The sequence below is a fragment of the Hemitrygon akajei genome, chromosome 17 (genome assembly GCF_048418815.1).
Source record: "Hemitrygon akajei chromosome 17, sHemAka1.3, whole genome shotgun sequence".
Lineage (NCBI taxonomy): Eukaryota > Metazoa > Chordata > Chondrichthyes > Myliobatiformes > Dasyatidae > Hemitrygon > Hemitrygon akajei.
The window spans coordinates 54174169-54304963 of NC_133140.1; the positions used below are offsets into that span (position 1 = coordinate 54174169).

At 38.6% G+C, this 130795-nt stretch overlaps 2 protein-coding genes across 2 annotated transcripts; both read left to right on the top strand.

Moving 5' to 3' along the window:
• The first annotated feature begins 1620 nt into the window (after positions 1 to 1620).
• LOC140740699 (dipeptidase 1-like) lies at positions 1621 to 27888 on the top strand. Its single transcript, XM_073070136.1, has 10 exons — positions 1621 to 1846; positions 7209 to 7335; positions 10996 to 11128; positions 12330 to 12480; positions 12603 to 12672; positions 19773 to 19949; positions 23384 to 23468; positions 23554 to 23629; positions 23718 to 23853; positions 26617 to 27888. Exons 1-10 carry the CDS (start codon positions 1725 to 1727, stop codon positions 26797 to 26799), a joined length of 1260 nt encoding a protein of 419 aa, XP_072926237.1. The 5' UTR covers positions 1621 to 1724; the 3' UTR covers positions 26800 to 27888.
• A 32387-nt stretch (positions 27889 to 60275) lies between these two features.
• On the top strand, positions 60276 to 118584 carry dpy19l3 (dpy-19 like C-mannosyltransferase 3). The gene is made up of 19 exons (XM_073070137.1): positions 60276 to 60429; positions 60802 to 60932; positions 63683 to 63822; positions 76722 to 76812; positions 77886 to 78007; positions 78114 to 78259; positions 79457 to 79580; positions 81585 to 81719; positions 84924 to 85055; positions 85458 to 85559; positions 89038 to 89111; positions 100647 to 100805; positions 102970 to 103095; positions 104008 to 104119; positions 106807 to 106863; positions 111305 to 111387; positions 112189 to 112321; positions 112871 to 113029; positions 116764 to 118584. The coding sequence occupies exons 2-19, from the start codon at positions 60839 to 60841 to the stop codon at positions 116932 to 116934; spliced, it is 2160 nt and encodes a 719-aa protein (XP_072926238.1). The 5' UTR covers positions 60276 to 60429; positions 60802 to 60838; the 3' UTR covers positions 116935 to 118584.
• Positions 118585 to 130795: the final 12211 nt, after the last annotated feature.

Here is a 130795-nt window from a genome sequence, read left to right on the forward strand (position 1 = left end):
GCCAGGACCTATGTAATTACATGTACATAATGCTTATGTTACTGTAAAGTTTATATTCATCTCACAGCCTGCAGACACTACAGGCATATCACCCAAACACTGATACTTAAGCAGGGCCAGATGAGATCTAATCACAAGCAGTAGCTGATTAGTAGGTCTGGAACACAACTGCAAGATTTCCATGGAAGAGACTCTACTTGCCATAATTGAGGCAGCCATTACTGAATTTGTGGCAAACAATGAAAGGAAAACCATTGAGTAAGCCTGTAATCTTATACCAAATCCTCATCTTTGCATTCCATTACCCTTCATTTTACCAATGCAATTGTATACATCTTAGTGTATCTTCTTGCTCTCGACTATCAATCCCTTCTCAGTATCACAACTATTGTATGTTTCTGCTTTTGGAAATGCTAGAACTTAAACTTCACCAGGCAATGCTCTATCAAGATGAAGGCATTTTTGAACCCATTACTATTACTTCCTAGTGCCCTAGCAATTAGCTATCAGTCAGAAAACCCAGAAAAGTACACGTGTTCAGAATTTGCATGCTGACAAAGTAGCCCTGAAATCTATCCTCCAATTAGATTGTTGATAGCATAAACCTGCTTTCTCACAAAGACTGTACCTACAGCTACTTATTCTGAAAAGGTACTGTATATTCTGGTGATTGCCTTCTGTGCCCAGAAGTACTCAAGGTGTCCTACAGGAGACCTAGGCAAATCTTGATTTAATCTCAGGATATGTGCAGAGCAGCCCACACATCAGCTGATATTTCAGCATACAGATAGTCCAGTGTAATGCAGTATGACATTAAATGTGTGCCCCTGCACAAAAGTGCTGAAGTTGCACATGGTTCAGAGTCATCCTTAATTATGATTTATAGTGGCCAGGTATGTATAGAAGGTGCAGTGGCCTGTAGCAGAATGAAAGCATAGGTTTCTTGTGGAAGATGGAAAGTCTCTGGAACTTCCCACCTCAGTGCTCTATGACTAAAAAGTTGAGTGAGATCAGTAGCAGCGAAATGAGATAGTGGATTTTTTTTTCCATTTGTGGTTCAACATGTTAATATCTGCTCTCAAGTTAATATACCTTCAAAATCACCAGAGTGTGATCAGTGTCACCCTCCACCGGAAGATATGCTGCAATGCTTGTTCTGCCTGCTGCTATCTGATGGGGAGAATAAAATGTACTGTGTTAACTTTGAATTCAGTGTAGTAATGATCTCTGGGTAGCAGTGGAAGGTGAATTGTGAGATGTTGCCAAATGGGAAGATCCCAAATAAAAATTCATAGCCACAGTCACTGACTGAGACTGTGTGATTGGAACTGATGTTGCATTCATTGGAACCAACACCCAAATGACGAAAGTAAGGATTTTTGTAGCTTCTCATAAATTGATTCTCATAAAAAGGTATGAAAATATTTTGTAAATTTTGTTTTCTATTTATATAAATAAGGAATACATCAAAATAGTATCAATATCAGAGATAAATGCTTTAAGAATGATAGCTGTGTTTTATCAATACAATTCTATAAAGGCACTGATAACAGTTGGATTTCCTGCATCAAAATAGCCTGATTTTCCATCCTTAGCAGGATGTCCCATTTAAGTCATTTTCCTGCAATTGTTTATAAGCAGTATTTTAAAATCTCGACATACTAGCAGATAGTTCAAATGGCAAGAAACACATTGTAGCTGTGAAAAGCAAGGGTGCGGCAGAGATGATATTAGAATCTTGGGAATTGTTGATATTTCTAATACAGTGTATTGTAAAGTACACAGCTATGCTTTCTTTACGTCAAAAAGCTGAGATGCTAATGAGAAGTACTCCATTGATTGATGGGTAAGTAGATTAATTATATCAAGCCTGAATATCATACTTTGCTTTACTGTTTTATTCACTACATTCAAAAAAATTCTATAATGTCTTCAAACTTGTATAAACTAATGGAAATTGTCATCTTTGGATTCAGTAAATTAATGCTACAGATCAGTATTTTTTTTCAGGCTTGTATGCGCTGAATTTTGCTGATGGTTCCACGTAGTAGTTCTGGCTATTATAGTATGCATGGGCATACTTGATACTGTACATTCACATCTCTGTACCTCAGTACAGAACACAGAGAATGTCAAATGTGGTGCGTGAGAGTTTTTGCCACTCCCTGCACCAGCCATAAATTCAAGGGTAGTTCTGTAAGGTACTGAATTGAGAGGCTAGTACAGCTTGCATCTAACACATATTAATGTTTTATTACCTTTACTGTTTCCTATAGTTGAATGTTTTAAATAAACGTTTTGTTTTAATGAAGTATTTAATGTATTTCAACTCTTTTGGAACACCTTTGACACCATATTCATTTAGACATAGTGGAAAAGGGCTTCTGACAACATGAGGTATCAAGGAACTATTGGAATGGTGCAGGGCAGGGCTTCAGCTTCTGTTAGACTCGGCCGTTCCCTGCAGTGCAGCCACTTTCTGAAATGCCTGCAATAAATTGGCCTGGAGGATGCTGGAAGCTACCTGGCTCCAAATGGCATCATGTTTGAGTTTCAAACAAAGACAGTTTAATTCCATAATGTTGGCTGAATATTCAAACATTAATCCTGTCTTTTAAAGAAAAAGAATAGCCTTACTTGGCACACGTGCATCGAAACATATAGTGAACTGTGTCGTTTACATCAAATCAGCGAGGATTGTGTTGGGGCAGTCAGTAAGTGTGACCATGTTTCCGGCAGCAACGTAACATGCTTATAATTTACTAACCTTCTTGTCTTTGGAATATGGGAGGAAAGCGGAACTCCTGGAGGAAACCCACATTCACGGGGAGACCGTAGAAACTCCTTACACAGTAGCGGGAATTGAACCCCAATCTTACAGCATTATATGAACCGCTCTGCTGCTACAACACGGTATATGTTGCTTTAAGAATTACTTTGAAACTTCGTTGCACAAGCCATCAAATTCACTCTGTAGATCAAAGCACTTGTCCAGATCAAGGAAATAAGCTATTTTCTTCCATTTCAAATATCACAGAGTGACTATGGATGGGGTGATAGCATGAATTGTCCTACATTAACAATAATGCCAATAGTTCTCAGTATCTTTGTAGTAAGATTTCTGCCTGCATATATTTGAAGTGGCCTAATCCTACCGAAATGGCCTGTTGTCGGCAGAATTGTGGCTATTGAAATGTCACAATGTTTAAAAGTATGAAGCACAGAATGTCAATACCAGTGTTTGTGCTCGATGTGAGTTTTTTTCCTCATTCTTCTCATCCCATCAACATTTTTATTTTTACTTCGTGTTTATCTAGATTTCCCGTTAAATGCATGTTCTCGGGGTTCCATTGCATTTTCCACTAGATGTTTTAATGAATAAATAGTTACTTCGCCTGATTCCTACCTCACTCTGAAATGGAAACCTCTTCTTTCCATGTTTCCTATATAATCCTTCATATTTTTAATGAGCTTTTTGCAGAGAAATGCACCACAGCCTATTGAATATTTTGAGTACAGTACTGTGCAAAAGTCTTAGGCACATGTAAGGAAGTTATATAAAGTGAAGATGTTTTCAAAAATAATGAAATGAAAAGTTTCTAAATATTTAAAAAAATTACTATAAAAAGCAGTAACAGTAAAAAAGCTAACTCAAATCAATACTTGGTGCGACCAACCTTTGCCTTTATAATTGCATCAAGAAAATCTGCTGGTAGGTTGTTCCAAGCATCTTGAAGAACTTGCCACAGTTCCTCTGCAGACTTAGGCGATCCCACTTCTGTCTCTCCAGGTAATCCCAGACAGCCTCAGTGATGTTGAGATCAGGGCTCTATGGAGGCCATACCATCTATTGCAGAACTCTTTGATCTTCTTTTCGCTGAAGAGAGTTCTTTATGTCCTTGGCCGTGCATTTGAGGTCATTGTCCTGCTGCAAAATAAAGTTGGGACCGATCAGATGCCTCCCTGATGGTTTTGTGTGAAGGATGCGAATCTGCTTGTACTTCTCAGCTGTGAAGATTCTAGTAATTCTGACCAGATCACCAACTCCATTTGTAGAAACGCAGCATCAAACCTGCAGGGAATCTGCACTGTGGTTCACTGCTGGCTGCAGACACTCAACCGTGTAGTGTTTTCCAGCTCTTCTATGAACAAACTGCCTCCTGTTTGAGCTGAAAATTTCAGTTTTCAAATTCCAGAGCACTTGCTGCCATTGTTCCACACCCAATCATTGTATTTTTGTGCAAAGGTGAGTCTCTTGGCTTTGTTTCCACTTTGGCAGAATGGCTTCTTGGCAACCAGTGCTCTAGGCTGATGAGTCAACATTTGAAATTTTTGTTCAGAGTAAATGGAATCCTCAATGTTGAGAAATACAAGCAAGTTCTCATCCATCAAGCAACATCATCAGGGAGGCATCTGATTGGTCCCAACTTCATTCTGCAGCAGGACAATGGACCCAAACACATTTCCAAGGATATAAAGAACTACCTTCAGTGAAAAGAAGGTCAAGGAGTTCTGCAACAGATGGCATGACCTCCACAAAGCCTTGATCTCAACATCATTGAGGCTACCTGGGATTATCTGGAGAGGTAGAAGAAAGAGAGACAGCCAAAGTCTGCAGAAGAACTGTGGCAAGTTCTCCAAGATGTTTGGAACAACCTACCAGAAGATTTTCTTATAAAACTGCATGATGGTATACCTAAGAGAATTGATGCAAGTTTAAAGGCAAAGGGTGGTCACATCAAATACTGATTTGATTTTTATTTTTTACTATTTATTGTTCTTTATAGTAATTTTGATTCTTTTAATGAAACTTTTCATTATGTTTGAAAGCTTTTTCACTTTAATGAATTTCTGACAAGTGTCTTTTGCACAGTACTATGGGTACAGTATAACCAATCTGATCTAATATCATTCTAGCTTGCATTTTTGCAACTTCTTTGGTGCTTGTATGTTCGTTTTTTTTAAATATAAAACAAGAACAAATCACAAAATTCCAAACAGCACCTACAAATTGTTGGAGGAACTCTACAGGCAGCATCCATGGAAAAGAGTAAACAGTCGACATTTTGGGCCAAGACCACTCATCAGGACTAGAGAAAAAAGATGAGGTCAGAGTAAGTGAGGAAGAAGTACAATGTAGTAAGTGATAGGTGAAGCCAGGAGAGTGGGAGATGTGTAGTAAAGAGCTGGGAAGTCAATTGGTGAAAGGGATAAAGGGCTGGAGAAGGGGGAATCTGATGGGAGAAGACAGAAGGCCATGGAAAAAAGGGAAGGGGAAGGAGCACCAGAGGAAGGTGATTGGCAAGCAAGTTATATTCCAAATATAGTATAACTGAGATTTATATTTGTTACTGCATAACTTATTTTCCTTTCAATTTTTTTCTGAAAATATTATTCTTATGGCATTACTAATCTGTCATTTTTTTGTGATTTGTGTACCCATTAATGCAGTTGTCTCAGATCCTGTCCTTTTTACAAAGAGTTTGTGAACTTCTGCCCAGTCAAAATATATAACTTCATACCAGTGTACACTGAAATGCATAAATGTATTTGCATATCCATGTCCATTCGGGAAGGGCCATGTGTTTCATGTGAGAGAGAAAACAGTCTGTGTAATTACTGTAATATAGGTTGTAATTTACCCATTCTTTGTTTTTTAATTTTTGGTCTCATAGAATACATAGGATTTACATACTACAATCCGGTACTTTTCAGAAAAACAGGTTGCAACTACAATAGATAGTGGTTTGTAAGAGCTGCAAAATCTGCAGGAATAGTTGGTAATGCCAAACCCAACTAACACCAAAAATGTAATTTTGGAGTTCAGAGATCCTCCATCAGAACTGGAAAAGAGTTGGCGGGGGGGGGGGGGGTGGATGAGGTGGGAGAAAATTTTCAAGTTCAGAGTGGTTGGGGAGAAATTGTAGGGTGGAGGTAACATCTCTGATAGTAAGAAGCCAAGTTGTGATAATGATGGGATGTGGCGGTTAGCACGATGCTATTTCAGCTCGGAGCATTGGAGTTCAGTTCCGGTGTACTCTGTAAGAAAATATGTACATTCGTCCCGTAAGCACTTGGGTTTCCTGTGGGTGTGCCCCAGTTTCTTCCCACAGTCCAAAGATGTACTGATTAGTTGGTCAATTGGCCATTGCAAATTGTCCTGTGAATAGGCTGTGATTGAATGTGTCGGTTGCTGGGCAGTGCAGTTTGTTGGGCCAGAAGGGTCTGTTCACACCATATCTCTAAAATAAAAATAAGCTGCTGATGAGCAATATGTTTGAAGGTGTTTGGAAAGAAAGAAAACAAACAAATCAACATGGAAAAAAACTGTAACAAGCAATCTGCTGGAGGAACTGAGTTAGCATTACAGCAGCAGTTCTAATACAATCACAGAAGGCAGGTTACCTGAAATTGTTCAATACATCATTGAGTCCAGAAGGCAGAAACATGCCTAGATGGAAGAACAGATACTGTCCCTTAAATATATGTTGGCACCTTCAGTGTATCAGGCGCATAACTCAGTCAAGGAAGTAAATGGTATCACTCCATCCTCTTCCTCACCTTCACTCTCCCTACTAACATTGTCTGACCTGCTGCTTAGTCTTCACTCTGTCTCATTAACCTACTAACCAGATGGCTTCTTCAATCCCTTATCACCATGGCAACTACAGTCTCACTCTAAAGGAGTGTCCTCTCCAACTCCAACCTTCCCCATCCCCTCCTTAACTTAAGACTACTGGAAACTGATTTGTATGGGAATTCTTTCCATGTTTCTCTTTTAATCCATAGCCTTGTACATACATCTACTGATGCCTCTGGACACATCTTCAGTGATGTTCCTGGAATCATCAGGTGTTTCAGGTCTTTCAACATCATACACCCTTCTCCAGGTGACCCAGCCAGGGCTGATCAGTCCCTAGCTTGTGTCCAGATGGCTAGCTACACATGACTCCATGGCACCCCTCTCTTGAGCCACAGCCACCTTGAGGCCCTCTCTGCCGCATCGGTGGTACTGCGGATGGCTCTCCTCTTCCTCTCTCCCTCGATGCCCAAATTGCTGAATGCTCTGCCTAACGAACGAGCTGCAAATCCCCTACAACCAACCTCCACACGTACAATGATTTTTGTCATGGCTTGTAGCTTCCTATCAACCATATGTATATAAGAATTCAGTCACTTTTTAAAAATATCAACTTTCCTTATTTCAGGCACAATGACCTGCCATGGCAGCTAAGGAAGAGAGTACACAATGATCTTTCTGCAGTTGACCTTAGGACCTGGAATGTTACTCAGACCAACATTGAAAAGCTCCGGGCTGGTTTGGTTGGTGCTCAGGTACTCTTTACCCCGTTCTCATTCTCACCTCCTGGCTCTTTTGTGCCTAATTTATGTTTATAGAGTGGGAAATTAATTACAAAATAACCTATGCCTTTAATTAGAACCGAATATTGAAACCTGGATACAGAGCTTCATTATAAATCAGGCCTTTAATTCTTAATTCTTTAGAAATTTCCTACATAGAAAAGGAAAAGTTTAAACACAAAAGATTCTGCAGATGCCGAAAATCTTGAGTAACACACACAAAATTCTGGAGGAACTCAGCAAATCAGGCAGCATATTTGGAGGGGAATAAACAGTTGGCTGAGACCCTTCATCAGGACTGGAAAGGAAAGGGAGAATTTCAGAATAAGATGGTGCGGGAGGGGAAGAAATACAGGCTGGCAGGTATTAAATTGAGAGAAGGTGGGTGGGTGGGGGAGGGGGATAGGTGGAAGAGGTAAACAGCTTAAGAAGGAATCTGATAAGAGAGGACAGTGGACCATGAGAGAGAGGGAAGGAGAGGGGCACCAGAAGAGGGTGATGGACAGGTGAGGAGAAGAGAAGAGGGCAGCCAGAGTGGGGAATGGGAAAAGAGAGAAGGGGAAAGAGGAGAAATTACCAGGTTAGATAAATTGATGTTCATGTCAGCATGTTGGAAGCTACCCAGATGGAATAAGTCCTGTTGCTTTGCCAAGCTGAGGGTGGCTTCATAGTGACCATTGAGGAGTCCATGTACTGACATGTCGGAATGGGAATGAGAAGTAGAATTAAACTGGGGGGGCCACAAGGAAATCCTACCTTTTGTGGCAGACAGAGAGAAGGTGCTTGACGAAGTGGTTCCCCTGTCTACTTTGGGTTTCCCTAATTTAGTGTTGCATGCAAAGTGTTGCCTTACCTAGAATGGATTTTTGGGACCTTGAATGATGGTAATGGAGGAAAGAGGGACAAGTGGAAAAGGGAATCGCGTAGAGAACAAACTCTACAGCAGGGGTATCAAACTCATTTTAGGTCACGGGCCAGATTGAGCAAAATGCAGCTTCATGCGGGCCGGATCAGTCGGACGCATGCGAACGCAGCTTTCGTTGCCTCCGTTTTTTCAGCCTGCTCTCATGTGTCTCAGTCTCTGCTATAACTACAAAGTGTTTCACTTTACAAATTACGTTTCTTATGAAGAAAACTGCCGAGCAAGACTGCCGAATAAACACTAAAAACCCTGAAAACCTGGTACCTGAATAAACTCAGCATTAGCCATATCATACGCCATAGGCGCTTCGATTACTGGGGCCAACTTTAATAGTAATTAGATATTATCTTGCGGGCCAAAGATAATTCCACCGCGGGCCTTGAGTTTGACATATATGCTCTACAGAAAGCGGAGGGGGGGGGGGGTGTGCGAAGGGAGACATATTTAATGGTAGGATCCCATTTAAGGTGCCAGGAATTTGTCGTTGTTGAAGTAATAATATATGTTGAAGTCCTTTGCTTCCTTTCAGAGGCTGAAAACTATGTAGATGCACAAGAAAATGACAATACGAATGAAATACCATTCCTATCCTGCTGTGAAACTTCCTACATTTTACATGAAGTCTAAAGATAGTCCCATAAAGCTATTCAAGTCAAGTCAAGTCAAATCAAGTCAAGTCCTGACGAAGGGTCTCAGCCTGAAACGTCGACAGCGCTTCTCCCTATAGATGCTGCCTGACCTGTTGCGTTCCACCAGCATTTTGTGTGTATTGCTTGAATTTCCAGCATCTGCAGATTTCCTCATGTTTGGTTTTGAAAGTCAAGTCAAGTCACTTTTATTGTCATTTTAACCATAACTGCTGGTTCAGCACATAGTAAAAATGAGACAAGATTTTTCAGGACCATGGTGTTACATGACACAGTACAAAAACTAAACTGAACTACGTAAAAAAACAACACAGAAAAAAGCTACACTAGACTACAGACCTACCTAGGACTGCATAAAGTGCACAAAACAGTGCAGGCATTACAATAAATAATAAACAAGACAATAGGGCAGTAAGGTGTCAGTCCAGGCTCTGGGTATTGAGGAGTCTTATAGCTTGGGGAAAGAAACTGTTACATAGTCCGGCTGTGAGAGCCCGAATGCTTCGGTGCTTTTTTCCAGACGGCAGGAGGAAGAAGAGTTTGTATGAGGGGTGCATGGGGTCCTTCCTAATGCTGTTTGCTTTGCGGATGCAGCGTGTAGTGTAAATGTCCATAATGGCGGGAAGAGAGACCCCAATGATCTTCTCAGCTGACCTCACTATCTGCTGCAGGGTCTAGCGATCCGCGATGGTGCAATTTCCAAACCAGGCAGTGATGCAGCTGCTCAGGATGCTCTCAATACAACCCCTGTAGAATGTGATGAGGATGGGGGGTGGGAGATGGACTTTCCTCAGCCTTCGCAGAAAGTAGAGATGCTGCTGGGCTTTCTTTGCTATGGAGCTGTGGTTGAAGGACCAGGTGAGATTCTCCGCCAGATGAACACCATGAAATTTGATGCTCTTTACGATCTCTACCGAGGAGCCGTCGATGTTCAGCGGGGAGTGGTCGCGCTGTGCTCTCCTGAAGTCAACAACCATCTCTTTTGTTTTGTTCACATTAAGAGACAGGTTGCTGGCTCTGCACCAGTCCATTAGCCGCTGCACCTCCTCTCCGTAAGCAGACTCGTCATTCTTGCTGATGAGACCCACCACGGTCGTGTCATTGGTGAACTTGATGACGTGGTTCGAGCTGTGTGTTGCAGCACAGTCGTGGGTCAGCAGAGTGAACAGCAGTGGACTGAGCACGCAACCCTGGGGGCCCCCGTGCTCGGTGTGATGGTGTTGGATGGTGTTCCAGGAATTAGCCTAATAACTGATGAAGGAGCATCAATATATTTCCAACTTATATTAGTCTAATTCCTCTTTCTTTGTGTTGGTTGTCTCGAATTTATGATCCGCTACGAATTTTCTTTCATGGTCCTGACTTTAGATGATAGAAAGGCTTTGGTGTCTGGTGGGTCACATTGCAGGATATCCAGTTTTTGACATGCTGTTGTCGTCATAATGTTTATGTGGTCAGTGATAACCTGCAGGATGTTGACGGTGAGGGCACAATGGAAGTGCCATTGAAGATGAATCAAATTACCAAGACTGATGATGAGTGGTAATGTTATCTAAGAGTTAAGTGAGTTAATTGAAAGCTCTTTCCTCTTACTTGCATGTCCACCACTTACTGCTGCAAAGTTGGGATTTTAAGGGCTATGCTGTAATTTCAAGGCACTCCGGTAGATTATATGCCTTTTACACATTATGTAAGCCAATTGCTATCCTGTTGATCATGTAGCTGAGTTTCTTTTAGTAATCAGCTCAAGCACATTTCTCTCCTGACATTTTGTGGAAATGAGATGTGGCAAATCCTCTTGTGGGACTTATAACAATGAATTATATCAAACCAGATGCTATGTAATTATGCTTAACACAGCAATTTCATCCATCAGATGTCCTTCAGCCTTATTAATGTTCCAAGAATCTAACAAAAGTAAGTTATATTGCCAGCTGTTGATTTATATATTTCTAAATGGATCGAAACATGGCTGAATAGTGGAGGATGAAGCCACCAATAATTTAGTATTTTAGATTGATTAGCTAGTTCAGTTTCATGTAGGTTTCTGTTTCATTGCATTAGTTCTGGGTTGCTTATGTGCCTTGCAATGCACAGAACAAAGATGCAGTCCGTCATACCTTGGAACAAATAGATGTCATAAAAAGGATGATAGACATGTTTCCGGAAGATTTCCAACAGGCAACAACAGCTGATGGTATGTGAACTAAAAATGCTTTTTATCCTTGGATAATCAAATTTATTTAGAGTATTTAAAAAATGATGCAATGCATCCGCTTTGCTTATAATCTGAGGAGCCTACAGGTGATGGGAAAAAATTCGACCATTAGTTGAATTGTAGAACTGTGCGAAATAATAGAAGGCAGACTGCCCACCTTTCAAATAACAATCACTTAGACTGAATCAATATTTTTCCTTGCAATATTTTTTCTTCAAGAATTTATTATTTCCATTTTGAAGGCTGCTCTTGAAATAGTACCGATCGTTCTGACAGACAAATGTCATTTAATCCTGCAGAAAAGGTTTTTGCTCTCTCTATTGTTCCTTTTCTGATCAAATTAAATTTCCACCCTTGCCACTCAAGCAAGTTATTTGATTTAATCTACTGGAGGTACCAAATATGATTTGAACCACCTCACCATTTTTTCTCTAGGTAAATTGAACCTCCCTTTTAAACACCTTCATTGCTCACACATTGCCTACTCACTGTGACCATTCAAATAAATCTATTCTATATCTTTTCCCAAGTCCTCACTTCCATCATAGAGTGTGGAGATAAGAACTGGCCATAATACTCCAGTTCCACCATACTTGAGCTAGTGTTTTGCTTACCAGTTTGTGTACCAGTTCTGTGTACAAACGTTACTAAGTCTCTCTATTCTTATGATATTAGCATGTTTATCTTCTAATTTTCCTGATAAAGTGTATCATCTCAAATTTCATTGTGTTGGCTTCCACCTGCTACCAGTCTTTATCCTCATGAACTTTATTCAGATCTTCTTTAAAAGTTTTTTGTCATCAGTAAATTCCAGTTATAACCCCCAGTCCATTGACATTTATCAAACTCAACTGAGGTGCCATGTGAGCATGGAAAACTTCACTCCTCGCCATCTTTTGGTCTGAAAAACAGCCATTCACCACGAGTCCTTATTTTCTGCCTCATAATCAATTTTGTTACTGCTGCTTTCAAATTTATTAATAAGTCTAGCAGGAGAACAAATGAAGACAGGATTTGAGATTTTGGAAAGAGAATTAAGTAAATCTTTGATCTTGATGCTGGATAAAGATGATTATATCATCAAAGAAAATGTCCATATCATATATATATATATATATATATATACAAAATCCCAAAACTTGACTATGAAATGTAACAATGTTTATTCATTTCATTGAAGAAATCAGGCAAGCATTTAATAGTAATAAAATAGCCAGCCTCATTGGCGTGGAAGGTGGACATGGAGTTGACAGCAGTCTAGCAGCTTTGAGAATGTTCTATGACCTTGGAGTACGTTACCTGACATTAACACACGTCTGTAATACACCATGGTAAGAATATGTTTAATTGAATATAAGTTATAACTATTCATAACTATGTTTCCTCTGAGATAGTAATTGTGAGAGCAGCTGATGTAAAGGTCTCATTTATTTTCACGTTCCTCATTTTGCAGGGCAGATACCAGCAGAGTGGACAGTGGCCTTGTGAAGACTGGTGTCAAAGGATTGTCTGATTTTGGAAAAGTTAGTAAATTTTATTTAAAGCTATGAAATGCTGTTTTCTTTTTTACTTCATGTACTCTGATGGTCTCTTGCATGACGATATTTGTGAGACTTTAGATCAAAGGTTATTGTTGCAATGTGCATATGCAATGGAACTTTTGTTGTGATGTACTGCATCTTATGAAGCTCTCAAACTGTTTTGAAGATTTGCCATTAAAATGTAAAGACTATCTGAGCAGCAGGAGATTTAGAATTATTTATTCATGAAAGCAATAGTTCAGTCCTTTGTATATATCAATGATGCCAGACAACTGCAGATTCATATTTTATCATTTTTGTTTAAAAAATGAAAGAAATAAATCTGACAAATATTATTCTAATTTAAATTGTAGAAATACTACTCTAAAGATGATTGTCAACATTTAAAATTAATTCTCACACAGAGGTAGCCAACAGCGATTTGTTGAAGTCAAGCAAACCTGAATAATTAATAAAGTAACATGTTAGGTTGATAAAAGTAGTACAATAAGTGTTGTATATCTGGATTTTTTAAGACATTTGATAAAGTACACCATAATAAATTAGAAAATAGGAGCACACATTTTAAAGGGTGCATAAATAGTAGGAATTAAACAAGTGGTGAATAAACGATTTTTTTGCATTTGAACCATTGTTCTTGTTATAGTAAGAAAATTGTCGTCAGCATTTTTCAATCGGGCACTCTAAAATCAGGGCTGGCAGGGTGGAGGTACGTCTCTGCCAAAGGAGGTGTAAGGTGCTCCTTCCCTCCTCTAGCCTACAGGTCAAGGTGCAGCACCTTCTTAGCCCCCTGTCAGAGTCGCATGAAGCCATGGGAGCAGGTGGTGGATGGTCATATAAGCAGTTGGTGCATATCACGAGTCCTGGTTATGTGACTACTGATGCCAGGTAGGCGATCTCTGACACGTATTGATAATGGCTCAGGTGACCCATCTTGTAATGACACAACCTAGAAGAAGGGCAGAGAAAACCAAGCTGATGAGAAACAGTGAGGAGCCAATCACAACAAAAATCACAGTCGGTGGACAAGAACTAGAGGCTGTCAAACGGTTTGAGTATTTTGGCACCATCATCAGCCAAGAAAGATCAAAGCCTGAAGCCCTTGCAAGGACAGCCCAAACAACAGTGACTCTGGCTAAACTACAACCAATCTGGAGAGACAATAACATCACTCTCAGATCCAAGTTGAAACTCCTGCATACATTTATGGTCTCCATCATCTTGTATGTATGCGAATCACAGACTTTGACAGCAGAACTGCAAAAGAAGATCCAGGCAGTAGAAACAAGAAGCTTCTGAAGGGTTCTTGGCATCTCCTATACAGACCATGTCTCAAATGATGAAGTATGAAGAACCATCACCCAGCATATGAGACACTATGAAGATCTGCTGTCCACAGAAAAGGAAAGAAAACTAAGATGGTTTGGCCATATAACAAGATCAAGTAGATTCCCAAAGATCATTCTTCAGGGAATGGTGCAGGGGAAAAGAAAAAAGGGTCAGACAGAGGAAGAAATGGACAGACGACATTGCAGAGTGGACCGGAGAGAGCTTTACTGCAACCCATGTACTCACCCACAACCGTGAGAGATACAGGGAACTGGTGCAGCACTCGCTCTGCACTGCGGCCCTGTGACCCAAGCAGATTGCAGGATCTGCAACCATTACCATAAGGCCTCATGCCACAATGTCGCCTGTTGCAGTCGTCAGGAGGGGCGACGCTGGAGGCAGTGTGGCACGGCATCTGTGTCGGATTGGGGGCAGACACCTCTAGTGTATGCTATCTGTCAATTCTTAAATTCCACTCTATCAACACCCAGGCCACTTGAGTTCTGTAATGTGGCCAATGTTGGACTTGACAGAGGCCAGTTAACAAGATATGCTGGTTAATAAAGAGTCGCTCCTTCAGCCCGGCTGCTGCTTTGAGTGAGCTTGTTTGTTATGTGCCGTGTCATATGACATGGGCAGTCACAGTCTTTACATGATCATGATTGTTCTAGGCAAATTTCTACAGAAGTGGTTTGCCATTGCCACCTTCTAGGCTGAGTCATTACAAGATGGGTCACCTGAGCCATTATCAATACATGTCAGAGACTGTCTACCTGGCATCAGTAGTCACACAACCAGGACTCGTGATATGCACCAACTGCTTATATGACCATCCACCACCTGCTCCCATAGCTTCACGTGACTCTGATCGTGGGCTAAGAAGGTGCTGCACCTTGACCTGTAGGCTAGAGGAGGGAAGGAGCACCTTACACCTCCTTTGGCAGAGACGTACATCCACCCCACCACCCCTGATTTTAGAGTGCCCGATTGAAAAATGCTGACAACAATTTTCTTACTATAACAAAAACAATGGTTCAAATGTAAAAAAAGGAGGCAGCCTTGTCAAACTCCAGCTGATGTGTGGAACCACTCTCCAACTATGCCTTGAATAAGTACCGCACTGCTAGCTTTGATGTAGAGATGCTTAATGGTTTGGATCAGCTTCTGGACTGCACCCTAACGAATGCCTTCTTGAAGCCTACGAACACATGGACAATATCCTATTGATGTTGGTTGTATTTCTCGCACAGTACTTGCTGGTTGAATATCTGTTCTGTTGTACTTCTTCCACTTCTGAATCCAGCCTGCTCATCAGTGATCATTTCTTCTGCCTGTGGTTTCAGTCTCTTCAAGATGACTTTCAACCTCACTTTGCTTGCATGGCTGATCAGACTTATGGTTCTATAATTGTGGCACCTCTGTAAGTTGCCTTTCTTGGGGAGAGTGATGATAGTGATTTTGTCCAGGGTGTTGGCCATTCCCCGGTCTGCCATATTTTGTTGCAGATTTTAGTGAGGATTTCTATCACTGTCTCTCCTCCATGTTTCTTTAGCTCAGCCAGGATGTTGTCTATTCCTGATGAGTCTTGATGAAGGGTCTTGGTCTGAAATGTGACTCCACTCTTTTCCATATTTTCTCCAGCATTTTGTGTATGTTGCTTGGATTTCCAGCATCTGCAAATTTTCTCTTATTTGTTGTCCATGCTTGCAGCTTTGCCATTCTTCAGGAATCTTATGGCTACTTCTACTTCTTCCCGCAGAATCGGAAAGTCTTCATCGTTTGACCTGAGGCCTGGTCCTCGCTATAATCAAACCATGCAGCTCGCCTGCCATCAGTCTCAGCAGTAAACCAGTGAACTGGACTTGCAGTATTCTACGTTACCAATGCCCAGCAGGGACTTGCGATCACAATTAAAACATCCAAGACAATCACTCAGTGTTAAACTGCACACTGCCTTTGCGCACCAACTCTTCACACCTTTCCGAAGCAGGCAGCAACATGGCCCGCACCAAGTCCAGCTTCTCTGCTAACAAGCAACTGGCTGACTGGGCAGACCCTGCAGTACTTGAAGTTCTTAATGTCCAGAAGTGTCTTGCGACCATAAAGAGATGTTTAAAAAGACAAGAACACCTCTGGTTGGCACTGGAAAGGCCGCTGCATCTGAGCGCGCCAGCATCTTACCGGAAAAGTAAGAATCATTTGGGTTCAGCTAAAGTGAAATGTGCACATCAGGGCACCACATGTTAAGGGGGATAAAGAGTGCACAGAGGGTTTCTAAGGACAAAGTCAGTTTATGAATGTACGTATTACCACTACTGAAATGTCTTAAGTGACTCCTTTAATTTGAGGCCATCTCCTTCATCAACCATATTTCAGATACATTAGCCAATAAACAACTCATTATATTTATTTGTTTGTTTATTTATTTAGAGATATGGCACAACTAGGCCCTTCTGGCCCTTCAAGCCATGCCACCCTGCAATCCCCGATTAACCCTAACCTAACCACATCACAATTTACAATGACCAATTAAACTACTAACTGGGACGTCTTTGGACTGTAGGAGGAACCGGGATCACTTGGAGAAACCCAAGCATTCCATAGGGAGGACGTAGATTCATTACGCAGGATGCCAGGATTGAACTCTCCGAGCTGAAATAGCATCACGCTCACCGTTCCGCTACTGTGGCACCCAATGGCAGATGTAATTGTCTCACCCCCCCGTGTGCAATCTCCTACATTGCTTTGGCAGCTAGAGCCACTGGGAAAAGCACAGAATCTGCCTTCAGGATCCACCTGATGAAATGTACTTGCCTAAATGAGTCCAGTGAACTCCAGAGGTTCTCTTGCATCAATGTACCTGTGTCTCTCAAACCCAACCTTTGCTTCCTGCTCAGCAAAGATTGGAGCAAGACCAAGAGCGAGACCACTGGAGAGGCCTGTCCAAGCCTGTTGTCACCTTGTTGTTGATATTGGCAGGTGATGCAACTGAGGACCCTAGGCGCCTAGCCAAAGAGGCATTCATGACCAAACTTAGCCCGATATTAATAATGTTCAGATTTAGCTAATGTGCAGCAAGTTGTTGTTACCTAGCAATGAATCATCTCCAATAAAAGGAAGTTTGACCAACATTGAGAAATTCCAGGACCATTTCCAATTGGCTGAATGGTTGTGCTGCCACCACTGATCGTTTAGTCCTTCTGCTACGTCACCTTCAAAGATGGTAATGGAGGAGTTTACGACATTGAATGAACATCATGATTCTGTGAATTTAATTATGTTTGATTGTTAATTAAGTAGTGTCAAATTGACCAAGCTCCCAGAGGTTAGTGAGGAGGAATGTTCAGAGTTGACAGGAAATGGTATGACTGTGTCATGCTCGTGTCAATTACCGGTGGTCAGATATTCCTGCTGATTTTGGTAGTTCTTCACAAAGTCATTTCTGAAGGCAACTAAGGGTCACTTTCTCTGCAGTAGGTCTGGAGTAAAATAAGTCAGATCATTAAGAACAGCAGATTATCTGCTCTAAAGGATATTAGTAAACAAACAATATGGTTGTTTCACAACTTGCTTTTACTCAAGGTTTTAATTACCCAGCTACTGCAATGCGATTTGAACTTGCTTCTCATGATTGTTTCTCCATTCACATAGCCTCTACCCATAGATGAGCTTCCAAATGTTTCTATATTCATATTAATATAACCATATAACCATATAACAATCACAGCATGGAAACAGGCCATTCCGGCCCTCCTAGTCCGTGCCGAACTCTTAATCTCACCTAGTCCCACCTACCCGCACTCAGCCCATAACCCTCCACTCCTTTCCTATCCATATACCTATCCAATTTTACCTTAAATGACACAACTGAACTGGCCTCTACTACTTCTACAGGAAGCTCATTCCACACAGCTATCACTCTCTGAGTAAAGAAATACCCCCTCGTGTTTCCCTTAAACTTTTGCCCCCTAACTCTCAAATCATGTCCTCTCGTTTGAATCTCCCCTACTCTCAATGGAAACAGCCTATTCACGTCAACTCTATCTATCCCTCTCAACATTTTAAATACCTCGATCAAATCCCCCCTCAACCTACTACGCTCCAATGAATAGAGACCTAACTTGTTCAACCTTTCTCTGTAACTTAAGTGCTGAAACCCAGGTAACATCCTAGTAAATCGTCTCTGCACTCTCTCTAATTTATTGATATCTTTCCTATAATTCGGTGACCAGAACTGTACACAATATTCCAAATTTGGCCTTACCAATGCCTTGTACAATTTTAACATTACATCCCAACTTCTGTACTCAATGCTCTGATTTATAAAGGCCAGCGTTCCAAAAGCCTTCTTCACCACCCTATCTACATGAGACTCCACCTTCAGGGAACTATGCACTGTTATTCCTAGATCTCTCTGTTCCACTGCATTCCTCAATGCCTTACCATTTACCCTGTATGTTCTATTTGGATTATTCCTGCCAAAATGTAGAACCTCACACTTCTCAGCATTAAACTCCATCTGCCAACGTTCAGCCCATTCTTCTAACCGGCATAAATCTCCCTGCAAGCTTTGAAAACCCACCTCATTATCCACAACACCTCCTACCTTAGTATCATCAGCATACTTACTAATCCAATTTACCACCCCATCATCCAGATCATTTATGTATATTACAAACAACATTGGGCCCAAAACAGATCCCTGAGGCACCCCGCTAGTCACCGGCCTCCATCCCGATAAATAATTATCCACCACTACTCTCTGGCATCTCCCATCTAGCCACTGTTGAATCCATTTTATTACTCCAGCATTAATACCTAACGACTGAACCTTCTTAACTAACCTTCCATGTGGAACTTTGTCAAAGGCCTTGCTGAAGTCCATATAGACTACATCCACTGCCTTACCCTCGTCAACATTCCTCGTAACTACTTCAAAAAATTCAATAAGGTTTGTCAAACATGACCTTCCACGCACAAATCCATGCTGGCTACTCCTAATCAGATCCTGTCTATCCAGATAATTATAAATACTATCTCTAAGAATACTTTCCATTAATTTACCCACCACTGATGTCAAACTGACAGGTCTATAATTGCCAGGCTTACTTCTAGAACCCTTTTTAAACAATGGAACCACATGAGCAATACGCCAATCCTCCGGCACAATCCCTGTTTCTAATGACATCTGAAAGATCTCCGTCAGAGCTCCTGCTATCTGCAGTCTTTTATGATTTGCCAATTTTAACTGAAGAAACTTTGGTCTGATTACCATCTCCCGTTCCTGCCATTCTCTTTCAAAATTTATTTCATCTGGCTGCATTGTCCCTTATTACAAGTGAACTTTTGACCAGCCGTTTTCTTTAATGGTCCTTCATCCAGTTGTCTTTGTAAATAGTTCCTCCTACACCCACATATTCAGAAATTCACAAACCATCTCTTTGATTGTCCTATCTCTAATTTCCTGTTTCATTTGCCACCAATTCCTCACACCCTCGTAATTCCATTCCTAACCTCCTCCAACTCACTATCTCCCACTCCTTACATCCTTTTTCATCAAAGTCTTAGTTTCTCTCTCTGAATCTTGTATATGACTGATGATGGTGGCCTAAGTATTAATTTACACTTCTGCAAAAGATCTTAAGATGTTTTTCCTCCATTAAATGTGATACATAAATGCAAGTAATTATTTTTCATGCTGAAAAGCGATGTAAAACTAGACATATCAAATATTTGCACTGTTTGCCTTTCAGAAAATTGTGAAAGAAATGAATCGTCTGGGAATGTTGATTGACCTGTCTCACGTCTCCAAAGATACAATGCTGGCCGCACTTGAAGTATCAGTTGCTCCTGTCATTTTCAGTCATTCCTCTGCATTTGCTCTGTGCCAAAACTACAGAAATGTCCAGGATAATGTTCTTCGTAAACTGGTATGAGTAAGCACGTGAATGTTTTAAACATGTTACCATCTAAAATAAAGAAAAAAATAAAGAACTATCTAGAAAAGATTATTTCAAATAAATAAATATCAACCATTAAAATGTAAAAATCATTCAGCAACATAATGAGTATCAAATGTCCCCATGATTCTGTTCTGCATTCAATGACTTCAGAGTTGATCTGATCTTGGGCTTCAGTTCTGATTTCCTGTCCAGTTCCCATAAACCCTTGATTCGTCATATGGTTCAGATTTCTCTGCCTTGAATATGCTTAATCTAGGTAAAGATAAACAAACGTTTACATTATTTGAGAGAAGATATTTCTCTCCACTTTAGTTTTAAATGGAAAAACCCTTAACCTAAGACCATGACCCCTACTTCTGGATTTCATCTGTGGAAACATCTTTGCAATATCTAATCTGCAGGTCCCTTAAAATCTTATGCTTCAGTGAAAATGTCTTCTATCCTTCAGAAAGAGGCTCTGTGCTCAACCTTTTTACATCCCAATCATCAATCTAATAAGCCTACAGTGCTGCGAAGTTAAATATTTCCTACGTTAATAAGGAGACCGAAACTCTGGGGGTGTTATCTCCAGAGAGTAACAAGACTTCCTTACTTTCTTACAGCATTCCGCTCTGTGATTAAAGTACAATGTTCAATTCAACTTGTACTGTAGTTACTTGCTTTACCTGCATGCAACTTCTTCTTGAGCAAACCATTTCTAATCTTCCTGACAAAGTATGCAATCTCAACTTGCATTACCACACAAGTCCATTTTTTGCGTATTTATTATATCTGTGTATATACCTGTGCAGTCTCTTTATGTTCCTCTCATGACCTTCATCTAACTTAAAGGATAAAGAGATACATCGAGTTGTGGTTATTTACGTTTTTGCATGATTGGCTTTATAAATGAAGCATTTTACTTTTGTTTTCCCATTATTTCTACTTAACTTTCCCCATAATTGTCACAGAAATATGTATTATGATAGGTTTATAAATACCCTTCTAACTGTGTGATTGATAGAACATAGACATCTACAGCACTTTACAGGTCCTTCTGCCCACAATGAGTTAATAACTCAGGGTGATTGATAAGTTCGTGGCCTGTGGTAGAAGGCGATGAGTTACTAACTTCAAACTTTCTGCATAATCACTCAAAGAGTTGACCTGCATGTGCCTGTAATGAGAGCTGTATAACTCATCTCCTTCTACCTTAGGCTATGAACTTATCAATCACCTATCTGTGGACACTTTCTGGAGGTCCAAGATCCATATGCTCCACGATCACTGGACTAAGTGTATAAATGTAGGAGGGGACTAGGTTGAAAAACAAATGTGCTAGGTTTTCTAAAATTGACTCCTTCTACCTTAGGCCACCAACTTATCAATCATTCCTCGTATGTCCTACAGAGGAAGAAAATTCTCAAATGGCAGGGTTATGCAACCGTGGCTGACAAAGGAAGTTAAGAACTGCATAGAAGTCAAGGAAAGGGCAACAGTGAGTGGGTGAATGGGAAGTTTTTAAAATCCAACAAAAGGCAACTAAAAAAGCTGTAAGAAGGGAAAAGATGAAATATGAGAGGAGACTAGCCAATAATATTAAGATGCCAAACATTTTTTCAGTTACATACAGAGTAAAAGGGAGGTGAGAGTTGATATTGGATCATTGGAAAATGACACTGCTGAGATAGAAATGTGGTCAAAGAAATGGCAGATGAACATAGTAAGTCAGGGGATCAAAGGATATGATGAGAAGGCATGTGTATGGGGTTGAGTGGGATCCAGAAGCAGACTCGATGGGCTTTGTGGCCTACTTCTGCTCCTATGTCTTATGGTCTTAATATTAAGAAAGTTAAGATCACTCCATCACATCAACCCTATTATTCTTGCACTACAGTATTCCAGAACCTGCTTCCCTATCTGCTCTTCAATGTTTCTGTTACTATTGGGGAGGGTCTATTAAAAAACACCCAGTAGAGTTATTGCCCCCTTCCTGTTTTTGACTTCCACCCACACTGACTCAGTAGACAATCCCTCCATGACTTCCTTCTTTTCTGTAGCCATGATACTATCCCTGATTAGCAATGCCATGTGCCCACATCATTTTCCTCCCTCCCTGTCCTTTTTGAAACATCTAAAGCCCAGCACACTCAGCAGCCTTTCCTGCCCGAGTCAACCAAGTCTCTGAAATGGCCACAACATCATAGTTCCGCATATTAATCCATGCTATAAGTTCATCTGAATTGTTTATGATACTCCTTGCATTAAAATAGACATACCTCAAACCAACTGGCTTGAGTGCTTCTTTGTTCTATTATCTGCCTATCCTTCCTCACAAACTCCTAACGAGCTGTCTCTTCTTGTGCACCAACCATCCAATCCTCTGCCTCTTCATTTCAGTTCCCAACCTCCTCCAAATCTAGTTTAAACCCTCCCTAATAGCATTAGCAAACCTCCCTCCCAGGATATTGGTACCCCTCCAGTTCAGGTGCAACTATCCCACTTGTACAAGTCACCCTTTTGATATTCAGTAGGTTTCAATGAGATCCTTCCTCATAATTTGAAAATCTGTTGATCAGTCTCCAGCTATACTGCAGCAAAAAAATTGTTTATATTCATGAAGCAATATGATAATAAATTGTTTCCTGCAGACCAAGAACTGCTGTGTGTTCTTGTCTGGCCACTCTTTATTCTTACTTGTTTGTATACTTATTCTTTTAGTGTAACATCTAGGTCATGAACTCTTCTCACTGCTGCCATCAGGAAGAAGGTACAGAAGCCTCAGGACTCACACTTCCAAGTTCAGGAACAGTTATTACCCCTCAACTATCAGCCTCTTGAACCAGTGGGGATAACTTCATTCAATTTCACTTGCCTCATCACTGAACTATTCCCACAACCTATGGACTTACTTTTGAGGACCCTTGATGCTTTTGATAATTATTGCTTTCTTTTTGTTTTGTATTTGCACAGTTTGTTGTCTTTTGCACATCGGTTGTTTGTCCGTCCCAATGAGTGCAGTCTTTCACTGATTCTTTCATGGTTCTTGGATTTACTGAATATGCCCACAAGAAAACAAACCTGAGGGTTGTATATGGTGACATATATGTGCTGTGATAATAAACTTACTTTGAACTTTGGACTTAAACAAGTATTTCCTTACCAGGAAGAATACTCAGACAATGTGCTTTCAGACTGGCCCAGCTTCCAGTAACATTAACCATGATTTTCCATTAGGACATAAACAAACAGCTAACCTTCATATACCTCATCACTTAGATGTTACACAAAGTATTAGGATGTTATGTTGTGCAAAGTTCTCCAAGGTGTAGTTCACACCAGGAAAAAAAAACATCTTCCACCTGGTATCCTATGGCTTTCTGTTCACATAGGTTAATTGGACCAATTGCTTTGTTTTTCAGGCAAACAATTCGGGGATTGTGATGGTGAATTTTTATCCCAACTTTATTTCCTGTAGAGAAACTGCAACATTATCCCAAGTTGCAGGTTAGTATGGCAACAAGCCATTTGAATAAAAGGCCTGTTATAATTCTGTGTGCATTCTCTAAACTTCTTGTTGTTGTAATTTTAGACCACTTTGACCATATCAGAGATGTCGCTGGTGCAGATCATGTGGGCATCGGCAGTGACTTTGATGGTTTTGAAAGGTACATAACTGGCAGTTGTTTTTGATTTCTCATCATAGCTTCTCATTCATTTGTTGAATCAATAATGCCCTTTATTTGCTTCTTAAAGGGGACCCACTGGTTTGGAAGATGTTTCAAAATTTCCTGATTTGATCGCTGAGCTTCTTTCGCGTAACTGGACTGAAAATGAAATTAAAAAGCTGCTTGGTTTAAACATTTTACGAGTCCTTAAGAAAGCTGAAGAAGTGAGTAACTTATCACAAACATTTTAACAACATTGAGCTTCATAATCACATAAGGATATACATAATCTCTAACCTCAGTAGAGAATCGAAGTATACTAAATTGTTAAATCAGTGATATATTACTATATTTACATTATTTTTACATCACACTCAAACCATAGTCTGTATGCTGCTTTACAAATAAGTGTTTACTTAAGGTCATTTATTTCTTTTTAGTGAAGTTTAGGATATTTTAAAGGGTAGTTTCCACTTATTTCACTCTGTTGAGGCCCTGGCATAGGATTTGGCATGAAAGATAGCAATTTGTTTTCAATTAGTCACAAGGATGTACGTAACAGCCTCATACTGTGGTACACTGTGATGTTCTTTTATGTCTACCTTTCCTCTGTTCTGTGCCTGCTTAAAAGTTGTAACATTGCTAACTTCTACCATTTCTTATTTAATAACATCATCAACCTTTGACATGAACCCTTGTTTGTCTCTCTATGGGTGCTGTTGGATCTGCTGATCTTACTACAGATTTCACTCATTCACTCATTGTGGAACCATTAGTAATGATCTTTCAAGAATCAATAAACTCTGGAATGGTTGCAGAAGACTGGAAAATTGCAAATGTCACTCCACTCTTCAAGAAGGGAGAGAGGCAGAAGAAAGGAAACTATAGGCAATTAGTCTTACCTCAGTGGCTGAGAAGATGTTGGAGTTGATTATTAAGGATGAGGTTGCAGGGTACTTGGAGGCACATGACAAAATAGGCTGCAGTCAGCAAATTTCACTGATGGGCCAAATGGCCTAATTCTGCTCCTATATGCTATGGTATTATGGTCTAATGAATAATAACATTCTATTAACATGCCTAATTACTTGCTGTACTCTGTAGAAGAATCTTCAAGACCATGTACTAGATCACCAAGATCTGTCTATATCTCAGAGCTCTATCTCATCTCTTACATATCGAGAAGGAAAAATGGCATCATGATGGCAGTAGTAGAAAAGGTGGAAAATGATCACTTAAGTAAAAGTTTCCCCTGATTTTTACCTGAAATTTCTTATAGAAGAACTATGCTTTACACCACATAGATTATAAACGCATGAGAGGAAATGGTAAACTAGGCCCATTTAAACATAACTCTTATCAAGGTAACTATCTCTGATTGCTTAACATTTCACAAATATTATAATACCTATATTTTAACAATAAATCATCTTATTAAAATAATTGTTCATATAAGCAACAAAAGACAAAAAAAAGTGACTACCAATTATTTTTCAGCTTCAGTCAAACTGCTTTACAACTGGGTCAACTGTTTTGACCAAAGGTTATTACAATCGATATGAGCTTTCTCTTTGCCCTTTTAGTGTGTTGATTATAAGAGAAAATTTATTTTGACTGGTATTACTTCAAGTAGTCTTGTTTATCTTCGGCTGGAAAATACCATAAAAATACAAGGTAGAGTAATGTAAATGGTACGTTTTTCAGCTAATAGCAGTGCTTAACATCAGTGGCTCAAAATTTTCTGGAATGGGGCATCTCAAGTGTGACTTGTAATTTATCTCACCCTCTAATTTGAAGCTTTTTTTTTGCAAACAAAATGATGAAGCATTGGCAAATGCTCAGCAATGCGCCAAGCGCTTCCTTAGCAAATGAGATTTAAAGATTGTGAAACAGAGCAAGTATCAACAAGAAGTGTGAATCAGAGTGGCTAAATTCAAACTCAAATCAGATACTAAAGGGAAATGAAAGGGGAATATTGGATTGAGAGGGTAGAGAAGAGAGAAATGTCAAAGCAAGGAAGTAAAATTCAGTCTTTTAAATCTCCAAAATTGACTATAACCTGAAAGAAGTGAGACATAGCCTTATGGAGCAGAGATTGATTAATAGCCATAAATAAATGACATGTTTTGAAGCATGTGGCAGGTTTTAAAGTACAGTGCAACAACAATGAAGCTCACAATGCATCTCATCTTTCTCATAGAAGTAGCAATGGAAGCTGAAAATCAGACAGTAATATGGGCAGTTTATAGGTCACAGAATATCTCCTTTGGCTGCAAGATGCTGATTGATTTCTATGTTAATAATATTACCCATGTGTTTGTGGTTAATAACAGATAAGATTTACTAGACTGTTACTTAGAATGGACAGGTTATCATATGAGGGAAGGTTGGACAGGCTATGGTTATATTCCAAGAGTGTTTAAGAGTAAGAAGTAACACACAAGTTTCTGAGGTCTTAACAGAGTGGAATGGAGAGGAAATTTGTCTTATGGGAGAATCTACAACCGTTCGTTATCTCCTTGCATCTCTTTTATGCAAAGTATTTTCTCTCAAGAGTTTATGAATATTTGAAACTTTCATCCTGTAAGAATGATGGACGCATTTATTTTGCTTTTGAACTAATATTGAAAACTTTATTTTTTTCTTTAACTGCCTGTATTTTTTTTTACTCAACCAATTTGATTTCTTACTCCTTTAATTTAGTTGCTCAAGAAAAAGTTCTGTTATTGGACTCAGTACCAACTCCATGATGAGGGGAATGATGGAAACAATAAGGGCTCTTGAACTGAAACCTGGTCTCTTTGGAAATGCTCAAAAATGAACTACAAATATTATTGTGGAAGGGGAATTAACATTACAGTATAATGATATAGTGTGATGATGCTTTTCCCCAAAAAATTTTGTCCAATTGCACTTTAGATCCTATTAAATTAAATATTATTACAATGGCATCCATGAGGTTAACTAGGTAAAATTCTGCTTTTCAGGTAAGCCAGCAGCTTCAGAAAACCAACACACCATCAAATGATGTCATTTCTCAGGATCGGGTGCAGAGTGCATGCAGAACATTTCTTGGCTATCCATCTGCAGCTCCTCCCCATCTCTGCACTCTTCATATTCTCAGCACGATCATGTTCATTGCTTCCTTAATAGTTAAACTTATTAATTAAATGTAACATTAAGAATAGATTAATAGCATTTAATGTACAGAGATCACATCTAAAGAAGTTTAATGCAATAGTAGAGTTGGGCAAAAAATAAATTTACTCTGAATATATGTCTTTGTAATTATAGACTCTAAGTGTCTGTACATTAACTAGCCAATCCATACTTTGGTGGAAAATCTCTTTAATGTCTAAAGGTATCTTTTTGAGACTGCTGTGTACACCTTGAATGAGCTTAAATCTTATAATCGGGTAGATCTTGAGGTTAGCAGCAAAATGATAACATTTATTATGCTGGGTGACTCTGGAATCCAGCAAGAGCAGCCGATAAAATGAGAACAAAAAGGAGTTTTTAAACTCTCAGTCTGTGAGATCAAAGCAAAAAATTAAGAAAATGTGCAAGTTAATTTTAAAAACATGAAATTTTAAAATATTCTGTGATTCATCTGCAAAAGTTAGTTTTTGTGGTTTAAAGGTGTTCAGTAGTGAATGAAGAATTCAAGAGTGATCTCTGCTACAGATAATGAATGAATCCTAAGTGACTCAGTTACCTAATCCAGTGTGCGAAAAAGTAGTGAGGAAAATCCTTTTTGCTAACAAAGAAAATGTATTCAAAGACACAATTTACATGATTTATTTTCTGCCACAGAAATACTGCAGAATTGTTAGAAAGTAAAAATAGTTTCTCCTAAGACATTGACTTAAAGGAGGATGAACTAGATAGGGAAGGGTCAAACTGAAAGGTCAGGTTTTGTTGTCAATCATTTTCACATATTATAAAAAGAGAGGTATGGGGCAAAGCTGGGCAACAGATAGATGAGGTTAATTTGTACAAATGGGGACCAACACCAGACTGAGTTGCATCCAGAATCAGGTTAAAGTCAATTACACGTAAATTGAATTTGCAGTTAAAAGTTGTGAAGAACATTAAAAGCAGCAGGACAAGATTCTTTATTAATATATGTAGCATTTTCTTGTCAAAACCCTATATCATATAGTTCTTTTATAATTGTAATAATCTTATTATACTATGTAATTATTCTTCATTTAATTAGTTACAGTGTTACTTAATTTCAATAAACCTTTTTAAAGTATTCTGTGTGCTACTCTACCAATTTTGGTTAGCTTTATCCCATCCAGATGGATTCAGTGCCAAACACCAGACATCAAGCATTAGGAGGAGGAGGACTACATAGAGGACGGAGGAGTTGGGCATCTCTACAAACTGTCCAGTTCAGTGCACAGCTGGAGATTAAGCAACTACAAACTCTGCAATCCCAACATCGGATTATGCGGAAATTCCACCTGTCCTAGAGCACTGACATCATTACAGGTCATCCCCAGGTTATGGCAGGATTCTGTACTTGTGAACTGTTCATAACTTGAACAGTCAGCAAGTCAGAAATGTGGCCACAAATTAAATCCGTGCTGTCAGTCTCCCAAATGCTCACTTACATGTATGTGTCTGTACATTGATGGACATACATGAACTGTGTCTGCAGGATCTGTACTATCTTTAAGAGTAGAGACAAGTTGTTATGTTGACTTTAATAAGGTGTTTCCCTGTTTTCTAGCACAGTGAAAATTCTCACTTGAAATCTTCTGAATTATTTATTCCTGCTGGTAAGTGAAGACCTCCTAGCACTTCACTGTACTTTTAGATCATATTGTGGAATAACTGACAGCATAATAACATATTTTCTTACGAAATAGAAAGAGGTCATTGAGCCCAGAGTCTCATTGGCCCAGCTGTCTTCATTACCTGCAATGAATGACCTGACAAGCTCCTTTGAACCTGTAATTTGCAAGACCTTGGGGAAGTTATTGGTGTATTTTGGCCCAATTTCTGACCATTTACTATCAAAACAGAAGGAAGTTATCACTTCAATTTATTTAGTAGAAATTTACATTTAATAATATTCTGACCAGAATGTCATTATTTAATATTCTAGCCTGGATAAACAGTATATTGTTATTCTGGCAACACACACAAAACGCTGGTGGAACGCAGCAGGCCAGGCAGCATCTATAGGGAGAAGTGCTGTCGATGGTTTGGGCCAAGACCCTTCGTCAGGACTAACTGAAAGGAAAGATAGTAAGAGATTTGAAAGTAGGAGGGGGAGGGGAAAATGCGAAATGATAGGAGAAGACCGGAGGGGGTGGGATGAAGCTAAGAGCTGGAAAGGTGATTGGCGAAAGTGATACAGAGCTGGAGAAGGGAAAGGATCACGGGACGGGAGGCCTAGGGAGAAAGAAAGGGGGAGGGAGCCCCAGAGGGAGATGGAGAACAGGCAGAATGATGGGCAGAGAGAGAAAAAAACCAACTAAATATATCAGGGATGGGGTAAGAAGGGGAGGGGCATTAACAGAAGTTAGAGAAGTCAATGTTCATGCCATCAGGTTGGAGGCTACCCAGCCGGTATATAAGGTGTTGTTCCTCCAGCCTGAGTGTGGCTTCATCTTGACAGTAGAGGAGGCCATGGATAGACATATCAGAATGGGAATGGGACATGGAATTAAAATGTGTGGCCACTGGGAGATCCTGCTTTTTCTGGTGGAAAGAGTGTAGGTGTTCAGCAGAACAGTCTCCCAGTCTGAGTCGAGTCTCACCAATATATAAAAGGCCACACCGGGAGCACCGGACGCAGTATACTACACCAGCCGACTCACAGGTGAAGTGTCGCCTCACCTGGAAGGACTGTCTGGGGCCCTGAATGGTGGTGAGGGAGGAAGTGTAAGGGCAGGTGTAGCACTTGTTCCCCTTGCAAGGATAGGTGCCAGAAGGGAGATAGGTGGGAAGGGATGGGGGGGATGAATGGGCAACGGAGTCGCTTAGGGAGCGATCCCTGCGAAAAACAGAAAGTGGGGGGAGGGAAAGATGTGCTTGGTAGTGGGATCCTGTTGGAGGTGGCGGAAGTTAACATAATCATTAATATACACAGAACAACAGCTACTGGGATTAGCATGAATGTAAAACATGCAATTTCAATCTTTTTAATATATGTATTTAAATGCAACAGCCATTCACCACCTTCATGAGCAGTAAAGATTCTGAATATTCTGTTTTGAGTTTTGGAAGATTAGGTTCGGATGGGGTGCTACTACTGAGGTATAAACTATTCTAATAAGTTACTTTTACCCAAATGTCTTTGCTGTCTGACTTATTGGCCAGATTTTCCTGAAGCAGGACATCTTGTTGCTTGCCCTGTTGATCAAGCTTGTTCATGTAATATATTTTTTTTAAATCCCCACAAGGTCACTAGAAATGTGAGCAGACATCAACAGAGTGAGAGCAACAAGGTTTCCTGATGAATTGCACATCTACATTGTATCCACTTAAATTTATCTTATTTTGAGATATAGCATGGTAACTGGACCTTCCTGCCAAACGAGCCCATACTGTCCAATACACCCATGTGACCAATTAACCTACTAACCTGTACATCTTTGGAATATGGGAAGAAACTGGAGCACCCAGAGGAAAAATCACCTGGTTTCAGACAGAACATACAAATTCCTTACAGATAGTGGTGGAATTGAACCCGTGTCTCCAGCACCGTAATGGCATTATGTTAGCCACCAGGCTATTGTGCCACCTAAAGGTGTTGATCTCACTTAATGACTGAGATAAACACATTGATATGCCAATAGTAAAGAGGGCAGGTTAAAGTGTCAAATCAGGAAAAATAGATGGGAAATAAAAGACTAGATAGTTTTTTTATTTTCTTTTTTTTTTTTGAAAATTTAAAGCAAATTTACTCAAAGTTCTGTATCTACAGATTGACAACCTGACGGATCCAAGATGCCACATTCATCTATTAGGCAACAGAAGTTGATTTTATAATTACTAACAATTATCAAGTTATTAAAAAGACACAATTATTAGGCCTAATTCCTTGTGCCAAATTTAATGAACAATAAAATGCAAGCTTCTTAAGAAAAATGCAAAGGTTAAAACCAAGAAATCTTCTTATGAAAACATTGCAGAAATCGAAGTCAATTCCCAAATCATGAAATCTCTCTTCTGTGTTATAAGTTGCTGACTGATTTGTACATTAACAACTGCAGGTGTAATTCAGACATATATTGTCTCAGCAGAATCATAATTAGCTGTTATTTTACTTTGGGAAATGCTGAAGATGCCTCAGAAAATAGGCTTTCAACATCTATAATTTGGCAAAGTAACCAGCATTTAATGAAATACTGCTAATACACTCCGATGGTTCAGCAAGTAGTGATCAGCATGAAAAGGTCAAATTTGTTAAAAGTTTTTAAAAATCTTCTATTTACTTCAAAACAATCCATTTCAGAAAATAAGAACTCTGGCCAATTTCATAGCCTGAAACTATCTGGGACAAATCTATTTTGAAATTTTCAAAATCATAGTTTCAATTTACGTCAATTCTCAAATGCCAGTATTCTGGATAATGTGTTCCATATCTCTGTTTCCTGGATTTAGTTATTTATGTGTACACAAATTTTGGAAATTTATAAAATTTTGATAATTATCTATCATGTTGCATTCATATTAATATATATACCACCAGACAAAGAAAACAAATACTTTCACATGTTGAATTAAGCACCATTTTAATGACAGTAGTATTCAGTGAGTTCTTTGATTGCTGCAAGAGAACCCTTTGTCAGTCCCAAGTAGCAAAGCAATGCACTTTCCATTGTCGACTGAATAAAAGGACTTTGATATTTTAGAGAATCCAAACCCAGTCTGAAGAATAAGCTTCGGGTTTCAAAATAGTCACGTTTATTTTCTTCATCAAAATTATGTTTTTTTTCCTTCAGTTTCATTGGCCTAAATTGAAAAAATTAGAACTAGTTTTAAACCCTAATTAAATGTTCTCCCAACCCTCTTAACTCAAGCTGATAATTTCCATAAATGGACAAGCATTGAAAGTAATACAACAATTAATCATATTTGTGATCAAAATAAGGAAGAAATATAGAATTATAAAATAGTTACAGCAAAGGAGCAGGGCATTGAGTCTGCATTGATCCTTTGTATGAGCTAACAGGCTAGTGTCATTTCCATATCTTTTCCGTGTTGGCCAGAAAGATTATTCCTCTCAGATACTTATCTAAATCTGGTTTGAATGTGTGATTTAGGTTGTGGCAGCACAATTCAGATCCTAAACACCCCCAGCACTGAAACTGTGTAATATTTGTTTCTCTTGCTATTCATTCTTTGATCCATAATTCTTACACCATCACCCACCAATATGAACAGTTTCTCATCTCATCAGATCCCCTTGTAGCCTTCTTTGTTCCAAGAAGAACAAGCCCATCTTCTCCATTCCATGCACATAACAATAATCCCTTTTCCCTAAAAGTATTTTGTTAACTCTCTTCTGCACCCCTGCTAAATCCTTTAAGTCACTTTCAGAACCAGTTGTGTCCTGTGTTTTATAAAAAGTTAAAGTCTGTCCCGAGCCTTATAGACTCATCAGGCCGGTGCTTATGCCGGTTTCCATGGAGCAACTGAGAGTACGAGACTTGCTGTGCGATTTTTTGCCTAGGGGCAACAATGTGTGGACTGTATTTTATATATGGAGATATTCATTTTAACAGCTAGCAAAACACTCAATAAGAGCTTTGATCTCCTCCAGGTTTGATCGCTTTTGCTCCCGTTGATCTCCACTCTCACAAAACATACATAGCAGGCCCATCATGGATAATGAAAGACTTTCTTGCCAGAGCTTTTCCACACTGTCCATATGTGATTTGCTTGCTAAATGACTTTTTTAAAAGTTTCCAAATATCACTCCACTTCTTCCCATTTGCAAATTATCCAGCAACTTTTGCATTGCAACAATACATGGAGGTAACACCAGTTTCTGTATTGTACATAAATATTTCTTGTAGTTGCCCATTCCTGACCTCACGAGTTTTCGGTATAGCAGTTTCTACTGTTTCATTAAGCCATTCTTTAAATGAACTAGCAGCTCTTTTGTGCTTCCTGCCCTTTGCTTCTTTGGAATTCAGCCCAGTGAATCAATCATTTCTTAAAGACAGTATAAATCAGCCAGTTTTAAAATCTACAAAGCATTGCAAATTCCACATTGTCAACACCATCCACATCAGAAACCAGAAAAGGAAATGAGATTGTGAACAATCGTGAAATGTACATAACATGCCAACGAGGGAGAGGGTGACAACCTTTTGTGCGTAGTTTAATTTCCTTTGTGCGCTAGTAGCAGAAGATGTGTATGTGCACACACGTACACAGCTTAGAGCGAACATTGCACAGAGAGCTTCAACAAAATTATGTATTTTGTTTCTTCTGTTTTATTGTCCTATGTTAAAAGATTTAGAACTAGTTTAAACCCTATTGGATTGTTTAGCATATTACATTTGGGGATTCTCCCAACCATCCTACCATAGCTGATGGTGTTGATAAATGGCATTAATATAGATGGTTGCCATGAACAGGGAAGGCCAAAGAGCCTCCTCTGCGTTCTTTAAATCTATTGATTTGTAGCAACACAAAAATTACAAAATCTAAATATCATGAGAGAATTTAAATTGCCAGATTTGAATAATTTCAGGCACAGTAAGTGAAGCTTTAACTTGGAGCCAATTCATTGAAAAATTAGCTGAAGAAATAGGCATTAGGAAAGCCAGAAATAAGAGAAAGGAAGGAATATAATTTCCAACACATGGAGCCCAGCAGTTGAAAAAAAAAAATTTGCCCATCCTGGAGGAAAAGATGGATTAAACACACACTGGCAACATTCAGTGTTATAGAGTACTTACTTGTAACCGAAGGAGTTAGATATATATAGGAATTTGTGCGCCCGTGAAGTAACTTACGAACAAAAATGAATGAATGAGTAGAATTTGGTAAAGGATGACATGCAGTCAGCAAAATTTTGGATCAATTGATGTTTACAGAGAAAAAGGGAAGTTGGCTATGTAAATGACTCTGTGTTGCACAGCTGCAAGAAAATGGGAGAGGAGGTGGTATTAGGCTGATGGGATTGCTCTGCTCAGAGCTTGCAAGGATACAATGGGTCACGTAGTTTCCCTTTGTGTTGTTATTAGTAAGAAAGCAAGTGGGTGGATAGGAAGTTGGCTAGGAAAAGTTTGGAGTGGTTTCAGTGATAGCTAAGGCAGGGCATAAAGTGTTATGGTTGAAATAAGTAGTTACTTTGATAGACACTGAGAGGACAAGAGTTCGTCTTGGGTTCAGATTAGATGCCCAATTTATCAAAGATGATGCCCAGAATGAGAGATGAAGTTGATAGTAAGCATAAGATTTTTTTAAGACCTCAGATTTAAAGATGTTTAACCAGAAATTATTACCCATCTAGGAGTGAGTGGGTGAGGAGCAAGTGATTTGAAAACTGATGCAGGGCCCTGGTAAAACTGAGTGTAATGGTTCTATTGTAGAAACTAACTCAATGCTATGGATGATATTGTCAAAAAGCATAATGTAGGTAACAAAGAGAGGTAGGGGCAGAGGAAAGATCCTCAAGAGACTGCAAGGGTGCAAAGGTAGAAAAGAAAATTAATTCTGGAAATTCGTGAGATGACATTACGGGAAGAATCAAGGGACATTTGATAGTGGAGAATAAGTGACAAGAAGGATGTGATGATGTTTACAGTCACAAAAATAGTTGTTATTTTGGTTAAAAAGTGAAATTTTACAGATGTTCAAAATGTGAAATAAAAACAAAACACAGGAAATACTCAGCAGATCAGGTGACTGCAGTGGTGAGGGAAATGGTGGCAACATTGGAAGATTGAGGGGGGATCTTATTGAAACGTATAAAATTCTAAAAGGATTGGACAGGCTAGATGCAGGAAGATTGTTTCCAATGTTGGGGAAGTCCAGAACGAGGGGTCACAGTTTAAGGATAATGGGGAAGCCTTTTAGGACCGAGATGAGGAAAAACTTCTTCACACAGAGAGTGGTGAATCCGTGGAATTCTCTGCCACGGGAAACAGTTGAGGCCGGTTCATTGGCTATATTTAAGAGGAAGTTAGATATGGCCCTTGTGGCTAAAGGGATCAGGGGGTATGGAGAGAAAGCAGGTACAGGGTTCTGAGTTGGATGATCAGCCATGATCATACTGAATGGCGGTGCATGCTCGAAGGGCCGAATGGCCTACTCCTGCACCTATTTTCTATGTTTCTATGTTTTTATTTCAGATCAAATGATCTTACAACTGAACTGAAAAAAGAAACATGCTTTAAGTTTTAAGGAAGGGAGAGCAGTGCAAATATGAAAAGGAACTTCACTGATAGATTGAAAACCAGGAAAAAAACTTGCCACTGTCTGTAAGAAAATTGTACGTTCTCCCCACGAACATGCAGGTTTCCTCCAGGAGTGGGGTTCCTCCCACATTCCACATACGTGTTGGTAGGTTGATAGGTGCCATGGGTATAGATTGGTGGCATGGGTTCATGAGGCCATAAGACCTGTTACCATGCTGTGGAGGAGGATTGGTTGTCCACCTTACCCGACGATGACAGTTAGATTTGTGAGTTTGTAGCTGGCTGCTGAGTCCAAGTTGTGAGTGACATAGATGTCCACAATAAGGATGTGAAAACTGTGCTGGATCTGCGAGTGGAGCTGCTTTCGTTCTTTGTCGGGCAGCAACCAGTACTGCTCGGCTTCTCTCCTTCAGGGTACGTGAGCAGTTCTAACCAGTCTCGTACATTCTGTTCCTGCCGTTTTGGTACAAGCCCAGCGGGTGCAATGTTAGCTTTGATGCAGTCTTTGAACCTCTTACAGGGCCTGCCTCGACTCCTCTTGCCCAGCAAAAGCTCACCATATAGTAGCTGCCTGAGGATTCAGGAACCCTTCATTCTAATGACATCCCCTGCCTACCAAGGCTGTGCTTTTACAATTATGGCCTCAACACTCACGGTGTCTGCCCTGTCAAGAACCTCTAGGCTTGTGACTCAGTCTTGCCAACAGATGCCAAAGATCAACCTCAGACTATGCATTTGGAATCCCTCTAACAGTTTGAGATGTCTTCTGTGTGCTGTCCATATCTCACATACAGCGGACTGCTGAGGATAACAGCTTCGTACAACTTCAGTTTTGTGGACAGGCGGATGTTGTGCTGGTTCTCCACACCCAGTCGCAGTCGACCAAGGCTCTAGCTGGCCTGGCAAATCCTGGTACTGATTTCTCTGTCCAGTGAGCCATCACTATGAATGACACTGCCAGGATACTTGAACACTTCCACTTTTCTAAATCTTGTTCCCTCGATAGTGATAGAGGAAGTGATAGCAGCTGATCCAGGAGCAGGTTGAAATAGGACTTGAGTCTTGCTTAGGCTGATGGTAAGACCAAAGAGATACGAGGCTTTAGCAAACTTGTTGACAATATTCTGAAGGTCAGACTCAATGTGAACCATCAGAGCACAGCCATTGACAATGGGGGCTTCAAGGGTGAGTTCTTGAATGTCTTTGTTCTGGCATTCAGATGAAGCAGGTCGAAGACTGATCCAACAAATCTGTACTTCAGGTAGACACCACAGCATTTCTCTCCTGTCAGTAGCCAGGAATTTCTGGCTCATGTAATCCTCAACTGCCTCGTTACCAACATGTCAGAAAAGAACATTGGGGTCACAGCACCATCGACATGATCTTTTCTGTTCACCAAGTCCAAGAAAAATAATTTGAGCAGAACCTACTCCTGTACATTGTCCTTGTAGATCTAACTAAAGCATTTTATACAGTAATCAGAGAGGCACTTTGGACAATCCTGTCAAAACTGGGATGTCCACGCAAACTTGCTAACCTCATCCACCTTTTTCATGACAATATGACTGGCAAGGTCCTCTCAAACAGCAACACCTCAGAACCGTTCAATATTTCAAAGAGAGTGAAGCAAAGGTAAATGCTAGCCCCCGCTGTTCAATTCCTTCACGTATGTGCTGAACCATGCAATCAAAGACCACAAATGTGGTGTCTTCCTGAAGTACGGACCATGCTGTAGCTCTAAATAAAAGCAGAAGTACACGTGTGGTCTAACAAGAGAGAATTGTTGGAAGAGGACCAAAGATAGTGGAGATATGGGTCCAGATCAATGGTTACATATGGGTTTGTGCATGATTGGAGATATCATAGTCACAGTTATGTAAGGAGTTTTAGGAATGAAAAGTCATAAGAATAGAGGTGAGGGGAAGCTGTGATGTAGGTTTAAAACACCAGATATTATCTTGAAAAGGAAATTGATGTTAATATACTGATAAGGATATAATAATTTTAAGGGAGAAAGAGAAGCGGAACAAATGAGAGAGCCAGATGTAGGTCTCATCACCAACTGGGCAAGGTGAAACATAGCCAGGTAGAAAGGCTTCAATAAGTGCTGTTACGAAGGTGGAGCAACTCTGAGGGGCCGAAGGGTACAAAGTCGCCCCCTCCTTTTTGAGAATCGCAAGATCGCTATTATTTTGGGTCTGAGACCCAGGAAATGAGAGAGATACACATCATGAGAGAGAGAGAGAGACGCAGAATACACAAGGTTTGGAATGTCTCCTGACATAAGCGGAACGGAACCACTGACTACTGCTATTGTCACTTGGAGAAGGAATTGTGTATTGAGTACTGTACTATTCATTGAAACCCCTCAGGGGACAACCAGAGTGGTCTGGTTGAGGGATTGCATCATCCCAACCTGATTGACATCTGAAACCCCATGAGTGAGGATAAAAGAGGGGTCTCGGGAACACCCCTTAGACGCACCAGGAGAAACGCTAGAGATCCAGGGACAGCGTTTTATAGCAAAAGCCGGTGAGAGCTCCTATGCGTCCTCCCTTGCCTGGGTGGCAGGCTCATCACAGAAGAACGGTTTAGCTAAAGGAGAGGTCACACTTGAACGGCCACACCAACGAGACACCGACGGACCGAAATCATACAGGAAGGTTGGAAAAACCCGTAGCGGTAACTGTTCCCATTCTCCTAATTTCTCTCTCTCTCTCTCTCTCTCCAACAATTGCAACACAGCGACAACCAAAAAGGGCGGCAGCCTGTGTGAACTGCAGCGAACTTTATATTTCCATCGGACAATTCATTATCCCCTAGACAACAATAGAGCTTATTTCTTATTGATTATCATTATACCCGCACTTTCAGGTTTAGTATTGATGACATATATTATCTGTATATTTGCATTGATATTATTTTTGTGTATTTTTACTAATAAATACTGTTAAAAATAGTATCATCAGACTTCAACTGACATCTCTATCTTTGCTGGTAAGTGACCCAGTTACGGGGTTCGTAACAGTGCCAAGACATTTCCATCCTTGAGTCAAGTTAATTAAAGACACTATGACAATAGTTCACAATTAGATTTGTTAAGACAATGGCCTTGCTTACAAATCAACACACCATGAAGCAGAATGATCCTGATTTGTTTTTGCACTGGGACCATTCTGGAGGAGGACCTGGACCTGGAGGATCTGGAGGAGGACCTGCTCCCAAAACCTACAGGTGCAATCATTTCCAAACTGTTATGGTTTTGTTTCAGAATTGTGTATCTATTGATTTTTCTCATTAGGCTAGCCATGAACAGAAGCAGATGAATATCCTACCCCAGAAGTTGATACGAAAACCCTGTAAATTATTAATTCTTCAGTAAATACACAATATAGAAATGTTCTGCTGCATGATGCAAGATCAAACTTTAAAACAGAATATAGTGTTACCTGGTCTGATTTCTTTTGCTCCCAGTTGAAAGGCTGCCTTGCTTATCAGTATTGATTTTGTCTCTCTTGTTCCTTGGGATAAAAGAAATTCTATAAATGGTTTGAAGGAATATATGAACAAACAGCATTCTTCAAAGTGGTTGTAAAATCATGACTAGTAAATCAAGCTGGCATTTAAGTACATTTAAAGCCAGTTATCTAATGTGATCAAATTGATTTCCTCACCAATTTTTCAGTTGTTCCGTAAGAAGGTCTGGAATCATTCTGTTCCATAAAAGAGAGAATTGACAGTTAATTTACTAGCAACTATAGAATCCGCCACACAGATACTGGTTATTCTGTTCAAAAGTAGTATTCAGCTCCAACAGATCCCCTTTTTCTAACACTGCCTCCTTCCTCGATTGCTCCCCTTCCTATTGAACACAGTCATGTTTTATATCCTTTTGTATTTTGAATGTTTATTTTTTTTAATGTATTTGTGTAACATTAGAAACATAGAAATCCTACAACACAGTATGGGCTCTTGGCCCAAAATGCTGTGCCAAACATGTCCCTACCTTAGAAATTACCTAGGGTTACCCATAGCCCACTATATTTCCAAGCTCCATGTACCTATCCAGGAGTCTCTTAAATGACCCTATCAAATCTGCCTCCACCACTGTCGCCAGCAGCCTATTCCACACACTCACCACTCTTTGCGTAAAAAACCTACCACTGACATCCCCTCTGTGCCTGCTTCCAAGCACCTTAAAGCTCCGCCCTCTCGTGCTAGCCATTTCAGCCCTGGGGGAAAGCCTCGACTATCCACACGATCAATGCCTCTCATTATCTTGTACACCTCTATCAAGTCACCTCTCATCCTCCGTCTCTCCAAGGAGAAAAGGCCAAGTTCACTCAACCTTTTCTCATAAGGCATGCTCCCCAATCCAGGCAACATCTTTGAAAATCTGCTCTGCACCCTTTCTATGGATTCCACATCCTTCCTATAGTGAGGCGACCGGAACTAAGCACAGTACTCCAAGTGGGGTAATATGGGGTACCAGGGTCCTTAGTAGCTGCAACATTACCTTTCAGTTCCTAAACTCAATAATTGATGAAGGCCAATGCACTGTATGCCTTCTTAACCACTGAGTCAACCTGTGCAGCAGCTTTGAGTGTCCTGTGGACTCCGACCCCAAGATCTCTCTGATCATCCACACTGCCAAGAGACTTACCACTAATGCTATATTCTGCCATCATATTTGACCTACCAAATTGAAACACCTTACACTAATCTGGATTGAACTCCACCTGCCACTTCTCAGCCCAGTTTTACATCCTATCAATGTCCCTCTGACAGCCCTCCACACTATCCATAACACCCTCAACATTGTGTAAGTATGTTCAAATCTTCATATTCCAGTGCTGATGTTTAGTACTTTACAGAAAAAAGTAGGGATTTTTATTTATTCATAGCCAAGGTGTGCATTGATTGCCCATTCCCAATTGCCAAAGTGTAATGTTAAGTCAACTTCTTTAAACTCCATAGTCAGTGTTCTGAAAGTGTCCCTACATTGTCATTAGATGTGGAGTTCCAGAATTTAGAACCAACAAAACTGAATGAATAATGATGTATTTCTACAACAGGGCAGTGTTTGATTTGGAGTGGAACTTTATTTGGTACCATTGCCACATGCGTGCTGCTGTTGGAATAATGATGTTTGTGCGCAAATGCTGCGTAAAGATTTGGCAAACGTGTGTGAGGTACTGTAGTGATTTATTTAAGACTGTATATCTTGCAGACTGCAGGGTACACACCCTGTAGTGAAGGAGGTGTTGAAAAAGGTATGAATAAGGCAGGCTATACTGCTCTGTATGATGGTTGGCTTCTTCCATATTGTAAGTGCAGCAGTCATGTTGAAAGTTTTTCATCACGTTCCTTACACACCATTTGGAAAGGTGCTGGAGAGTCAAGAAGTAAGCCACATTCTGCAGAATACCAATCCCCCTGTACAAGTGTTATACAAACCAATGATATACAAAATAGAATTATTTTTTTCTCATATTCAAACAATATCAGACCAAAAAAGGAGATTTACTAGAATGTTACCTGGGTTTCAGCACCTAAGTTACAGAGAAAGGTTGAACAAGTTAGGTCTTTATTCTTTGGAGCATAGAAGGTTGAGGGGGGACGATAGAGGTATTTAAAATTATGAGGGGGATAGATAGAGTTGACGTAGATAGGCTTTTTCCATTGAGAGTACAAACAAGAGGACATGAGTTGAGAGTTAAGGGGCAAAATATTAGGGGTAACACCAGGGGGAACTTCTTTACTCAGAGAGTGGTAGCTGTGTGGAACGAGCTTCCAGTAGAAGTGGTTGAGGCAGGTTCGATATTGTCATTTAAAGTAAAATTGGATAGGTATATGGATAGGAAAGGAATGGAGGGTTATGGGCTGAGTGCAGGTCGGTGGGACTAGGTGAGAGTAAGCGTTCGGCACGGACTAGAAGGGCCGAGATGGCCTGTTTCCGTGCTGAAATTGTTATATGGTTATATGGTTAAAAAGACAATGTATTATCAATGGACTCTGGAAAATATGGGAGTCTTGGCAAAAGACACATTTGAGGAAAATATTACTTAGAAAGCACTTATTATAAATAGCTGCACCCAAATTAAAGTTATACAGTACTGTGCAAAAAAGCCTTAGCTAGGGTACCTAGGTCTTTTGCACAATACTATAGTCATTATATATATTGCACTGTACTGCTGCCCCCAAAAAAATAACATGTGGGTGATGATAAACCTGATTCTGATTTGGCTCTCTGTGGTGGATCGAGAGTGGAGAGGGGGCAGGGAGAGTGGAATCAAGGGTGGGAAAGGGGGAAGGAGAGCGAGGGAATGGGAAGCACCCAAGAGACATTCTATAATGATCAGAAACCTATTGTTTGGAATCAAATGACCTTGCCAAAAACATTTGGCTAATAGAGAGAGAGAGAGAGAGAGAGAGTGTGTAAGGAATAATGAAGTATTACTCAATGATTTATAGATCATTCAGAAATCTGATGGCTGAGGGGAAGAAGCTCTTTCAGAATCATTGGTATGGGTCTTCCCTTGTACCTCCTCCCTGAGGATAGCAACGAGAAGAGGGGTTTTAATGATGGCTGCTGCCTTCTTGAGGCACCACCTCTTGAAGAAAGATATCTTGAAGGTGGTAATGGTTGTGACAATGATGGAACTGTCTGCAGCCTTTTGCAATGTTGCTTATTGGAACCTTCATACCAAACTGCAACGCCACTAATCAGAATGCTCTCCACTGCACATCTATAGAAATTTGCAAGTGTCTCTGGTGTGTTATGAATGTGAAGCAACTCTGAGGGGCCGAAGGGTACAAAGTCGCCCCCTCCTTTTTGAGAATCGCAAGATCGCTATTAATTTGGGTCTGGGACCCAGGAAATGAGAGAGAGACATCCAGAATACACACGGCTTGGAATGTGTCCTGGCCTCAGCGGAACGGATCCACTGATAACGGCCATTGTCTCTTGGAGACGGAATTGTGTATTGAGTACTGTACTATTCATTGAAAACCCTCAGGGGACAACCAGAGTGGTCTGGTTGAGGGATTGCATCATCCCAACCTGATTGACATCTGAGACCCCGTGAGTAAGGATAAAAGAGGGGTCTGGGGAACACCCCTTTAGACGCACCAGGAGAAATGCTGGAAATCCAGTGACAGCATTTTATAGCAAAAGCCGGTGGGGGCTTGTGTGTGTCCTCCCTTACCTGGGTGGCGGGCTCATCACGGAAGAATGGTTTAGCTAAAGGAGAGGCCACAAGTGAAAGGCCACGACAACGAGACTCCTGACGGATCGAAATCATAAAAGGAAAGTCGGCAAGTTTTTCACAAAATCTCTCTCTCTCTCCAACCATTGCAACCCAGCGGTCCCCAATGGCTGCAGCCTGCATGAACTGAGTGAACTTTATATTTCCATCGCACAATACATTATCCCCTAGACAACGATAGAGCTTATTTCTTACTGGTTATTATTATACCCGCACTTTTAGATTTAGTATTGACGACGTATATTATCTGTATATTTGCATTGATATTATTTTTGTGTATTTTTACTAATAAATACTGTTAAAAATAGTATCATCAGACTTCAACGGACCACTCCATCTTTGCTGGTAAGTGACCCAGTTACAGGGTTCGTAACAGGTGACATATCAAATCTCCTTGAACTCATAAAGTAGAGCTACTGGCATCTATTTTTCGTGACTGCTTCAATATGTTGGCCCGGCATAGATCCTCCAAGACATTGACACCCAGGAACTCAAAACTGCTCACCCTTTCCACTTCTGATGTCTCATTGGGGACTGGTGTGTGCTCTCCCAAACTCCTCTTTCCAAAGTCCACAATCAATTCCTTGGCTTTGCTGATGTTGAATGAAGGAGCATATATGCTTGAGGGACTCTTGTGTTAATTGTCAGTGAGGAGGAAATCTTATTTGTTCTGACTGTGGCTTCCAGATGAGGAAGCTGAGGATGCAGTTGCACAGTGTAAGACGTACAAGATTCAGCAAAATCAAATTTTGTCTCCTTTTTCTCTATTGAAAGAAGACATGTTCTTTACCCGACTTTTCTTTATACTTAGCTTCAACATATATGATGTGTATGCTGAGATGTAATAAAATTCCGTACTTACTGATCCATTTTGTACGAAATATGTGGTTCAACTATCTTATTAGCCGTAAGTCGACTCTTGTATTCATAATGAATGCAAGTCAAGGGCTGTAAGAGCAAGAATGACAATAAAAAGATAAACATGGTATAATGAATTTAAAATTATGCTCAAACTAATAGTCTATAGGATTACTTCATAAAAGGAAGGTTTCTCATGACGAATACAAGATTCATCAACATTAACAGGTAATTCTAAAATTCAGAATATAACCCACTGTGTACGCCACTCTAAACCAAACATTATGAAGGAGAACTTGCTACTGAAGGGGAATTTTTTTGGGATGGTACGGAAGGGACCATGTGTGGTGAACTACATATACCTGTCTGGACTGCTCCTGTGGCTCCTCCCACAGACCCCTGCATAAAGGCGATTGAGGCCTGAGCCCAGCCTCATTCTCCAGGATGTAGTGTTGTTCATTCTTCCAGTCAATAAAAGCCGATATCTCGCTTCTTCCGTCTCAGAGTGAGTTATTGATGGTGCATCACCATGGTTGACAAGAGATGTGGAAGAATAAAGCTTATTTAAGGCTTAGGAAGTAAGGATCAGACAGGGTTCTAGAGAGTTACAGGGTAGACAAGAAGGAGCTGAAGAATGGACCAAGGAGAGCTAGAACAGGCAAGTGATGGCCTTGGCGAATAGGATTCACTCCAAGGCATTTTACAATACACGTATGTGAAGAACAGGAGGACATCCAGAGTGAGGGTAGAAAAGATCAGGGATAGTAGAGGAAGCACATGCCTGGAGTTGGGGGAGGTAGGGGAGGTTCTTAATGAACACGTTGCTTCAGTACTTACCAGTGAGAGGAACATTGATAATTGTGAGAACAGAGTCAAAAACAGGTTGAAATGTTTGAACATGCCAATGTTAAGAAAAAAGACATGCTAGAACTTTTGAAAAACATTTAGGTAAGGATATCCACAGGGCCAGATGGGATATAATCCAGATTACTACAAAAGGGAAGGAAGAGATTGCTGTGCCCTAAGTGATAATCTTTGCATCTTCACTGGCACAGGAGTGGTACTATACAACTGGAGGGTGGGAAGTGTTATTCCTTTGTTCTAGAAAGGAATTGGAATAACCCTGGGAATTATAGGGCAGTGAGTCTTACTTCAGTGGTGGGCAAATTATTAGAGACATGACTTATGAGTACTTGGAGAAGTATAGTCTGATTAGGAATAGGCAGCATGGCTTTGTGAGGGACAGGTCATGCCTCACAAGCCTGAATGAAGCCTTTGAGGATGTAACAATGCACATGGATGATAGAAAAATTGCGGGTTGTGTCAGAGCGAAGGTTTAGATTGATCTTAGAGTGGGTTAAAATGTTGAAACAAGATTCTAGGCCAAAAGACCTGAACTGTGCTGTCATATTCTATCTACAGTCCAAGTTCCTTAAGAACTGTTATTGTAGCTGAACTGTAGAGCAGGTAGAGTCCACCATGCAAAAATCTAAATCTCCAGTGTAAAATTTATAATATGCAACATTTTAAATTTTTGAGTACCACTGGCAAGACTACATTTAATATCCCACTGGCTTTTGAGAAGGGAGTGAGCTTCTAGTGGAAATATACTCAGAATGTTACTTAATAAAAAAAACCAGGATTTTAGCTTAGAGACCATGAGGGAGCAGCTCTATTTCTTTTCAAGACAGAATGGGGCGTAATCTGGAGGGCGACCACATCTACAGGCAATAACGTGCCTTTGTAATTGCTTACCATTCTGTACTGCTCTATGTTTTAAATTTTTTTGCATAATGAGCTGACCTTTACATGATGCAAGTATACTGCCAATCTTTTAACTCCATTGAAAGATGCATCTTTGACATGATTATACTGTGAAGATTCTGTCCTATGCAAGTTTCAGTTGGATTGCAGAACTTAATAAAGCTATAAACCTAATTGCCAGCATGTTCTTTGTTACCTTCATCTTCAGTCATTAGTTTGAGATATAGAATTACCTAAAATGCATATTTATGAAAGGAAAAATGAATTGTGTCTAGCTAAAAAATGTTATTAAAATTTTCTGAAATTATTACTGTCAACTTGTCATGAAATTCTCAATAATTAATGGAAGTGAGATTCAATGTTTAATATATAATAGCTTTCTTAAAATAAATCAACAATATTTAAAATTAACAGTCACTAAGAATCAGTTTGAGAACTGTCTAGGAATATATTTCTTAATAAGCCATTTTATTTAAATTTTACTGTGGTGTTCGCAGCCACATTACAAACTTTAGTTGTATCTAATCCTGTGAATACACAGTACAAGCTGCGGCTAGAAATTCAGAGACTAGATGGAGCTGACCACGACAGAATTTCTAATTTGATTGTGAGTTTCCTGAAGCTGATCGGCTCCTATGGATTTTACTTTTCTTTGAAATGTTTAAAAGCCCCTCAAATTTAAAGCTCATTTTCCTGCAGATTTCTTCCACAGGAATTAATACGGAAAATACAACCTTTGGACTCCCATGATTCACATGGCTGTCAGCCCTGCAGACGTATTGCGCAAACACATCCTTCTCAATCAGACATAACCAGTTGATGGAAATAGACAGAATTGCAGGAGTTTTGTTATGAATGAACACCAAGAATAAACCAAGAATGAACCAAGAGGTGATTGTCAACATCATGACTTTCCACCACCAAATCACATCTTTTTCTTTTATATTATAGTATCTTCACTTCTACGGTAAATGTTGTGAAACAGCAATGTGGATTACTCTTCAAAGGTTCCATTTCTTTCCTAAGGACATATTGTCACAAACAACAGTATAAACCATTTACAAATGCTTACACCCATACCTTATTGAAATTCAAGTTAGTTGTGTTTTAACTTGATGATTTGCAACTTATATTTAATCAAGGGCAGACGTTGATAACAGTGAAAGGTATGGAGGATATGCATTGCTATTCAGGACCTACTTCTCACTATTAGATTGCGTAGCCAGAAACATCTCACCCCCATTGTGCTCTTCGAAAATAAAATTGGCTAAGTTAGAATAAAGTAAGGGGAGTTATCTTTAAACCCCTGACCACTCCTCCTGACTTTACCGCTAATGGTAGGTTATATTTACAGGTACTTTTAAAACTTTAAATACATCAAGAGTTAATTTTAACTTATCATGTTTAAATGAAAATCTATCTTGTACCCACATTTACTGTATCTATCTAGTATTAATCTCATTCTTCAACTCAAGTTTGTACTAAATAAAAAGTGTTGTACTGCCTATGGTGTAATCTCATGTATGAAAAATTAGTTGCAACTATCCACTTCATCACCTGCTCAATGCTTGTGCAAAGGTCTACATAGATTTTGTAAGTTTCTTGTTTGGTCCTAAAGGTAAAATGAATGTTATTCTTGACTGTAGAACAGCAATCATAGTATAGTTTTCATGTCAAATTAATCATTCCCATTTTTTTCTCTATGAGTCAACAATGTAGTTATAAACATACGTGCAAACTTACCTGAGCTAACACACTTTTTAATTCATTTCTATCCAGATATGGTGACAACATTCCCCATTTCTCTTTTATTTTTGTACTTCTGTAGATGAGCAGAGAAAAAGTTAATTACTGTATATGAATAACAAGAGTATATATAGGACCAATCAAGTGTGACAGTGGAAAAGTGTGTATGGAACCAGAGGAGATAGTAGAGGTACTTAGTGAATACTTTGCTTCAGTATTCACTATGGAAAAAAGGATCTTGGCAATTTTAGGGATGAATTACAGAGGACTGAAAAGCTTGAGCATGTAGATATTAAGAAAGAGGATGTACTGGAGCTTTTGGAAAGCCTCAAGTTGGATAAGTCACCAGGACCAAATGAGATGTACCCCAGGCTACTGTGGGAGGCGAGGGAGGAGATTGCTGAACCTTTGACGATGATCTTTGCATCACCAATGGGGACGGGACAGGTTCCGGAGGATTGGAAGGTTGCAGACGTTGCTCCCTTATTCAAAAGAGGGTCATGCCTTATGAACCTGATTGAATTCTTTGAGGATGTGACTAAATACATTGATGAAGGTAGAGCAGTAGATGTAGTGCAAATGGATTTCAGCAAGGCATTTTGACAAGGTACTCCATGCAAGACTTATTGAGAAAGTAAGGAGGTATGGGATCCAAGGGGACATTGCTTTGTGGATCCAGAATTGGCTTGCCCACAGAAGACAAAGAATGGTTGTATGCGAGTCATATTCTGCATGGAGGTCATCACCAATGGTGTGCCTCAGGGATCGGTTCTGGGACCCCTACTCTTCATGATTTTTTTATAAATGACCTGGTTGAGGAAGTGGAGTGATGAGTTAGTAAATTTGCTGCTGACACAAAGGTTGGGGGTGTTGTGGATAATGTGGAGTGCTGTCAGAGGTTACAGCGGGACATTGATAGGATGCAAAACAGGGCTGAGAAGTGGCAGATGGAGTTCAACTCAGACAAGTGTGAGGTGGTTCATTTTGGTAGGTCAAATATGATGGCAGAATATATTATTAATGGTAAGACTCTCGGCAGTGTGGTGGATCGGGGGATCTTGGGGTTCAAGTCCACAGGACACTCAAAGCAGCTGCGCAGGTTGACTCGGTGGTTAAGAAGGCATACGATGCATTGGCCTTCATTAATCATGGGATTGAGTTTAGGAGCCAAGAGGTTATGTTGCAGCTATATAGGTTCCTGGTCAGACCCCATTTGGAGTACTGTGCTCAGTTTTGGTCACTTCACTATAGGAAGGATGTGGAAACCATAGAAAGGGTGCAGAGGAGATTTACAAAGATGTTGCCTGGATTGGGGAGCATGCCTTATGAGAATAGGCTGAGTAAACTCAGCCTTTTTTCCTTGGAGCGATGAAGGATGAGAGATGGCCTGATAGAGGAGTATAAGATGAGGGGCATTGATCGTGTGGATAGTCAGAGGCTTTTTCCCAGGGCTGAAATGGCTAGCACAAGAGGGCAGAGTTTTAAGGTGCTTGGAAGTAGGTACAGAAGAGATGTCAGGGGTAGATTTTTTTACACAGAGAGTGGTGAGTGCGTGGAATAGGCTGCAGGCGATGATGGTGGTGGTGGTGGGGGGGGGGGGGGGGGGGGGGGGGTGTGTGTGTGTGTGTGTGTGTGTGTGTGTGTGTGTGTGTGTGTGTGTGTGTGTGTGTGTGTGTGTGTGTGTGTGTGTGTGTGTGTGTGTGTGTGTGTGTGTGTGTGTGTGTGTGCGTACAGATATACAATAGAGTTCCATTCCTTGATGTATGCCCTCATTTTACATTCAAAAATATAGGTGAATCATGGGACACACAATATATACACACAGAAAGACTGGCAACTGAAATCATCTTCCCAGCATTAGAAACAATAGATGAGCAGCAGCTTTGGGTACTGAGAAATCATGGCAGAAAGAACGGCCTGCCTACTGTTATCTTATTGATGGAATTCCTGTTGCACTTGTTGAAAACCATCGTTCTGGCACTGGCAACATACAATACAGGAAATTCCAGATGTACAAAAGTGAAACAGTAACTAGTGTTGAATATAGTATGAACTTAATTTAGGAACTTGTTGTCAAAGAAGTCATAATGATTGATCCTTTGAAAAGAGCAATTTTGGAATAATTGTTGAATACCCCAAAATAGATTTGCAATTGCAAATAATGAATTCTTGTTCTTCATTACTGCTGGACACCAAACAAAAGGATAAAGGGTTTGATAGAAATGCTGATGAATTACTTGAACTGCCATAACAAACTAAGTTTAAAAACATTGTTGTATTGTTATTTTCGCTTCAAAGTTCAAAGTAGAGTTATTCTTAAAGTACACAAATGAAACCATATACAACCCCGAGATTCATTTTCTTGGGGGCATTCACAGTGAATCCAAAAAACACAATAGAATTAATGAAAGATCACAACAAACAAGATGACCGATAACTAATGTGCAGAAGACAACAAACTGTGCAAATATGATAATAATAATAATAAATTTAATAAATAATTATGAAGATGTTTTTGTCAATCCGAACTGATTAGGGTTTGCTAGTGTGGAAATTAAGGATCCAGTTGCACAAGGAGGTATTGAGGCCAAGGTCTTGAAGTTTGTTGATTATTTTTGAGGGGATTTTAGTATTGAATGCGGAACTGAAGTTGATGACAAGTATCCTGATGTATGCATTTTCATTGTCACTAACAACAATTACGATTAAAGATTTTGACTATCCCAACCTCCTCATTCTTGAAAGTCTTATGCATTCAACTCAGATAAAGGTTAGAAAAGAAATGTAGCTAATATTGCTCATATATATACCTCTGAGATCTATGTGTACTTGTGGGGCTATTTTTAATACATTAAGATTTCAGCCACTGCATTGGGTTAAGTGCTGATCATCTTCAATAAAGGCCATTTAGTTGTCATTTTGCTCTATTAACCAGCAATATAGAACTCATTATACTTGTTATAAATTTAACGTGGAAATCAATCATAAAGCATATATAAGTATTCACATTACCCACCTTTTGTGTTGTTTTGAATGAATTCCAGATGAAGTTGCTCTATCTGTCTCAGCTTTTGGCTTTGGTAATTCTTTGACCTTTACTGAAGCTGGTTTCATAGATGCTGGTTTCACTGAAGGTAAATTATGAGGTTCTGCACGATAAATATGCAAATTCATTGAAGACTAACGAGGAGTAGACCTCTGGGAACCTAAGGGAACTATTCAGTCATTTAAGATTGCTCTATCAGTTAAATCTATCAGGTCGATCTGTGTTTCAACATACTTCCATGCCTTTGCTCCATATTTGTTGATGTCCAAAATTATCAAAAATTTGGCATTTCCTACTTTGAGAGATCTAATTGTCTCGGGAGTATATTGTCTTCTCTTGTGCAGAGGAAATTTCTGATTGCGTGAATAATTTACAAGGTATCGGCTCGGTTGTGCAGCGGACATGGGCAGAAAAAGTGGCAATGGGAGATTGAAATCATTTGGACTTTGCTGCTGCTTTTTAACAGCATAGCATGATTTCTGATTCACATTTGATATATTAGTTATCTTGACTTAATTTCAGAACACAATGAAATATGAACATCTAAATTATGTAATAAGAACTAAGTGGTCATGGTTTTACATTGCCATTACTGATTTATATCTATCTCCATCTACCAAGCTTCAGAAATAAAAAAAAATCATTTGTGGAATTTCCAGAGAAGAGTAAGTTCCTTCTCTGAGTCCAGTCACAAAGGCATATAGCAAGTATGCCAAGTACCATTATGATATCTGAGCTGTCAGCTGATGGTATTAGTTCACAGGTGAATATAAGAAGATTCTAACTGCAGGGACAGCAATAGAAAGACCAGGTCGGGGGGTGGGGGGTATAATCCACTTCAAGGTAAGGGTAGGCACAAACTAAACCCCAGAAGCGTTGATTAAAAAAACAGAAAATGTACATGATTTACAGCAGCAGAGAAGAAGTAGGATAAAACTCTTCTAGTGAACTTCAATCAAGACAATAAAATTGGTCTGTGATCAAGAATGCAAAACTGTCTGCCATCTTAAGCAACTTGCCAGATGCCTTCCTTGCTGCTTAATGAAGACATCATTAACTGCAGTACTGCTGCCAAGCAGAGTTCAGAGTGATGTTCCGCTGACTTAAGAGAGGAATTAAGATAAAATAACAAACTCTGTCTTGCATATGTCAAGTAAGAGCCATGTCATGTAAAAGCAAAGCAACACAAAAATATTGCACTTTCTTATATTGTAAAAAGTATTCATATGGATATTAGTTGAAATGTTATATTCTGTTTTCTATCTTTTTCATATCCCAAAGTAAATCACTACATGCAGACAGAAATTATAAGTATTGTGGCAAGTCTCTGTTGCAAATATTATAAGTAGATTACAAGAGATACCTAATTACTTTAAAAATAACAAATAAGTAGATTACAAGAGACACCTAATTACTTTAAAAATAACCAACTGTCAGATTGTACCAAAATCCTTTAGTAATTTATTACTAAGTCAAGGCTTTTAATAACTTTGAAGGAGTATGAAAGTTATTAGCAGCAGAAATAGTGGGTGATCTGTAATAGAAGGCACCTTTAAAGGATAGATAAAGGCCAGATTTAAAATTCAAAAGTAAATTTATTATCAAAGTACACAAATTAATCTATATACAACCCTGAGATTCATTTTCTTGGGGGCATTCACAGTAAATTCAATAAACACAACAGAATCAATGAAGGACCGCACTGAACATGACAGACAAACAACTGATGTGCAAAAGACAACAAACTGCAAATACAAAAATAGAGAAAAAATAAGTAATAAGTATTGTGAACCTGAGATGAAGATTCCTTGAAAGTGAGTCCATAGGTTGTAGGAACATTTCAGTGATGGGGTGAGTAAAAGTGATTGAAGTTCAAGAGCCTGATGGTTAGGGGGCAATAAATGTTCCTATTATTACTATTACTATAGATTATCGCTATTTTTTCACTGAGAACTTACCAATAATAATCAAATATTAACACTGATATCAGCAGTCGTGTCCTTCTTCAGCTGAATTTAAGCTCAGAACATCAAAAGAAATGTTTAATACCTTAACAAATTTCATTGTGCTATCCTGATGAACACAGAGTTATAATTTAATGTTTACTCAGCACATTGGTTGATCTCAACACACCTGTTTTGTTGAAATTGCAAGTCGCCTCTTCAAAACCTTCTGTATCTTCTTTGTTTTTTCCTCTTTTTCCCTTTCTCTTTGAACCATATATTTGCTTGATTATAGCCATTTCTTGTTTAATGCTGGTTTTTACAGAAGACTTACGCTTGTGACTTGATGTTTTATTCCCTCTGGACATTCCATGCTTTTTTTCCTGGAACAAAGCACTTTCTTTTACATAATTATTTTCTTGCCTTTGTATATCTCTGTTTCCAGTAGAATCGCTGTTTACTGCTGTGGCTTCCACACCCTTTTACATTTGTTTGATTTTTGTTCAGCATTCTCTTTCTGCAGAGAGTGCAGACTAAGTACTTACAAATAACCATAAAATGGTTCCAAATACACTTACATATCATGCCAATTTTTTCCTTCCTTCATAAAGTTCTCAAGAACCATCTCATTTACAGTAAATATTGGAAGGACACATAAAAATCGATGAACAAATTAAAGACATAAGCAGTAGCGTGCTCAAAAACATCTTTTTAGCAACTTGCTCCTGTTTGTTTGATCTTGAAATAAAGCATGTGCAAAAGAAATTAGATTTGAGATATGATATTCAGAAGCTCAAGGACAGAAATTCTCTCTGGTAATGTACATTTTAATATACAAATCAAGTGAATTCTATCATAAGCAATCACTAATGCAATTGATAATTTTTGCACTGGCAGCCAAGTTTTGATATCTTAAGTATTCCATATCATAGCTCAGAAATAAATTAAACCCATACTGAAAAACAGACTTGCTTTCAATAAAAAGAATGAATTTGAATTGCCCTGATCCAAAGTCTGAAGCCAGGCAAGCACCCTGTGGAATTACACAACTCAAATCTGAATCCTTCATTAGAATTTGCACCAGCTCAATCTCATCCTGACACTATCAATTTATTTAATAATTGGTCAAGTAGTGAGGCTCTATCTAATGGCTCCCTTCTATGATTTGATGTGAGCACAACCCTGCTGGCATTCATTTTCTTCCAGGTGGATATTCTGTTTCCTCTCATCCTTGGTAATCACACAGACCAATTACAGTGTGGCCTTTATATCCATCCACTTCCTCACCCTAAACTTCATTTGACACCCCAACCTTGATGAATGTGACATTGGTGTACGAGTTCCTTGGGTAAAGGTTCTGGATCAAGTCTTCATACTGAATATGAGACATAGTATGCATTAGAAACTACTCCAAGAAAACGGTCATAACATCAAACCACAGAATGAATCCATTTGACCACTATAACCCTTGCCAGATTTGTACAAGTATTCCAATTAGTTGCTTCATCAAGGACTTGACTTTCTCTATCCTCATAATTCAAATCCCTCATTCCAGAATCATTCCAAAATATTTATGAGAGTCAACTAATATTGATGAATAACAAAACTGGAAATACATAAATAAACGTTATATAAATGTGTCAATTGTGCAGTGTTGTTGCAAAGATGTTTAAGTAATGAAAAACAATGCTGTGAATTGCACTGTATCATTACTAGGCTTGGGACATTGAATCACATTCCTTCCCAACTCCTTCCAGTTTGCAAATGATGAAGTATGGGATGTTGAAATGAATATCTCAACCAACCAACCAACCTAACCAAGTGAGGGTACCTGCTATAATCCTTGCAGCTGTGGATGCTATGAGAGTGAGAGAAACAGAGAAAACGAGACATACTGAGACAAAAAAGAGACAGAGAGTGAGAGAATGAATGAGAGGGAGGGGGTGATCAGGGTGGAGGATGAGCAAAGGGTAAAATAGAAGACAGGAGTGTGAAAAGGGGGAAAGGGTCCAACATGAAAGAGGGGAGGAAGAGAAAGAGATGTAGGAGGAAGCATGGAATGAAGAAAGAAATGATGGGACTATTGGGAGAGGAAAGTGGAGAGCAGGTGATATAGATTCAGATAAGAGAGCTACAAAGGGATGTGTAGCAGAGAGAAGGAGCTGTTTTCTATATCAAAGTCACTTCTGAACCCATGCTGCTTTTTTATTTGTGTTGGCTCCAAGTTCCCCTCCAGACACTGGCACTTGTGTTGGTTTTTTATTGTCACGTGTACTGATGCACATGAAAAAGCATAGTTTTGCAAGCCATCCATACAAATCAGTTCTAAAACATAGGTACTTTGAGGAAAAAGCAATTTCAGAATGCCGAATATAGTTTTATGGTTACAGTTACAGAGGAAGTGCAGTTCAAGTAGACAATAAGGTCAAGAGCAATGACAAGATGGATTGTGAGGTCGAGTTCATCTTCAAAGTATGATTGGTCTATTTAAGAGTCTTAAGACAGCCAGAATTCATTTCTGAAAATATCCCTTCATTTCGTCACAGAATCAAAATCTTTGGTACTGTTCTCTCTCTCCCATTGTTCTAAAAGCCTGTTCACCCCAATTTTATAAAGGGAAGTTATGAAGGGACAATAAATGCTGGCCCATCCTGTAAGAGAATATAAAAATCTCTACATTGTCTTTACCTGCCAGTCTGAGGTTCTTGTTTCACTGATATCTAATTCATTTTCACAAGAAGCTCCATGTGTTTGATTGCAGTATTTTTCTAGCATTTCATTAAAATTAGATAATGTAACTTGGTCCTGATTACTATCATCCTCCTTTTCTTCCGAGTCTACTTCATCATCAAATATTCTTTTAACACTTTCAAGCATACTGCTGCATTCATTTTTTCTTTCGTGGGACTCACCACTAGACTCATCCTTTTCAACAGAATTTGTTTTACATCTGTTTATGTTTGTACAATAATCTTTCAGTATGCCTTCTAATTTAGGGAGGATGCTTTGCTGCCAATTGGTAAACTGTGCTTTGTTTTCATCAGAATCCATTTTGCCTCCAAATATTTTATAGTAGATCTCCAAAAGTTTAAAAAATTTTTGTATTGTGCTGTGGTATTGACCCTCTTCATCTTCTGTGCACATGCTGAAATGAGGTGCTGTTTCTTCAGGTGCATTGCCATTTGAGAAATCTTCAGGCTCATTCAAGCTTCTTACATCTTCTGCTGATGATGTCTTGGCGCTGGCTGATAAAACATCTGTTTCTGAACTTTTGCTCACTTTTGGTGAGTGTACATCATCTGTAATTGAATGGTTTTCTGCCATTTCCGATCTGATTTCTTGTCTCAACGGCACCCTTATTCCGAGTTTAGTTCCTTTCCCCTTACACTGCGAGTTATAAGATGACAAAATAATTATGGGTAAGGAAGGAGGTATGGCCCATCATTTTCCATTCATATAGAAAAATCCACAGATTCCCTATTCTGCCCCCCCCCCCCCCCGCATTGGAGCAAGCAATTATTTCCTTAAAGATTCTCACATTTTTTTTATCATTATTACTTTGTAATAGAATTCAATTCCAAACATTGCCTGAACTAGAATAACAATCAATATCTATCTTGAATTTATCCAAGCAGTAAAACTTAAGCTTCTTCAGATTTTCTTCACAACTCCTACCGTTGAGTCTAGGGCTCTTCTGTGTACTACTTCTAGAACTTCAATGTTTTTCTCTAACCAGCTATACAATACTCAAGATGCTTTCTGATTAAGCACAATACACTATGATTTTAATTTCCTCAGATTTATATTCTGTTGCTTTGGCTAAAAAAGTACAACTGATTTTGTTGATTATTACATTCCAGTATTTGGACAAATGGAAAACTCGTAGCTCTGGCCAGTGGTTCACCAGTGTTCAGACAATTCCACTGTAGTAAGTCGGACTTACATGGAGCACCTGTAGTTTCACTAGTTAGTAAGTGACATATTGTGCCTCACCCATCATTATGCTCTGCATGGATCCAGTGGTGGAGTCCAGTCCTGCTAGTATTCCCCAGTAACTCCAACTTATATCAGTCTGATAAGGATCAAGAAACCTATTCATTTCACAAGAGATTCTTAGCCTGTGAACTCTGAACCAAAGGGCATGGCAAATATATTGTATACTATTTTACCTTTATTGTGCTTGAATGATTTTAATTATTTGTTTTAATGTGTTTAAAGTTTCTTCATTTCTTGTTAATGTAATAATTGGAAATTTATTTACATCAATCAAACAAAATAATGTTTCTGAATGATAGAAAAATCTAAAAAGTGATTATATAACTTAAAGGCTTTCACAGAACTAAAGCCCTGTTCCAAGCTTTGTACTTTGTCAGAGTCTGTCAGAGCACTTTTTGGAGTGTGTTGCAGTGCTCTCCTGCTTGAGACCTAGTTACAGCTGCAACCTTTCACTGGATTCAGTTATGAAGGGAGGCCACCAAGATCAGCTTTCCATATCCAGGATAGGTGGGAACAAATGGGAACTCTGGGCTGTGAGCAAGGCCAACATAATCAAGCCCAATGGAGATCAGGTCAACCAGAACCAAAACTTTATTCAACTTAATTATTAACTATATCAGTGCCACCTGTGAAACACTTGAAAATTTGACTTTCTGAATCTGTCAATGAAATAAAGGAGAAAGAATATTGATCTAAGCATAAATGAAAATCAAAGGGAAGTGTAGGGTGTTTGAAAGTGAAGCAAAAAGAAAGTTTTGGAAACAGCTTGACAGTGTTCTCAGAAATAAATATACTGTAGTCCTATCAGAGATAATTCCTTTATCCTTTGCATCCTTCTCCCCACCTTCTTGGCAACTTTTCTCCTTTTCCCAGCTCTGACAAAGTTCTGTCAGAACTGAAATGTTTACTTGGTTTCTCATTCCACAGATGATATTTGGGCCACTAAGCATTTCCAGGATTTACCAGTTTTGGTTCTGATTCAACAGTGATCTTTGGTTAATCCTGCACATGATTTTAGAACACATGTTCACTGAATGTGATCATTTAAATGTACTTGTATTTTTGTGTGGAACTTTAAAAATGTATTTTGAATGTTTAAATATTCCATATTCTGGAATTTAACAGAACCATTTCTTCAAAGATTTGTTGGCAAGGTCTTTTCTTTCTGAACCTCCAGTGACTTTATTTACGATGCCAAGATAACCTTCAAATGTCTTTCAGAAAGCTGATTCCATTTCATGCAATTTAGAATTATGAAAATATTAATTTCAGAATTCAAGACACTTTATAGAGTTGGGAATAATAAAGTTAGGAAGGGAATACAAATACGCTATAAGGGATGACCTGTTGTCAATGAGATGACAAAAAAAACAATCTATGCCTTGGGAGCAAAGTCCTCAAGTGCCTAGGTATGAAAACAAAGGGCTGCATTAGCTTAAACACTTACCATCATCTTATCAGAGTATATATGCTGCACACTAATCCTATTCTGAATGGTTCCCAATGAAAACATTATTTTTTAACATAAGGTATTCTATGTAATTGTTACAAGTATATTAAAATCCCTTCACATTTGCTTTAATATAACAGGTGCCTATTGTCAATAACACGGAGAAAGTCTGTGACAATAAAATATTTCAACAACCATTCATTAACACATTTCAATCAATACCCACCTCGAGTATTATTTTAGTTCTATCAATAATCCTGACAAATGCCTCATATTTTATATACAGTCACAGATCTCATCTTCCCTAGGCCTGCTGTAAAAGAATCAATTATTTTCTGAGGCCATTTGGTTCTTACTGTCTTTGGAAAATATTCATCTTCATATCACACTACTTAATGTCTTCCAATATCAATCTTATTGGTTCCTCTTATAAACTGAAGTACTTATGTCATAAAGGACCTGAATCTCCCTAAACTGGAACATAGCACATACATACACAGCCTGAAGTAGAAATCTTGCTCAAAAGATATCAATATAATTCACTAGAGTCTTCAGGCGGTTGATGGTTTTGTGTTCAGAACCCCACTTTTTGTTTTTGTGTATTTTTCTACCCAGAAATCAAAATTAGTTTCAATAATCCAAGTCTATGGCAACATATTAAAGACCTAGCATATTACCTCCTTTTATTTGTCCTTAAAGTCCTTGGTATGACACCCTAAAATTGCATTTGCCTTTTTAAATTGTTTCCTGACACTGTCATAATAGGTTACTTATGTAAATATGATGTAGCGTGTGATGACTTAAAATCAATTTCAAAAAATATCAAATGCAAAATGTACACTGAAGTGATTTATATTATATTGACAAGGAGTCTTCCATGATATTTTTTGAACTCAGTTTATAGATAAAGTATAGAATATTATTTCCTCTATATGATAATAACAACACTTTAATTCTGAACAATTTGTAAGACACCTTTGGCCACACTGTCCACATTTTATAAATGAAGCACATAAAAGCCTGCTAAAAAGTATATGAAAATAATCTTCATGATGTTCATGTTAATTTCAGATCAGCTTATTCCTGTTTCCAAGTTAATCACTCCATGTGGTTGTGTGATTTAGATGGTTATACTTTAACTTTGGATTGTATGCCTAAGTATATGAATTCTTAAGTGTATCAGTTCACTGTATGCTGCTTGATCCTGATTTACCCTCAATAGCCACTTTATTAGGTAAACCTGTACATCTACTTGTTAATTCAAATATCTAATTGTTCAATTATGTGGCAGCAACTCAATGCATAAAAACATGCAGACATGGTCAAAAGGTTCAATTGTTGTTCGGACCAAATGTCAGAATGGGGAAGAAATGTCATCAAAGTGACTTTAACCATTGAATTATTGTTGGTGCTAGATGGGGTGGTTTGAGTATCTCAAAACTGCTGATCTCCCTGGGATTTTCATGCACAACAATTTCTAAAGGGTACAGAGAATGGTGCAAAAAACAAAAAAAACATCCAATGTGTAGCAGTTCTCTAGGTGAAAATGTCTTGTTAATGAGAGATTCCAGAGGAGAATGGTTAGATTGGTTCCAAGCTGACAGGAAGGTGACAGTAACTCAAACAACCACTCGTTACAAGTGGTGTGCAGAAGAGCATCGCTGAATGCACAACACATTGAACCTTGAAGTGGATGGGCTACAGCAGAAGACCACGAACATATATTCACAGCCATTTTATTACGCATAGGAGGTATCTAATAAAGTGGCCACCGAGTGTATATTCCTCCTAGACAAAGCTTTGCACGGTAGGCTGCATTGTAAAATCCACACCATTTCATTTTCCCTTTCTAGTGGAAAAACTATTAGGAAATAAATTACAAAGTGCAATTATGCAAGGGTTGGTGGAAATGTTTTCAGTTAAGGACTGGCGCTAAGCAGTGATCTGTGTAATTATTACAGCTGCTGGTTATTCCCTTCCTTCAGTCAATATTTATATTTTTGCATTTTACCTTCACCTGGGGTGGGTTTGGAGGAGATAATATAGATGGGGAGGGGCAGGGGAATGTTTGTGTGTGAATAAGTGTTGAGAATCGGTTAAAGGTAACAGGGTTTGAACGGAGGGGGTGGTGTGAGAGTGGAAAAGCTGGGGGAGAGGAAGTAATGGGGTGGAATTGATGGAAGAGGATACAGGAGTTCTTTCTGACAACTATGGAGAGGAATGAAGGGAGTAGGGGGAAATGACTGGTGAAGGGATAAAAATCTCAAGGCCGAAGAATCAGGGTTACTCGGTGTTGTGGAAAGAGAGGAAGTAGTAGAGAAAAGTGGGGTTAGAGAAGAGCATGGTATAAAAAAGTTAGAGAGATGGGAGCAGTGATGTGAAAAACAAAAGGGTGATGTTGTAGGGGAGGACAGGGATGGCAGTTAACAGGAGGAATAAGGTTTTTGGGTAGGATAAACTGACAACGTAAATTCTTTCACAACAAGTCATTACCAGGAGAACTGAGATATTAAGTGTTGTCAAAGCTTTTTGAAAATAAGTTTCCCCTCCAACTCCTGGGAATTCTTAGTCTATTACCACTGAAAGTAGAGAAGGGAGTTATGACATCAAATCCCTTCAGGAGCACAAAACACAAGAGAATCCAGAATAGCTCAGCATATTCCGCTCCATCTGTCAGGGTTGTCAAGTACTCATATTCTTGTTGCCCCAATCAGCCACTTTTGAACCCACAGGAGTCAAGTAGAAGCAAGTCATTCTTGATTCCAAGAGACTGTCATGGAAGAATATCAAGATGTAAGATACTCTTGGTATACACTTGAGCCAAACCCAGGACCTTAGCAATCTCTTTACTTCACCATTTGCGTCGGAGCCCTGCAATCTTTCCCCTCCACCTGCCCTGGGTAAACGCAGTCTTCCCCCCCCCCCCCCCAACTCCCCTCTGTTCACCCTTCCCTCAAAGTCCCTTGACCTTCCCCATCCCTCCATCAATCCTAAATTCCCATTTCTATATTCTGCTCTCACTCCTTCAATCTCCCCCTTCCATGAGTTGCCCTCTTCCTCTCCTCCACAGCCTGGCCCATCATTCCGACCCACTCTGACCCTGGGTCTCCCACCGCCAAGCTCTCGTCACCATGGAAACGGCAAACAGCCCCTCCCCTCCCCCGACCCGGAAACAGAAAGCGGCAGCATTGATTTCTCAAGATGTCGCTGATGGGATTGGTGTTGGTGGAGAATCTGCAGCTTGCAATTGCTTTTCTGCGGTAGATCTCAGCGGCGCAAAGGGACTTGCAGTATTTGTGTCTTCCGGAGGCTGACGGTCGCTGTTGCTTTGCGGTGCGTAGCGCTCTGCTCTTGGTAACGGTTTGGTTTCAGGTTAGGATGCGGGGCTAGAGGAAAGGTGTCGGTGGAGGGCACGTTAACAGGGCCCGCTCTGTATTCACCCTCGAGCATTTCCGAGCGGTCCTACCGCCCACGCTATTACACAGGTCTGATTTATCCATGTTACTGAAGTTGGTATATTGGCCGAAATCCTGGATTTCTGTCACTACCGTTAATCCCGCTGAAGCAAATCGTATCTCTGCTTTGGGCTCATGAACAGGCAACTAAACGCAATGGTTACATTCAAACTAATTGGAATTTAATCGATATAAACTTGAAATGGAAGATCTTTTGCAATTCAGTTTTTTTTGTAATGATTGTTTGCAGGGGTTGGGAGTTTCTGAGCAGCTGTGCAAAATAAAACATGAACGTTTTGAAACGAAGAAAGGCTACAAAGGGCATTGAAGAACGTCCAACACAGCACGAGGATGATGAACTCAAAGAAAAGTCCACAAATGGTAGGCTTTCCAGACACAGCTTGTGTTACAGTTGGAATGAGATTTTATTAACTTTTGTTTGCTATGTCAGATATTAAAATGGAAAATCAATCATTAACTACTGACTTTATTGATACCACAGGGCTATTGTCATCTAGTTTACATTGTGCTGAGTCAGGGGAAAAAATAAGGGATGAAGAAGCCAAGAAAAGGTCAAACGATATGTTATTTTTTTTAATACGTCAGTATCAAGAGCCACAGTCCATGGCAATTGAAATAAAAATAACCAAGTAGAAGTATGTGGTAGACAACTGAAGACTAGGTAGCATGAAACGTAGTTTTAGAAAATCAGACAAAGCTAACCTGTGTAATATCTAGTCAGTTTAAAAATTGTGGTGGAGAAATCTGGAAATCTGAAAGTCATTTTTGAATGTCATTTACTGTCATTTCACATCAGATCAACAAACCCAGCAGAGACTCTTAATTGTTCTAGATCAAAGACAGATATTAGATCAAATCTAAGAGATTGTGATGGACAGTTTTAAACATGGGTTGATGGATACTTAGATGACACTTTTAGAGTTGATGATTGAAGGGATATAGAGCAGGGTAGGTGTATGGGATTAAGACTACAATTCGTAATTATTAAAGAAGTATTAAAGAACATTTTGTGGTTCTTGTTTGAAAGATGTGCAGATAGCCTAGTTCCTTTACTTTCTCATCCCACACCCACCCTACAGTTTTGTAAATGTCCAGTTCCCCTTTGAAACTATTACAATTGAATCTGCTTCAGCTACACTTTTAAGACTGTGCATTCTAGATCAAAAACACTACAATTAAAATGTTTTGTGTTGCCTTCCTCATATTGAAAATAAACATGAGAGTGATTGAGCTAGGTAGTATATTTCTAACCTGTAGTTTTACATCAACATATTGTCAGTTTTACATGTATTTCGCTTGACATAATTCTGTTATTTAAGCTCTGCCTTGCCGTATTACATCACCTCAGTTTTGGAAGCCCATGCAGTCAAGCAGTGTAGGTACAAATTCCACACAGCATGAGAAATCAGTAGACCATGTTTAAAGAGGTTGGTCAGAATTTAAATAACACCGTCAGCACTTCTGGCAGGGACCCAAGGTTGTCGTTGTCATGACCCAAGATTCTTTATATACATATCTATTATCATATATACATAGCTGGTGTTTAATTTTGAATCTTCATTTTGAAATATTATTTCAGATTCAAAATTAAACACCAGCTATGTGTATATGAATACAGTGGATTACAGTTAATTAGGCAGCTGCTTATTTGGGACAACTTGATTGAGAAAATAGCCATGCTTTCCTTCATTTATTTGGGATGCTCTGCTGCTTAATTAGGACAGGAGACTGTTGTCGAACAGTTTCTAGCTAGCATCAGTTCTGTGCACTTGTGTGACCATTAGACACTACACCATGCTTAGAGTGAACAGTGAAATAGTAGTTTGGCTTTTTTATACTTTTTTACTATTTCCATGAAACTTCGCCCAATTGTGGCAGCTGTTCAATTAGGCCAAAATGTACAGGTCCTGATGTGGTCCAGTTAACTGGAATCCACTGTATATGCAATATTAGGAAACTTACATTCATTTTCTTGAAAGAATATTCAGGATACTTGATGTAAGTGAAATTGAATAAATATCAATTTAAAATCAAGTAAGCGGAAATAAGTGTAAATTTCTATTTTATGAAATAGTTGAAAAACTGAGTTGCAGTAATATTTTCTCATTGTATCATTTCAATCAACTGGAAACATTTCCATACATCAGAAGTCTGTAATCACGATTGTAAATAAGCAACAATGCAATAACATAATGTTAATTGAAGGATAACTATTGAGTAGGACATCATAGATAACTTACTTTTTCTTATTGTTTAGTTGTTTGCGGATCTTTTGTTTCTATTTAAAAGAGCAGAGAGGGCATTTTATCCTAAATATAGCATGTCTGGAAGAATAATGCTCTTAGAATTCTCAAGTCTGGCAGAATATTAGCCTAGATAAAAAGCATAGGCATACTTAAGGAACAGCTGGGTAAACTAGAAAGCGTCATCTGCTGTTTGATTTAGATGAAGTAGTATGGGTGAAAGCTCGTGTGGAGCAAGAGTACCAGCATAAAGCATATCTGTTCAATAACTTGATTTTGAGCTGCGGTTGTAAGTGCATGTACAGTTGTACATCCACGCACTGATATGTGTGCAGTAGTTTGCATGCATTTCCCAGTTATATGTGTTTACTTTGATTCAGATACCATTGTATCACAGTTATCAGGTCACTTCCAGGGCTGGTTTTCATGTTTGCCCAAATGTTTACTTTATTGTTATTTATTATCTTAGTGTTTAGTGGTTTTAGGCTTTGAACTTAGTGATGCCTTTAACATCATATTTTGGATACTTATGTGCATGATTTGTACAGAATTATTATATCGCAGTCCATGCGGATGCTTTTCCCCTGACAGTTTTGCTTTGTGTGTATTCATAGGATTTAAACTCATTGGTGATGTGGAGTTTTCTTATTTCTTATTGGTGATTTTATTTTGCATGAATAATAAAGCATATAACAGTTTAAAAATAACCTACCAATGTAGTTATTAATGTCAGAATTTAGATTAGCATTTCACGTATATTCCAACATAATGATCTTGTTCAGAGTATCAAATTATTTCTATGCTTATACAGAAATAACTTTTGACAGAAAAAAGTTGAACATAATTATTTTACTTTTCTTAATCTAGCATGCAGCTCCATAGGTCCAGGAGCAATAAAGTACGCAACCTTCCTAGTTGGTGGATTTATAGGAGTTTTCTTAGGACTTTTCACCTCAGTTTATGTTGCAACTTTGCACGAAAATGATCTGTGGTTTTCAGCTATCCAGGTAAGAGTCAAATCTGTTAATACTAATATTCATTCGGAAGACAGAAAATATTCAGATAGTTGGTCATTATTTAAAAGCTAATATGTTAACTTTGAATTATTAGTGGTTGGTGTGATAGTACTTATTTAAAACTTTTTGCGTTATTAGTGATTAGTTTACATATTGTATTGATATTAAGAGCATAGAACAGTATGGTATAGGAACAGGAACTTTTGCTTATGATGCTATGCTGAACTAATTATACTAGTAATGAAATGCTTAACTAAACTAATCCCTTCTGCCTACACAAGGTCTGTATCCCTACATTCTCTGCACATTCATGTGTCTTTCTAACCTCTGTTGTATTTCCCTCCATGACCAGCCCTGGCAATGCATTCCAGGCATCCATCATTCTCTGTGGTCGAAACAAAAGCAAATATAAGACCCTCGGATCTCGTTTGAACACCTCGTGTCATCTTAAACACATGCCCTTTAGTATTAGACACTTCAATTCAGCGAAAAAGTTGTCAGCTATCTACTCTGTGCCTGTCATAACTTTATAAACTTCTGTCAAATTTCCTTACAACCTCCACAAATCAAAGGAAAAACGCCCAAGTTCGTCCTACCTATCCTTATAGCACGTGCTCTCTATTAGCCAGCATCCTGATAAAGCTCTTCAGCACACTCTCCAGTGCTTCCACATCCCTCCTATAAAGGGGCAACCAGAAATGAATGCAGTACTCCAACTGTGAACTAGCTAGAGTTTTATAAAGCTGCAACATAACTTTCTGATCATGAACTCGGCGTCTTGACTAGTAAAAGCAGGCATGCCATATGCTGCCATCACCAATCTATCAACTTGCACAACCACTTTCACAGAGCTATGGACATTGGCCCCAAGGTCTGTCTGTACATTTACACTGATAAACGTACTGTCATTAGCTGTGTACTTTCACTTTACACTTGATCTCCTAAGTGCACTGCCTATCACTTGTCTCGATTAAACTCTTTCTCTCCATTTTTTTCCCCTACTCTATCCAGTATCATGGGAGTACAGTTGATTCTGTTAATTGAGCCATTGCTTAATCAGCCATTTATCACGGACAACACTTAAAGAACAAAAACTAAATCAAGAAAATAGATAGGGTTTCCTTTTGTTTATTTGGGACAATATACCCCTTGTAGCAGGAGATTATTGCTGAACAGTTTCTAACTAGCTTCAGTTACATGCACTTGTGTGCCCATTAGACACTATACTATGCTTAGAGCAATCAGTTTTTAAGTAGAGTTAATTGCGTTTGTTTGTGTTTTTAAAAAAAACTGATTTGTCACTAATAGTTGGTGAGAAATAAGCAGTAAGACGATTGGAAACTGTTTTGCTCACCGCAGTTTCAAGCATTCAGGCTTGGAGATGCCTAGGAAGAGTTGGGAGTGAAAATGGAAAATGGGAGTGTAAATAGTAGTTTCTTCCTGGCTGTTGAAAATCAAATGATACTTGAATTTTCAGGATCTATCTTCCTGAAATAGTTGGCATAGTAAGTGGATCCAAGTGATAGAATCAATGTTCAAACTTCCGAACTGTTTGATTACAGTCAATCTTTACTGTTCAGAATGAATATTGTGTCTCTTTATAGAGAATACATTGGCATTAAGAAAATTATAATCATTCTGAATTATAATATTCTAGGACAAAATCTTTAAGATTAAGGCTCAGAAGTGATGCTTGGCATCGGAAAGAATGAGTTCAGATTGCATTATCTTGTTCTATAAGAGATCGTATTGAAGTGTTTTTTATTATTTTGTGATGAGACACCAAACCAAGGCTTAATGTGTCCCTTAGCTAAGTGTAAGAGTTCCCAAGGCATTATTTCAGAGAAAAACAGGTTATTACAAGTGCTCATTGTCATTCAACCATACACATGTATACAGCTAAACAAAACATCGTTCCTCTGAGGCCAGGGTGCAAAACACAGTACATATAGTCACACACAGCACTTATAGTTACAATCCAGCACGTGTTAGCACAAGTCCCTCAGAAGCATGCCTGAAAAATTAACAGGTTAGAAGTGTGAGGTGCATGCTTATTATGTAAGATAGTATAATATTACTGACATTATTATAATAAAGAAGTAGTATAAATATGTGAAACAGCAGTAATAAAAGATGGAAAAAATGTGCAGTTAATTGGTGACCAGGCCATTCAGACTGGGTGTACATGTCTGCTGGGTGGCAGCAAGGTGTTAAAAAGTCTAACAGCCTGGGGAAAGAAGCTGTTACCCAGACTATAGTTGTAGTTCTTATGCTGCAGTATCTCCTACATGACAGCAAAAGGTCAAAGAGACATCTGTCTTTATGTTGAATATCTATCTTTTATTCATCAGTATTGAAACACTTTTTATGTTTCTGTTGTGCATCCTTGCTCTGTGCGGCACTACTGCTGAAAGTACATTTATTATCAAAGTGTGTACGCTGTATATAACTCTGAGATTCGTCTTCCCACAGAGAGCTAAACACAAAGAAACACCGTGGAACCCTTTCAAAGAAAGCATCAAAAACCCATCGCGCAAAAAAACCCCCCAAATTGCATAAACAGCGAAATACACAGGATATAAAACATCAAACCACAGTGAAATTGAAACAATCTAGGAATGTTCAATAGGAATGTTCAGTTTAGTTAAGTTCAGTTCAATTTAGCGCTATGTGTCATTCCTTGACTGTAGACCGCAGATCCAGTCCGCCATGATCAAAATCACACAAAATAGCAATAAAAAAGGAGAACTATACACCAGAAACATATCATAACATGAACTAGAGTCCGATTCACAAACTACGTTGATTAAACCTTGCCCAAAAGCCAGGCTGCAGCAGCATTGAGCAAGAGGGAGAGAGGGACCAGTCAAATGCAGGCATCTTCTTCCAGCCGCAGCGAGTGAGAGGGAGAGAGAGTGGTCGAAAGCAGGGATACTGTGCTGAACATCCACTTGCCTTCTGCTCTCGTCCTCATTGATTTCATTCTTGCTCAGCACTTTAATCACCAAGAAATGGAGTTGATCATGGGCTCCAGGCTTCTCAGCCCCCAGGCCACACACTTCGCTCAAAACCTCACCAAACTCCCTTGGAGACAGCAAAGCGCAAGATCGTCCAATCAGCCCAAGAACACACTATCAAAATGTAAATCACAGGTTCCAATTGTAGCAGAATCATTTGAAAGAAGTAGTAGTAAAAGAAATAATTTTGTGATTTGTCTAAAGGACATTGCCTTTGGACATCTTTATGCATGTCAGTGACTTAATCCTTCCAGATTGTGGTAGAGGAGCTGATCTCTCTGATTTGTGTTTCGTTTGTGTTTCACTGTGAGGCAACTTCACAGGCTTATTTGAATTTGGAAACTTATTTGAAATATTTGACATAAATATTTGTTTATGTTGTTAGGTTGGAGGTTATCCAGATGAAATTTAAAGTGTTGCTCCTCCAACCTGAGAGTGGCCTCATTGTGGCAGTACTGGTGTCATGGACAGACATATCGGAATGGGAATTGGAACACTTCCTATTTTGTCTGAGTACGCCTCCAACATGATTGTATAAACATCAGTTCCTCTATCTTCTGGTAATTTGTCCTCCTCCCCCTCCCTCTGTCATTTTCCATTTCACATTTCCCAGTCTGGCTCCCCTCTTATCCCTTCTCTTCTCCTCACCTGTCTCTCAGCTCCCTCTGGTGCCCCTCCTCCCTCCCTTTCTCCCGTGGTCTACTCTCTCTTCTATCTGATTTCTTCTTTTTCAGCCCTTTCCTTTTTCCACATATCACCTCCCAACTTCTCTCTTCATCTTCCCACCCCACTCCAACCCCCCCCCCCCCACGCCTACCTACCTTCCCTCTCACCTGGTTTTACCCATCACCTTCTAGCTTGTACTCCTTTCCCTCACCCACCAACTTATTCTGGCTTCTTCCCTTTCCTGTTGTCTAGTCCTGATGAAGCATCTCAACCTAAAACATCAGCTCTTTCTTCCTCTGCAGAGATGTTCCCTGAGCTACTGAGTTTGTCCAATATTTTGTACAATTACTCTGGATATTCAGTATCTGCAGAATCTCTTGTGTTCATTGTTGAAGAGTCTGCTTACAGTAGAATAGAAGCTGTCCTTGGAACTTAGTGGTGTGTGGTATCCTGCTCTGGTATCCTCTGCCCAATGGAAGACAGTATTTAATTTCCCAGTTTAAAACATTTGTATAAATTGTGAACGGTGGTCTCTGCTCTGATCCTTGACAAATAACATCTATCCATTCTGCTGCTTTTCTTTTCCCTGGCCCATCATGATTTAGTTGTAATTTCATAAAGCAGTAATTGTTATCAAAGACTCTTCAAAAAGTATGATATAATTGACATAGCAATAGTTACTTTCAGTTATTTTTTTTCAAATAAGTGCGATCTCATGGAAATCCTCTTCATTATACTTTAATTTATTTTGCCCATTGCATCTTTGAGTAAGAATTCACTATTTTCCAGGCATCAGCATTACCAATTGGTCTCCAGTTAGTGATAGATGGAAAAGTAGACAGCCGAATTTGTTAATGCTGACAAGATGCTTATCTACCTTAATACTGTTTTCCTGCACTTGACCCATATCTCTCGATTCTTTTCATATTCGGATACCTGTCCAAATGGTTTTTATACACTGATTGTATCTGCCTTTACTAAATATTCTGGGAGTTTTCCATATACCTACACTCCCTGTGTTGAAAAATTTGCCACTTAGATCTTTGTTCAATGTTTCTCCTCTCACCTTAAACCTATGTCCTTGAATTTTAGATTCCCCTACCCTTAGAAAAGGACTGTGACTATTTACCCTATTTGTGCCCCTCATAATTTTAGGAATCTCTGAGGCCATGCTTCAGCCTCCTGTGATTCAGTGAAAGCAATCATAGTCTATATAATCTCTCCTTGTAATTAAAGTCCTCCAAACTAGGCAACATCTTATTGAAACTGGTGTAACTGTTCACCACATCTTTGGTGTTTGTTTCTTAACTTTTTGATCTTTTAAATATGTGAATACAATCTAATCTGATGGTGGTTTTATCCTCTCTCCCAGTCTGCCTTTCAATTTTAATTATATTGATATTTGTTTTGATTTTCTTTTGCCCTTTGTGTTACTTCCTGGGCAGTTGTGAGGCAAAAGAATTGTTTAATATTTCTGGCAATTTCTTGTCGTCTTTGCATTACATTCAGATTTCACTTAATCAACTCTTTGAAATCCTGATTGTGCAGAAACTTCATTGGGCTGCATTTATAAACAACATGTGAGCTTATCTAAATGTTTGGTCTCTTAAGCATTGTGTCATCATGCAAAACATTAGCTGGAGAGTAATATTTTGACCTTGCCTGCTAGAAAATAATTCAAACTCTTGAAGGCAAATAACACTTATTCCATCACCCTTTTGACTTGTAGAGACTCTGAGGAGTTGATGGGTGAGTTAATTTGTACAGAATATCCAAACACTATTCCTACTGCTAGTAGAGAACACTGCTGAATTATCACTCGCAAATTCAGTGAAAAAAATAGCATCTATATGTGTTTAAAGGTGAAACGAACTTCACGTCTTTGAGCTAGGTGGACATGCTGCTATTAAGCTTCCATGTTTTAACGGCGTAGCACAAGGCTTATATTTTAGAATTCTGAAAGGTGAGGTATTTCCTTTCATCATTTTTTAATCTCATCAACAATGAATTTTAACAGGATTTCTTTTTTATAACTGGCTTCCAAAATTTAATTAGAGTACTTTGGCTTGTATTATATCACACTTTGTTGTGTTAAGCCTTTAGGCTTGTTAGAGTTTCTGCCTAGCAGGCAAATAACACTTATTCCATCACCCTTTTGACTTGTAGAGGCTCTGAGGAATTGATGGGTGAGTCACTTTGCAGAATATCCAAACTTTGACCTTCTCTTGTAGATACAATATGTTTCTGGTCCAGTGAATTTTCTGGTATATGATGACCCTTAGGATGCTATTTGATGGGATTATGGTGATAGTTAAGGTTCATTTATTATTAGCAAATTATACAACTCTAAGATTCTTCTTCTCCAGATACCTATGAAACCAAGAAAAAAAAGACCAGCAACATGATCAGAAATCCCCAAATCCCCTAGCCCCACACACAATTCCACAAGAACATCAACTCCCAAAACCCCTTTCCTGCACAAAAAAGATGAGAAAGAACAGGCAAAAACACGGAACATGAAAAAAGCTATCAGACTGGAAAAGAAAGTCCATAGTCCATAATCCAAATCCATATCCAAAATACAGAAAACCTTGGTAACACCCTCCGGGCACAGTGGCAGGCCACTCAGGCTCCCCTCTCCGTCAGCAGAGCGAGCCCACCAGCGATCAGAAGGCAGGCAGTCAGCGCTCACCTTCTGCATTTGCCTCGATGTTTCAATCTCCCATCAGCTCCATTTCCTCCTTGCCTTGAGGCTCGCACTTGCTACCCTCTGGAATCCTCTTGGAGACAGCAAAGTGGTAGATCGCCCTAATGATCTCCAAACAGCAAACCCCAGGCTCCACCATTCCAAAAAAACAGGCATAAAGGACATAAAAGAAGTGAAATAAATAGTTTTGTGGTCTATCCAGAAGGTGTCAACCATGGGAGCATTGTATGCAGGTGCCATCTTGACTGGGAAAAAAAATAATAACATGGAATGTCAAGGGTAGGTGGCTCTATCTTTTGGAATAGAAAAACAGAAACTGCTGTGAATATTCAGCTGGTCAGGCACCATATCTGGAGAGAGAAACAAAGTCAACATTTTGAGACATTAGAACTGAAAACGAGAGAAAAATAGCATGCAGGCTAGGGAGGTGGAAAGAACAAAGAGATTATCTGGTGGCGTGGAGACTAAGGCTATTCAAGTGACACAATTGCTTTTGATGCCATCTGGGGCAGAAACAAATTAATGTGGCATGGCTGATGGAGTGTAAATTGAGAGATATGAATGAGGGAAAATAAGTTCAAATTGGAATTGTGAAATACATAACATTGTTGATTTCAGAAATCTGAAATAAAAGAGAAAGCTAGAAATACTCAGCAGATCAGGTAGCATCTGTGAAGAGAGAAAAGCTGTGTTAATGTTACAAGGTAGCCAGATCCGTCATTGACAGAGGAGGGTGGTTATCCAAAATTGTTGATATCAGCATTGGGTCCCGAAGGCTGCAAAGTTCTATGATGCGCTGCAGTTCCTCAAGCATCTACTGTTCTAGTGAAGCCCAACATAAGACCCAAAAGCAGAGTGAGAATGGGGTAATGAATTAAAGTGACAGGTGATGAGTTGTAAGTGTATTATAAGGTAGTTAAACAATCTGTGCTTGGTTTCCACAATGATATTGTGAGTACCAAGTCCAGTACACTAAATTGAAAATACAAGTGAATTACTGCTTCATGTAGAAGAACTGTTTTGGGCCCTGAATGGAGGGATTTGATGAAGTAAAATAAAATGCCTTTCTTGTTGAAGATTGTCATTGCTTGACATTTGTGTAGTACGAATGTTACTTGCTGTTTATCAGCCCTAATGAGATTGTTGTGTTGGTCTTAATGTATACAGGCATGTCAACTTCCTTTTCTAATGAGTTACAAATTTACATAGAACAGTCCTGCACAGGAAAGGCCCTTTAGCCCACAATGTTGTACTGAACCAATTAAATCTGACACCAAATGGCCAACTAAGCTAATTCCTTGTGCCTGCGAAATGCCCATATACTTCCATTTCCCTCACAGTTATGTGCCCGTCTAAAGTCTCTTAAAAATTCTTAATGTATCTGCCTCTACCACCTAGGCAGAATATTGTCATCATGGCCCATGCACCTGATTATCTACCTGCACTTTTTCTTGAATTGTAACATATAAAGCATTTTTTGTTAGAGGTACAGCATGGTACCCAGCTCTTCTGGCCCAGTGAACCAGCACCACCGAATTTCACCCATGTGACCAGTTAACCTACTGTTGCTTTTCCTTCGTACTGCCTCAGTGTACTTGTGTTTTGAATAGATTTGTGTTGATGGCTTATAAAACTAAGTTTTTCATTGTATCTTGATACCTGTAACAATAATAAAGTAATACCAATATCAAACTTGGCTGTAATAAATTTTGTATCTGAGTAATGCAGGCAAGACCCAAACATTTAATAAATAGATGTCTCTTGATAGCACATTCAAAGATATCTTCCATCATTTTATTAACTGAAAGTAAACTCATAAGATAACACGTGGTTGAATTACAATAGCCATACCCTTTGTGGACAGGGCATCGTGGACAATTTTTAGCATTATTCAATAGATACTAGTGACATAACTAAACCAAGCAATCTAGCTAGAGGGGATCCTAGTTCTAAAGTTAAGTCTGCCACATCACAGCAAGGTTATTTTCTGTTTCTATAATTTTTGATTAATCTAGTCCTCCTGGGCATCTTTAAATATGTAAAATGAATCATTTTGGGTCAGAGCCAGTTTCTGTGATGGTGGACACCCAAGAAGCAAGCTGAGACATCAGTCTAACTGAAAATGATTGCAAATGGTTTGACCCTTTCTTTGTTCACCTGCTGGGTTGTTTTGTTGATAACAGGGATGTTTTGGGAGCTTTCTTCCCTCTGTTTGATTGTATACCATTAACACAATTGTTAGTGACTTTTCTGAACAGTTCATTATGAGGTTGCTGTATCTGGTTATTCTGTGATTTAGTATTTAAGTAACGAAAAACAGTGGGTAGGTAATCAAAAATATGTATCTTTAAATTTCTTTTTTAATTCATAGTAAATATGTATATGTTGAGAAGGGAATTTCTTGCAGGATTTCTTTTGAAATTTCTTTTAGAAGGAGAGTGTTTGAAGATTAATATTTTGGAAGCTACGGTTGCAAGAAAATGTTTGTGAACCCTTTGCAGTTACCCGGTTTTCTATAATTACTCATAAAATGTGATCTGATCTTCATCTAAATCATAATAATAGACAAATGCAATCTGCCTAAACTAATATGAGGAGCATTTGGCAGCTTTGGGCCTGTACTCACTGGAATTTAGAAGACTGCAGGGGAATCTCATTGAAACCTATCAAATGTTGAAAAAAACTAGATATGGTGGATGTGGAGATGACGTTTCCTATGGTGGGGGTGTCCAGAACTAGAGGCACAACCTAAAAATTGAGGGCAACCTTTTACAACAGAGGTAAGGAGGAATTTTTTTTTAGCTGAAGAGTAGTGAATCTGTGGAATGCTCTGCCACAGACAGCTCTGGAGGCAAAGACCATGGATCTATTTAAAGCGAAAATTGATAGTTCCCAGATTGGTTGGGGCATCAAAGGTTATGGCAAGAAGGCAGGTGTATGGGGTTTTGTGGGATCCAGGATCAGCCATGATGGAATGGCAGAGCAGGCTCAATGGGCGGAATAGCCTAATTCTGTTCCTATATCTTAAGATCTTGTGGGACAGTGTTCTGTGAACAGTTGAGATAAAAGTTGAACTTTGGCAGAAATGCACACTGCTTTGTTTGGAGGAAAAGGGCATTGCACACCAACACCAAAACCTTATCCTAACTGTGAAGCGTGGTGGAAGGAACACCATGGTTTGGGGCTGCCTTGCTGCTTCAGTGCTTGGGCAGCTTGCAATCATTGAAGGAACAATTCAAAATTGTAGCAGGACATTTTACAGGAGAATGTCAGAGTAGTGGTTCGTCACCTGAAGCTTAATAGAAGTTGGATGATGCAACAAGACAATGATCCAAGAGTAAATCAACAACAGAATGTTTTAAAAAGGAGAAAATTTGTGTTTAGGAATGGTCAAGTCAGAGTCCGGACCTTAACCCAAAAAGAGGGCTTTTCATGCAAGGTATCCCAGAAATATTGATGAACTGAAATCTTTTGTATGGAGGAATGATCTAAAGTTCCACCTCGCCGTTGTACAAGTCTGATCAGCAGCTACAGGAAATGTTTGGTGAAGGTTATTGCTGCCAAAGGAGGTTCTACCAGTTATTAAATACAAGGGTTCATGTACTTTTCCAGCCTGGAATGTGAATGATTAAACAATGTGTTCAATATAGACATGAAAAGTACAATTGTTTGTGTGTTATTAGTTTAGGCAGATTGTGTTTGTCTGTATTACTGTGACTTAGATGAAGATCAGACCACATTTTATGAGTAACTAATGCAGAAAACCAGGTAATTGCAAAGGGTTCACAAACTTTTTTCTTGCAATTGTATGTTTTGGCATAGCATTTCCTACTGGTTAAATATTCTCTTTTTGAAGCTTTACAAATGGGTGAAAGCCACTCATTACAAAGCATCCACTACCATTTGGTGGATGTTTAGTTGGATACAGTGTTGGCCTAGTTTAAACCTCCATCACACTAAGCTTTTGCACAAACGTACCAGTGTCTGTTATAGGTCTAGCTTGACTGTATCCTGGATGGAAATGTTAAATTACACTAGTAAGAACAGTCTATGTTCTTAAAAATATTTGGGATGGAAAGCATTTGGGAGGTTTTCCATTATTAAATCTTGCTGTTTATTTTGGATACACAAGTCAGCAGTTACACAGCTTGGAAGGGAAATATATTTAAAAAGTTTTCCTTTCCTGAGTACTATGTAGACTGACCTCGCATTTGGCATGCTTCTACAAAGCAGGCAATCATTCTAAACATAAAATATTTTTTTTTGTGTATCCTGTCTGAGCTGAGATTTGATATTTTCTATCCAGGATGTAGCCTGGCTGGATAAATCACAGATTATAGTAGTGTATTTGTGTAAAGGCTTGAAGTTCATTATTTAAGCTAAGTAACAGCTGTATCCAACCAAAAATGTTGGATCGAAAGTGAATTAGTGCTCAAGGTTGTGATTTTAAGTAACTGCTTGCCAAGCAGTGAAAGTGCAATTTGGTAAGCAGTTACATTGTCTGGTTATATTTTTCCTTGTATTTATTTTAGCTTGATTGCATTAGGTTTAAAAATACAATTAGGTTTCAAAATCAAACCAAATAGGCCGGAGTTCAGAACCGTTGCAAATGTATTGAATATTTTCTTCTGCTTTGGATGAATTGAAATTTGATTGAGGAGGATATTTATCCAAAGTGAGATAATGGTCCAGACTTAATCCTAGACAATCATTAAAATTAATGATTTATTGCAACCCAGAAGATGAATGACTCATAACTGCCTGTCGATGTCTTAGATTTTTGATGACGCCATCAGTTATATGATATTTGGTAGTGTGCTGGTTATTTGCAGTCTTCAGCAAACCAGAAGACTATAGTTTCATTTTAGCAGGAGCATATTATGACAATAAGAAAAAGGAAGAAGCGACATGTAATTGTCAGTGATCCGTCACTGTATAGCTTGGAAAGGATCCCAGAACAGCCTGATGATTGTGCTGTTGGTCGTGGAAATAGTAATACCACTTTTCATAAAGTGGCAGTAATTGAAATCTGGTCAACTTTATGGAGAATTGAAACTGTCCTATTGCTTGCTCTCTCAGTGGGCCTAATACTGGGATGCTTTCACGCCTGGTATGTTCAATCACTGCATGAGAACTTCTTGTGGTTTTCAAATTTACAGGTGAGTGTTTTGCAATTATCTCACAGTGGAAGAAGTACACAAAAATAATACCTGTATTTTCATTTCAGATACTAAAAGTGTGTAATATTTTCATCCCACAAAGTAAATGAGATGCATTGAACATTCTTATATAGTTTTCTTAGTCAAAATATAGTTGTGTATTGGAATATCATGCTATGGTTAATTAAATAAGTTTTAAGCTTGGAAATGCAAACAATAGCCTTGAAACTTTTTTTTGGTGGAATGCATAGAACTTTTTAGTGATTAATGTAGTCTCTGTTTTTGTTTATCAGAATCAGCTTGTTTTGTTACTAGACCTGTTATTCCAGGAAATGTTCAAAGTAAAAATATTCAAGCATAATACTGAAACTTGTCTTTCCTTAACAACACAAGAAGCAGGAGCAAGACTAGATCAGTTAGCCAAATGAGCCTACTTCACCTTTCTATATAATGTAGAAAATAATATATAATTTTGGCTTCAATACTATCCTTATTGGTCTCTACCTAGACTCCTTGACTCCTTTGTAATTTAAATGTATGTCATTTTCTGCCATGGATATATTTCATGACTCTACTGCTCTGAGATAAACAATTCCAAAGATCCATTGCATTGGCAAAGGGGTTCCTCCTCATCCCTAACTAAAATGGAACTTATTCTGTAAATATATCCCTGACTTATGGATACTCCATTAAGCAAACTCTTTTCTCCGATTCCAACCTGTCAGTTCCCCTTGGAATCTTACATAAGATCACTTCTCCCCATAACCTTTGTTGCCTTTACCAATTAAGAATCTATAAACCTTCACTTTAAATTTATCCAATGACCTAGCTCCCACAGCCATCTGTGGCGATGACTCCACAAATTCACCACTCTCTGGCTAAAGACATTTCTCCTCATCTGACTTCTAATGGGATGTCTTTCTATTCTGAGGCTGTGTCCTCTGGTCCAAGACACTTCCACTGTTGAAAACATCCTCTCTACATTCACTCTATTTAGGCATTTTAATATTTGGTAGGTTTCATTGAGAATGCCACTCTTTCTTCTAAACTCCAGCAAATACAGTCTCAGAGCCATCAAATGCCCCTCATAGAGAAACCCTTTCATTCCTGAGATCATTCTTGTACACTTGTTCTGGTCCTTCTCCAATGTCAGCTCATAATTTCCTTGATATGGGCAGAAAACTGCTCACAATTTATATATGGGACTCAAAACTGTGCAGACTATATTATTAGTTCCTTGTCCTAATGTTCTAATAGCATTATAAAATACTTTGATCATACATGTCTTAATCTGTTTATTTTAAATGCACTGAACACAGTTGCTTTCTGTGTGATATGCAGGAGGTTGAACAGGAAATCTCCTTCAGGACAGAATGTGGACTGTACTATTCATATTACAAGCAGATGATTCAAGCCCCAACCATTAACCAAGGTGATTACATGTTCCAAAGCTTTAAATTGTGAATTATATTTAATGGTAGAAATATTAGAATAGCTTTTGCATGTCTACAGCTGCTTCCAGCGTATTTCAGATATATTACTGGCACGCTGCCAGCAAAATACATGTACTGTACCAGATAAGATCTTTGAGAATATACAGTTACAATAATCAGATTGTTTTTTTGTACAAGTGGAAGTGTTATTTAAGGGAACAATAATTTTAGTGTTACATTTATATTCTTCTGTATTTTTGTGGATACTGCAAAAGATACAGCAATAGTTAATATTTTGACAGTATAGTTTAACATTTACAGCACTTGAAATTCTAAATCCCTTTTTCTGGAGGACACAGCTACTAATTTCTGGGTTTAGTGAATGCACAATTTATTTGTGTAATATTGAAACTCAAATAATTGAAAACTGTTGAAAGCAAGTAAGCCTCATGTTATTTTCCATTTCTAAACCTCAAAATAGAAATGGATTTTAAAACTAATTTATTCTTGGTTGTCAACTAGTGCTTTAACAACTATTTCTTTAAACCCACACTTGGAATCTAAGTACAGGTTACAGAAGTGTTCCGTCCTGGTGAACTGTTTATAACTTGAATAGTTCATAGTGGAAGTGCGACTGCAAACCGACTTCCTAGGCAGCAGAAAATGCCTGCAGCTCCTCAGCCCCCAGCAAATCCATACGGTCCTTCTCCTAAATACTCGCTCAGGTGTGATAGGTTATACAATTGGTGGCATATGTGGAATGGTCAGAAGCTGAGAAAGAATTGTCCTTAGTTCATTAAATAGCTAAGCAAGTTTGTAGAATAGAAGCAGTCTTTTTTCTTTTATTTCAGAATGCCATCATCTATGGTATTTTGTGTGGCAAGTATGTAGAGTGTTCTAACAATTCTAAAATACCTTTTGTGTTGGAAGTAATGCAGAAGATGTGTAGCTCAGGTGGTTGATGGTTAGATTGAAGTGTTCTTCAATCTTGGCAATTTACTTGCAAACTGATTTTATTCATGTTTATCTTTGGAATCCTCTTTTTAATTACGTTGTGTTCTCCTTTGTGAAGGAATTAAGGAGCTCTTGTATGACAATAAAACTGAATCTAGGAGGACAATAAACCTCCTTAAGCAGATGAACATTTACCAGGAAGTTGTCCTAAGCATTTTATATAGAATTTTATCTCTTCAGGTAAAAATACCAGCTTTTTCAATTGTATGAATGTTATTTTATGCTTTACTGGTTTATGTTGTGGTAAAGGGTTCTAAAGAGAGTAATTTGTGTCATTTGTTTTCAGAATTACTTGGCACCAGTTTTCTTCTACATATACACAGTATTTGGACTTCAGGCTCTCTATGTTATCTCACTGTATGTTACCAGTTGGTTATTAAGTGGTACCTGGATATCAGGGGCACTGGGAGCTATTTGGTACATCCTAAACAGGTAGGCATTACCACTTTGTGGTGCAAAGAAATTGCATGTTATCTGTGCATTAAAGGATCAGAACCAAAGGATTGCCAGATGTCGACGTCCTACATGTACCTTTTTTTATGAATTGCACATGTCTTTTTTGATAAGTTTTTGCTGTCAGATTCTAGACCATGACAGAAATATTTGTTTTCTTTTGGATCCTGAAGAATTAATGTTATTAATGCAGTGGATTCCAGTTAGTTGGGACACATTGGGACCGGTCCATTTTGGCCCAATTAAGTGGCTGCCCCAATTAATCAAAGTTTCAATGAAATAGTTAAAAAGATATAAAAAAAAGACAAACTACCATTTAACTGAGCGAGAAATTATATATTTAAAATGAAAAATAAAGAACAAAATAGAACACGACTAATACTACTATAGTACTATAAAACCGTGTATTAGTTCCTAACATTTACTGACCAAGTTTTGCTGCCAAGTTTTTTTGATTGAGTGTAAATGAACAAAATCAGCGCAAACACCTAGTGCAGGTAATAGACTGCCTCCATATAATCCTTTTGACGATTGCATCCTCCAACTCTTTTTTTTTGTAACATTCATGATGATTGTTCACACCTTCAAATTCTTTGTAGTTCCTAACTTGTTGAAATAGTGAAATCATTTCATTTTCACTCCTGGCCATTTCTGGCATCTCCATGCCTGAACGCTTGAAACTGCAGTGAGCAATACAGTTCCAAATTGCCTTACTGCTTATTTATCACCAGTTATCAGTGACATAAATCACTGCTTTTTGAACACTACCACATGCAACTGATACTATTTTAAAACTGTTCACTGTAACTATGGTTTAGTGTCTAACAGCTACCTAAGTGCATGCGACTGACGTTAATTAGAATCTTTGGCAACAATCTCCTGCCCCAGTTAAGCGGCATAGTATCCCAAATAAATTAAGCGAATTCTGGTTATTTTCTCAATTAGTTTTTGTTCTTTAAGAGTTATCCCAAATAAGCAGCTATCCGATTAACTGATTGCCCAATTAACCAGAATCCTTTGTATTTCAGCCTATTTGAATTTGCATGTACAATCTAACTGGATATCAATTTCTTGTAATTTGATCCCATTTTCTTTCATGTATTTTGCACAGTAATATAATTTATGTAGAGAAATTTTCAGGTAATTGTACATATAAAGTGTGATTCATTTTTATAGAATTGATACAACAAGAGTGGAGTTCACTATTCCTTTGAGGGAGAATTGGTCACTTCCCTTTTTTGCATTGCAAATAATGGCGATTACATATTACCTCAGACCACAGATTAGACCGCTTCAGCAAGTGAGTAAGCAAATACATTCCTGCCTATCCCCTCCCTGCTTCCCCTCCCCCACCCCTTGATCCTTCCTCTTACTGGTTTTTCACCTGGCACCTACCAGCCTTCTCCTTCCCACCCTCCCTCCACCTTTTTAGGGCCCCTGCCCCCTCCAGTCCTGACGAAGGGTCTCAGCCAGAAAGGTTAACTGCTCGTTTCCATGAATGCTGCCCGACCTGCTGAGTTCTCTAGTGTGTTGTACGTGTTACTTTGACCCCAGCATCTGCAGTGTACTTTGTGTTTACATTATTATAAAATGGGTGACACTTACTCAGTCTGAAGCAATGCATTATAATTGTAGTAATGCTGCTAATGTAATATATAGGACCCAATGGAAATAGAGATTAAAATAGCAAAGACACCTTTTGAGCAGTGCAATTATAAAGTGAATTCATCTTGATATTGGTCAATGGATCTAAGCAGAATATGCCAGGATTCATATTTAATCTCTCACAACACCAGTCAGTGGTTTACTTGTTACTCAGATCTTTGTGGAATAATCTCATCAAATGCCATTCAATAGCGAATATCCTATTAAGATTGAAGTGCTTCCATATCATTGATTCTTAAACCAAGGAATTGTGCTTTGTAGTGCCTTTTCCCCTTAAGGACCAAAACTGATTCTGTATCTATTTTGAAAGACATTTGCTGAAACCAAGCACAGTGTGGGTGACCAGCTTGTGGAAAGCCTTATTTGAACCGCAAGAGTGATCTTGACCTTCCAGTTGTCTCTAGCCTTAATTCTCTATCCCATTACTATTCTGAACACTCTGTCTTTGGATTCATATGCCATTCCAATGAAATTTTCAACATAAATTTGTGAAATAGTGCCTTATCTTCTAATTAGGTGTCATCAGTTTTTGAACTTGGTGCTGAATTCAGCAATCACCAACATTTAGCAAGTCTAGCCTTGTACCTCACATTTGCAGAATTTAGTCTTTTTTTCTATTATCTCATCTAGTAATTTCACATTTCTTTTGTGGTTTACTGATTTTTATCTCCCAAATATATCTTTAATTATCAAGTGGTCCTCACCACCCTCTGTGTGATTCAATTCTTTTGGTTTACATCTCATCATAGACCTTCTCTTTTATTTCCTTTCCCTTCCAAACATCTGCAATTTAAAATATTTTAGCTCCATGTTTCTTTTCTAATGAAAGGTCATTGACTTAAATGACAGCCATTCCATTTTGTACAGATGCAGTCTGATATATTGAACATTTCCATCATATTCTGGGTTTATGTAAGACTCTGAGGAACTGGATGAGGTAGATACTGAGGGTGGTTTCTACAGATGGAGGCATTTCCATATGCAAAAAATGAATTAAAATAAATTCTTCATCAAGAGGAGTTTAAATTTTTGGAATTCTCCACCCTAGATAGTTGAGAAGACTGAGTCATTCACTAGATTCAAGGCAAAAATGGATTTTTTTTTTGAGACATTGGGTTACCAGGAACAGACTTTAAGTTCAGTCCAAAATCAGATCATCATCAATTTATTGACTAGGACACTGAGCTCAAGGAGCCAAAATGATCTGGCTGATTGTAGCGTTTTAGATGTGTTAACATATTTAAGCATATTAAAGTGAATTTGCATTATGCAAAGATTAATAGTTATAACTGTGGCACAGCTGCAAACCAAGTATATTGGCTTTATAATTCACTTTGAAATCTGTTCTGTGTAATAATGCCTACAAAATAGAGCAATAAATATAATTATTGAAGTAGAATCTAATGTTATTTAATTGTACTTGTGTAGCATACTGCTGTACTTAGACCATGAGAACTAAGTGTAGGCATATTTCACAAATAATGCGTTTAGGTTATCAGAATCTTCCTTGTTACATGGCAGATTGACTAATGAAGAGAAGAGAATTACTTAATGAGTGTTATACTGCTGTAGACATTAAAAGCAGATTTATTTCCTAGTTTATGTCACATAATTAACTTTTTTTTTCTTTTACTTTAAGCGGCTGTCACTCACTTTGATCATGGCTTCAACATTTCTCTTCTGCATTACCTGGCAGTTTAACCAGTTTATCTTATTAATTCAAGCTGTGGCTCTCTTTTCATTGGATTGCTTAGATATGGTGCCAACATCTAAGGTAATGTGACATTGTTAACCTTGTTCAGCTGTGAGTTGATTTGGAAATGCAATATATAATGGTCTGTGAAATATAACATGAACTTGTTAATTTGTCAGATCGTTATTCTAAGATGATTTATTTGAGATGATGAGGTGGTAGTGACTCCTGCAATACTGATCTCAGACATAAATATTCTTGCATTATGTATAGAAATTAAGAGATAATGGATGTGGATTAATTTTTCAAAGAGGATTAAGAAGACTAAGTTGGGTAAATCCTCACTTTGGAGATACAAGAGACTGCAGATGCTGGAATCTGGACCAAAAAAAATCATTTTAGGAAGAACTCAGTGAGTCAGGCAGCATTTGTAGAGGGAAATGGATAATTGCTGTTTGGGTCAAGACCCTTCATCTAGATTGGATGGTGTCTCGAGATGAAGGGTCTCAGTTTAAAATGTCGACTACCCATTTTCCTCCACAGATGTTGCTTGATCTGCTGAGTTCCTCTTAACTTTCTTGGGTGATACATTCCAGAAACTGCTGTGAGTAAAGAAAATCAAGAATACATTTTCTAAGTTAGAACAGATGTCAAAAAAATAGGTAAGTAAGGTATGTATATGATGTATAATGAATAAAGTAACATTTTTAATAAACACACAAACACAAGAAAATCTGCAGATGCTGGAAATTCAAGCAACACACAAAATGCTGGTGGAACACAGCAGGCCAGGCAGCATCTGTAGGAAGAAGTACAATCGACGTTTCAGGTCGAGACACTTCATCAGGAATAACAGAAAAAAGAGATAGTAAGAGATTTGAAAGTGGGAGGGGAAGCTTCATTCCCACCCTGTTACTTGTAAAAATACCATCCCCTTCTCTCAATTCTTCCAACTCCGCCGCATCTGCTCTCAGAATGAGGCTTTTCATCCCAGGATGAAGGAGATGTATCTTCCTGTTTTAAAGAAAGGGGCTTCCCTTCCTCCACCATCAACTTTGCCCTGAAATACATCTCTCCCATTTCACACACATCTGCTTTCACCCCATCCTCCCGCCACCCCACTAGGGATAGGGTTCCTCTTGACCTCATCTACCACCCCACCAGCCTCTGTGTCCAACATATAATTTTCCGTAACTTCCGTCATCTCCAACAGGATTCCACCACTAAGCTCATCTTTCCCTCCCCCCCCCCATTTTCTGCTTTCCGCAGGGATCGCTCCCTACGCAACTCCCCTGTCCATTCATCCACCCCCCATCCCTTTCCACTGATCCCTTTCCCTTCTAGCACTTACCCTTGTAAGCGGAACAAGCGCTACACCTGCCCTTACACTTCCTCCCTCACCACCATTCAGGACCCCAGATAGTCCTTCCAGGTGAGGCGACACTTCACCTGTGAGTCGGCTGGTGTGATATACTATGTCCGGTGGTCCCAGTGTGGCCTTCTATATATTGGTGGGACCCGACGCAGACTGGGAGACCGTTTTGCTGAACACCTACTCTCTGTCCGCCAGAGGAAGCAGGATCTCACAGTGGCCACACATTTTAATTCCACGTCCCTTTCCCATTCTGGTATGTCAGTCTATGGCCTCCTCTACTGTCGAGATGAAGCGACACTCAGGTTGGAGGAATGACACTTTATATTCCGTCTGGGTAGCCTCCAGCCTGATAGCATGAACATTGAGTTCTCTAACTTCCGTTAATGCCCCTCTGCCCCTTCTTACCCTATCCCTAATTTTTAATAATTATATATTTTTTCTCTCTCTTTCCCTCTCACAGTAACTCCTTGCCTGTTTTCCATCTTCCTCTGGTGCTCCCTTCCCCCTTTCTTTCTTCCAAGGCCTTCCGTCCTATGATACTCCCCCTTCTCCAGCCCTATATCCCTTTTGCCAATCAACTTCCCAGCTCTAGGCTTCATCCCTCCCCCTCCTGTCTTCTCCTATCATTTCCGGTCTCCCCCTCCCACTTTCAAATCTCTTACTATCTCTTTTTTCCATTCGTCCTGACAAGGGTCTCGACCCGAAACGTCAACTATACTTGTTACTATAGATGCTGCCTGGCCTGCTGCGTTCCACCAGCATTTTGTGTGTGTTGTACTATTATCATGAACTCTGTAGTGACTCTTATTTACTGCTTCAAAGGGAACTAACTACCAGCTACAATGTATGGTGGTAATAATAAGTTTAATCAATCTCCTCCATGTCAGCATGAAGTAAATCATAAGCAAACTACGCAACACACACAACTGCTGGAGGAACTCAGCAGGCCAGGCAGTATTTATGGAAGGAGAAAGTATAGTTGACGTTTTGGACCGAGACCCTTTGGCAGGACTGCCTGGCCTGCTGAGTTCTTGCAGCATTTTGTGTGTGTTGCTTGGATTTCAAGCATCTGCAGATTTTCTCTTGTTTATCATAAGCAAACTATGCCCGTTTTGGCAAGCTCAGACATACAAACTGAATCATTAAGGTCATTCATTGAACTTCCATTATTGCCAGTTGGAAGAGTGCAAATTCCTGAAAAATTCAGGTTAAATTTAAAAGAGCCTTTTTATTTGGGATTGAGAATTACAGGTACCCAACACTGATTAGGTGAAGTATGGTAAACTGCTTTTGTTTTTAAACTTTTGTTTGACCCCTGGCTACAGTCATAATTACCATCAGTTCCTGTGATGTCTTTGGAGTTTCCTATAGAAACATAGAAAATCTACAGCACAATACAGGCCCTTCAGCCCACAAAGATGTGCTGAACATGTCCTTACCTTAGAAATTACCTAGGGTTACCCATAGCCCTCTATTTTTCTGAGTTCCATGTACCTGTCCAAGAGACTCTTAAAAGACCCTGTCATATCTGCCTCCATCACCATCACCAGCAGCCCATTCCATGCACTCACCACTCTCTGCGTTTTAAAAAAAAAACTTATCCCTGACATCTCTGTACCTACTTGCAAGCGCCTTAAAACTGTGCCCTCCCGTGCTAGCCATTCCAACCCTGGGGAAAAGCCTCTGACTATCCACATGATCAATTGAAGGAACAATATTTAGAAAATTGTCATCTAAAATCATTAAACTATTTCCAATTAAAATCATTATGTGGAATCTTAAAAATAATTTTGGGGGATTGGTATTAGTTTTTTTTACAGTTGACAAACAATCAAAAAGATGATTTTTGTGCATTGTTTATTTTCTCTGTTTCAGTTGGCTTTATTGGTATGGCATTTATTTTGTTACAGGTTACATCATTATACTTTGTACATGTTGTTTCTTTGCTTTTGGTATGGATCCTACAATTTAACAATTCTATGCTCCTGGGCTCACTGGTTCTGAGTTTCATCCTGGCTGCTTTAGTAGTACGGTACTTTCAGGTAAAAATGGAATGTTCTTTATCTTTAAAAATAATTGTAATGCAAACAATACCATGTAAAAATTCTGTAAAGTCAATTGGGAAATAAAATAAATTATGAAGAGTGTAGTGGGTGAAGTCTTTTGCTACAGGAATCGTCAGTCCAGGTTAACTTGCACTTCTTTACGTTACAGACAAATTATTACATAGGGACCAGCTGCTTTTTATAAAATAGTTATTGTGCACAGTCAGCTCTTTCTGAGACTTTTTAACTGCACACATAAAAAGCCTGATATCATTAATGTTAATGTCACGTAATTACAGCCTGTACTACTCAGTTAGTTGCATCTGTGATAATATGAGTAACGAATAAATGACTATGCAATGAAAAAATTAATATTGCCATTTTTTCTTCTTTTTATAGAGGAATTTAAAATCTGGCACGTTTGCTGTAAGAGTTGTGAAACTATTGCTACATCTGATTGTTATATTCTGCTTAACATTCCTAACAAATAATATAATCAAGGTATGTAAATGGAGCTGTTAAAATACTTCTTTGTGAAGTTTTGATGAATACCTCTGAAACGAGTTATCCACAGGTGAACTTAATTCTTTTTGATAATGTTATAGAATGTGTCTACTTGTTTATTTTGGACCTATATTTAAAAAGTATGAGAGTAAACAGACAATGGCAATATTTACACAAGAAAAGTGGTAAAGTGTTTACTTTGTTTTTGCAACCTAATTTTCAAATTTCCCATTTTTCATTTTCATAAAAAACAGGAAGTCTGAGAATTGGGAAATTTTCAGAATTCAGTAAAGAAACAAGACATTGACAGGAAAGGAGAAAATTATCTTGGAAGAAGCTTACAAATAAACCCTAAAAGGTTATACAAATATGTAGAGAAATTTAGCAAAGATTAAAGTGGGTCCCAGTTAGACTGAGGAAGGGGCAATTATACTAGGTAATTAGGAAATGGTAGAGTTTGTCAGTTGTTTGTCTTCAGTGAAGAATACACAGAAAATGTTGCAGAAATAATGGAACACCACAGATCTAGAATGAATGAAGAGCTGGAAAAAACATGATTAGCAAAAATTGGATTGGAAAAATTAACAGGGCCCCCCCCCCCCCAAACTTTTGAAAGTGCTGGCAATAGGAATTGAAGATTTGTTGATCATCACCTTTACTAATTCTATAGATTCCAGAATGGTTATGACTCTGCCATAATTGGATGCATCAGCAAGGGAGATGAGGCGGAGTACAGGGCTACGGTGGGAATCTTTGTCACATGGTGTGAGCAGAATCATCTGCAGCTTAACGTGAAAAAGGACGAAGGAGCTGGTGGTGGACCTGAGGAGGGCTAAGGCACTGGTGACCCCTGTTTCCATCCAAGGGGTCAGTATGGACATGGTGGAGGATTACAAATACTTGGGGATACGAATTGACAATAAACTGGACCGGTCAAAGAACACTGAGGCTGTCTACAAGAAGGGTCAGAGCCGTCTCTATTTCCTGAGGATACTGAGGTCCTTTAACATCTGCCGGACAATGCTGAGGATGTTCTACAAGTCTGTGGTGGCCAGTGCTATCATGTTTGCTGTTGTGTGCCGGGGCAGCAGGTTGAGGGTAGCAGATACCAACAGAATCAACAAACTCATTTGTAAGGCCAGTGATGTTGTGGGGGTGGAACTGGACTCTCTGATGGTGGTGTCTGAAAAGAGGATGCTATCCAAGTTGCATGCCATCTTGGACAATGTCTCCCATCCACTCCATAATGTACTGGTTAGGCACAGGAGTACGTTCAGCCAGAAACTCATTCCACCGAGATGCAACACTGAGCGTCATAGGAAGTCATTCCTGCCTGTGGCCATCAAACTTTACAACTCCTCCCTCAGAGTGTTAGACACCCTGAGCCAATAGGCTGGTCCTGGACTTATTTCCACTTGGAATAACTTACTTATTATTATTTAATTATTTATGGTTTTATATTGTTATATTTCTACACTATTCTTGGTTGGTGCGACTGTAACAAAACCGGATTTCCCTCGGGATCAATAAAGTATGTCTGTCTCACAACTGGGAAAGGAACAAATGGAACCCCACTATTAAGAAAGAAAAGGGGGGAACGGATAACTACAGATCTGTTAACCTAACGTCTGTAGTGGAATTATAGTCAGTAGTAGTTAAACAAAATGAAAGCATATGCATTTGCGGTTAATATATTGATGTGAATTGAAGAATGGTTAAGAGACAAAAAACAGAGACTAGGAATAAATTCTATCAGATGGGGAGCTTGAGGCAAGTGGCCTGTCACAGGAGCCAGTTGACATAATGATTTAACTGACAGACCCAAGTTTAAAATAATTCAGATTTGCTGATGATACCAAGTTAGGAAGCAGTGTAGGCTGTGAGTTTCATCCAGGGAGGCTTCAGGAAAGTATAGATAAGTTAAATGAATGGGCAAGGTCAGGGAATATAATGTGGAGAAAGAAGTGGAATACTAAAAGGGAATGCAAAGTATTTTTCGAATAGTGAGAGATTACAGCGTGCTGATATTCAAAGGGACCTTGCTGATCTTCCATATAAATTGCTGAAATTTACCATTCTGGTTCAACCTACGATTAGGAAGGCCAACTGTATGTTCAAGAAGATGTGACACTTTGAGAAATTTTGAGACATCACATGGAATCTCATCTACAGGTCTGGTCTCCCTTCTTAAAGGGGAAATAATTTAAATAAATGGACTGCATCAAAGTTTCACCAGTTTAATTCTGCAATGGCAAACTTGTTTTGTGAAGTGACATTTAATACACTCAGTGGCCACTTTATTAGGTACACCTGTACACATCGTTAATGCAAATATCCTATCAGCCAATTATGTGGTAGCAACTCAATGCATTAAAAAACATACAGACAAGGTGAAGAGGTTCAGTTGATGTTCAAATCAAACATCAGAATGGGGAAGAATTGTGATCTAAGTGAAATCTACCATGGAATGATTATTAGTGCTAGACAAGGGTGGTTTGAGTATCTTAGAAACTGCTGATCTTCTGGAATTGTCAAGCACAACAGTCTCTAGAGTTTACAGAGAATGGAGCTACAACCAAAATCAAAATCCAGTGAGCCAGTGCCCGATTAATGAGAGAGGTCAGACGGGTTCAAGTTGACAGGAAGGCAACAATAATTCAAATAACCACGCGTTACAACAGTGGTGAGCAGAAGAGTATCTGAACGTACAGCACATTGATCCTTGAAGCAGATGGGCTACAGCAGCAGAAGACCATGGACACATGGAAATACACTCAGTGGCCATTTTACTAGGTACCTCCTTCATAAGTATGAGAGGTAATGTTCAGTACAGCACAAGCACGGGGCTTGACAGGATTGTTGCAGGAATAATATCTCTTCTCTTTCCAAGTGACCCATGGTGGCTTTTTGTTGTGTATATTCAGAATCAAGAATCAGGCTTAATATCACAGGCAAATGTGAAATTAGTTGTTTTGCAGCAGCAGTATAGTGCAATATATTGTCGAAAATAGACACATTTCGGAGTATTAAAATAGAATTGATGTTTATGGGCTCATTGTAGGAAAGTTGTTGTAAAGTGGAATGAGTTAATCCTGTTTCTATTTTTTTCTAACTGGTGAGTAATAAGAGCCCTCATCATAATTTAGTAGATATGCTCTGAAATAATGGAGAGCACATTTGCAAATATCTGACCTGTTTAAATGTATTTGAAAGGAAAAAGAATGTTGTCAGGAGTTTTGCGCAAGTTAGTTTGCAGTGATCAGTAATATGCTATAGGATTACACAATTTAAAAGAAGTATAGCTTTGGCTGGCAAAAATATTGATTTCTTTATTCTTTTGCTTTTTCATTCTGTGCGATTTTGGAGATGACATAAATAAGTGACTTTTGACAAAAACAGTAGTAAATAGAAATTATTTAAATAAGAATTATAAATTTCTGTTTTGATCTCATGATTGTGTTCCTTTTTGTGGCAGAGAATTTTAGGACTAGAATCCGATGAACATATTTTTAAATTCCTTAAAGCAAAGTTTGGATTTGGGGCAACAAGGTAAGGTTTTAATTATTTTTTTAATCACAAAACTAAATGTTTGTTGCAGGGAAAACAGTGCTGTCCATTGAACAGACCAGTATATAACTTTTAATGGATTGTACAGATACTGCCTGAAAATAAAATGGCCCAGAATTTCCAAAGCCATCCATGCTTACTGCTGATTTGCTCATTGTGGCTGCACTTTAATAAACCTTTCTCGTATGAAAATTCATTTGCTTAGAGCCATGAACGTGATCATTCATGATCTTGAAAGCCAACTAAGCCATTCCCTGTCAACACATACAAAATGCAGGAGGAACTCAGCAGGCCAGGCTGTATCGATGGAAAAGAGTAAAAAGTCGATGTTTTGGGCCGAGACCCTTCGTCAGGACTGGAAAGGAATGGTGAAGGAGTCAGATTAAGAAGCTGATTGGAGGGGAGGAAGAAGTACAAGGTAGCGGGTGACAGATGAAACCAAGAAAAGGGGAGGGGTTGAAGTAAAGAGCTGGGAAGTTGATTGGTGAAAAAGATAAAGGCTGGAAAAGAGGGAATCGTGGAAGAAAGGGAAGGGGGAGGAGTACCAGAGGGAGGTGATGGGCAGGTAAGGAGATAGGTGAGAAAGGGAAACAGGAAATGGGGAATGGTGAAGTTCGAGAAACTGATGTTCATGCCATCAAATTAGAGGCTACCTAGATGGTACATAAGGTGTTGCTCCTCCAACCTGATTGTAACCTCATCGTGACAGTAGAGGAGGCCGTGGACTGACATGTCCGAATGGGAATAGGAAGTAGAATTGAAATGGTGGCCACCAGGAGATCCTGCTTTTTGTGGCAGGTGAAGCAGTCTCACCAATATACAGGAAGCCTCCTGTGTATTGGTAGGACCCGACCTGGATTGGAGCCTCCTGTATATCAGTAAGACCCAATGTAGATTGAGGCCACTCTAAGATTGGAGGAGCAACACCTTATATTGGGTTGTTTTGAGGTGACAGACTGGCAGGCACTCTGTGAGCCACATGGAGAGGACATTGATGGGTTCACAGAGTGCGTCACTGGTTACATCAACTTCTGTGTGCACTGCAATGTTCTGGCAAGAACTGTCCTTTGTTATTCAAATAACAAGCCATGGGTAACAAAGGACATCAAGGACATCCTGAACACTAAAAAGAGGGCATTTAGAGATGGAAATAGGGAGGAGCTGAGGACAATACAGAGGGACCTGAAAGCCAAGATCAGGGAGGCTAAAGACAGGTATAGGAGGAAGCTTGAGTGGAAACTCCAGCAGAACAACATGAAAGAGGTCTGGAGTGGGATGAGGACCATCAGTGGGTTCTGGCAAACTAGCAACAGAGGAGCTGAAGGCAGTGTGGACAGGGCCAACGAACTTAACCTGTTCTTCAACAGATTTGACACTGTGGCCCCTGCCCATCCCCCACATGATTCATCTGTTGTCTGCCCCTAACCAACGCATACTCCACTCTCCCCTCCTACCCCTCCTCACAGCCCTCCACCCTGCTCTCATGACTACATCCCTCCCCCACTTGAAACCACCACGGTGGGACTTCACAGCTGAAACATCTCCACCCAAGCAAGGCTGCAGGCCCGGATGGTGTCAGCCCCAGGGTGCTCAAAGCCTGTGCCCCCCAGCTATGTGGAGTACTTCACCATGTCTTCAACCTGAGCCTGAGTCTCCAGAGGGTTCCTGTGCTGTGGAAGACGTCCTGCCTCGCCCCTGTACTGAAGACGCCGCGCCCCAGTGGCTCCAATGACTACAGACCGGTGGCATTGACCTCCCACATCATGAAGACCCTGGAGAGGCTTGTTCTGGAGCAGCTCCGGCCTATGGTTAGGCCACACTTAGACCCCCTCCAGTTCGCCTACCAGCCCCGACTAGGAGTTGAGGATGCCATCGTCTACCTGCTGAACCATGTCTACGCCCACCTGGACAAGCCGGTGAGCACTGTGAGGGTCATGTTTTTTTGCTTCTCCAGTGCATTCAACACCATCCGCCCTGCTCTGCTGGGTGAGAAGCTGACAGTGATGCAGGTGGATGCTTCCCTGATTACCTGACTGGCAGACCACAGTACGTGCGCTTGCAACACTGTGTGTCAGACAGAGTGGTCAGCAGCACTGGGGCTCCACGGGACTGTCCTGTCTCCCTTTCTCTTCACCATCTACACCTCAGACTTCAACTACTACACAGAGTCTTGCCATCTTCAGAAGTTTTCTGATGTCTCTGCCATAGTTGGATGCATCAGCAAGGGAGATGAGATGGAGTACAGGGCTATGGTGGGAAACTTTGTCACATGGTGTGAACAGAATCATCTGCAGCTTAATGTGAAAAAGACTACGGAGTTGGTGGTGGACCTGAGGAGGGCTAAGGCACCGGCGACCCCTTGTATCCATCCAAGGGATCCATGTGGACATGGTGGAGGATTACAAATTCCTGGGGATACGAATTGACAATAAACTGGACCGGTCAAAGAACACTGAGGCTGCCTACAAGAAGGGTCAGAGCTGTCTCTATTTCCTGAGGATACTGAGGTCCTTTAACATCTGCCGGACAATGCTGAGGATGTTCTACGAGTCTGTGGTGGCCAGTGCTATCATGTTTGCTGTTGTGTGCCGGGGCAGCAGGTTGAGGGTAGCAGATACCAACAGAATCAACAAATTCATTCGTAAGGCCAGTGATGTTGTGGGGGTGGAACTGGACTCTCTGACGGTGGTGTCTGAAAAGAGGATGCTATCCAAGTTGTATGCCATCTTAGACAATGTCTCCCATCCACTCCATAATGTACTGGTTAGGCACAGGAGTACGTTCAGCCAGAGACTCATTCCACTGAGATGCAACACTGAGCGTCATAGGAAGTCATTCCTGCCTGTGGCCATCAAACTTTACAACTCCTCCCTCAGAGTGTCAGACACCCTGAGCCAATAGGCTGGTCCTGGACTTATTTCCACTTGGAATAATTTACTTATTATTATTTAATTATTTATGGTTTTATATTGCTATATTTCTACACTATTCTTGGTTGGTGCGACTGTAACGAAACCCAATTTCCCTCGGGATCAATAAAGTATGTCTGTCTGTCTGGGTAGCCTCCAAATTGTAGGCATGAACATTGATCTCTTGAACTTCTGGTAATTAGATAGGTACATGGAGCCTAGAAAAATAGAGGGCTATGCTGTAGGGAAATTCTAGACAGCTTCTAGAATAGATTACATGGTTGGCACAACATAGTAGGCCAAAAGGCCTGTAATATGCTGTAGATTTTCTATGTTTTTTTCTAATTGAACCCCTCCCCACCATTCCCCATTCCTGTTTTCCCCCTCTCACCTTATCTTCTTACCTGCCTATCACCTCCCTCTGGTACTCCTCCTTCCCTTTCTTCCATGGCCTTCTGTCCTTTCCTATCAGATTCCCCCTTCTCCAGCACTTTATCTCTTTCACCAATCAACTTCCTAGCTCCTTACTTCACCCCCTTCCCCTCTCCCAGCTTCACCTATCACCTTCCATCTTGTACTTCCTCCCCTCCTCCCCTCCCCCACTTTCTTAATCTGACTCCTTCCCCCTTCCTTTCCAGCAGTCCTGATGAAGGGTCTCGTCCTGAAACAACTGTTTACTCTTTTCCATAGATGCTGCCTGGCCTGCTGAGTTCCTCCAGCATTTTGTGTGTGTTGCGGATTTTCTTGTGTTTGTAAGCCTTTCCCTGGCCTGGCTGTGTATCAAATGTTGATACTTGAAAGGTTTTGAATGTTGCTGACATTCAGAAATATTTACAAACATTTAAAAATGATCAAATTCTAGCACTTTTTAAAACTTTAATAAACTAGAAATAGTGACTTATTACTGTACTTAACCTTAGTCCTTCCCAGTATGTCATCTCCATTAAAATCAGTATGTATGCCTTTCCAACATCAGATCTAATCCAGTGTAGGGTTTAGTGTTAGCATTAGAAGCCACAGAAATCCAGTGACAATTGTATACTCAAAATGACAATGGTGAACAGCTGTCAGAAGGTTTGAGATTTCCAAATGGATGCCCATGTAGAAATCTCAAACTTGTTGATTCTTGTTGTGAGGTTCAACATGGAAGTGCTGGCAATTTTCATGAAATCCAGATGAGTTAAAGTTCTTTACCCGCACATGCTTGACTCTCATAACTAAGTGAGAACTATTTTGTTTAATAAGTCAGGCAGCTTGCATGGAAAGGAATAAACATTCACTATTTCGAGCCAAAACCCTTCATCAAGTCTTGTCTCATAGCGTCACTTGTTTATTCCTTTCCATGGATTCTGCTTGAGCTGCTGAGTTCCTCCAACATTTTGTTTACATAACTCTGGATTTCCAGCATCCGTGAAACCTCTTGTGTTTATTCTGTTTAATAAGTATTTGCTTGTAAGTAATCCCAGAATTATTTCAGACCAGAAAGAGGCCTTTCAACTCCATGTGTTCTCTATAGAGCAACTCAGCTAGTGTCCATGGTTTCCCTATTGCAATGCAATGTTATTTTTTTTTTACAATTTTCTCTGAAAGCCTTGATTGATTTTCTGTTTCTGCCATCCTTACAGTTTGTCTGAGTTCCTGACTACTCTGTCCAATGAGGAAATACTTGCTGTGTCCTCTCTGCTGCTTTTGTCACCTCACTTTGAGTCCATGCCACTCCCTGGGCCCTTTAGTCATCAACTAATAGGAATTTCACTTGCTAAACCAGTCATAGTACCCACCCATTAAAACTTCAGTTTTCTTTTTTTCCAAGGAGTAGAACAACTTCACTCTAACCTCAGTAGATGAAATCTCTGGAACCACCTAGTTAATTTTTTGTGCCTCTCTGAACTGTTCACTTTTTTCTGAAAAGTGTGATAGTGGATGGATGAACTTCAATTGTGTTTTATGAAGTTTAAAATTATTCTCCATTTTTTGGTATTCATAATCCCATATTCTTTACCAAATTACTTTCTTAACATGTTCTTCCACCATGGAACAACTGTTCATGTATGCACCCAGGCCTTTTACACTACAAGCCCTTTAAAACTATGCTATTTAGTGTCTGTTGTCAGCCTTGTCTTTTTCCCAAACATATTACTTTAGTCTCTATTAAATTACCTACACAAAGTGCTGGCTTTTCTATAGATTTTCTGACTTGCCTTCTCACCTTTTAGCATTCTTTCAAATTTGGTGTTGTCCACTGATCCATTGTATATACCATCTTCCAGCAAGCTCCAATGATAAGATAAAAGTATAGAATCTCATTGCAGTAAAACAGACCGTTCGGATTATCAAACCTGCACTGTACTTGGAAAGAGCCATTGCTCATCATCCCACAACCATCTCTTCCCTAGTAACCCAGCAAGTAATCTTCATATATTTTATGTCCAATTGTTTTTAAGCATCCCTTAAATTTAAGTCTCCCACCCTTTGGAGTTAAATGCTTTCCAAGTAACAGCAAATTCTGTTTAAAGAAATTGCATCTCATTTCCCCTGTGGTGTCAATTTTAATGCCAGTAGAATTAGTTTGTACCACTTACTAAAGCTGCTCATAGTTTTGACTTTAACGGTTTCTGAACTTGGATATGCTTAGATTGTTCTTCTAATTTCTCCACATATCAGAACACCCACATGCCAGTTATTTCTTTTAAACATCTTCTTAATCCCTTTACTGAGGATAGGGCTGGTACTTTGTAGGAGTTTGATACTGATCCGTTGCAAAGGGTAACTTCAGACTTATCACCATGGTGAAGCTGTGAGCATGGACAGCTCACCACTGGCAGGAAATTCTGGGCTCATGTGTACTTGGTTTTAATAGTCCTACATGTGAAAATAATTCAGACTTTTGTTTAGTTATTATTCTTATGATTACTTTAAATTAATAATCTCTACCTATTTACTGCTCAATAAAATTATTTCTTACCAAAAAACTTAATTTTGATGTGTCATATTACTGCATTAATATATACTATTAACACATTATCTTTTAATTCTTAGTTAAATTGTATGTATTTCAGCTTCTTATTTCTAACTGCAACATGAATTCTCTGTAGCATTCTACCGCCTTCTATATGCCCCTATATCTCTTCCAAATTAGAGTACATGTAAACGACTCTCTATGCTCCAAGTATAGATAAGTTATTATTATATGCAACCTTGCTGTGTATTTCTGAAAAGAGGGTAGAGAAATATTTGGGTGAGGTCAGGAGTTGAGAATGAAGGGCAGAGGACCATTGGAAAAGACGGGTTGGGGCTTTGCTTTTCAGTTCAGGAAAGGAAACAGGACTGAGCACAGAATGAAGGGGTTGATGGAATGTAAGGGTTGAGAGGAGGGATTTTGAGGCAAGATCAGGAGCTGAAGAGAAAGAAATAGAGACTGGGAGACTCTAGGGTGAGAAGGGTTAGGGGAGGTTGTGGCAGGGAGGAGGCAGTAAGCAAAGACATCCATGCCAAGGCCCACCTGGCTGTGCATTCAATCCCCTACAACAGTGTCTGCCACTGAAGGAAGATCTTGCTCTGTAGCATTGACAAGGTAGCTAGTGTTTTATTGTTACTTCATGTTTAAAGAAATCGCACCTTTGTGATTTGCGCACCTTTGTGATTTGCACACCTTAGCACAAATTTTGGGACATGAAACATCAGGGCTGTTGTGAACAACTCCAACAGGACAGGTCTGAACAGCATTCAGCTCTCACACACAAAATGCTGGAGGAACTCAGCAAGCCAGACAGCATTGATGGGAAAAAAAGTACAGTCAATGTACTTTTTTACAGCATTTTGTGTGTATTGCTCAGATTTCCAGCATCTGCAGATTTTCTTTTGTTTGTGAGCATTCAGCTATAATGGTCTGGGAACTCAGATGCTTTGAGCTACCATCCGAAGGTCATGACATCAATGTCAAAGGACCAGGCAATGGCTACACCTTCTGAAAGGGAAAGCTGGAAGAGAAATACCATCTTCATGAAGGTCAAGAATGACCTAATCTGGCATCTCAGTAACCTCCCCTGGTATAGGTGTACTTCTCATGACTTTCCAGCTTCCTCTGCATTGAGCCAGCACTTCTCAGTCATCGCTGCTTTTACTTTTGGAAGTTACAGGTGAAGCCAAGAAAGATTTCTACTCTAACCTTGGAGGAAAAAAAAACTGACCCACATTGCAGAGGCAGGCACTGTTCTTTCTGGATGACCTTAATGCCAGGCCAGAAGTGATGCAATCCTCAGACAAGAGATGTGTAGGGAAAGTTAATTATACTGGTGCTTTCCTCCTGGTGGAATGTTTGCAGGATAGGTTTGTCATAAACAACACTATTTTGCCCCGTAGATGTGCACAACCTCATGGTAATACTCTTACACCGGAAACTAGAACCTGTCGGATTTTATCATAATCTGAAATGAGACCACAAAGATGGTCATGTCATCTGCACGATAATGGTTATAAGTAACTATTGGACTGACTTGCATCTATCTCCTCTGTTAATGTAACCAACATGATCTAAACAAAAGCATTGCCTCAAGAAAGTCAGCATTGAAGCCCCCAATATAAAAATGCCCTATTTAGTTGCTCATGAGAACCCGACTATTGTCAACAATCAGGAGCCACAGAATATCCCCAGTGTCTGGACTGTGCTGAAGCCCATCATAATTCTTACTTATGAAAAGACTCTTAGTTTCCCTACCCGGAAACACTAGGACTGGTTTAATGAGAATGATTAGGAGATTCAGGAGCTAATAAACCTTCTTCGCTTAGAAACTCAACTATGCCCGAAGGGAAGCAGTTTCACAGGCAATTGAAAGCCAAAGTCCAACCAGAAAACTGACCAAAGCAAGGATAGAATAAATAAAGGTGGTCCAGCTGTTGTTTGAGGGATTTACAAAATTGAGGGGCATGGACAGGGTGCTTTCTCCATAGCTGAGTTTTTTTTTAAAAAAAGGGAGAGAGCAAGCACAAAAAGTTTAGAGGGGATCTGAGAAAAGATTTTAACACCTGGAGTGTGGTTAGATTCTTAGATGTGCTGTCTGTGTGGGTGATGGAATGTATACACTCATAACATAACATCTAAGTAGTATCCAGGCAAGCACTTGAATCTCCCAGACATGACAAGTTATGGACTAGTAAATCGGAGTAGTATAGATAAGTATTTGGCTTCTGTTCTGTGCTGTATGACTGTAGGATCCCTGCCCTTAGTTTTCTGTTCCCTAGTTGATCACATGGCTGCATTACCTTCAAAATTACGGTATGTTCTTTCATTTTCTAACAAGTCTTGATTAATTTAAATTTCCTTTACATTCCTATTAATTTTATGATCTGTGATTTCTCTTTATTCTTGCTATCCAGACTTTAAATGACTGCATTGTTAATTTATTTTCATACATATCTAGAAGTACGTATCACATAGACTAAGTTTGCTATTATGTTTCCTATGACAATAATGACTAAGTTTCCTATGACAACTAAAGAGGTGGAAGTACTGGCGCTTTTAAGAAATTTAAAAGTGGATAAATCTCCGGGTCCTGACCGGATATTCCCCAGGACCTTGAGGGAAGTTTGTGTAGAGATAGCAGGAGCTCTGACGGAGATCTTTCAGATGTCATTAGAAACGGGGATTGTGCCGGAGGATTGGCGTATTGCTCATGTGGTTCCATTGTTTAAAAAGGGTTCTAGAAGTAAGCCTGGCAATTATAGACCTGTCAGTTTGACATCAGTGGTGGGTAAATTAATGGAAAGTATTCTTAGAGATAGTATTTATAATTATCTGGATAGACAGGATCTGATTAGGAGTAGCCAGCATGGATTTGTGCGTGGAAGGTCATGTTTGACAAACCTTATTGAATTTTTTGAAGTAGTTACGAGGAATGTTGACGAGGGTAAGGCAGTGGATGTAGTCTATATGGACTTCAGCAAGGCCTTTGACAAAGTTCCACATGGAAGATTAGTTAAGAAGGTTCAGTCGTTAGGTATTAATGCTGGAGTAATAAAATGGATTCAACAGTGGCTAGATGGGAGATGCCAGAGAGTAGTGGTGGATAATTGTTTATCGGGATGGAGGCCGGTGACTAGCGGGGTGCCTCAGGGATCTGTTTTGGGCCCAATGTTGTTTGTAATATACATAAATGATCTGGATGATGGGGTGGTAAATTGGATTAGTAAGTATGCTGATGATACTAAGGTAGGAGGTGTTGTGGATAATGAGGTGGGTTTTCAAAGCTTGCAGGGAGATTTATGCCGGTTAGAAGAATGGGCTGAACGTTGGCAGATGGAGTTTAATGCTGAGAAGTGTGAGGTTCTACATTTTGGCAGGAATAATCCAAATAGAACATACAGGGTAAATGGTAGGGCATTGAGGAATGCAGTGGAACAGAGAGATCTAGGAATAACAGTGCATAGTTCCCTGAAGGTGGAGTCTCATGTAGATAGGGTGGTGAAGAAGGCTTTTGGAACGCTGGCCTTTATAAATCAGAGCATTGAGTACAGAAGTTGGGATGTAATGTTAAAATTGTACAAGGCATTGGTAAGGCCAAATTTGGAATATTGTGTACAGTTCTGGTCACCGAATTATAGGAAAGATATCAATAAATTAGAGAGAGTGCAGAGACGATTTACTAGGATGTTACCTGGGTTTCAGCACTTAAGTTACAGAGAAAGGTTGAACAAGTTAGGTCTCTATTCATTGGAGCGTAGAAGGTTGAGGGGGGATTTGATCGAGGTATTTAAAATGTTGAGAGGGATAGATAGAGTTGACGTGAATAGGCTGTTTCCATTGAGAGTAGGGGAGATTCAAACGAGAGGACATGATTTGAGAGTTAGGGGGCAAAAGTTTAAGGGAAACACGAGGGGGTATTTCTTTACTCAGAGAGTGATAGCTGTGTGGAATGAGCTTCCTGTAGAAGTAGTAGAGGCCAGTTCAGTTGTGTCATTTAAGGTAAAATTGGATAGGTATATGGATAGGAAAGGAGTGGAGGGTTATGGGCTGAGTGCGGGTAGGTGGGACTAGGTGAGATTAAGAGTTCGGCACGGACTAGGAGGGCCGGAATGGCCTGTTTCCGTGCTGTGATTGTTATATGGTTATATGGTTATATGTTATATGGTAGTGAACTACAGGGTATAAGTTCTATTAAGTTAAGGAGCCTCTTTTATTCTTTGTTTAGGTCAATGAAAGGGAAGCTTGGGTATTTTAAGTGCACTGTACATTTATAGCTGTAAGCTCTTCAGAAGTTCGGGTTCTTTTCTTATGGTATCACCAGTATTGCAATTAAACTTTAACATTAAAACAATTTTCTATTTTGCATTGCATTGCGAATGACTACCAGCATAATTATATTTTTTAATCATGTTTGGAAAGTTATAAGTTATACAACATTGAAATGGTCTGTTTGGTCCTTCTTGTCCATGCCAACCAAGGTGCCTTGCTGAGCTAGTCCTATTTGCCTCCCTCGAAACCGGGGGTAGCAAATCCTTTTGAGAACATATGCACAAGTTAGCAATAATTCTCTAAAAAATTTTCACATGTCATAGTAATTTTGAGCAGAGATTATCATTGATTAATGATTTATTAACAATAATTATGGGCCTTTTAAAAGGAAAAAGGATGATTTTTGTTGCTTATTTACATGTATTCATTGTTTTACTATTAATAAAAGCATAATGATTGAAATAAATGAAGCATTTTAGAAAACCTTTTCAGAAATTAATATTTATCTTTTAAAGAGACATTTGAAAAATAACATTCCTAAATATATTATTGTACATCATATATAACATAAGAAATGTGAATATGAGATCATGTTTTGTTACATATTCGTAAAAGACCAATGAAAGGAAAATAAACTTTGAAGTGAGAGCAAACACGAGGAAATCTGCAGATGCTGGAAATTCAGACAACAACACACACAAAATGCTGGTGGAACGCAGCAGGTCAGGCAGCATCTATAGGGAGAAGTGCTGTCGACGTTTCGGGCCGAGACCCTTCGTCAGGACTTTGAAGTGAGACTTTTGTTGCGCACAAACCAGCATTAGATATTTCTGGTGGAAAAAATCTCACTGCTGTCGGCTTGTAAAAAACCATTTACTGCTTCATTTGGCAGTAAAGGTGATCATTGTGTGTTTTTTTTATTATGGGTGGAGTTTAAAGAATCGAGGGTGCCATGTGCCAAAGCATGCTGTGTGCCCAGCAGCATTTTTGCACATGCCATAGGCTTGCCATCTCTGCTCTCTTTCTTAGCAATTAATCTATCCAAATATTTTTTTAAACATTCGAATTGTACCGTATTGCACTTGCAAATTAAGTGACTACTGAGGTTGAAAACTTTCACAATCATTGTATGTATAGATGGCATCTCAGAGCTTTAACTGAGCATTTGGAGAAGGTTCCACATTTAAGCTGAATGTTATGTTTGCTGAGATTCACTGAATCTAATTAGTGCCAAGTTTGTAGTAATTAAGTTAGTAATTAATCTTATGCAAGATTAAAGTAACCAGATCAGCATGAATACTCCAAAATTAAGCATTTCAGCACCTCATATATATAATAACAGATATGTTTAATTACATTTTTTTGCTTAATCTTTAGGGATTTTGATGCTAAATTATACCTATGTGAAGAAGCCTTTGGCCTCCTGCCTCATGATACCTTCCAAAGACTTTTGAACACATTGATTTTACCTTCATATCTTTTAGTTTTGGTTATTACAATGATCATCGCTCTAATTGTTGCTATTCGGAATCTCAGGTATGTTAAAAATGTCAGTAGTTAAAATGAGGGTGATTAGAGGAGGATGATTTTTGAGCTGTACTGACAATTTGCTAGATTTGCATAAGTTTAAATTTAGTTTTAAGTGGATGCATTGTCATGGGGTCAAATAGAATCTTTGATCAGATTCTATCACAGAGTGATCATTTGTCAAATCTACTTTTGAATATTTGTTATGGTTTGTGCCTGAGGTCAGAGCTGTTAATTTGTATGGAAATGTGTTAATTGGCTGCTGTAATTCATCCCAACTCTGGTTGGTTGCAGAGGAATTAGCGAGCATTTATGTGAGAGAGAATAAAGTTACAGTGAGGACTGCTCCTGATGGGAATGGTTTGAGAATCAATATAGACTTAAGGGCCTGAACTGCTTCCTTCTGTGTTGTAAGAAAGTATTAGATATTGGAAGCATGAGAAAGAAAACCAGATTCTTTTCAAAGTCTATTTATATATATATTTTGGGCAAAACAATGAAATCATTTAAATGTAAAACACTACCAATGCTCAAAGTCTCAAATGGAACAAAGGAAAAATGCTGGAAATACTTGTCAGGTTGGGCAGCATTTGTGAAAGAGAAACGGAGTTATTGTGGGATGGAAGGTTATCAAACTGAAATGTTAACTCTGTTTCTCTCGCCACAGATGCTGCCTGACCTGCTGAATATTTGTAGTTTTTTTTTTGTTTCATATCAAAATTTTAAAGCTGTTTGTTTTCATTTTATAAAAACCTAGTGAAATGTAGGAGTATTTGATGGAGGGAACAGATAATACAGTAAGGCCTTGGAAAATAAAAACATTGGTGACATTGGATCTGGGTGCAAAGAATGAAGGAAGGAGGGGGTAAATAAAGTAGCTGACAGTATGTACAAACAATTAAAACTATTTCTAAAGCTAAATTTAAACAACTGATGAATCTAAAACATGAACTCAGAAATGTGCAGTGAATTATTTCTCCTGGAACATGTGAATTTTGAGCAACAGATGGTGACTTGAAAAAATAAGTTTATCCTAGATGAAACCAATTCACTTTGTGCAGACTTAAACTTGAGAAGAAATAGAGTAATCTTTAAACATTAGAGAGGAGGATGTGTTGTTTTCTTTTGAGAATCTAAGAGAGATTTTTACAGGTGGGGACAAGATGTAGGGGGAAAAGAAAGGGACCACCTGGGAGATGAGGAAAAGCAATAAAAATGTAATAATATTAGTATCCATAATTTTATGGCTATACCCTAGGCTTTCAGCAAGGAAAACTAGGGCTTTGGGAAATAATTTTAAATAAAGGTTGACAGCTGAACAGACAACTGAGATCAGGCGAATTCACGTTGTGTGATGAGGTGAAAATCTGATTTTTTTATTTTTGCATCATCCCTAAACAACAAAGGGATTCATTGGGAAATTGCTTAATTGCAGATGAATTAATAAATCTCCTATTCCGCTTGAATTTCAGAGCAGGTGCCAACCTGCCTCAGCTATCTTCTATTATCACCAAATTCAAGTGATTATTTTCCCTCCTATCTCTTGAGCCTTCTGAGTGAGGTTCCAGTCCTGTGTTGACCAGCAGGAACTGCTGTATACATATTTTCATAGCTCAATATCTTTTTATATTGATAATAGTGTCAAATCAATATGTTGTTAACTGTATCAGGGGTTAAAAAAAGAACTGAGTTTCCATAAGTTGACTTTAAACTTTTGTGAGTTGGACATTTGCACTTCTCTAATCCAGAAACACAGATCTCATACAGTTGGTGTCCAAGGACCCTCGAGTCTCATTGCACCTCCTTCTTTCCAAATCAATACCAGTGGCAATGGGATAAAAAATTTTACTTCAGGGGATGTTGGATAGATTTTTGAAATAAATTTGTTGGACTGAACAGTCTTTTTCAATCCTTTGGTTTACCATTTTTCTGCACTTATCTATTTCATTCATTGCTGTGGTGAGCTTTATGGAGTATTTATATTATACCACATTGTGTTCAGCTACTTTGCACTTCATTGATATATGCTGAACAAATCTTTTGATTTTTAATATGAAGATATTGTCAAATTACAATGAATTATCAATATTTTGAAAACTTCAAATTAGAATGCTTAATAAAAAAACTTCACTTGTAGGTATAATTATTTATTTTTCTCTCTCTCCAACTGCAGTAGCTGTTCCAATCTATTCCAGAGTTCAACCGTTAAAGACGAGAACATGACACTGCTCAGACCAGACATGGCGTACAATCTAATACATAATGTGTTATTTGGTCTGCTGGCTTTGAGTACAATGAGGTAATCCATTGCACTACTAACTCCATTGAGCTTCCACAAAGAATTTGCTGAAAGTTAATATACTACACATAAACTATTAGAACACTTGTTGAGAAAATGTATTTTTTTAAATTGGCTTGATCCTTCAGTCCAAGCATAAATGCAATCCCAAATTAAAATAATATGTCCTAGATTTTGTAATATAACTGGAAGATGAGTCCATTACATTTATTAAATTTCATGTGTTATTGTGTGGCCATTAGATTCACATCCTTCACCTATCATCTGATTGTGGACATCAGTTTTTCACATTACCAAAGTCAACTTGGTTTCAGTTTGCAGATACTGACTTTAATATGTGTTCTGTCATATTATCTTCTCCTGTCCTATTTATTATTGTCTACTTTCATTCTTTCAGGTTTTACATAATATTGGAATCTTTAAAAAGTATTTCATGTTTCTTTTCTGTCACTTTTCACTCTTCATTAATTAGTTTTTCCCCAATTCTCCTCTTACCTTCAGAATAAACATTGATCATACCTACTCTATTTCCTTGGCCGTCCTGGTCCTCTTACTTTTTTAATCCTTCATTCTGATTACTCAGTTATCAAAATTATTGTCTTGATATGCTGATATCATTTTTCACTACCAGAATTTCATTGTCAAAATAAAAGTTTAAATAAAAACAATTTATGCAAGAGTAACTACAACAAAGAGGCAACATTGTATTAAGTTTTTTTTTTAATTTTTAATCCTGAATTGCTAACAATCTTCTAATCTGATAAATAATTCATTATTGTACATAATTTTGAGGCAAAATTCTATTGAGTTCATAATATCCATTTCAAAATGTACTTCCATGATAAATTAAATAGATTTTGATTTACACAATAATGTATAGATCTTTTAGTCCATTTTTTTTGCCTCTTCCAGGATGAAATATTTGTGGACATCCCATATGTGTATTTTTACATCAGCAGCAATTTGCAGCAGTCATTTTTGGAATCTAACTCTCAAAGCACTTCGGCTTTTTTCTCCCCTGTGGGTTCGTATTACACTTTACTTTGCACACATTTCTCTTAAATTATTGTTGCAAGCATACACTCAGTGGCCACTTTATTATATACATCTATGCACCTTGTTAATACAAATATCGAATCGGCCAATAATGTGGCAGCAACTCAATGCATAAAAAGCGTGCAGGCATGTTCAAGAGGTTCACTTGTTGTTCAAACCAAACATCCGAATGGGGAAGAGATGCAATTAAATGACGTTTCCTCTGAAATGATTGGTGCCAGAAGGGGTGGTTTGAGTATCTCAGAAACTGCTGATTTTCTGGAATTTTCATATACAACATTCTCTGGAGTGAACAGAGAGTTGAGTCAAAATCAAAAAAAAATCCAGTAAGTGGTGATTCTGCAGTTACACCACTGCAGTGTTTGGGGGTAACACGAGGGGGAACTTCTTTACTCAGACAGTGGTAGCTGTGTGGAATGAGCTTCCAGTAGAAGTGGTAGAGGCAGGTTTGATTTTGTCAATTTAAAAAAAAATTGGATAGGTATATGGACAGGAAAGGAATGGAGGGTTATGGGCTGAGTGCAGGTATGTGGGACTAGGTGAGAATAAGCGTTCGGCACGGACTAGAAGGGCCGAGATGGCCTGTTTCCGTGCTGTAGTTGTTATATGGTTATGTAGTTCACCCAAAGTGATGCCAAGTATAGTCTCAATCTGTGATCTGAGTCCCAATGTATTTTAGCTACAGGTATAATGCTAATAATAATTGCTGCATCAGGATTTTAGATTGCATTATGTCAATATGTACATACAATCAAGATTATCCTAAATAGTTAATGTCTTTTATCTTAAATTATCTTCAGTGCATATCAAAACAATCATTCAAAGCAATCATTCTGCTTTTTGCATTTAAGTAGTATTACAGCTTACCACCAGGTGGCAGTACAATTTCAGGTGATCAGTTTCTTAAAAAAACATTCTGATTTTTCTGTGCCTAAGTAATGATGAAATAACAGTTTGTTTCACATTATGTCCATGATGTAGATAGCCCATTATTGTTTTAATTGTATTTTTCATATGAAATACAAAATTACCCCTATAGCAACTGCTATATGTTTAATATTTAATAATGTTAATATTGGAAAACTAATTTTACTTCGTTAAACAACTTAGCTATAAAACGCCTACCATTCTATATTATAATAAAACTACGGCCAACCACATAATTCGGTCCTTTGCAGTTTATCTAAATTGAAATTGTATATCAGAGGTTTTAAAAATGTACATAATTTCAATTAGGTTTGAATATAAAATTAGCTCCAATTAAGTTATTGTGAGATTGAAAATAAAACATCCCTGTACAGCAGTCTGACCCGTTGTGTGATGGATGAGATCAATGGAGTCCTTGGTGATACAAATATTCAAGTTTACTGAGACTTTAGCATTCAGTGCAGGTATGATGTTTGAATAAGAAAGCTTTTTATTAAAACTGCACAGTTGGAAATTTATTTCATGTTGGTCGGAAATCCTCATCGTGTTCAGAACTCAACATTATGTAGAATGATACTATTTGGGAAATCATTCAATTCATCATGTATGTGCTGAATCTTCAGTAAATACAATCCTGCTTTGCTGTTTTGATTAATGTAATAACATGTTAACTATTTTCCTTGAGTTATTAAAGCTGCATGGCATTCAGCTCAAACTTATGTATTATGCTCTGAAATATGTTTCGAATAAAGCCATTAATGTGGCCACACACGTGAGGTGTGGCATATTCTGTTTTAAAGCATGTAATGAATATGAAAGGAACAGCTTTAAAATGGGGGAAAATGTCTGTATTTCAGTTATTTAAGATTTGTTTCATTGTCCGTCACAAAATTATTGCGGTATCACATTTTGTCCAGTAATGTTACTTATTACTTTTTGATCCTTAATTTAAAAAGAATGCAGAAAAAATATTGATTAAGAATGAAATGTATTATTCTTTAATCATTAAAATATATAAAGGCAAATATAATGTAAAACTTTGTTTGAATGTCAAATAAATTTCAGCTTTGTATTTTAGCATTTTTGATGAGGATTCTATTTTAAATAGAGCTAGGAAAAGCTAATTATTCATCCTCTATGAAGGCCTATCAACACAGCATCCACCTATTCATGTAGAGAGTCACCAGTATTATTCATCTATTTATTTTGTAATATTACTTTTTATTTTTATAAGTGGTTCATGAGAATGGACTACCTTGTTTATTCTTGTTAGCTGCAAATTTTACTTGAATTCTTAAATTGAATGCATTTACACTGATGGAAATTAGAAACTAATGAATCTGTACTGATCCTTGAAATGCTACTTCTCAACATACTTACTTCAAAATGTGTCTGTTTAAAATGTTTCCATTTTTAATATTTAACATTAGTTTTGTACAGCCATGGGCTTAATTCATAGATTTTTCTGAAGACTCTGTCAGTGCCTCTTAGGAATCAAGCTTCATTAAGCTGTAAACTTGTCACGGTACAGTTGAATATCATGTCAGTTAAGAAGCCAACTAGATTCCTCTGTTGTGTTCTAGGTTACATTTAAATATAACAAATATTTCTGCTAGTAATCAGGACTGTCTCTTTAAACTACACTGCAATAGCTCCAGTGTTACTGCTTTTTTTTCCTTTGAACCATTTTAACTGGTACTAATATATATTTTGCGTTTGTTTTCACAGGTCCGTGTGGTGAGGTTTGCAGTTCCTATATCAATTTGTATTTATCTTTGTTATGAGGTAAGTCGTATTGTTTGAGTTATATATGGCATCTCTGAAAGTAGAAAGGTATCAAGTCCATATTGACCATAAAACAGTAAAGCACAAGAACAGGTCCTCTAGCCCGTGATGTCTGTGCCAACCATAATGTCAAATTAAACTAATCCTATCTGCCTGCATATATCCCTCCATTCTCTGTATGTTTCTGTGAATATCCAAATACCTCTTAAACACCACTGTTGTATCTACCCTCTTGGCTGTACCTTCCAGTTATCCTCAGATAACTCCTTTAAACATTTCTACCCTATCCCTTAAAGATATACCCTTTGGTACATTACGTTTCAACTCAACAAGAAGATTCTGATAGCTACCTCTCATAATTTTCTAAACTTTTATCATGTCTCCCTTCAGCCTTCATTTCTCCAGTAAAAACAATCCAAATTTAGTCCGGTCTCTCCTTATTGCTAATACTCTCTAATCCAGGCTGCATCCTGGTGAATGCTTTCTGCACCCTCTTCAATATGACTTTCAAACTGTGATGTTCAACATCCTGACCGATAAAGTTAGTAATGGTCTATGTAGCCCTTCTTATGTAGCTATGTAGCTGTCTTCTTATGTTGCCACTTCTACAGAGCTATGGACTTACACCCAAGATTCTTCTGTATATCAGTACTCCTAAGGGTCTTGCCATTTATATTACTATATACTTTCCATTTATATAGGACTTCAAAAGTGCAGCAGTCACACTTGCCCAGATTAAACATTTGCCACTTTTCCACCCATATCTCTGACTGATCTGTATCCTGCTGTATCCTTTGACAACTTTCACTTTCCACAACTCCACCAGTTTTTTGTATCATCTTTAAACTTACAATTATCCTGTCTACATTTTGTTCAAATCAATATATATCACAAACAAGAGGTCCTAGCACAGATCCCTGCAGAACATCACTGGACAAAGATACACCCCTCTACCATTACTCTATATCTTCCATGGCCAAGATCATTTGAGTCCAGTCTACCAAGTCCCAATGTATCTTAATCTTCTGGATCAATCTTGTAAGAGAGACCTTGTCTTATACTTTACTAAAGTCTATACAGTATTGCTTCTAAACAGTCAAAGATTAAAATAGAAGGGTACAAGAATAAAGCATAATTGTAGCATCAGGGTACTAATACTTTTTGAAAAAAACAATTTAGTCAAATGTTACAGATTTTTTTAAATGAAATTATATCCAGAGATGTTAAAGCCAGCAATGTTAATGGGCTTTCATTGTCATGGACTGAACATTTAAGCTCTTTCTGAAGACATAGGAAACATTACAATGAGAGAGAAAAATTTCAAGGGAAAGACCCACCGTCTGTGTTAAACTAAAAATGTTAAATGATACTATTGTTAAAGCAAAAGTATATAATTGCACAAAAATAGATGATTGTTCCAAATAATGGAGAGAATATGAATTAAACAACTAATAAGTAAAAGTTTAATCAGGAACAATTTAGATTTCAAGTTAAAGCTAGGCTGAAATGCAAAACATTTATTATAAATTTCTACAAAAGAGTTTTTAAACAATGAACGTTGGTGCTTTAAAAATAAGTGGTGAATTGCAGATGAAATGAACAGGTAGTTTGCATTGGACTTCATTATCGACGATCAGAATAACATTTAGCTGGCACCCACGCTTTCTGTTATAAATGCTAGTACTTTTCTCAGCTTTAAACTTAGAGTACAAACAAATAATAAATTATTCTCAGAATTGTTGTGCATTTCCTAGATAAACATGCATTAGATGGCATTTTCTTAATTGTATATCTCTGATTAAAGATATTTTGAAAATTCACTTCTGGTACTATATGTGTACTAAATCTTTTACTTGCTTTGGCCTTAGCAAATGGCAAATGGCTGCTGGGCCATTGAAACAATAGCCAGCAAAGAAATCTGGAGAATAAATTTTAGTGATTTATTCATCTTATCAAGGGATTACCACTCCTCATCCCTTCAGCATCCTTAATCCATTCACCCTGCTGGAAAATAGTATGCCAGAGATAGTGGAGTGTTTCCTTGGTTACCATTTCCAGTGTTTTCTGGCCGGCTTTAGACCATTGAAGGATGTTACTTCCGTGTTGGCTCTGCCAGCAGAGAGAGTGTGAATCTAGGGATAAGCGTACTTTCCCCACTCATTTGCCTGTGTTAAATGTGCTTTGTTGTGGACAACTCTGGTGGGAGTGATAGGTCCACAATGGATGCAAACTCTCTGGCTCTCCACTCGGCCTTGGATCACCTGGACAATAGCAATTCCTACATCAGACTGCTGTCTATTGACTACAGCTCAACATTCAACACAATCATAACCCTCAGTTATAATCAACAAGCTTCAAAACATGGGCTTCTGTACCCCCTTCTGCAACTGGATCCTTGACTTCCTCACCGGGAGACCACAGTCTGTGCAGATGGGAAATAACATCCTCTCCTTGCTGACAATCAAGGAACAAGGTAGATTAGCTGGTTGAATGGCGACACAGCAATAACTTTGCACTCAACTTCAGCAAGGTCAAGGATCTGATTGTGGACTTCGGGAATGGGAAGTCGAGGGAACACACTCCAGTCCTCATCGAGGTTTCAGCAGAGGATAGGGTTAGCAGCTTCAACTTCATGGCTGTTAGTATCTCTGAGGATCTATACTGGGCCTAACATATTGATGCAATTATAGGAAGGCGTGACAGTGGCTATATTTCATTAGAAGTTAGAGGAGACTTGGAGTGTCACCAAAGACACTCACAAATTTCTACAGATGCACCATGGAGAGCATTCTAAGTGGTTGCATCACCAACTGATAAAGAGGGGCCTCTGCACAGTTTTGGGAAAAGCTGTAGAAGCTTGTAAACTCTGGACATCCAGGACTTCTTCAAAAGGTGGTGCCTCAAAAAGGCAGCATCCATCATTAATGACCCCCATCACCCAGGACATGCCCTCTTCTCATTGCCACCATCAAAGTGGAAGTACAGGACCCTGAAGACGCACACTCAAACGTTTCAGGAACAGCTTCTTCCCCTTCACCATCAGATTTCTGAATGGTCAATGGACCCATGAAGACTACCTCAGTAGTTTTCTCCTCTCTTTTTGCACTACTTATTTAATTACATTTTCTTGTTATATATATTTACTGTAATTTATAGTTTTTTTATTATTATGTATTACAATGTACTGCTGCTACAAAACAACAAATTTCACAACATATGCCAGTGATATTAAACTTGATTTTGATACTTAGTTTTTCAGAAAGTGAAGTCATTACTTCATATTGAGGACACATTTTGTTGTGTACCAAGATAATTGTTATAAATTGTATCAGAACAAATCTGGAAGTTCGTGTTTGGCTATTATGAAATATAGCAAAAATAGTGTTTTAGTGATCTCACAGATGGTGATGGTCATTACTGATACTATTTGCATGTATAAATGGACGAGGAGGCTCCAAGGACATGCCCTACTTACTTATGTCAGGTTGTATCATGTGTGTGCTAGAAATAAGGTTGAAGCATCTGTTTTCATTTCATCTAGAAGTACTAAGTACCATCTCAGTTTCCTCCTTGTATTCCCACCCACATAGACGTCTTCAGCCAAGTTGATTCAAGCATAGATTAACAAGAAATAGTTGAGAGTACTTGTTACAGAAAAGGCTATTAAAATACAAGCTTGAAAGCTAACCGTACATTTAGCCAAGCTGTTCTAGTACAGTAATGCTCTGGAATTTGCCTGATAATGTGAAAGATTGTCCAGATATGTCATGTTCACAAAAAAAACAGGGCAAATGTCCATATAAAATGCTAGAGGAATTCAACTCAACAGGTCAGACAGCATCTATGGAGGGAAATAAACAGTTGATGTTTCAAGCTAAGACTCTTCATCTGAACTGCCTGCAGTATTTGCCAACCACAAAATGAAACCCATTTGGTCACCTAGGGTGCTCTATTAACACCTCTCAAACCCATTATCTCTACCAGCAAGAAAGAGTAAGATTTCATGTGCAGATAAGCACAATTACCTGCACGTTCCCCTCCAAGCTGCACAGCATCGTAACTTGGCAAGTTATTGCAATTGCTTTATTATCACTGGACCAAAGCCTGAAACTCCTGCTCAACAAGGCTTTAGATGATTTATCAGTAGAAGGACTGCAACAGTTTGAGTTTGTGAATTTGTTTACCTATTGTTTACCTGTTCTGGACTTTCTCTGTAGCTGTTAGATGTTATTCTGCATTCTATAATTGTTTTACCTTGTTTTATCAAAATGTATTGTGCTATGATTTGATCTGGATGAACACTATACAAGTCAAGCTTTTCACTCTGTCTTGGTAGTTGTGACAGTAATAAACCAATTCCAATGTTATGTCCTGTTAAAAAGAATAATAGAAAGGATAGAACCATTGGACTTGTTCATGTGTTTTTTCCCTTTATTTCTAGTTCTGGCCAAAGTTAATGGCTGAACTGTCAGATTTAAGGGAATTTTATGACCCTGATACTGTTGAATTAATGAACTGGATCAAGTAAGTTAAACTACTTTCACGTAAAATTTACATTGAAATTTTACTAAATTTCTTGTCCCTAACAGATTGAAATGTGTTTTTAATTTTGAATGGCACGTTCATTGGTGTGACTGCAGCAAATTAGGACAGCAGTTCCTGGAATTCCATTTAGGACACTGAAAGAAGTTGTACAACCAATGCGATATACAGCTTTAGATGCATCTGTGAGGATTTTTCCACAGTATAGGAACATAATATGGATATCAGAAATAGAGATTTCTTATCAACTGAGTTTGAAAGTTTTTTTTTGTGAGATGGGGAAGTTTCTATATTACACAAGAAGGCAGAAAAGAATACGCAGGGTAACAGATTTACCAAGTACGTTGAAGACTATTAAATGGGTACACATTTAGAAAAAAGCTCATTTATTCAAGACAGTTGAAAAAGCTCATAAAATCCTTATTTCTGTCCACTTTATTAGATTTTTAGCTGGAAAAGCTTTGAAGAAATAATGGATAGAATTTCAAAAGATATTTGATGAGCTAACTCTGGTAAATTAAATGCACTATATTAGAGGTAACATAGCAGCAACCTGTAGCAATTCAGATAATGATGTATAAAGAGAATATTGGACAGGCAAATGTAAAACAAAATCTTGTTATTAAGGAATTAATGTATAAAAAGGGCACAATTTCAAAATGTTCCATCTTTTTTGAATATTCCTGTCAAAAATATTGAACAACAAAGCAACAAGCATTTCACCTTTTACTGCATTACTAATTTTAATTTATTTATCTTTCTTTCACCACTTCCCTCTACAAGATTAAAAACTTCTAAAGATGCAGTGTTTGCTGGAAGTATGCAGTTACTGGCAGGAATCAAACTGTGTACTGGAAGAACGATAACCAATCACCCTCATTATGAAGATAAGAAGTTAAGGGATAGAACTAAACAGGTAGGACACCAGTAAATTAAACAATTCTTTCATTGTCAGAGGATTAGTTCCTGGAGTGAGATGTGTTTTCTTAATTTGAATCTATCTTTTGACTTCTATTACATTTGGAAAAAAAAGTAGGCTGATATTCAAATGTTGCAATTCTGTGAATAAAAAAAGTTACCTGATTTTAACTATATTGCTGCTTGCAGCAACTAGTTGTGTGTATATTTCTTAATTTACAACAGTGATTACATATATTCTGACTGGGCTTTGTTGGATAAAGAAGCATTTTGGGTTACCGTAAGATTGTAGAAGACGCTATGTAAATGTATCTTTTAATCTACCTTTCCCAGCAACAGTGGTTTTGGAACAGCACGAGTGGCTCTGGTAATATACCAAGAACACAAATGCGTAATTGGTATTCTTTAGTCCTTAATAATGTATAGTGGTTAAGTCCTTACTTCCTTACGTAGGAGGAACTGTATGTTGCATGCATTTATCTAGAAGAGTCAAAAAGCCTTTTTATGCATTTAGTATTGATATTATTTGTTTTATCTTTCCCTGAAGATCTACCAGATTTATTCCAAACGTTCTCCTGAAGAAGTATACAGAATCCTGCGATTGTATGGAACAAACTATATTGTACTTGAGGACAGTATCTGTTATGAAAGAAGACATAGAAGAGGCTGTCGTTTGAGAGACTTGATTGATATAGCAAATGGTCATGTAAGAAAGAATTTTTTTCTTCAATCATTTGGTGCATTTTATGAAAAAATAATTATTTTATATATAGGCTTTGACTTTAAAATAGTAGCTGACAAGGTTTAAGATTCAATGATCAACTTTATGATGGTCATGATGAAGTTGTTTTCTGCTTTTGGGGTTTTGAGTCTAAAGTTTACAAGGAGCAATTGTAATTTAATGTGTGGTTTGAAAACAAAAGAGATTGTAGATGCTGTAATCTGCGATAAAGACCAGATTGCTGAAAGAACTCAATGGGTCCAGCAACATCTGTGTAGAGAATAGGTGTCGATTGACATTTCAGGTTAATTCCCTGCATCAGGACCGAGAGAGGAAGAAAGATTGCCTTGCCAGTACATAGTAGTATTAGAGAATGATGGTAGATATGGTGATGCCAGAAAGTTTGTGAACCCTGTAGAATTTTCTCTTATTTCTGCATAAATATGAACTAAAATGTGATCAGATCTTCACATAGGTCCTAAAACTAGATAAAGCAAACCCAATTAAATAAATAATACAAAGAAATAATAATTTGTTCATTTATTTATTAAGAAAAATGATCTAATATTACATGTATTGATCGTAAAAATTATGTGAACCTTTGCTTTCAGTAACTGGTGTGACTCCCTTGTACAGCAGTAACTTCAACCAAACATTTCGGGTAACTGTTGATCAGTCCTGAACATCGGCTTGGATGAATTTTGGGCAATTCCTCCTTACAAAACTGCTTCAACTCTGTGATGTTGGCAGGCTTCCTTCAGGTCCTTCCACAACATTTCTATAGGATTAAGTCAGGACTTTCTCTCGGCCATTCTAAAACAAGAATTTTCTTTTTAAACAATTCTGTTGTTGATTTACTCCTGTCTTTTGGATAATTGTCTTGTTCCATTATTCAACTTCTGTTAAGCTTCAGGTGATGGACTGCTACCCTGACATTCTCCTGTAAAACGCCTTGATACAATTTTGAATTAATTGTTCCCTCAGTGGTTGCAAGCTGCCCAAGCCTTGAGGCAGCAAAGCAGTCCTAAACTATGATGCTCCTTCCACCATGCTTCACAGATGTGATGAGGTTTTGGTGTTGGTGTACAGTGCCCTTTTTCCTCCAAACACAGCAATGTTCATTTCTGCCAAAAAGTTCAGCTTTTGTGTAATGTGCTGTAAGATTTCACTGCTAACGTAGTAGTCTCTCTGTAATGTTTCACTGCTAAGATAATGGTTTCTCTATAGCAGCAATGTTTGGGTTATGACTAGAGATAACGGGGGCTTTGGTATGTATGCTAGCCAATGAGAAGCATGTTCTTCTTTCCCGTGAGTCTGGGAGCAGGGATTTCACGGACTTTTGTCGGCGAAAGATGAAGAGAGAAGACGTGAGAGGAGAGAGTTAGTAGGCTGCCGTATGGAGTGAACTAGGAGCGAAGGTTGGAAGGTCAGCGACACTCAGAGGAGGTCAATGGGAGACGAAGGGACATATCTGTGAGCTGCAACGTGCACATTAGACTGTTTAGTTAAAAGGGGCCCTTTTTCTTTTTTAAACAACACACACAAATTGCTGGTGGAACACAGCAGGCCAGGCAGCATCTATAAGGAGAAGCACTCGAAGGGTCTCGGCCCGAAACGTCGACAGTGCTTCTCCTTATAGATGCTGCCTGGCCTGCTGTATTCCACCAGCATTTTGTGTGTGTTGTTTGAATTTCCAGCAGATTTCCTCGTGTTTGCTCTTTTTCTTTTTTATTTCTTTTACTAACCTTATAGTCAGATTGGGATTTATAAAGTTCAGTCATTTAATTGCATTTGGTGTATTGTCTGAAATTTTGTGTTCGGATTTGTAACTGGGCAGCACATCACACAGCATCCACACAAATGAGATTTCTCAGTTTGGCTGGCCCAGAGGCTGTCTTACCCTAGATAAACTCATGCTGGCTGAACCTAAGGGTTACATTTGTTTCATCTGTCTTCAGAACAGATGAGAAGCATTGTAGAACATGCAGGTGTTCTTTTGCAAACTTGAGTCGTACAGCAATGTTTTTTTTTGAGAGCAGTGGTTTCCTCCATGGCATCGTTCCAGGAACACTATTCTTGTTCAGTATTTTTCTTACAGTGGACACATGAACAGAGAATTTAGCAAGTTCTAGAGATTTCTGCAGGTCTTTTTCTGTTATCCTTGGGTTCTTTTTCACCTCCTTCAACAATGCACGTTGTGCTCTTGGTGTGATCTTCACAGGATTCCCACTCCTATGGAGAGTAGCAATAGTACTGAGTTTCCCCCATTTGTAGAGAATTTCTCTGATTGTGGACTGATGAACACTCAGATCTTTAGAAATGCTGTTGTAGCCTTTTCCAGCTTCGTGCATCGCTACAATTCTTGTAAGGTTCTCGGAAAGTTGTTTTGATCAAGGCATTGTGCACATAAACAGATCTTTCTTGAGAAGAGCAGGCTCTGTCAGTAATGTAACTTTGTGTGTCTTTTTTATAGGACAGGACATCTCTACAACCTACACCTCCAATCTCATCTTATTGATTGGAACACCTGACTCCAGATAGCTTTTGTAGAAGGCATTACCCCTGAGGTTCACATACTTTTTCCAACAAATACATGTAATATTGGATCATTTTTCTCTCTAAATAAAAAAATAAGTTTTTTGCATTATTTATTTAATTGGGTTCTTTTTTGGGTTTTAGGACTTGCGTGAAGATCTGATCACATTTTAGGTAATTTTTATGCAGAAATGGAGAAAATTGTATCTGGTTCATAACCTTTCTAGCACCACTGTAGGGAGAGGATCATGGACAGAATGGGGACAGGGATGGGAAAGGTGGACAAAAAGAGAAGAAGATTAGATGAGTAACTGGAATAGTTGGGTAACCTTTCCTCTCCTTGTCAGTCTGTTACATTGTCTTCACCCAGAGTGTTGACTTGCGCCTTTTGCCTCCAAAAATATGGCATAACCTACTGACCCATTCCAGCACTGTGCTTTTTGATGCTGGAAGTATTTGCATCTAATATACCGGTATTTAACATTTCTTTAATTATTATCCCTACCATTTCCAGTAATTCAGTTGTCATATTGTCATCAGTTATAGAACTGACTACTTTGATACTAAAAGTTAAGAAATATTCGGTTATAATCCAGATGACCTGAAAATTATTTATACCAAGTGGTTTTCAGTAATCCATTCGTTCATTTACTTATCAAAACAATATTAGGTCACTTACAGTTTTGCTCCCATTGTACTGAACTTTTGTACCATTTTTAAGAAAGAAAGTTGTACAACCAAAATCCAAAAATCACACACCTACTGAAATTACAAAGAGTAACAGAAGTCAGTTGCATGATGTGTGTGTTCGAGTTTGCCATGTGGAGAGAGGTGGAGTGCACTGGAATGATAGCTGAGAAGATTCTTCAGGGTGTTTGAGGCTTCCACATCAGCATGAGAGACTCTTGAAAGTGTTTAGGATTGATTGTGTGGCTTCCACCATCAAAGATGTTGTGTAGCATTAAATTAGGTGAAATTCTAATATCAGGATTGACTATGTCTATTTAATATTGACTACATGCACATTAACATGATTTGGAGTCTCACCAGTAGGTAATAATTCGGATTGGAACAACTTATTTTGAGCACTCAATGCATTTATTCTGAAGCCTTTAATGTTTTTTCTATTGCAAAAATAATAACCTTGTAACTAGAGATAAAAATCAAAATCCTCTATTTTTCAGGTGATGGACGGTCCTGGAGAAAATGATCCGGATTTAGAGACTTCTCCTCATCCACGCTTCTGTGATGAAATCAAATCTAATGCACCTCTGTATTCTTCCTATTTCACTCGTGTATTTAAAAACAAAACTTTTCATGTCTACAAGCTAAAGAAAAAGAAGGCCCAACCTTAGTGGAAGTAAAATTTTGTAACTTTTCAATATTACATAGCAGATGATAGATACTGGTTTTGACAAAGGTAAAGCAAAGTCAAATTTATATAAGAATCTAACCTTGTATCTGAGGTTGTAAGCTCTGTTCCTTCAGAGAATTGCAATTAATGCTTATTGATTCCTATTTCGGTACAAAATGTAATATTCAATATCAGTGAAACCTTTTGCTTGAAGTAGTTCTCTGTTGCATTTATTTATATTTCACTTACTATATTGGAGCAAGAATTTTACTCGACACTGTTTCTCATTTGTATTATATTCCATAAATTGTTATTTATTTGCAAGGCACTATTGCAGAATTTCTGTTACTCAAAAGTGTTAGCATCATCTTCATGCATTTATTTGAATTCTTAGATATTCTTAACAGCATTAATTTTTAATAGCTTTTCTCTACACATTCATGCATGAAGGGATCACTTAGATTGTTACTACATTATTTTTTACATTTATTCCTGTAGATGAAGTTGAGGATTTAGTTACTGATAATGTTTAGTAGATTATTTATAGTGTAAATTATGAAAAATTGTACTTAAGTAGTAACGAATGATTAAATTTGTTGGTTGGTAATGAACTGTAAAAAGTTTTATTATACTGTTGCTCCTCAGTTATATTTTGAATATTTTAAAGTTATTAAACATTCTCACTGATAACTAGCAAAATCAAGCTCAAGACCTTTGATTCATACTAGTTCACAGCAAGGATCTTATGCATTACTTACATTCCGAACTGATATTGGTCAAAAAGTGATAATAAAATTAAGCACTGTGTTTTTATTTAGGATGAATGTAAAATCGTACAGAATTTTCTGCAATAGAATTTTGTAATACAGTAATTGTAATCTTTGACAAAGGTTATTGCATGTATGAAAAACTGATTTGTCACATGTTTGATGTTCTAGACAATACCAGGTAATTTTCTCCTTTCTTTGACAGTAACCTTCAGTCATCCCTTCTAACTAATCGTTTAACCCCTGGTCCATTGTTTCAGCAGAGTAGACTACAGTCTTAAACTGTTGGTATTGTATCTGTTTTCACACCAGATAAGAGCCATACTGAAGGATAAGAGCAATTTTGTTCATATTGTTCTACACTAATTTTTCTGAAGTTACACATATGTCACACAATTACTTAGGTTATTCTATCAGTTTTAAGCTCTTTGTATGAAAAATGCTAACAATTTAACTTTTTATTAAATGACAATTATTAAGAGAACTAATTGAGTTTCAGCACTGATACTTGAATTTAACAATGTCATTATGATCAACTACGGAATACTGTACTCTATGAATGTTGCTTGTTTTAATCACATTGTATATCAAATATGAATTTTGAAATAGAAACTCTGACTTTAGTAAATTCAAACCACAGCATTGTTTCATGCAAACTTTTAAGAAATTATAAATACATTCTAATAGATGTTCTTTGTCACAAAATGTATATCTTTGGTTATAAATGCCTTGGACAATTATCTAAAAAGGGAAGTGTAAAGATGAGTCAATGTTTAAACTTATAAATTCTGTGATCTCTTTAAAACAAATGTTTGGGAATCTTTCATATTGTGTTCACAGTGTTTAATCTCATAGCTGCAAAATATAAATGGACTGAGAAATTAGTTTTCTTTTTAAGTCTTTTATACTAAGGAATATAATGTATTAATAGTATTCACTCAGTGGCCACTTCATTAGGTACACCTGTATACCTGCTCCTTAATGCTAATATCTAATCAGCCAATCGTGGCAGCAGTTCAATATATAAAAAGCATGCATATATGGTCAAGAGGTTCAGTTGTGATTCAGACCAAACATCAGAATGGGAACGAAATGTGATCTAAGCAGCTTTGACTGTAGAATGATTGTTGGTGCCAGATGGGATGGTTTGAATATCTCAGAAACTGTTGATCTTCTGGGATTTTCACGCACAACAGTTTCAGAAAATGGTGTGAAAAACAAAAAGAAAACATCCAGTCAGTGGCATTTCTGTGGGCAAAATGCCTTGTTAATGAGAGAGGTCAGAGGAGAATGGCCAGACTGGTTCAAGCCAACATGAAGGCAACAGTAACTCAAATAACCACGTTTTGCAACAGTGGTTTGCAGAAGAATAACTTTGAATGCACAACACATCGAATCTTGAATTGTATGGGTCACAACAGCAGAAGACCATGAACATACACTCTGACTACTTTATTAGATATAGCAGGTACATAATAAAGTGGCCGCATAATGTACTAATCCATTGAAGGTTTCCCACATCCTTACCAGCTTGCTCTTGTGCCACATTCAGACTGCTGTTGTGATGTACCCTTCAGCCGTAAGGAAATGCTTATCCTGAATGAGTGGGACAAGGGAAGAGATGGGGAGGGGAGCAGAAATTAGCTTGTCCTAATGTGAGGAAGAGCAAAGTAAAGCATTTAGATTAACTTAATGGACTAAATCTGCTATAGAAATCAGTACTTATTTAAAGTTGAAACCAAACAAACTGATCCTTGTTGGGCATTATCTCATCTTTGGCAAAAGCAGAATACAGAAAGTTCTGCAGCTGGTGTATGAAGGGGGAAGAAGCGTCTAATATTTCAGTGACAAATGAGTTTTCCATACAATGCTGTATCCTTAAAGGCCCAGTTGTTACTGTTAGTAGACAGCATTTACTAATGCATTAAAGAGGAGAGAGAGGCATTACATTTTTGAACTGCAATAGTTGAAAGATACCACTTAAAAAAAGCAGTATTTGTATTAATAAGCAACATAGGTAGAGCTGATAAGCTTCCACAGAATTACCACCAGTCTTGCTATGACATCATGATAATTGAGATTTATAATTTATACATAGGATTGCAGATTTATCAAATAGTTTGCACTCTACTGCATAAAAGCAGTAAATACACACTCCTCTGGCATTGAAATAGTTTGTTTTGCAGAAAAAGACATTATTTGAACATTGTTTTTGCCTGAAATAGTTGGATTGAGACAGGAGAAACATCTTAATCATTAAATTTTCAATTTAAAATTCTAGTATTACTATTCTTTATAATTGGAACAACTTTTTTAATCTTTTGTCCTCTACCTCTACTCTTTTTCTTCATTTGCTTCCATAAGACTTTTTTGCGGCACCTTTTAACAATTTGCTTAAGATTTCCAGCATAGAGACCGGAGTGTAAAAAGTGCCCTGTATGATTGCAGTGGGCCTGCTGCTAGGAACTTCAGTGGTGCCTAACATGCAAAGTCAATACGGTATTGGGATGGGCCCAGTCAGTGTGGCAGAAGTGGAGTGAATGGCTGTGACCTTGTTTGGGGGAGCGATAAGTGGTGGGAGTGTTGGTCAAGACTTGAGAATCAGGTAATGAAATTGAAAGCTGCAGTGTGGGGTGGTGAGTGAGCAAGGACCTGTCTTACTGGATACACTGGTCTGCCCATTAACAGTTTACACACACAGAAATCCTGGGCCCAGAATAACAGGGATATTCCATCTAGTTCTATCTATCCCACTCTTAACCCTTCTGCAATTTAACTTATTAATGTTTACTTAGTTCCTCTTTCCACATATGATGCCTGACTGCTTAATGTTTCTAGCATTTTCTGTTCTTTCAGATTTTTATTTATGTCTTGCACAGTAGTACAACTAGTACTCAGCTTAAACAGCCCAGGTTCAATCGCGAACTCCAGTGCTGTCATGTGGCGTTTGCATATTCTCCTGAATATGTGTGTTTACTCTGGCTTCCTCCTACTTCTCAGAGGTGTTCACATCGTTTATTAGCCTCTGTAAATTGCCTCGAGTGGTGGGATCTGAAGGAATGTGGTTGGAATGAAATGGGATTAGTGTGGTTTTTTTTTCATTTTCAGTGCAGAAGAATCATTTTGTATGCTGTTTGATTCTGACTCTAAGCTGGAGTGTGCTGCCCTCTGGTGCGAAGGCTCAAGCTGTTTCTTGATTAATTTTGAAGTGAATTGAGATGGTGTTGGAAACTTTGTTCAGCTTCATGAAACATCTTTGCAATTCTGTATTGTGATCCATCAGAAAGACAGTTTGAAAATATACTTTTTGAAAGTAAAAAGGACATTCGCCCAGAAGACCTAAAATTTACGCAGGATTTTGGTGAGAATCATTTTCTTTTATATATGTTTTATTGACACCTACAAAACTTGATTTGCTTTAGATTTTGTCTTGTAATTATTGTTTACAAATACTGTCTATTTATTTACAGTATCCTATCCTGTCCTCTGCCACTCCTTCCTTATGTTTTATTTCTGACTTCAATGATGTTTTGTATATGTAACTCCATTGGAGAAGAAGTGCTACCTCAGCTCATCAAGCTTTCCTGTATCAACGCCGACAACCTATAGCTCTCTCTGATACCTTCTCCGACTACCCTAGTTTCTTTTAATAAACCACAGATTTCCTGCTGCCCTCACCACCACTCAGCTCTAACTATCAATTATCAATTTTAATCTCTGTTTATTAATTAGATGGCTCAGTTTAGATGGCTTAGATAGCATTGAGTAAGAAAGTTATGGATTCAGATCCCATTCTACTGGCCTGGAATCTAGGGTTCCAAAGGATTTAAGTGCAGTGAGGAGGAGGACAGGGGAAAGTGGTAGTGAGGTAAATCAGTCATGAATTTTTGGAATTTCAGAGCATGCATATTTTGAATTATTACATTGCTAGTAAAACCTACATCTCTAATTCTTACTGAAGCAATATTCCGAGAAGCACTCAGATGCAGAAAGTTTGATCATAACACCTGTAAGCCACAGTTTGAACTGACCGTTCAGCAAAGACTACAGGACTGCAGTGATTGAAAGAAGTGATTTTTTGTGGAAGGTGTCTCCAGTTGGTAAATGGATTGGGTTGCTGTCTATACTACATTAGATTTTACTGTTCCTACAATCTTGGCTGGTAATTTAAAAATTAAAGAAGCAGAACTGGTCAAGAACAGATCAGTTGGTTCCAGATGTAATGCTGAATGGCAGGAAGGGAAACCAGAAGTACATGGTGCTGATTATACATGTGTAGGAAAATTTAGAAGCAAAAGAGGGATTTGCAATAGTAGGTCTCTAGTGGAGGGGCCTCATTTGGATGATGTAGTCAGCTACAACAAAGGCTACAGAAAGGTTGAAAAGATTTGCAAAGGATTGTGCACCAGCACAGTAGGAAGATGCCATTCATCACTTTTATTAGTACTTTATCAGTCCTGTGGCAAGGTAACAGCTGTTTGCTGCAATACCTGGTTAACTATTTTTTACCTAGAACAAGTGGCCTACATACACGTGTATCTTTTTGTGGCAAGCATTTACTTGAAAGCAGTGCAAATTACATCTATATCAGTGCAAGCTAAGCCCATGTTGCTCTATGTTTGATGTTGTGATTTCAGAACTAAATCTATAACATAATTCCCTCAATCGCAGGACTCTGCAGGGAGTGGTGTGGACAGCCCTGCACATCTGTAGGTGTGAACTTCCCACTATTCAGGACATTTACAGAGACAGGTACGTAGAAAGGGCCCAAAGGATCATTGGAGACCTGAGTCAGCCCAACCACGAACTGTTCCAGCTGCTACCATCTGGAAAACGGTACCACAGCATTAAAACCAGGCCAACAGGCTCCAGGACGGCTTCTTCCACCAGGCCATCAAACTGATTAATTCATGCCGATACAATTGTATTTCTATGCTATATTGACTGTCCTGTTGTACATAATTATTTATTACAAATTACTATAAATTGCACATTGCACATTTAGATGGAGATGTAATGTAAAGATTTTTACTTGTATGTGAAGAATGTAAGAAAGTCAATTCAATAATATTATTCTTCCTTCTTAGAACACATAGTAAAGCACTTTGGCAAGAAGAAATCATTACAACTATTTTGGTTAAATTTAAACTATGTTTTGTTTCTCTTCCTGCATTCAGCATTACATCTGGAATGTACCAATGATCTGTTCATGCCCACCTGTCTTCAGTTACAGGTTCTCCTTTGCAGAGTTTGAGTCAGTTTGTAAGTAGCAGGATTTTACATGAATTTTGATTTGTGTAGTGGGAGAGACCAGCCAAAAAAAATCACTTGGAATAGTCAAGTATAATGTAGTAAAGGTAACCCTGGGTATATTTATTTACATTACCATCTATACAGCTTCAAATGAAAGTAACTTTAGTGTTAAATGCTTCAAACATCTGTTTAGATGTGTCAGGGAATCCTTAAATTCTACACAGAATATTGAGATTGATTGAAACTTTAAAGAAATCAATTTATCTCAAGTGATTTTCAAACATCTTTCCTAACTGTGTTGTGATTGAATCACTTGTAAATTGAATCTAATTTATGAATATTGTAATTAAAACAAATTTCTTCCCTGCTATATATGTAAAAAATCAAAAATCTGCTCTCTGTGCTCCTAATGCATGGACTCAAGATTTTCACTATCATTCTGAAAATGACTTTGCACTTTGATTGTAGAACCAGAGATTTCCAAATGTCTATAGGGATTAATTGGAATTGGTTTATTATTGTCCCATGTACCAAGATACAGTGAAAAACTTACCTTGCATACTGTTCATACATATCAGATCGTTACACCATTCATTGAGGTAGTACAAGTTAGAACAATGGTAATGCAAAATAAAAGTGTAGCAGATACAGAGAAAGTGCAATGCAGTTAAGGTCATAATGAGGTAGATTGTGTGATCCATCTTGTGCAAGAGGTAATGTACAAAGTTTGTATATCAGAGAGAACAAGCCCTTATACTCTGTCTGCATTGGCCACCCAAGCTCCAAGTTACATGCTATTTCTTTTCCCTTTCCCATTGCCCCACTGATCTGCCCATCTGTTTTAATCACTGCCAGGATAAGGGTCAATGCAAATAGCAGAATATTCACCAAGCACCTCTGACCTAGTCTCACCACGTTCCCTTTCCTCTCTGGAGTCATTAGACATAAGATCTCCCCTCTCTGCCCTTAGTCCAGATCACTGTTCTGTCTAAGCTGCACAGACACATGGCCGCACAGTAACTGAAATGCTCTCGTGCACATAGCCTTTGTGGCCATGCAGCTGAGATTTCCTTTGATATAATATCATTTTGAAATCTGTTAATATAGACAAGAAGTGGAACATTTGGATGATCTAATGAGGATTAAGACATATCCTTCATCTGGATGCAAAATTAATAAGGACTGTTTATAAACAATGTTTTTGTAATAAAGACGTGAAAAAGTTTATGAAATGTGCAATAATCTCTTTATTGTAGTATGTTTCATTATATCTTTCAATTAATAAATAAAATCAAAAGTATATGATTTTTATTCAATATATTGTTAGTACACATACTATAAAAAGAATTTAAAGTGCCGCATAGTTTTCAGGCTGTGTAAAACTGGGAAAATGGATGGTCCTTGCAGTTGTAAAAAAAAATTAGAGGAAATGTTGGTCTTGATAAAACATTGACAATTCTTCTCCCACTGCGCTCCCCTCCCAGATGCTGGTTGAGCTGCTGAGTTCATCCAGCAAATTGTTGGCTATTTAACGGTTTGGATGATGATTAAATTATATAGGTGCCCCCCCCCCCCCCACTTTACAAAGATAGATAGATAGATAGATACTTTATTCATCCCCATGGGGAAATTCAACATTTTTTCCAATGTCCCATACACTTGTTGTAGCAAAAACTCATTACATACAATACTTAACTCAGTAATAATATGATATGCATCTAAATCACTAACTCAAAAAGCATTAATAATAGCTTTAAAAAAAGTTCTTAAGTCCTGGCAGTTGAATTGTAAAGCCTAATGGCATTGGGGAGTATTGACCTCTTCATCCTGTCTGAGGAGCATTGCATCGACAGTAACCTGTCGCTGAAACTGCTTCTCTGTCTCTGGATGGTGCTATGTAGAGGATGTTCAGGGTTTTCCATAATTGACCGTAGCCTACTCAGTGCCCTTCGCTCAGCTACCGATGTTAAACTCTCCAGTACTTTGCCCACGACAGAGCCCGCCTTCCTTATCAGCTTATTAAGACGTGAGGCGTCCTTCTTCTTAATGCTTCCTCCCCAACACGCCACCACAAAGAAGAGGGCGCTCTCAACAACTGACCTATAGAACATCTTCAGCATCTCACTGCAGACATTGAGTGTTCCTATGAAACCTTTCTTAAGCCGAAATGGCATAAAGCGAAGAACCATTAATTTATATGGGAAAAATCTTTATAAAAGCGAAAATCCTCTTTGTGATGCGAAAACAGATTACTAATGTAGGTCTTTTGTAAAAGCGAAGTGGCGTGAAGTGAAATTCGTAAAGCAGGGGACACCTGTATACAGAATACTGAGACTGCTGATTTATCCTGACCAAATTGTGTAAGCAGTTTCTCAAGTGTATGTTTCCGAATGAACTGTCTTGTGATTGAATCACCTGGAAATTGAATTTAACTTTGTAGTAATATTGTAATCACTATGAAAGCTAATATTCTCCCTGCAAAATGTAAAATTTGTAATAAAACCTTAGATATAAGGAGCAGAATTAGGCCTTTCTCCCACTCCTTCATGGTTGATCCCTCTCAACCCCATCCTCCTGCCTCTCTCTGTAACCTTTGATGCTCTGATTCATCAAAGATCTATTAATCTCCACCTTAAATATACCAAATGACTTGGACACCATAGCTATCTGTGGCAATGAATTCTACAAATTCAGCATCCTCTGGCTAAAGAAACTTTTCCTCATCTCTGTTGTAAATGGATGTCCTTTGACTCTGAGGCTGTGCCCTCTGGTGTTAGACTCCTCCACTGTAGGAAACATCTTCTCCATATCCACTTTATCTAGGCCTTTCAATATTCGATACATTTCAATGAGATTCTGTGTCATTCTTCTAAACTCCAGTAAGTACAGGCCCAGAGCCATCAAACGGTCTTCACATGTTAACCTTTTCCTTCCTGGGATCATTCTCATGAACCCCCTCTGGACTCTCTCCAATGCCAGCTCATCCTTTCTTAGATAAGTGGCTCAAAACTGCTCACAATACTCCGTGTGGTCTGACCAATGCCAACATTGTATTTGCCTTCCCTACCACTGACTAAACTTGCAAGATAACCTTTCGAGAATCCAGCACAAGAACTGCCCTTTGCAACTTGAATTTTTGATTTTTCTCCCTATTTAGAAAATTGTACATGTCTTTATTGCTTCTGCCGAAGTGCAGGACCATGCACTTCACTACACTATATTCTTTCTGCCACTTCCTTGCCCATTCCCCAATCAGTCTAAGTCCTTCTACAGACATCCTGTTTCCTCAAAAATACCTCTTTCCAGCTACCGAAGTCAGGCTAACTGGCCTATAATTTCCCTTCTTCTGCTTCCCTTCCTTAAAGAGTTGAGTAACATTTGCAATTCCCCAGTCCTCCGGAACCATTCCAGCATCTAGTGGAGTTTGAAAGATCATTACTAATTCTTCCACAATCTCTTATACTACCCCTCTCAGGATTTAGGGGTGTAGTCCATCTGGTCAAGGTGACTTATCTACCTTAAGAATTTTCAGCTTCCAAAGCACTTACTCAGTAATAGCAACACTCACTTCTGCCCCCTGACACTCTAGTACTTTTGGCATTTTGCAAGTGTCTTCCACAGTGAAGACTGATGCAAAATATTTATTAAGTTCATCACCAATTCTTTATCCCCCATTACTATCTCTCCAGTGTCATTTTTCAGCAGTCTGATATCTGTTCTCATCCTTCTTTAACACTTTATATATCTGGAAAAAGTGTTTTGTATCCTCTCATATTATTGACTAGCTTACCTTCATATTTAATCTTTTCTTTGGCTTTTTAGTTGCCTTTTGTTGGTTTTTAAAGGCTTCCCTATACAGCTGCAACATTACCTTTAGTCTCTTAAACTCAATCCCACGATTGATGAAAGCCAATGCACCATATGCCTTCTTAACCACAGAGTCAACCTGCGTAGCAGCTTTGAGTGTCCTATGGACTTAGACCCCAAGATCCCTCTGATCCTCCACACTGCCAAGCTAAAAAGCCATCTCATAGGCATTCTACAAGTTCCACCTCTTAGGATCTAGCATCAATCTGATTTTCCCAACCTACTTGCATATTGAAATCCCCATGATTGTAGCAACATTGCCCCTTTTACATGCCCTTTCTATTTCCCATTGTAATTTGTAGCCCACATCCTGGCTACTGTTTGAAAGCCTGTGTATAACTCCCATCAGGGTCTTTTCATCCTCGCAATTTCTTAACTCCACCCACAAGGATTCTACATCTTCTGATCCCATGTCACCTCTAAGGGTTTGATTTCATTTTTTTTAATCAACAGATCCCCCCCATCCCTGCTGCCTACTTGTCTGTCCTTTTTAATACAATGTTTATCTTTGGATGTTAAGCTTCCAACTCTGATCTTCTTTCAGCCATGACTCAGAAATGCTCACAATGTCACCTGCCAATCTCTAACTGTGCTGCAAGATCATTGACCTTATTCTGTATAGTGTGTGTATTCAAATATACCTGGGTTCATCACCTTTTTTGATTTTGTCCCCCTGTTACATTTTAACTCATTCCACTGCCTGCAATTTTGCCTTATTATTTGCCTGTCCTTCCTCACAGTCACAACTGTGTCTAGTGGTATACCGACTGACACATCCTCAGCCCTCTCACTGTGGTTCCCACCCCTGTGCCAACTTAGTTTCAACCCTCTCCAATGGCTTTAGTAAACCTGCCTGCAAGGATATTGGTCCCACTCTGGTTCGGGCGTACCCCATCCTTTTTGTATAGGTCACACCTTTCTCAAAAGTGATCCCAATGATCCAGAAATCCGAAATGCTGCTCTGCCCATATTCTTCAGCCACACATTCATTTGCTAAATCATCCTATTCTTGCACTTACTGGCACATGGCACAGACAGCAATCCAGAGATTACTATCTTGGAGATACCACTTTTCAGCTTTCTACTTAACTCTGTATATTCTCTCTTCAGGACCTCCTCCCTTTTCCTACATATGTTGTTAGGACCAATAGTACCTTGAGTTCCAGCTGTTGACCCTCTGGATTGCTGTGGACCCGATCTGAGGCATCCCTGATCCAGGCTCATGGGAGACTACGTACCATCCAGTATCTGCTTTCTGCTCCTCTAATTATGGAATCCCCTATCACTACTACACTTCTCTCTTGCACCCCACTGCCAACACACCTTCCTTCTGAGCCACATTCAATGCACTGAACATTTTGATAGATAGATAGATAGATAGATAGATACTTTATTCATCCCCATGGGGAAATTCAACTTTTTTTTCCAATGTCCCATACACTTGTTGTAGCAAAAACTCATTACATACAATACTTAACTCAGTAATAATATGATATGCATCTAAATCACTAACTCAAAAAGCATTAATAATAGCTTTAAAAAAAGTTCTTAAGTCCTGGCAGTTGAATTGTAAAGCCTAATGGCATTGGGGAGTATTGACCTCTTCATCCTGTCTGAGGAGCATTGCATCGACAGTAACCTGTCGCTGAAACTGCTTCTCTGTCTCTGGATGGTGCTATGTAGAGGATGTTCAGGGTTTTCCATAATTGACCGTAGCCTACTCAGCGCCCTTCGCTCAGCTACCGATGTTAAACTCTCCAGTACTTTGCCCACGACAGAGCCCGCCTTCCTTATCAGCTTATTAAGACGTGAGGCGTCCTTCTTCTTAATGCTTCCTCCCCAACACGCCACCACAAAGAAGAGGGCGCTCTCAACAACTGACCTATAGAACATCTTCAGCATCTCACTGCAGACATTGAATGACGCCAACCTTCTAAGGAAGTACAGTCGACTCTGTGCCTTCCTGCACAAGGCATCTGTGTTGGCAGTCCAGTCTAGCTTCTCGTCCAACTGTACTCCCAGATACTTGTAGGTCTTAACCTGCTCCACACATTCTCCATTAATGATCACTGGCTCCATATGAGGCCTAGATCTCCTAAAGTCCACCACCATCTCCTTGGTCTTGGTGACATTGAGACGCAGGTAGTTTGTTGTTTCAGTAGGGCTTGTGTGTTTTCCTGATGCATAGGCTCAGAATTCTCCCATAATTCTGAATGTTCCTTTCCACTTTGAGTTATCATGGGTCAGAGATTCCCAATTATCTGTGGGCCTGGTGCATTTTTTAAAAACAAGGCTCCTGGGTCATCCTCAAATTGTTTTCTCTATCTTCCTGGTAATTTCTTCTCTGATTGTATAGAATGCCGGTTTTGGGAAGCAAGGCTTTGGGTATGTGAATTCTAGCTAGTTAATAAAGCAACTGACTGTATACAAGGCTTAATTCTTATGAATATTGTTCTGGGGAGTGCACTGATTGATTGATTTATTTGCTTATGCTTTCAGTGAATTTGGAAGATTTGTAGAGAAATTCTTGTTGTTTTTCCCCCCTCTAAATGTTTTAAGGTGTCTACTGTAGGTATCCAACTCTAGGACAGGACAGATCATTGGCGCATGATAAACTAAGTTTTGTGTTAAGTGTAAGGTTGTGCTAGAACATTGCAGGTGATAGTGAAATGCATCATTAATGTCTAACTTGATATCGCCTCCGGCTCCTCTGTTATCTGTGACACAAGAGATTCTGTAGCTGCTGGAACTTTTGAGCAACAAACATGTCCTCTGAGTCTTGCTGAAGGGTCTGAACCCAATATGTGACTGTTTATTTCCATCCGTAGATGCTGCTTGACTTGCTGAATTCTTCCAGTACTTTGTGTGTGTTACTCCTATGATATTTCATTGTCCACGTCTTATACAATCTTGCTGTGAATCTTCATTGACAAAGGCCAATATTCTACACCTTGGCTAAATATCTAAATGGTATTTGACTTACAGATGTTGAGTACAAGGCCTATCCTTTCAGGCTTCAGTGAATTCTATTTCTGTATAGTTTTTCATTAATTCAGTTGTATTTTTTGTTCTACTATGAATGTCTGCAAGAGAGTGAATCTCAGGCTAGTATATGGTGACATACTGTATATGTGTGTTGATAATAAGTTTACTTCAAACTTTGAACAAGTTAATGGTGGCTCACAATGTGGCTTGCAACCATGCAACAAAAGGAGTTGGCTCCATTTGGCAGTTGAGTTTTCTTGCCCTTAATTCAGGATATGAGTCACAGTAGGCTCATAGTTCAAAGGAAATTTATTATCAGTGTACCTATGTATCACCAGATACTACACACAAACATTGACAAGCAACCAATCCACAAAAGACGACAAACGGCAAATACCGAAAAATAAATTCAGAACAGCTTCTTCCCCTCTGCCATCTATTTTCTAAATGGACATTGAAACCATGAACACTATGTAACTACTTTTTTATTTCTGTTATTTTGAAATATTTATTTTAACTTAACTATTTAAAAGACATTAACAGCAAATATATTTAATATACTTAAATGTAACTCAGTTTTTCTCTATATTTCCCACGTATTTCATTACCTCCTTCTTGACTGAAGTTTCCTACTAGTTTAGAAGATTAGATTTAGTTCCTCAGTATTGAGTGATCTTTACTGTGTAACAGCTCTCAGAAAAATGCAGTACTACCATTGAATTTTTGACCTCTAAAGACATCCTCCTTGCATACCGCTGTCCAAGTATTTTACCCCCATTTTATGCCTGCATCATTGTGGCATGCATGCTATTATTTCAAAGTTCAATGTAAACTTATCTAAGTCCCATATACAACCCTGGAATTCGTTTCTTTGCGGACAAACTCAGTCAATCCAAATATCATAATCGAATCAATGAAAGACCGCACCCAACAGAGCGGACAAACAACGAATGTACTTAAGACAACAAGCTGTGCACATACATAAGAAAA

What these genes read in the sequence shown, in the direction of transcription:
- LOC140740699 (XM_073070136.1), top strand. Translation starts at nt 1,725, where the DNA reads ATGATATTAGAATCTTGGGAATTGTTGATATTTCTAATACAGTGTATT. An exon ending in CTGGTTTGGTTGGTGCTCAG is followed by an intron (nt 7,336 to 10,995) that starts GTACTCTTTACC and finishes TCATTGCATTAG; the next exon opens with TTCTGGGTTGCTTATGTGCC. An exon ending in GATTGTCTGATTTTGGAAAA is followed by an intron (nt 12,673 to 19,772) that starts GTTAGTAAATTT and finishes TTTGCCTTTCAG; the next exon opens with AAAATTGTGAAAGAAATGAA.
- dpy19l3 (XM_073070137.1), top strand. Translation starts at nt 60,839, where the DNA reads ATGAACGTTTTGAAACGAAGAAAGGCTACAAAGGGCATTGAAGAACGT. An exon ending in CAAAGAAAAGTCCACAAATG is followed by an intron (nt 60,933 to 63,682) that starts GTAGGCTTTCCA and finishes TTCTTAATCTAG; the next exon opens with CATGCAGCTCCATAGGTCCA. An exon ending in TAGTAGTACGGTACTTTCAG is followed by an intron (nt 85,056 to 85,457) that starts GTAAAAATGGAA and finishes TTCTTTTTATAG; the next exon opens with AGGAATTTAAAATCTGGCAC.